Source organism: Thermobia domestica, chromosome 1, assembly GCF_964235325.1.
Source record: "Thermobia domestica chromosome 1, izTheDome1.hap1.1, whole genome shotgun sequence".
Lineage (NCBI taxonomy): Eukaryota > Metazoa > Arthropoda > Insecta > Zygentoma > Lepismatidae > Thermobia > Thermobia domestica.
Genome location: NC_137454.1, coordinates 97,462,705 through 97,606,883, shown reverse-complemented (window position 1 = coordinate 97,606,883; position 144,179 = coordinate 97,462,705). Strand labels below are relative to the sequence as shown.

General features: G+C 35.2%; 4 protein-coding genes across 8 annotated transcripts in view; all 4 read right to left on the bottom strand.

Annotated features, from left to right (window-relative positions):
• Snx21 (Sorting nexin 21) overlaps positions 1-18,631 on the bottom strand; it is a 62,617-nt gene extending 43,986 nt beyond the window's left edge. For 2 of the 5 annotated variants that reach the window (XM_081761075.1, XM_081761064.1), the window contains exons 1-2: positions 18,416-18,522; positions 5,157-5,286 (exon numbers count right to left, since the gene is read on the bottom strand). In XM_081761075.1, the coding sequence (XP_081617201.1) occupies positions 5,157-5,274 (118 nt within the window). In that variant the 5' untranslated portion in view covers positions 5,275-5,286; positions 18,416-18,522. Of the gene's footprint in view, positions 1-5,156; positions 5,287-18,415 lie in introns of all 5 variants that reach the window. The other 3 variants (XM_081761074.1, XM_081761068.1, XM_081761070.1) reach the window with 3 other exon arrangements.
• A 10,550-nt stretch (positions 18,632-29,181) lies between these two features.
• On the bottom strand, positions 29,182-30,702 carry LOC145691306 (uncharacterized). Its single transcript, XM_081766893.1, has one exon. The coding sequence runs from the start codon at positions 30,700-30,702 to the stop codon at positions 29,182-29,184; it is 1,521 nt and encodes a 506-aa protein (XP_081623019.1).
• Positions 30,703-30,707: 5 nt separating this feature from the next.
• On the bottom strand, positions 30,708-34,289 carry LOC145691147 (uncharacterized). Its single transcript, XM_081766881.1, has one exon. It carries the CDS (start codon positions 34,287-34,289, stop codon positions 30,708-30,710), a length of 3,582 nt encoding a protein of 1,193 aa, XP_081623007.1.
• Positions 34,290-47,992: 13,703 nt separating this feature from the next.
• Positions 47,993-141,789, bottom strand: JhI-21 (Juvenile hormone Inducible-21). Its single transcript, XM_081761062.1, has 8 exons — positions 140,848-141,789; positions 99,972-100,097; positions 77,158-77,299; positions 64,115-64,238; positions 59,637-59,837; positions 54,718-54,952; positions 53,705-53,797; positions 47,993-48,288 (listed from the first exon to the last, which is right to left on the bottom strand). The coding sequence occupies exons 1-8, from the start codon at positions 141,323-141,325 to the stop codon at positions 48,206-48,208; spliced, it is 1,482 nt and encodes a 493-aa protein (XP_081617188.1). The 5' UTR covers positions 141,326-141,789; the 3' UTR covers positions 47,993-48,205.
• Positions 141,790-144,179: the final 2,390 nt, after the last annotated feature.

The window sequence follows — 144,179 nt, the reverse complement described above, 5'->3', positions numbered from 1 at the left end:
ATTACTAGATAAATAAATTCCTTGCTAAGATATTTTGCTTATTGTTAATAATTATAGTATTGGTGTGATCATTTTTTTTTAATTATCATAAAACTATACAATAAGGAGCTTGTAAAACAGTAATTTTTCAAGACTGCTGCTGTTTCGCAAGATATATAACTAAAGGGAAACTATTTTTGATTTTAAAAATTTGCAGCATAATACGATACAACTGTTAATGAAACATAATTGATTGCATATAAAAATGGAACTTGCTAATTTTCTTATACAGATGCAAATCATCAGTCATTTCCCATATTACTAATGCTTTTTTTGTATTCATAACTGTACGATGTGAAATACTTCATAGCTTACTTTAACACTTTAGTAACTTCGTAATATCATTCAACTGACGAAGAATCCAAACCATTTCTTTATAAAGAAACCATTAAATGAAAAATGTAATCTAAAATTCACCGGCTCTATTAATCTGTACCTTTGATTTCAAGACATGGATGTACCATCGATGAAACTCTAACATAATTTAATTTCCTTTTCTACATTCCTTCATAAAGACAGTTTTGGTATTAACAATTAAATAAAACAAAAAAGAGAAAGCTTAAACCTAATTTTAGCTTTAGCTTGAACCAAACTTTTATAACTAGATGCACAATTATACACACGCCAAACTGGGGAACTCTCAAAATTACAACCAACAGCACTTATAATGCGATACACAACTTCAGATTTCTATGTTCCATTTTTTCCGGACGCGATACGAAAAACAGGTAAAGAGGGTGCTGTTTATAAAAGAAGCTATTTTTCAAGTTGGATGAGATTTTGCAACTTACTTTCGACCAATTTCAACCTCACGGAAACGCTTGTACGTTTCACTTATTAAAAAAATTAAAACATTTAAAGTTGGAGATAAATATACACCTAACTTTCTTCAACCCCACGAAAGGTCCCATTAAGATGCCTCATAAAAAGCAAATGACATATTTCATGAAATCGGATAATTTTATGGAAACAATTTTGTAGACGTACTTCTTTTTAAAATGACGTAAATTCATCTCTTTGCCTCTGACAAATTTCAACCCCAGCAATAGGAATAGTTGTTAAGTCTCAAAGAAATCACATGTTATGTTTTATGAAAATCGGAAAAGTTGACTAAATTTATAGATGAGGACAAAATATAGTACTTTTATAGATGGAGAAAAAATCGCCGCTTATTTCTCGCTGATCTCGACATTCCAGGCAAAGGGAAGGATTAGAAAGTCCGAAAGAAAATATACTCCCTACTGCATCAACATCCATATTTTCTGAGTTATCGTAAAATTACGTATGTGGGATAATTTTGAAGTTGTGGCCACCTTATTCCTTTATGATGGAATCTTGTTAGTTATCATTTACGTATGTGCAAACTTCCAACTGGAGGTTTTCTTCGCCCTACTTTTACCCCCTTGTGATTTTTCATTCAACTAATTAATTCATAATCATGCACTGTACTTCATAATCATGCAAAGACATCATACATATCTTTCAGTTTAGAGACCATATTTGTGGTACGTTAAACTACACATTTCCTCTAATTTCATTTTCAAACCTTGTCGTAAACTTGAAAAACATTTTTAACAATGTAGTTAATAGAATATTTTCTTTTACGTCGTTGGAATGATATCAGTTCTTAATTTTCTCCCCATCTCTTTCTCATGAAATAATGTGAATCGTATATTTATTCATTTAGTTTATTTTTGAGTGACGTAGAGCAAAATGAATTTTAAATTAGAACATTTGACTTTTGTTGTTGTTTGCGGTAGTGTTTTGCAACACAAGTGAGTAAGTTGGCATGCCCTTCTAAATTTCAAGCTACGCTACGAGTTACTTGCAGTGTGAAAGTAATTTAAGCATGTTCAAATGTGACTTCGATAAGCGTTGGAAGCAGTAAAATACAATGATCAACAGATACTATAATGTTGAATAGAAAGTCACATTAAATTCTCTGATGTGGCGCGGTTATTGCTTTCAAATCTGTCCTTCCATACCATGAATCTGGACCAACGCAACACACAATTCTAATGATGGTGGGGGCACAGTGGCTCAGTGGTAGAGTGCTTACCTCTGGTGCGTGGGGTCCTGGTTCGATCCCCGGACAAGTAAAAACTGAAATGAAATCTTTGAGTTTTACGTTCCACGGTTATGCCGGTTAGGCTAAAGGAGACGGTGATGATAAGGAATGAATTAAATGGTGGAATGAAGAAAGTGGGAAAAAACGGGAGAACCCCGAGAAAACCCACGCACACGGTGTTCGTCCACCACAAAGTTCACTTGGCGGGGGCTGGGATCGAACCCGGGACCCCCAAACTCCAGAGGTGAACGCTCTACTACTGAGCCACCGCGGCCCCCCGGCCAAGTAAGTTTGTGGTGAACAGCATCGTGCCCGTGGGTTTTCTCGGGGTACTCCCGTTTCCTCCCACTTTCTCCCTCCACCAATTCTTCCATCATTCACTTGCTTTAATCATCGTCTCACACCAATTCTTCCACCATCCCTTAGCCTACAAGACATAATCGTAAGACATTAAACTCAAAGATTTCATTTACTTTCATTTCTATTGATGGAGAAAATGCACGATGTTTCGTTATAGATTCTTCAGAATCTATTGGATTAATGAAAAACTGATTATGGAATTTGGTTTCATATCTATCATATTAAGTAGTTTTTCAATTACTATCCCAAGGTTTGAAGCATTCATGTTAGAAATTATTGAACTTTTATACATGCTTATATCTATCTGGTGCCGCTATTCTTCCTGTCAGTTTTTGAAAATATAATTCTGATTCATGGAGCAAGGATTATTGAATCCATCCTGCCTATCGAATTGCTCTCTGTATACGCTCAATAAGCAAATAAGAACTTACGGAAGACCATGCAAAACAGTAACTCAAGAAGATTACACCCACGATGACATACTTAAATTCTAATTCTATTATACAAACTAATTCTGTTTTTCAACACATGTCAGGGCATAATTACAGAACCTTAAGTAAGCAGCTGAAGAAGACCAGTACGGAAGTAAAAGTCCGACGGTGATGTTGATGAGAATGATGATGAAGTGACGACAAAATCTTAGAGTTGATGACTAGGATACGAAAAACGATCTTTTGATTATTCTATACTCTAAGTCTTCGCAACCTTTAGAGTATAAAATAATATATAATCCTAGATTAATGGACTTCCTCATGCATATATGGTTAGCATACGCACTTTCAGCGCAGAAGTCTCGGGTTCGATTTCTGGTGGGAACTCAAGTGGTTCGGACTCCATGTTAAGCTGTAGGTCTATGTTTCATATACCCTCAGTGCTAAAAAGATACTAAATTATAATGTTAATACACACATAAGCATTGAGAGTTCAATACTAATAATATGTTTCAAAAAACATAATATATAAATTTATTTTCTAACATTTTAATGTACTAAATATACATAAATAACCATAGGGTGCCCAACAAGCGGAGCAGAACGTTTGAGCGCGGCCACTTGGGCGCAGATATTTGGGCACAAAGCCGTATAGCTGAATAGGTTGATCTACTTAAATGCGTTTTAATGTATTTTGTAACTAGAACTCGGATGTCTACGCAATAAAAGCCTTTGAAATAGGTACTAATATCACAAACACAAACAAATAACTGCACAACTTTTTTTTTTTTTTTTTTTAATAGAAAGGTGGAATTTGATAGCAATTTTCTTTAAAAAGCTACCTTTAAAAACTCTAAATTTTCGTTGTGTTATAGTATGTCGTATGGTAAACAGTCACTGAAAGTCTCAGTTGCATTAAATTCTTGGTTTAGTTCTAGTAAATTTTTGGATAACGCACAAAGAAAAAATGTACAGGTCTAATTATTTTGTTTCTAGAATGATATATCCTAATTTAAGGAAAATCGGAGACCATGACCTTCCTTTTTTTTTCCAGCATGAATCTGTATTGGACTTAAATAAAATTTGCTGTAGGCATCCTGCTACACTCCTAAATAAACTTCTGTGAAGTTACCTTTATATCGTCTCTAACGTAAAGGAATAAGCATTTTGGTTATTCATAACTTCATAGCTATTCCTAACATTGTATTACGGTTTATTACTATGTATTTACAACAGAGATAATTGAAAAGGAAACAACAGAGAAATATAATACAGATATTGAATAATTTATTTTTGTCTTATGTTACATTTATCATGACATTATCATTCCATGACGGTATGACGTCAAACCCCGCAAGTATTCTACAATGTCAACAGTTTCAAAATTCTGTACAATACGGCGAATTCTTTCATCTGCCTGAATATATTTTCTTGGGCGACTCTTCTCCTCGAAGGATTGACTCGTACACTAAGTCCCGCTTTTTTGTGTCCTTCGAAGAGCATCAATAAAGCGCCAAATTGAAGGATGGTTCATTTGAAGCTCCGATTGCACTCCACGATGAGCTGCTTCGGCGTGGTGTTCGTTCTTGACTATGGTAATTGAGAACTCTGCCATACAGATTTCACATCCTTATTAGAAGTAATGCTGTTCTTCTTGTATCATGCGTTTTAATAATTTATTATAAAAGATGAAAGTGCAAAAATGAAAATATATGCAGTAATGTACACATTTTAAGAAATTCTATAATATCTGACTCGAAAAATCAAGTAGGCTACACAGTGCAGTATCAATATATAGTCACATCTTTAAAATAACTAAACATTAACGAAAAAGTACGTTTTCTTTACACAAATTATATTTCTTTATTACATACGTCTTATTTTATTGAAAAGAAATATCCTTTTAAACCTAAGCCAAATGGTACAAAGTACAGATATCGCCACCCCGATAGTCGAGAGTCTCCTGCAGTTCCTTCCTATTTCTTTTCAACTGATAAAGTTGTGGATGATGTGCAGAAACTTGTTATTTTTTAGTTTTTGCAAAATTATTTGTGGAAGTGTTTCGAAATTTCCAATGCCTAAACATCCGGGCTCTAGTTATGAAATACACTACAACATATGTAGGTAGGTAAACCTATTTGGATAAAAAGTTTTGCGCCCAAACGGCTGCGCCTAAATGTCATGGACCCCTAACGAGTACACATTAAAGTATATTACAGAAAATTAGGAATTAAATAAAAAAGTATCATAAAACTTACGAATATGTGCACTAGTTTGACTTTGAGCTCCTGCATGTCCGCCGAAACTTAAGGTTCCCTGGCCAAGCCTTGAGTCTGGCTCATCGTCTAAGTTTTCCAGATCTGGATTTAACATCATCTATTTGGTTACCTAAAATAAAAGTTTTTTTTTAAATTTCTTTTCACAACATTATCATAATTAATGCAGTAACTCTTGGTTTTCAATAAAAAGGCAAATAAATAACCTCGGATACACTAACTTGGGAACACGCTTGTTCAATAATAGAAATGGTTAGTTCAGCTCTTGATGATGGCCATTCTTACCTAGGTGTCTCTCTTTTAACATTAAGCAAATCCCTAGGTAGTATTTTGAAAAAAAAAAAAATAATAATAATAATAATAATAAAAATAAAAATAATAATAATCTATTGCGTTTCTTTATAGTCTTCAAACATTTACAAGCACAACTCGAAAAATCCTGGTAGTCAGGTTGCCCGGGCGATTGGAAATATGAGTCTGGCCCTAGCTTTCTTCAGGGACGGCGTTAAGGGTGGGCGGGGATGGGCGACCGCCCATCCGATGGATGACCTCGCCCACCCATCCGCCCACCCCAACAGAAGTAGAATAATGAAGGTGACTCTATTTAACTCTGCAATGAACAATCATTTTAAGACAGATACTTGTAGTAATATAATGATGCCAAAAGTTGTGATTAATGAATTAAAGTTTAACAGACACACACCCACACAAAATCGTGCTATTGAAATCCTGTGTTTGTATGTGCTGCGCTGGGAAAAAGGCAGTGCTTTTTAAAATGATGACTAAATAATGGACAGGACTGGGGACTTGTCTATTGTCTCATTTCAGAAAGAGAGGGAGCGGAGTAGTGCTTTGTGTCGGCGCGATTGCTTCTTAAAAAAGGGTTGCAACTTGCAATTGTTTACAGCAATCTACCGCATGTCTTACCCGTGTGGCATTAAGCAGATTTGTAAAAACCCTTATTATAGCATTGTTGAGTTGATCTCTGTTGCGTTCAAAAGTCTCGGCGGTCTGTGCTTGCTCAGCTAATATGTTAAAAAAAAAAACCTTATCAGCGATTTCTGCTCAGGCTGTGTCTTCCTCGTGTTCAAAGAAGAACGATTTTCAATCCGTTGACGTGAGTGATAATCCTTCTTCTTCAATGGAGAAAAAGACAAAAAATACGAATACATGTGACAACTAGTGCTGTCGAATTTTTGTGACATTTGCGGTTTTCGGTTTTTGACAAAACTGCTTTTCTGAAAACCGAAAACCGCAAACGCGGTTTTTAAAACGGAAACCGCAAATGCGGTTTTGAAAACCGAAACCGTAAAAGCGGTTTTGAAAACCGAAACCGCAAAAGCAGGTTTCAAAACCGACATTTCGGTTTTATGAAATTTCACTTTTTTCAAAAACCGGTTTTCGGTTTTTTCAAAAACCGATGTCGACAGCACCAGTGACAGCCAGGATTCGCAATTTGAAGTGTTCGATTTCGAAGAAAGTGAAAATGGACTAGATGATGGAGAGAGCGAAGACGACAGCAGTGCTTCTGAAGATACTACTAAGGATTTGTCAGTGAAAACAGAGGGATCTTTCTGCAAAACCAAAATCCCTAGTTGTATTAATCATGTCAACGATTTAGCAGAATTTCCATCCGACAAACCCCACCAACTACATTTGCATCATTATCCCACAATAAAATACGGCAGGGACAATCGATCATGCAAAAGTGAATGGTATAACACATTTCCGTGGATTGGGTACAGTGTACAGGAAAATGCAGCTTTTTGTTTTCCTTGTAGAATGTTTTCATTGCCGAACAAAAAGAAAAAGGAAGATTGATATATTTACAGCAGTTGGTTATAAAAACTGGAAAAGAGCTATGTAGAAGGACTCAGTTTTTCGAAAGCACGAAAACAGCGAGCATTACAAATCTCAGATTGCTTGGGCTTCGTTCAAACAAATTAAATCCTTAGGTAGAAATGTATCTGTCGCCACATGTGTAAGTGAAGTGTATGACCGCCAGGGAAAACAGTCAGTATATTGCGCGTCTTGCTGATTTATTACGCTACACCGCGGTGCAGGGAATTGCACAAAGGGGCAACAGGGAGGAGGAAGTGAAAATAGGGGAAATTTCCTCGAACTGGTTTCGTTAGTTGCTAAGACTGATGAGATCCTACATAAGAAATTGCTTAATGCTCAAAAAAAAAAAAAAAAAAAAAAAAAAAAAAAAAAAAAAAACGCAAAATATTTAGGGGTATACATCAATCCAGGACGAATTGTTGGCGGCTTTTTGTAAGTTAGCTAAAGAAACAATTAAGGGCGAAGTTGAACAGGCAAAGTATTATAGTCTATTGATAGATGAATCAAAGGACATAAGTAAAGTGGTGCATGAGAAATTCCTTGATTTCCATCCTGCTGAAAATTTAGATTCCGAGTCACTGTATCGGTATGTGAAAGAAACTGTGCAGTTGGGTATTCTTCTAGAAAACTGTGTTTGTCAAACATGCGATGGAGTCAACGTTTTGAGTGGGCAATCTCGTGGAGTCCAAGCACTAATTAAGCAAGAAGTACCTTAAGCCATTTACGAGTGTATCCATTGTATGAACCATAGATTAAACCTTGTTATTGTGGATGTCTATGTCCAGAACACGCTCAATGCCCCATTTATGTTAGTATATTATGACTGAGCAAATATCGGTTGAGGAAGAAGATATCCAATCGCAAGAAGACTACAGACTAGGATATTTCTTCCTGTACTTGACAGAATACTTTCAGAAATGAATAGGCGTTTTACAGAAAATGCAGGTAGGCCCTATTTTATGTGGGATAAGCAGTCTTCACCCTAAAAGTGAACACTTCCTGTCATTTGAGAAAATTGAACCAATTGCGCGTCATTATGGATGTGATGTCGATAGTGTAGAGGTGGAACTGAAACTTCTCCCGAAAGTTTTGAAACGTTATGAGGAGGAAAAGCAATGCAAATTACCTCCGTTTCTCAGTTTACTGAAGTGATAAATCGTTTCAAAATTGCTTTTCATGAAATTCACAAATCAGCCATAATTGCTGTCACTATTACTGTATCTAGTTCACCACGTAAGCGTTCTTTCTCGTGTCTTACACGGGTTAAAACACATCTAAGAAATCGAATGGTAAACGGTCGGCTAAGCGATCTTTGTTTCCTTTCGGTAGAAATAAAACTTGTAATGAATATTGCTGTAGAGGATGTGCTAAACACATTCCATGCTGGACATAACAATAGACGCATTGAACTTCATTAAAGTGCAGGTATAAGAGTTTATTGTAAGCTTGTTCGTATCATGTGATCAGCCCTTCATAGTTTAAAATACGTTGTTGTTTATGTGTTGTTTATGATGAAGTTTTGTTAATTGCTATTTACTTCTTTATCATTTTTTTTTAACTTGCTTCAGTTTCAAAGATTTCTGTATAAAGTATGGTCAAACAATTATGCTGTCGAATTTCTCTATTCTTTTAGTAACATAGGTCTTTGCTGTTGCATATAGAGATCACGTCAAAAAATCTAATGTGCACAAATTAAGAATATATTAGAGAAAATATAAGTTTTTTTTTTTTTTTGTCTCTTGCTTTCTTGTAATAAATCCTTCAAAAATAAAAATGTTTGCAGTACTCTATTTTATCCTTGTTTTACTTTAGCTACTTATTGTGTATTTTATACAGGGTTTTCATAAAGTCTGGACGGATTTAATTTGCTTATAATTTTCATAAAAATGCTCATAATGAAATCAAATATAGTGCAAACAGTAGCGGAAGGATCAAACTTTTAGTTGGCAACACTGTTAGATAAGCGACAACTCTGAACACGTTGAGAGAGGGAGAGGAAGGGCAAGTGTCAGTTTCTTACCAAATTCCATCCATTCCATAAGATCACCCGACCTTACCCCCTGCAACTTCTGGTTTTGGGGTCATGTGAAAACGGAAGTTTATGCAAAGAAGCCCAGTGGTTTGGAGAACTTAAAGGACAAAATCAGGGCGTCTGTGGCTGGCATTTCGGATCAAACACGGCGGAACGCTGTGAGTGGATTCCAGCGCCGCCTACGCGAATGTGTGGACGTAAATGGCGCCCAGTTGGAGGTGTGGCGGTGAATGAACTGAGCTGGTGCAGATTACAGGTAAAAATTTAATCCTTCCGCTACCGTTTGCACTTTATTTGATTTCAATATGAGCATTTTTATGTAAATTATAAGCGAATTAAATCCGTCCAGACTTTATGAAAACCCTGTATTATTAACGAAAGGTAGAGTATTATCTGTTAGTCTCTGTTTTTGAACTTTATTTTATTTCTATGCATTCATGTGCATTCTTGAAGAGAAAGAAGGTAAAGCTGTCTTGAACTTCATCGACTACACAGTACACACCGTTATTATTGTTTTAAAAAATTGGAAGTAGAGGTAGTGTGTCTTCCACGTGAAATTCGATAGGTCGAGCATATAGCTACGAGCTCCCGCAGCCCATCCGGGACAGGACGTTTGGGCGCCACCATTTGGACGCGGACGTTTCGGCGCTGCCGTTTGGGCGCCAGACGTTTGGGCGCAAAGCCGTTTAGGCGCCAGACGTTTGGGCGCGAGGTACATAGTAAAAATCACAATTCACGTCATATAAAGTAAGCTAGGCACTGAAAACTAAGCGCGAATTAAGATATATATACATTTCCTACACTTCTATCTTTATCTCACCTCATTAATCTGTATATTTTCTATCTCTATCTTATTTATTCATCTAAATTAAATAGCTTAATGCGTTTGTGGTATTTGTTGCCTAACCTCGCCATGGATTGATTTTTCGCTTGTTCACGAATTTTGTACTTCTGATTTAGTTTTTGTATTATATAAGAAAGCTAGGAAATGAAAAAACCAGACGAACTGTTAATAATTTTCTTAATGTTAATTAAAACATATTGATTTAATGTTTGATTTTATTTTTAAGTTAGTAATTACATACTTATGAATGTTAATATTTGTTTTCTTTCGTATTACGTTTGCCAAACTCTTTTCTCCCTTAAGTCCAATAAAGAACTACCAATAAAAGATTTCCGCGCACTCGAGTTAAGAGAAGTGGCCCCGCGTAGCGTAGGCGCTAACGCTCTCGCCTTCGGTGAGAAATTCCCGGGTTCGATTCCCGTTGGGGGCACTCGGTCGAAAAAGTGTAAAACGCTTTTTCAGGCCAGCCACCCTGAATGAGGTTTTCCTCATTCACGCCAGACAATTGCCGGGGTGGTACCTAATTTATAGGTCCAGGTTGTTTCCTCCCTTCTCCAATCCTTTCTTCCTTCCCTTTCCCCGAATAGTGTGCTCCCGCAAACGTGACGGGCTAAATGGCCTTAGATCCCGAGACTCCAGAAATCTAAAAATCCTAAATCCTAATCGAGTTGAGGGAAAGATGTTAATACAGGGTGTCTAAGACATTGAGTTTAGGAACTGGAGTATGCCGTATTTCTGATATTTTCTTATTAACATTCCAATATAAAAATCAAAACTTAACACACTTTTTTTTCGTCCCACTGTAAGCATTTAATCTGCATTAAATAAAGTGGCGAAAGGAAAAAAGGAACGATTTCAAAGTCAGAAATAATAGTTAAGTGTACATATATTCGTCATTTAGCCACTAGAAATGTGTTTGACATTCACACTTATTGCATAACTACAGTAGAAGGCATTGGAATAGGCTCACTATGTATGTAATGCTTTCAATCATATTTAGTCTGGTCTACTTACCTTTGGCTTGAAAAGTTATCAAATAAAAAGCACACTTAACTTTAGTTGAAACTTAAATTTACAAAATTTAATTGTTAATTCAGTTTTAGAATTTTGAAATTCCAGTATTTCTAGTATGTAAAACAAAATCCAGTATAATTCAAGGACTTCCACAACAGTAGACACCTTGTGATATCTTGATTAAAACTTAGTACTCAGCGCCTAACATAATGACTTTTTAATTTAACTCGCGCCCAAACGTCTGGCGCCCAAGTGGCTTCGCGCCCAAACGTCACGTACCGCAGCCCATCCTAAGTCCTGCATTTCTTCAGTCCCACCAGGCGAATGCCGGAATTGTACCTTCTACAAGACCAAGACAGTTTTTTCCACATCCTTGTTCCTCCCTATTTCGGCCTGAACCTTAGCTAACTAAAGAGTATAAAAAATTAAAACTTAATTGTCAAAAAATATCTACATTGCTTACTTCTCATTTTCATTGTCCGCCCACCCAGTAACTAGGTCCATCTCTTTCCGCCCACCCCATCAAGTGTTTCTGGCGCCGTTCCTGGCTTTCTTGCCGTTAGCATTTCCAGTTTTTATCTGCAAGTACTTAACTTTTATGTACCTGAATGGATTAAGAACAAATCATAATAAATCCATTATAAAGTTCAAAGTTTCCAATTTACCTTGAACTGTAACATGAACGACACATCACTAGAAGAGTTTGATTCATCCATGAAAGTGGACAACTGGTATTTCAATGCTCAAACTAGAACCTGTAAACTGAGGTGTGTGTATATATTTGTTCCACTCCTAACTATCATTTAAAGCCAAAGATGTAGACTTATGTATCAAATTTGATTCGTATTATTGTGGTGTCTGGTTTCCAGAACTAACTCCTAGGTCACAAGAAAATTTCTCAAATCCTGGCTACTAGTAAAATGACAGAAATTAACGCTTCTCATAATAAAGAATGCTACGAAATAAAGAAAAATACTGCAGAAACTAATCTGCCCCTTTAAAAAATAAAAATGTATTAACCTCTGTGAGGTTAGTACATTTTTATTCTTTTATGTAACACATATCACGTAGCGTCCTTAAGTAAATACTCTACCCCTTCGAAAGTTCATCGTCTGAAATGAATACTTTACCACTTTTCGTTATTTCAAGTATCTCTAACAATCTACTATCTTAAAATCAAATGCCCAATTTATTTATATACCACACATTACGCCCTTTAGACTAACGAAAACAGGACTCTAAACCTAGACCCTTTCTACCTAAGCTGAGCGCGTTAACAACTAGGATACTTTGTAAAACCAGTTTGTGGTCCTGTGCAACGATAATTCTTCCGCTTAGATGATGCTACGCCTCATCTTCATGTTTTCCCGACAGCCCGCAGGAGTCGCCAGGTTCAAATCAATGACTTGAAATAATACAAGAATGAAGTGTGAAATAATACAGGTCCGGAGACATGATATTTGGTTTTCCCGGTAGACGACTCTGAATTATTGATGCATTCGAAATGGAACGAATAAGTACAACGAGACAGTTTCCGAACTTATCGAGGATCGGATAACAAACAATTAGTAAAGTACACAAATGACGAACTAAAATTCCAACATTTACGATATATTATTACTCGACATAAACTGGTAACATCTGTATTAAGGAATTTCCTCGTGGATATGTGGTTAGCATACACATCTTTGGCGAAGGAGACTGAATTTTACTTCTAATGGGAGCTCATGTGGCTCGGATTCAATGTTAAGCTGTAGGTCAATGACTCACTTAGCCTTGGTGCTCGAGGAAACTTAAACTTATGGCAATATGTCAACCAATCTGCGTTAGGATTTATGGAACATGATACAAGTTACATTTCTTAGCAAGTATTGTAATTCTATGATTCTATAACAATATTACAATATAAGCACTATTATTCTTAGCAGAAGTGCAGATTAAAACATTTTACCAGAGTGACTCACATTAGTTTCTTTCTCCCCCCCCCCCTTTTAGAAATTGTTACAGTGTTGTCGTCCACATGAATTATATACCTAGGTATTTAATTTTTAGTTTTTTTTTTTTTTTTTTTTTTTTTTTTTTTTAACTTTTGTTGTGCGTCCTAATGCAGCACAGAGGTTACGAAGGACTGAACTTACTATTATTTAACATTGGCTCCGAATCACCACTCGGGAGAACATGAATCGGATGAAGTTGGCGGATGCACAAATCATAATGCAAAATCAATTCAAAAAACCATACGCCGTTTCCAACCACACTTTCCCACCTCAAGGAGACCTGATTTAACAGTATCATTTAACCAGCCTCGGTAATTATACAAGTTACCAGGTTAACAACAATGTGATATTCAACATAAGGACCATCAGAATGAGCAGATGAAAGATGTACTAAGATCAACCCAGAACCAGCTGTATGAAAGGTTTGAATATCATCATATTTTCAAATGGGAATTTCTCTACTCTAGAGGAGTTAAGAGTTTGTTTCAAGGTCGATTCTTCATCTAAGTTTCATAATTGTTTGTTTATTGACTTTGGCTTAGAGAACGCAGCAAATTATCAGTCGATGTTAGAATTTAAATTGAGTATTAGATCAATATTCTCTCTCTGGGAGACCATGGAAAATTCTTGCAATTAAGGACGTCCTGAATCTAAATTGTTTCGGAATCACTGGCTTAAGACATTCTTATATGTTTCTGATTTTTTTTCATTCTACCAATTATTACACATACGCATTTATGTCCCTACATCTAGTTAACCTACAAATGAAAAGAACGAAATATAGTGACTTAATCGTAGATTAACAAGTTTCTCAAATAAGGAATTATTCGTTTTTTTTCTTTCTTTTTTAATGTAAATATTATATTCAGTTACTTCAATTTTTTAAAAGAAAATCTTGTAACTGTTTTAACATGTTGAAAGTAACTCAAGAGTTTAGCAAACTAAATAATTATAAGAATATCTCATGTATATTGAAAGACACTGTCCCATGATTGTTTTCTCATAATAACTTGAATGTTTTAGTTTTATATCCCACACGACGTCCTGCACTGAAATGCAAACTTTCGTTAACGTCACTCTGCAATGTTCTGCAATCCACAGGAAATGTTCCTCACTATACACTCTCATGTAAAGAATCGAAATGAGAATCACTCGAATTAGAGATAACACTACTCTTCGACTAGGCCACTGTTTTCACCTTTTGATCTCTAGGTTAATAGCCTTATTGGGCGTAATATAATCCTTGTTAAATAATTGATGGAATGAAGATGTGGTTCATGGCGTTCCTGTCGTGTTCGGAGTTTTCATGGTTACCCAAACGCAGAACACAGATAAAAGCTATTTTTTCATCGACTATTATTTTTCACAGCCCTTCTCGCTAGTTTAGTACATAGCACGCCTGCGTGCCTCTGAAGCACGAGGCCCAAGGTTTACTTCTTGGTTGGAGAACAGCAAACACACCAGTTGTTCAGATTTCACTTTAAACAGTAATGTAAGTTTTGTCCTATATAGCTTCTGCTGACAAGGAATCTAAATAGGAACCATTAATGTCATTTCCCGCGTCCGCTAAGTCAGTTTCGGAGTCTATCATTTTTTTTTATCACTTTTGGTTTTAGTAGACTAGTAGGGTTAAGACAGTATCTTTTATTGAGATGCTTGATCGACTCCAAGAAACTGCTTATCGCCATCTATTACCGTTTTTGATCTATGGCGACCAACGCTGGAACCAGAAATCGTTGATTTCTACTATTCAGGTTTGAGTAGAAGGTAAACGGATGAGATGGAGCTATTCTTGGGGCCTAAGTTAATTCCAAAATCCCGTTTTATCGTTATTTCCTACCGCTCTTGCTCCAATCCAGTCAACAGATTCACGGACGGACACAGCTGTTGTGTACCCGTGAAGATGAGTTGTCGAGTGTCTTACTTGAAATACTGGAGAAAAAATCGACAAGAAACGTTACCACGTGAGCAATTTGAGGTATTGCAATGTGTTCCATACAAACGATAAGTATGTATGGAAAGGTTGGGGGAAGGCATATGCGTAAGTTAATTAAAATCACTTCAATATATTTCAATAAATAGATCATGTGCCCTTGATAACGAGGTTTCTGATTCGATTAGGGGTGATTCTCATGGAATAGGTGAAGGTGCAGTCCTATATAGCCTCGCTGCTGACAAAGGTCGTAAGCACCAGACAATCAAGATACTACCCAAAACTTAAAAAAAGGTCATACAAGCACAACTGAGTGCACATCAAGGACTGTGAAGGAAGAATTACTACCTACATGAAATGAAGTTGACAGAGGTAAGTTATAAATTGCGTTTGGACCAATATATGTTTAGAACAGACTATGTTACGCAGTAATATTGTGTCAAAAATCTAATGCTGTCGGAGAAAATGCTTGAAATTACGAAAGAACATAAAAATATGAGAGGCAAACAGCATGAAAAATAAGTTTATACATTCTTGTTCTAATATATTTTCATAATAGACTATATTATACTGTAAGTGAACAACTACCTTCCCTACGACATAAATGTACCAAACCTCAGCTCTATTCGCCTCACATCGCGGTACCTGGCTTCGTGAATCAGTATCATAACTCTCTCTACCACTTGCATGCCTACGTTCGCACACGCTACGACATTCTTGGTGGATTAAGAAACATGATCACACATGCACGGACACCTAACCAAAACAGAACAATTGCTACTACAATTAACAATTTATAAGACATTAGAAAACGATTTTGTCCAAAACATCAATATTTGGAATTATTAGTTTGTGGCCTCGAGATTCTTTATCTGCATATCTAGGTGAATGATTGCAAAGTTCCAAATGACAAGATTTACTTCATTTTAAGTTAAAGAAAGACATCTGTAATTTTCTAGCGATCATCATTGTTCACCCTTGTAAAATGTAAAATCAGTAATAAAGTAAGCATTGCAGACTGTTGATAGCCAAGCATAAAATGGAAATTTTACAAGTAAAGTTTATTACTTTTTAAAGAAAGAGTAACGTCTAACAAGAACATACAGCGTATGCAAGCAGCAAAACTATAATAATGGACTAGAAATAATGAATTCATGAGCATCATATAATCCTCCATAAGGGATGCATTGCATACACTATGTTTACTCCAATATCTAATATAGACGTGTGTAATATGTTTTTCGATATCATGACATCAAATAGTACCCGCCGCTGCGTCCTCGGCGCCCTAATCATATATGTTAGTCGCACGTCACCCTGCACTTCTCTGTTGGCTTTTATATTTCATTATACTTTATGGCAAACACTGTTTATTCTAGTTATCATGTATGTTTCTTTATAATTCATGAATCAATTCCTTTGTTTTAAATACGCTTATGCTATTGAATGGCGTTCTTATTTCTGATTCTATGTTAAAATCATGAATGTTTTGAAAGAAAAAAAAAAGAATCAATAACATAGGTCAAATGTGTCGCAATAAATAATTAAAACCATAAAAATGTATACTACACGTAAAAGTAAAGTTTAGGGGGAAATGTTATCAAACTATGGATTTCGTACTTTGTTTAAAACAAATGAATTTTAATTAGATTTACATTTTGATTACGATGACAATGTGATGATGTGGATGTAATTCAACTGATTATATTTTAAAAATTGAATTGATGAAAGCATTGCTATGGTAATCAGCCAATAGACACCTATGGTAGCATGTGACTGAAAGTAATTTCCGTGTTTACAAGAATTTGAAATAAATAACACATTCCTATCTTCCTGCAGATTAGTCCTGCTCACCTAATACTTTCACTGGCAGGAGTTAATTTATAAAGGAAGTATTGTTCACTACATAAAGGGCAATATTGAATGAGAAAGCAACGATAACAGCGATTCTGTCACGGAAAAAAGTGTTGACTGGTTAATTTGGTGTGTATATATAGATAGATAATCACATTTATAGCAATAAATTGCAGTTAAGTAGACCTATATAATTAATTAAGTGGTGTTGGTCAAGTTTAGGCACATTTACAGGTAAAATCTTATACTTTGCAGGGGGAGGCAAGTTTATAAGGATCAAATTTCTGCAGGCGTCAGAAATAAATACTGAATAATAAAGTAGTGTTTCAGATTTAGAAGTATATAGTTCGTAGTGTAAAATCATTATAAGTGCTTTACGACGGTTAAAATAAGTGAGTACAGATGAAAGATGACTGCATTAAATACCATTTTGCACCGGCAAAGTATTTCTACACAGTCTACAAAAGCTGGATTTTATATTTACACTAACCAAGTTACAAGTGTAGCGTTACTAGTGTGAAATTATTACAAGTGCTATTGGAACTCGTACCACTGCAAAATCCCTCGTGTTTTCATTACGCTAGCTAACGCGTATACTCACCACCGCTGACGCGCTTACTTCCTTCAGATGTATCCCCCACGCTGAAGCAACAGTTTTGCTCTGCCCAGACTCTCTTTGATAGCATTCCGTACCTTTTAGTGACCTCATAGCACAGGTTGGTTTGTGTCTTTCGCTCTTGGCACTAGATTTGCTCTACCCAGACTCTCTTTCATAACATTCCGTACCTTTTAGTGACTTCATAGCACAGGTTGGTTTGTGTCTTTCGCACTGTCTTTTCTGGCATACATTCGGACGCTGTATTTATACGAAAATCGTACGAAAATTGTAATTTCCCAACTACTACTACTACTAGTTATACTATGGATCCATATATATATATATATATATAAACTGCACGCGTATTAGGAGTAGTGAATCGAAACAATGCATTATGTTTGCCATAAAATGTAATTCTTCCTAGTTCGGTTATGAAACAAATCTCCTCGAGCAAATTGGCAATCCATTATTATACTGAATCTATTATGGCATTAAGAGTTAAGTGCATATATAAAAGAAGCCATGTTTTGTATGATTGGCTGTTAAAAAGTCAGTACCGCATTATTATATATGTTGGAGACGATTTGTGCCCAAAAAGTTTTATTTCTATCTGTTAAGATGTGCCCGTCAACCCGTCAATGTGCAACTATATTCACTCAATAGTTGATCAAACATAATAGAATCGTTTTATTTATTTTTAAGTAAAGATGTCTGTAAAGCAAAAATAATCTGAGAAAGATGACAAAATTTTCGTAGTTTTGAGTAACAAAACTCTTTACAAGAAAGTAAGATAGAAATCAGTATTAATACAGAACGATCATTACTTTCTCAATTCCAGTGCCCAAATATCACACACAATTACTATGAATCATCGAAGGATATTTGTTTGATAAAAATTCTCATGCAACATCGATTGATAGGATGAAGGGATGGGTTAAATCAATACGCCAATACATCAAAGGCGCGTAACGAAGTTAGAACGCCTACCTGCAGACTAAAATGTCTGGGTAGCCTATTTACATCAATACTAGAACGGACTATCGTAAAAAGAGAAATTTTGTATTGGAATTGTAACGTATGATTTATCCCAATTGTCATAATTTAAAAAATCATTAACACTACCATACCTATATAATATTTACCACACAGAAAAAAATGCATATAAACACGACTAGATTAATAATAATCGACACCTTGACACTTATCAGCTGATTAGATATATTTACACGTACTGTACAAACTGCGAAGCAGAAGAATCTATTCTTCGTTTTCTTATCATTAACATAAATAATCCAAGTTAAACATTTTCACCAAAGTAACTTTCAGTTTTTACTATATCCAATAATCTATGACCAAATTGTTCACTTTTCCAATTTCTATCCACAATTCATTTCTAAATGCAAAAGAAGATAGTAGTTTTGTGCTGATCAAGTTGAAACACGCCTAGTTTTGCAAAATTTACAGATGAAATTCAATATTCAGGTTGGAAAGATATGTTTATATGGGTGCCTTCCTTGGGCCCCCCTGCCCTTCCCAAATTATACATTCACTTAAAGTTGCGAAAGTCAACGCAGTTATTATTATTATTATTATTATTATTGAGAATGTATTTCGTGCAGGTATAGTTATGGCGCGCCACTAGAAACAATTGTTGAAAAATTGTAATTCTTTCACAAATTCCCTTCTTATTGTCTTCTAAAAGATTTACGCTGGGCGACATGAAAATATATCACTTGACATAGATAAAATTCAAGGGAGCCACCAGAGATAAATTTTGATATATTACAATTCTTTTCCGACTTGTGTATAAATACGGTTTCCGGTTGTACGGCTTAAGAACTACAGTGCAAAAGCACAAACCAACCTCTGCTAACTGGCCACTAAAAAGCACGAATGCCACCTGAATCAGAAAGGACGTAGCTGGTGGGCCCGCGTGGTACCGCGTCCGCAATGGTGGGTATACTCGTAAACGAGGATAGTGAAAAGGAAGTGAATTTTGGCAAATATGCGAGTATCCATAGCATTTGTCATGGCTTTACACTAGTAACGTCGCACATGTAAACATAAAATACAGCTTCTGTACATTGTGCAGGAATACACCGCCGGTGGAAAATAATATCTAAAGCCCGTTATAGACGAACAAATATTCCATCATATATTGTATCAAATATTTCATCAAAGTGGAATTTGAACATGTATGATACCAAGTTGTATGCAAGTTTTGGGTTGGTTACAACATTTGATACAACTGTTCTAAATTAGAACTTGTTCTATTTCTATCCAACATTGTATCAAAGAAAACAAACGAAAATCACTATGCGGTGGCACTAAAATCGAGTATGTGGACACGGAAAGCAGTTGACATTCTTTTGATGCATACTAACAGTAATCTGTTTTGTATAACTATAAAATTAAAGAATATTAAGGCTAAGTACCACAGGCGACTTCCCAAAATTGGTGTAGATTGAGAATATTCCGTGATTTTTTCTAAAAGCAAACATTTCTTTCACTTTTCTTGATTTAAATGATTTCTTAAGACGTTCTGACATGTTATTACTTTGGTGCATGCTCAGATTATTGCGTACAGATTGACAATATGCCTGTATATGATGTGTCTGGAATGATCATGTGCTATCTTATTATGTGTAGTTATTTCTTCACGAAATTAATTCGTAATGCCTTAAAAATTGTTTCTCAGGGTAAAAGTTGCATTCATGAGTGCAGATTCACTTTACGAGGACTTTCTTTAAGGGTCTTCACTTCAACGAAATTAAACTACCGCTAATTTTAGTTTTTCTGTAATATCTTCAAAACTAATAAAAATATTCGAAAAGCAGAAACGTAGTGAACTAGACAATACAATTCTGCATGTGATACTTTTACTACAATTCGCCTATCAGCTTTTGGTATGCCGCTATTTACAGGACCCGCAAAACTGTTAAATCTATCTACAGTTGCAAATCGAAAGCAGATAGATGAGTTGTGATAACGGTATCACACGCAAAATCGTATTGTTTAGTTCACGTTTCTGGTTTTCGGATATTTTTATTTGCTTTGAGGATATTACAGAAAAACTCTAAAATTAGCGGTAATTTAATTACGCAGTAGTGAAGACCTTTAAGGTGTAAATACGCATCGAACGAATATCATTTAAAAAGAGACTGCAGTAAAAGCAACTTTTGATAGGTGGCCATTAATAGCGAGGATGATATTTAACCGATTCAGAGCAGGAGCACAGCATGGGACCCACAAGTTAGCACAGGGTTTTGTTCGCAAGAGGCAGAGGCATCAATAACTGAAGATGAGAGCCAAAATGAGGATAGTGCGAAAAAACACTTGATGTTGCATAAAATCAAAATAGGTTAGAGTGCGTAATATTTTCGCATTTCTAAATATAAATTAGTAGTTTCCTACACTGGAAAATTCCCCCGGAATTTAATGTCCTACAGAACCCTCGTTAATACTGTATGTACTCTCCCCTCTTTAACTGTAAAACCTAACATTTGGTAATTGTTTAGTAATGGGGTCCAACACTAACGAAGACAGAAAAACAATGTGCCCTGCGAGACTCTAACCCGCCTTTACTCGCTAACGCTCGCTCGGGAATACTGTGGGAATTAAATTATATTAACCTAATCTAACCGAATGTGAATAGAAAATCGCAAAAAGGTCAATTAAAAACCTAGCCCCCAAAGCTAAACAATAGCCTGACATTTTTTTATGACGGACTATATATTCTTAATCAGTGCCCCTAAGTTACAAATGTTACTCGAAAATTAACTGAATTAAACGAAATTTAAGCATCGGACCACTAAATAGAATATAGATTCATACGTATTTACTGAACAAGAAATGAACCATCAAAATAAGATTTATTTGGGAATAGCAATAAAGGAGGGAAATGAGATAGAAGTAGCTGTGAATAGTCATTCCATTCATTTCTACAACTTTGTTCATTATAGTTACACCAGCAGGTGCCACCATAAAACTCACATATACGTTCATGTAACCTAACAACTGAATCAAGAAATATAAACAATTGAGCAATGATATTTACCTTTATATTTGATCGTTTATAATGGGTGCGAAAGTTTTACCCAACTTATTTGACCAAATTACCGTCAAAGAAAAGTTTGATACAATATTTGATGGAAAAGTTTGACGATGTAAAATGGGCTCAATAGAGTCATCTTTCATATGCGCTCAGTTATTTTATCTACCGTAAAACACTTGTAATGATTTTACACTAGTAACCCTACACTTGTAAACCTGAAATCCAGTTGCATTACTTTATATAAAAATTTTGTCGCCTGCAGAAATATGTTCATTATGAATATATCTTTTCATACAAAGTATTGCATTTCACCTGTAAATCTTCCAAAATGTGGTGTGCCAAAACTACACCAGCACCATGTATTTTATAGATGTATGAAAACTACATTTTAATTAGCGTTTATAAAAATAAGAAATCCGGATTACGCAATTTAATTCGTAAAGTTTTCAATTTGTAGCCAGAAAATCTCAATCTGATCCATTTCGATAATTGTTTGTTATAATTGTTTATGCATTCAACTACATAAAGATAACTTAAAACTTTGTCGGAATAGCAATAAAAGAGAACAGTGGACAACAGTGAACATTTGTTTTGATATTAACCCTTGCACTTTGTATTTCTGAATTGACTGGCATTGATGGAAGATGTGTTCTGTAAATGAAGAATCCTCGTAAGAGGAATGAAAGAAACAAAAAAGACAGCCGCATAAATAAAAATACTTTGTGTCAGTAACTAAAGTGAATAATTAGGAGAACTATTGATATTCGAAAGATGTGTTCTGGCCAAGAAAACGTCCACGATGTCTTGTGGCAAGGGTTGAATTCACAGAGAGTTACCGGGGTTTTATGTGATGTAAGAATACGAGTTGCTGATAAAACGATATGGGCTCATTCTTGTGTTTTAAGTATTTTTAGTCCGTACATCAATAAATTACTTGTATCTCGTTTGTCAGCTAAGAATATCTCCATTTCAAATATTACGAACTGTGTAAAATCTGAACTAAGTGAAGACTGGTCACTGAATAAGCCACTTGAAATAAAAATGTCAGTAGTAAGTTCCATTGATTGCGTTGCTAAAGATTGTGCTGAGTGTGCCACCAGTGTGATTGATTTTATTTATACGAAAAAGCTTCAACTTTCCGATGACCATATAGATCATATAGAATTATTTGGAAAAGTGCTTCAGGTAGCAGAAGTTTTATTGTTATGTAGTAACTACAGAGAACAATTAAAAGATAAATGTGATTTGGAAAAGGACGTAGTGTCGAACAAGGATGTGTTACTTAGTGATGCTACTATGGTGTTCGGAGAGACAATTGATGAGTCTGTTACTAATGCTGATAATAAACAGACAGGAAAAAGTATTGATAAAAATTTACCAAAAACAGTTAGGCATGACATTTCATTATTTGCCGATACCGTCAATGGAACTGATAATAATGTTAATGTTGGTAGTGAAGGGTACTGTTGTGAAAAGACGAAAAGAAAGCGTGTGTTTTCGTGTTCAAAGTGTAAATTGAATTTTCCAAATAAAATGTTGCTGCGACAACATAAAAAAGTACATGTCAGAAAATCGTATACATGTAATACATGTGGATATTCATACTTAAAAGTGTATGAATTATTAAAGCACTTAAAAGAAAGCGATCACGAGGGATTGGTGTGTTCGTTGTGTTTTTTCGAGGCCAATTCCAAAGAAACTTTGAGAAACCATTTACATGAGCATGAACATCAAAAGCCGTTTTTCTGTAGTGTCTGTGATACCAGGTTCCAAACAAGAACAGCATTAAATTTACATGTTCCAAAACATTCAACTGAAAAGCCATTTGTTTGCACAAAGTGTGGAAAAGGTTTCAAGTGGAAGCATGCTTTACAAAATCATATGGTTACTCATACGCCTGATAAAAAACATCTTTGTGATCAGTGTGGGTTTAGTACAGCTCACAAAAGCACTTTCAAAGCTCATAATCTGGTTCATTCTGGTGATACATTTAAATGTCCATATGTTGATTGTAAATTTGAGGCGGCTCGTAAGCAAAATCTAAAAGGTCATCTACTGACTCATACCAAAGAGAAACATTACCAGTGTGAAGTGTGCGGTCAATCATTTTCTCTTGTGAGGAACATGCGTCGACATGCTTTGCTCCACGATTCATCAAATAAGTTAATTTCGTGTACCACTTGTGAGTTTAAGACAACTAGATTGGACAAATTCAAAGAACACGTTAAGAGATACAATTCGAAAGGTAAATCGTGTAAGGTAAGAAAGTCTAATAATGTCTCCAGGCAAGCCATCCTTGATGTACGAAATGATGTACAAGTAACTGAGGAAATCAGTGAGGAAACTAGAACGGACGATACTATGCCTTTCGATTTGAATACAATTAGTAAAAATGATTCTGCTTCACCTACAAATCGAACAATTTCTATTTTATCCCTCAATGGCGGTAGTACATTTTCTACACAAACATTACCAAATACTCAGACGTTTATCGAAGTACCTCAACTTATGATGCAGACCTTGTATGTTTTCAAACCATTTCCGCATATAGAGTGATCCAAGTTCATGGGTTATGACATATATTCAATGCAGTTTTCTCAATTTTACACTAAGTTTTTAAACAAAAATTACATTCAATGGATTAAGTTCGGATAACACGAGTGTCTGCTACTGAATGGTGATCATGATTTTCTGTTGCGGTAATTATTGAACATATTAAAAGTAGGGTTATCATTTTGGAACTGGGAGGCCAAAATCAGGCAAAATCACCATGTTTACAGGAGAAATGAGTTGATGTTACGTAAGTGTAGTTACATCTGTATTGTATTACTTCGCAAAATTAATATCTTTCAGCTGTTAAGTGTTGTAAACTACACACTATTCATAATAACGAAAACAATAAATCCTTCTCATGTTTGCAACTAGAATTATAAACAACTACTATAGTACTACAGTGTTATGTAGGAAAAATTTTAGAAGGGGGTTTAAGAGCGGAATCCCCTATCAAGCACATGTTTCTGGGACATCAAAAATTAAAACACGGATGAAGACACTTCTCTCCTGTGGTTAACATCCCCCACCCCGCCCCAAAAAGTACGGTGCACAATTTATTGGGAAATGAATGAATTATGCGAAATTTAAGAATTAGGTAAATGTAAAAGGTAATAAAGGTCATCACTATACAGTGACTTAATTACGGAGAAAAATGTATAATTTTGGACTATGTAAAGGTGCGTAATGAGACCATATTAGGTAAACTGACAACAGAGCATAATGTTTCAAATGCACAGTCTTAGCAACTGACTGAGGGAAGTGTAATAGTGTGGAAAGTGCCAATTCTAGCAACTGTACAGTGTCCCGCAATGTAACGCCTCTGGAGCTCGGTGCTATCCTATTTTAGAGAGGTGGGGGGCATAAATTTGTGAAATCTTCGGAAGAAATTTGTTGATTTTTTCACATTAGTATATTTTTGTATAATTAATCAAAATATATAAGGCAGGGCAAAATTTCAAAATCAGACGCACTTGCCAGTCTAAAAGTGAAGGTCGCCAGTATCTCTCACGTACAAATTATGAGATGTACCCCCATCCGACCACGAACTTTGGTTTGACAAAAATAGAGATTATATCGGGGTATAAAATTTCAAAACCAGAAAATTACTTTCAGGATAGTTTTGAATTGGGTAATTCATATACTTGTGTAACAATCTCTCTCTTCACTGAAGTACCAGTTGTCGATCGCAGTTTTCGGATCAAAGTCATTAAGGAAAGGAGGGGCAAATCATAACGTTGTGAATACTTCACTTTCCATGTACGTTGTGAAGACTTCATATTTCGGCAATGTGAAATGTTTTTCCGCTATCTTTCTTTACCCGTGTATCCAACGTCGCTGACGCGCCTACTCTCTATCGACGTCTCCTTGCTGTACTCCTGCCTTGACTACTCATCAGGGTTGGCAAAAACCATGTTTTGTATTGAAAAAAAAAACAAAAATCCAGGTTTTTTTTGGTTTAAATAATTTACTCTATGTATTTATATTAGATATGGACAGAAATTAGTTTGTTTCGCCTTCCTGTTATTATGCAACAACAAGGTTATGCTGGAACCTTGCACATAAGCTTAAAGCAGAATCCAAACCGCTTCTCGGCTTCATCCAAGAAAATTTGTCCATTTCGACACGAAACCGGGACTAATTAGTCACAAATGCGATTGCCGACTCACTCACGAAGGACTCCTGATAAAAATACGTTGTACTGATCTTGACATACTTGTTAAGATAATTGTCAAATCATTTCAGAAGGACAAAAAGATAAACAGTTACACAAGTAAAAACATTATGCAATATATAAATCGGGAAACTCCCTCCTTAGCCATTGGGAAAATCCTGTTATTACTTTAAATGTATTTGTATATAAGATTTTAAGGTCAACGTATCATAAAACTGAGATATTAAATTACAAATTTGGTATGTAGATATCATTCAATTAAATTAAAACGAAGTCAAATTCAAGCTGATGTTGGAAGCTACGTAGGCAGTTGATAAATTTTGCCAATTTCTATCAATACAAAAATTAAGCAACCTTGGCTTCTTTATAAAACAACAGGCATTCAGGCAAGTAGAAATATATAATTTGGTTTCGTTTCGTATGTTTAGGCTTAATATCCTTATGAAATACCAAGGTTATCACGGAGAAGATTTTCGCTTAAAGGGACACCTCGAATCGCTACTTGGTTTACACTTGAAAGATGGGTTGTGCTTCGACCGAGAATTGAACACGGGACTCCTTAATTAAAAGGTGAAAAGTACATAAACGTAATGCAGATGGTTTCGTATGTGGAGACTCACCATGAAGTTCACACGATTTAAAGCATTTTTCGTTCTTTCCTGTTTGGTTTAAACCAGTTGTTTATTAAAAAAAAAAAAACAGCTGTTGCTCATACATATATATTTCTACTTTATTATACATATAAGAGCTAAGATCCTGATATATATTGATTACTTGTACAATCCTGTTGTGAAATCAATTTACATATTTCTTAAGTGGATTTTACAAATTTATGCTCCCATAAAATTGGATAACACCCAAATTTTTGCCCCATTTCACTATTTTGGGTTCGGATGTAACTTCTCTCTTATTAACTTCCGCTCTATATTTCTGTATTTCCTTCCATTACTGCAGCACACATTCCTAAGTTAATTAATAAGAAAGTGGATTCAAAACACTGACATATTATGCTCCACTGCTAATATCGCATCAATCCTTGAATTAATATAGTCCAGAATTTAACATTGTTTTTCAGTTTAATTAATCATCCTACACTGATGATATGTATTACTTTTTTTTTATATATAACTCTTACGCTGACATTTCGGCTGATTTTGTTTATTTCTCCATAAATCTTCTATTTCGGGGCCACCATCTGCGGCAATTAACCTTATTACTATTCGCTAAACGTACTTAACTTAAGACTATTTTATTTACTTAGGTGCTATTGAGTGCATATTTAGTATTAGAAAATCTATTCTTATCATGGGTTTTTTAAATCTTTAATAATATCCGGAAACTTAGTACAGAGAATATTGATTTATGTTAACTTAAACTGTGCAGTTTTAAATCATTTATAAATAAACAGATACTAGTAATATTGTATATAAGGCACTTTCTTTAGAGAGTTTCCATTATTTGTTTAATTACTGGAATACATAGATTCTTATAATTGATTTATTACCACTGAAGTGATATTTTAGTATGTGGTTAGCCAATCACCTAACACAGTTTAAGGTTAAAAACCATTTCGAAGAAAGCCAATCGATAATTTTGTCAGAAATATCAGTGAGCATTTAAAGAAAATATTGATCATCAGGGGAACACATTCAGTTGAGTATTGTTTTAGAAGTAAAAATATTTCTTTTCTTCTACTAAATACTTTATCATTGCTTTATTTCATGTACAGTAATCAGGTAGTTAACCAAAACCAGGTCCTTTCTATGTCATCGTAACACGGAAAAACACACCAGGTTGCACATCGCTGAAAGACAGAGTTCGAGTTTTTATAACATTGCTTAAATAATATGTAGAAAATTGTTACCATGTCTTGTGTTTCAACTTGTGTTGACTATCATTAACTAGTAAGTAGATACGACTATAGTTGATGTGGAACACATTATTATATTTTAAAAAAAAATAACCTGAATAAGTTTTTTTTTTTTTTTTTTTTTTTTTTTTTTTTTTTGTGGCTTAGGACTTTCTTGTATGCAAATCTTCGCATACTTTTTTCTTTAAAAAATCATATATTTATGTATTTACTTATTTTTGTTACAACAGTGGTGTGTATATGTACAAATTTTTCAATATAGTATATATATTTAATGTTGTCCTGTAATTTTCTACGTTCCATATAATTGTGTCTTCCAACATAATCTAAACCCCTCTATGTACAATGCAGCCAAATTAAACACTGTTGCTAATTTATATACATTTTCAACCGTTACTGTGTAATTTTTTTATATGTTCTGAAAGTTGTATAAAATATTTACAGTTTTAAATTGTGGTTATATTAATGTGCTGGGCAATCGTATCCCAGTCCTTCTCAGTTTCATTTTTCAATGTTCAGAAGCTGATTTTTTTGTCATTATATAGTTTCAAATACTTTTCTTTTAAGATTTGTTATATTGGAGTGACCGAAAGAAAACTAAGACACTAGATTAAATGAAATCTTTCAGTTTAACGTCCCACAATTATGCCTTTAGTCTAAAGACGAATGATTAAGGCGGATGAACGATAATGAAAAAAATGTGGGATGAGAATATGGGAGGAAACGACCGGCCGGGATGTAATTACTTGGCCAGGGATCGAACCAAAGACCCCACGTACCCAGAGTTATGAAAAACCCAGGTTTGTTTAAAAAAAAAAAAAAAACAGCCCAGTGGGTTTTATTAAATTTTGTACGTATATTTAAAGCCATATTCCTACTTAAAATACCATTTTAAGCATATATTCTACTGTACACATGAAAGTGTGGAATTTCCTTGTAGGACCGCAGTAGTTCACGTCCGGCGCGGGTTCCTAGTTCTATCCCAGCTTCCGCCAAGTGCGTTTTGTAGTGGACAAACATCATGTGCGTGGGTTTTCTCGTGGTTCTCCCGTAGCCCTGGTGCATTATCATGAGACATTGAACTAAACTTAGAAATGACAAAAAGAACGAAAAAAATTATAAACAAGGAATCTATGAAGTCCCATACGGGTTTCTTGGAACACACTTTGCACCATTGACACTCGCTTATATTTCGATTTCTGGAAAGAAAGAAATACACAATTTTCTAGAGTAACTGTTTGAGCTTCTTACCAAACGACGGTTTGTCATTTTAAAGCTTTTATTTTAAATATATGAAACTATATAACTACAGAAAATTCAGATAAATATGTAGAATGATATACTCATTTGTCTACTATTCTCAATTTTGAATTGTTCTCAAGTTTCTTAATGTTTTTAGATGGATAATTTTTCACTCGAACGATGTAAGAACTCTCACACACACACAAAGCTCTTGTCGCGTCTCTCTCTCACTACGGCTGGAGGACGCTAAAAACAACCCTCAAGAAAGGGAGTGGGCGAGCGGTAGGCATAGGCCATCTATTGCCAAAAAAAAGAAAACTTTCTCACACTACACATACACAAAAACGAAAAGAAAAAATGAACAAATTGCCCATGCACAGGCTCGAACATACCGCCCGCCTTGAAATGCTACATTTCAAAAAACACAAACAAAGAATTTTATATTTTCACTATTTATACAACGTAAACAAACATTCGTCGCTATTGCGAACAAGTTTTTTTTTCACTCAGCTTCTCTATTCCCTTCAAAGGGAAGCACACACAACTTTACAATCGGACGTTTAAGTTCGCCGTAGGCTATTTTTACTGTTACTGCTCGCACTAGTCCATCGGTCCCAGCATGGACTTCCGTGATTCTTCCCATTTTCCACTGCTGAGGGGGAAGGGAGGATTCCTTTAACAATACCATGTCACCCTTCTGGACGTTTTTCCGCGGAGACAACCACTTAGGTCTTTGTTGAAGGCGTGACAAGTATTCTTCCACCCACCGTTTCCAGAAATGGCGAGTCAGCTGTTGAACTAATTGCCATCTTCGAGGGTTGGATATTTTGCCTTCAAAAGGATTCCTGTCAGGAATGGCAACCAAACAATCTCCAATGAGAAAATGAGCTGGTGTTAACACGGAAAGATCATTGGGATCGCTAGATATTGGTGTAAGGGGGCGAGAGTTTAGTACTGCTTCGATTTGAGATAGAACAGTATACATCTCTTCGTAACTCAACGTAACATTGCCCACAACTCGTTTCAAATGATGTTTGATCCTCTTCACACCTGCTTCCCACAAGCCACCGAAGTGCGGGGAAAGGGGGGGACTGAAATGCCAAGATATTCCCTGTTCACTTAAATACGCTAAAGTTGTTTCGTTTCCCTCTCTGTGCGCACTGGAACCTAAAAGCTGTTTTAACTCTTTGCTAGCACCGACGAAATTTGTCCCGCAATCACTATAGACATCAGTGGGGATCCCTCGACGGGAGACAAAGCGCCTAAATGCAGCTAGGAAACAATTTGAAGTTGCATCCGACACAAGCTCCAAGTGAATGGCCTTTGTAGAGAGGCATACAAATATAACTATATACGCCTTATACGGCACTCTCCTTCTTCCAAAAGCGTTCTTAAGAAGAATGGGGCCCGCGTAATCGACACCTACTTGAAGAAAACATCGACTAAAATTCACTCTGGCTGCTGGTAGGGAGCCCATCATTTGTTTTTCTCCTTTGGAAGCAAAACGATGACACTTTACACATCTTCGCGTAATCGCTCTCACTAGATTCCTAGCTCCAAGTATCCAATACTTTTGCCTCAGGCTAGCTGTTACCAATTGAGGGCCGCCATGCAATGTAGCCTCATGTTCGTGTTGAATCAACAGTTCACTTAACTTATGATTCTTTGGCATTAAAATGGGATGTTTGTGATCTGTGGCGATCTCTGCGTGTTGTAATCGACCTCCCACTCTCATTATCCCGTCATTGTCGATAAATGGACTTAAGCACAAAATAGGGCTCTTGGGGGGTAAGGGTTTACCGCTCTTTAAATGCTCTAGTTCTCTAGCAAATGCTTCACTTTGCGTTTGTTTCACTAAGCATAACAATGAAGCTTTTAGCTCATTAGCCGTTAATGGCCCACTTTGTCTTGGGGAATTAGCCTTGAGATTGTTGATGAATCTTAGACACCATGCTAAAACACGCCTTGACCTCGTGAATGACGAATAACGGTTTGTGATGTCATCCGTTATAGTAGTACACATAGCTGTCACACACTTTTGCCTTTCTTCCATCGTAGCGTGGGGGTCGAAGTCCGGACCCGGATCGTCGGATAGCACTGGCTGTGATAGCCACGAGGACCATTCCACCATAAGTCATGACACAACAATTCACTCGGATTGATTCCCCTCGAAACACTGTCCGCGGGGTTTTCTGCACTATTTACGTGACGCCAGCGAGCCGAGGGAATTAAGCTCTGTATCTCGGAGACTCGATTTGCCACAAAAGTTTTCCACTTGTTAGGCTCAGCTGCTAACCACGAAAGCACTATGGTGGAGTCACTGAAGGCAATTATATCTTCTATCTTGAGTAGGATAGCCTTTAACACAGCGCTAAGTAGCCTTGCCAAAAGCACAGCAGCACACAGCTCGAGTCTCGGTAGGGTCATTGTTTTTATTGGGGCAACCTTCGTTTTTGCTGCAATTAATCTGCTTTCCACGTGACCATCTGCGCATTCTGCCCGCAAATAGGCGACACTAGCGTAGGCCTTTTCAGAAGCATCACAGAAACCAATTAATTGACACTTGACTGTATTTACTGGTACGACACAGCGCTCCACGGTAAGTTCGCGTAATAGCGGTAACTCGCAACAGTATTTGCACCATACTTCACAAAGCTCGACCGGAAGTGCGTCATCCCAGTCCAACTTGTTTTTCCACAAGGTCTCCAACAATATTTTGGCTTTAATGGTTACAGGAGACAACAAACCAAGGGGATCAAATAATTTTGCTACTTCGGACAGTATAATTCGCTTCGTCAGCACTGAGTGGGGTTTTGAAGGGCACACTCTAAAACCGAATTCGTCCGCGGAGGGAGACCACTCGACACCAAGCGTTTTAAGTGTGTCGTCAGTGTCAAAACGAAAGGGCACATTCGTTTCACGCATATGAGCTGGGATAGCCTCTAACACTTCAATCTCATTTGAGGACCTCTTCCGCAATTCAAAACCTCCTCTTCTCAGTAGCTCGATCAGTTGTCGTTGAAGCTCGTTGGCTTCTGGCACCGAAGCCGCCCCTGAAAGGAGGTCATCCATAAAAAAGTCCCGCTTGACCACTGGAGCCGCCAGGGGAAAGTGCTCACCCTCATCTTCTGCCAGCTGTTGTAGACAGCGTGTCGCCAGGAAAGACGCACTTGCAGTACCATATGTTACCGTCCGTAAACGAAAGTCCTGAATGGGCAAATCCGGCGACTCACGCCACACAATTCTCGTGTAATCTCTGTCCACCTTGTTTACTAGCACAGCACGATACATTTTCGCTATATCAGCACACAGGGGAATCTTGTGGCCTCGAAATCGCAGTAATAGTGGCAATATGTCCTCTTGGAGTTTGGGCCCGATCATAAGCTTATCATTTAATGACACACCAGATGACGTTTTGGCACTAGCGTCAAACACAACTTTTAATTTTGTAGTTGAACTACTTGGCTTCATCACTGCATGGTGGGGCAAGTAGCAACTCTTCTCTGGGGAAACGTTTCTCTCTCCTATTGGCACGATCTCCATGTGACCTAGATCAAGATATTCCCGCATAAAATCCCGATATTGCTCTTGTAAGGCAGGTGACTTTGCAAGCTTGCGTTCACTGTGCAAAACTCTTCTAACAGCAATGTCTCTAGATGCACCGCGAGTCTTTACACTATCCTTGAAGGGTAGGCTTACCGTGAATCTTCCGTGTTCGTCCCGGTAGTATGTGTCTTTGAAATGTTGCTCGCACCTTTTCTCCTCTAGTGTGAGGTGTTTCTGGGGCGGAAGCTCCTCTATTTCCCAAAACCTCTGCAAACTGATTTCAACCTCACAAGCGACATGGTGAGATGTAACTGTAACACTACGTCCAGTAGAAGCGATGCTCCCTGCAACGATCCAACCGAGAGCAGTTTCTATCGCTACGGGCGATCCAATGGGTCCCACTCGTTTTCCACTACACAATAATAAAGGAAACACGTCTCCACCTAGCAATATATCCACAGGGCCCACCACATTGAACGTTGGGTCCGCGAGCTTGATACCGCTTAAGTGATTCCACAAGCTTGGGTCCGGAACTGGTGCCTTTGGGAGATTAGATGTAACCTTGGGCACAACTACTGCTCTGGTGCTGAAAGTTTCGCTGTCATCACCTACCGCTTGAAATTCTAAATCCGTCACTGCACGAGAAGTGCCCACACCTGCACCCGTTATTCCAGAAATCACTATTTTCGTCTTATGTTTTGTTAGTCCCAGCTTTTGAACACAATTTTCTGTGACAAATAACGTCTCAGAGGCGGAATCGAGCATTGCACGGAATGGGCGCCAAACATCGTTTCTGTCTTTCACCTTTATAATTACTGTTGATAACAACACATGCGGAGTGTTTCTCTCGGCTGCAACATGTGAAGAAACAGCTTGTTCTCCGTCAGGTGACACCGACGTACTTCGGGGCTCACTACGCTCATAATGAAGTAATGTGTGGTGTCGCTTATGGCACACACGACAACTAGATGAGGAACACTGGGTACTTTTGTGAGAACCGCGTAAACAATTGAAGCATAGCTCTTTACTCTTCACAAACGACACACGATCTGCTACAGAGCGTTTTTGAAAATCAGGGCACTTATGGAGAGAGTGTTTAGCATTACATAACTCACAGGGGTTTAGTTCACTCTGGGTCACTGTATGATGTGTCACTGCTTGCCTCTTTTCTCGTTGCCTCATTGTATCACTCGACGTCGTAGTCTTTCCTCTGCTGCCGCTAGAGACTGCGAGCGCGCGCGCGCGATGATCCAAGAAGTCCGTTAATTCTTTAAATGAGGGTTGCTCATTTGATTTTTGCGCTAGTTCCCACTGCCGACGCGATTCGCTATCGAGTTTTTCGGTAGTGTGGTACACGAGAATAGCGTCCCAATGCTCTACGGGTTGCTCCATCACTTTTAACGAACGCGTACACTCGACCGTTGTATCGATTAATTTACGCAATGCAGTAGCCGATTCCTGCTGAATGACCGGTTGCGTGATTAACCGCTTTAAAATCGAATTCACGATTTCACGCTTGTTTTGATAGCGAGAGTTCAGAATGTTCCACGCTTCCTGATAATTAGTATCAGTAATTTGCATAGCCTGGATTAGTTGCGCGGGTTCACCTTTTAGACTTGTTTTCAAGTACTGCAGCTTCTGAGCTCCCGAGAGCTTCTCGTTGTTGTGCACCGATGCAGTAAACAAGTCCTTAAATGATAACCACTCGAATAAGTTCCCACTAAATGTTGGTAACTGTAATTTCGGCAGTTTCATGTCACTACACGCTTGAGTTTCACTATTGGGAGGGGATTGTGTTGTAGCTTGCAGATCCATTAGGGACACACTTAGTTTTACAAGTCTACTTTCCATTTCTGCGAGCTCTTCTTCTTTAATCAATTCTTCATCGTTGGAAACTGCAGCTATTTCGTCCAAAAGTTGAGAACAGTCTTGTTGTAACTCGTTGACCTTCCCGCTATGAACCAATATGGCGTTCGCGTCGTTCTGAGACAGCAGGCTCACTGCCTTTTCCTGTCGAGTAATTTTGGCTTTCAAAGTACGTTTTTTAATATTTAAGTTCTCCATTGTTTTAGAATGTCACACACTCAACAGAAAACACACTCACAAAAGTTCACCAAAGCTGCACTTTTTGCTTCATCCGGCACTAAAGGAGGACCATGTTTGAGCTTCTTACCAAACGACGGTTTGTCATTTTAAAGCTTTTATTTTAAATATATGAAACTATATAACTACAGAAAATTCAGATAAATATGTAGAATGATATACTCATTTGTCTACTATTCTCAATTTTGAATTGTTCTCAAGTTTCTTAATGTTTTTAGATGGATAATTTTTCACTCGAAGGATGTAAGAACTCTCACAAACACACAAAGCTCTTGTTGCGTCTCTCTCTCACTACGGCTGGAGGACGCTAAAAACAACCCCCAAGAAAGGGAGTGGGCGAGCGGTAGGCATAGGCCATCTATTGCCAAAAAAAGAAAACTTTCTCACACTACACATACACAAAAACGAAAAGAAAAAATGAACAAATTGCCCATGCACAGGCTCGAACAGTAACAAAGAGATAGATAATTTTATGTAATACAAAAGAGGAATAAAATACCCTATTATACTTATGACTCAAATCCCTGAGCCAGCCGTCCTGGGTTTCACTCTAAACACGCCAGACAAATGCTGGGACAGTACCTCAAGTTTAGGAGCCAGCATAAAATTGGCTTTATTGAATGAATGTTGTTTTTCTAAAAGAAATAAAATCTTTTCTTTTAAGAACTGAAATGTTGGAAACTGATTTTTTTTTCTAATTTTTTTGTTGCCAATTTAGTTTCTTTCAATAGATTTTACGGTTAAAGGGGTTTTGTGACGTACAATAATTGTACCCTTCCTCACATCTCCATCAGATACGCAAGAAGAATTAGGAGTTCCACGATCTGATTGTCGTTAGTGGTGAGACGATAGAGAAGTATCTTTAGTATTTTCCTTTTTGAGGCGAAGCGTTCTCGATTTGTAATTAACTGACACATGGAGAAAGACATTTTGCCTGTTTATATTAATACGCGAGTATGTAACAAAAAATATGAAATGTAGCCTCATTACTTTTGATTCGATACTAGCTGAAGTGTCTGTTCTTTGCACAGGGAGAATTAGGTTTAAGGAAAATGTTTGAGCCTCCTCTCCCCCTTCGAATACGCATATCAATGAAAGTGTAGTAAGATATTCTATTTCTGGCCCCATGAATTTTTAACCCCTTTCTCCTGTAGGATACGTTCTGTAAGGAAAGTTACAGGATAATATCCCAGCTTGAGATCGGTATGTTCTTAAACTTAAATTTTAAATCTGCAATATACATCAAACATTAAAAGCATTTTAATCATCCAATACTTAAAATGTGACGAAAAGGTCGCCGGCCAACTAAGTGAGAGAGGCGGGCAGTGCGTCTGTAGTACTCATAAGAACACGACAAACAGGTAAAAACCGTAACTGTTAATCGTAACTCGTTTAATGTGAGAAAAAACTATGGGTAAGTGATAAAATATCCAAAGTGTAAAAACTAGCACAGGGAAGAAATTTGCGACAGTGCACCATGGAACGATAAACGGATTATTTCTGCATTCTCGCATCGTCGGTTTCGTTCGTTTTACTTACGCGACGGAATTAATGTAACACGACCGTCTAAGCGTGATCTTGATCATGGGCCAGCGAGTAAAATATTCATATAATGTATGGTTTTTGTGTAAAATTTAAGTGTTGTTTGTGGTAGTGAAAGATCTATAATAAATCGATATCTTCAATATCATCGTAATATTTTCTTTGTATCAAGAGTAGTGTAATATTAACCATTTAATTTGTTTGCGTAGTGCCATTAATAAGTATCATAAGTGTTCTGTTGTTTATTTGCTATTGGAATATATACATGATATTCTATGAATCAAAATAATACAGGTAAGGATTTGAAATGTGTGTGATAATTACATGTTAATTTATAGGCTATGATGATAATGAAATACGGTACAACACCACGCTTATCTCTTAGACAACCTCTGCATGTTTAGGTTAATTTTATTATTTTTGGGTAGATTTTCCTCTGTTGGCTGCATGAGACATGTGTATTACCCGAACCAATGCTATTTGGGACGATTTGTTACCGAACTTTAAATCCAGTAGCAAGTGTACTGGGTAATCTCGTCAGAGACGGTGGGTACTTGGAGAAAAACCCTAGTCTATTTAAATAACCTGACATCAAACCCGAACTAGTACACTCATAGAATGTCGTTCCCTCACAAGGACATGAACCCAGCACACTCATAATGTGAAGAAAGAAATTATAGAAAACACCCTCTTTCTTCCCGTAAAATTGAAATTTTCAAAAACAGGAAGTGATGTGTCCCCTTATTTTTAGTGAGATGTTTATATACCGAGTTTCATCTTCCTAACTTGACGTGCTCACGAGATACTGTAATTTTGGCTGAAATTTTGAACCCCCTTTACTTCCATTACAATGTGCCCTTTAACCAAAGTAGCGCAATAAATAAATAATAATAATGAACTATGTTCCAAAATTCCTGTTCAAACTGTTCAACCGTTTTCCCGTGATGCGATCACGAACAACATGTAACATCGCTTTCAATGGAAACAAAGGAATTATGAAAAATCAGCCCTCCCCTTAAAACGAAAATTTTCAAAAATGTTGCAACACATGTCAACTTATTTTTAGTGATTTATATACCGAGATTCATCTTCCTAACTTGACGGGCTCGTGACATACTAGGATGCGCCCTTGAATCAAAGTAATATACAAATCCCAGCTCAGGGTAGGTACTAACTATTGTATCTTCAAAATTAATTTCAAACTCCTTAACTGTTTCCCTGTGTGATGCGATCAGAAACAATAGGCAACATCGCTTTCAACTTATAGAAATTGCTCCCTTCCCCACTTGAAATGGAAACTCTCAAAAACACTGAGACAATGAGTCCACTTTCTTTTAATGGGAAGTTTACATAAAACAAAATGTCATTTTCCTAACTTAACAGAATCGTGAGATACTAAGATTTTCGCATAAATTTTGATCCTCCATTCCCCCCATGGAACACGCATCTTAATCAAAGTAACGTGATTAAATCCTAGTGCGAAATACGTGATAAATGCATCCAAAAGTTTATTCCAAACAGTTTAACCGTTTTCCTGTGTTACGCACACAGACAAGATTCATTTCCTTTAATAGATTACAATTCAACAGTGTTGCAGCGAATTTGATCGAGCACAAACAAAATTCATTATCAATGATTCCCAAATCTTTTCTCTTTTCAACGTTATCTATTCTGGTGGTAAATACATAATTTAAGCCAATTTGGAAACTAGGCGTACACTAAGAAGTACGATTAAAGAAAGTAAATATAATCATATTAAGATTATTATTTCAATCCAAGTCTTGAAATATATTTTTTGAGGTAGGCTTTTTGGGGTTTTATTGTGTTTTTTATGGGGTTTTACCCAAAACTCCATTGGGTAATTTTGGGCTGGGGATAATTCCAGCATCCCTGCACGTACCAAATGTAAGCACTCTACCACTGAGCCACCGACACTAGGTTAAAGAAACACACAAAAGAGCCCCGCGAGAACAAAGAAGTCTTTTGAGTTGTAACGGTTATCGTCGGTGTTTTCTCGTAAATTAAATATAAATTGTAGATACGCATTGAAAAAAGAAGTAGAATATTCGTACTTACCTATAAGAAGATGTAACCCTGAAGACGGCAGAAAAATAGGTGTTCGAAATGTATTGAGTCCGTTAAAGACTTACGTAATGAGAAGGTAACAAAGCTTTACTTTATTTTATATTCGTACAATTTGCTTAAAATGAAATACGTTACATTTTAGCTATGACTAAAGAGACCAACGTTATCACATTTGTGAAAGTTTCCTTTTAAATGAATGTAACTTTTCTTCGTCTTAGAGACCGCAGCTTAGAACAGTTCTCAAAGTCTGTTAATTTTCTATTGTGGGATTTGTAAGCGTGACAAGTTTTAATGATGGATTATATTGAAATTGAATCAATATATACATGCTTTGGTTCTGCTACAAACTTTTATAAACAAAGATTTAGTAAGTAGAGTTATACTTAGTGTGATGAAGTTATTTAAAATGCTAATAAATGTTGATAGCTAATTTGCCTGTCTTACAAAAAAAAAAAAAAAAAAAAAAAAGTGTCATATAGTTAGTTGAAGAACATAAAGAACATTAACAAATGCATTCTAACACACAATGTTAAATAAAAGCATTCAAAATGTTATGAATATCTGCTTGATATTGTTTCCAGCTAGGTAATAAGGGAATAAAATATAGCAGTGGATTATAATTAATACAATGAATCACAGGTAAATAAATTATTTTATTATTTTACGGTAAGAAATACAGATTTGTATTTTTAACACTCACTTCCGTATTTTCTGAGATTGAGTGGTTCGTTGGGGGCTTAGCGTTTCTTTGAGCTCCGAGGCTACATAAGACATAAGCCCACAGTTTAAGGTGAAATCCAAACAAACGTAATACGGTCAGATTTCAAGGCTCTTACATCGAGACTCCGTGCGCCAAGGAGAGGGCATGTTTTCTGAGGACGTATATTTGTAAATAATATCTGTAATATTTCAAAGAAACCTCGTTCCTCTTTAATTCAGGGTTCTCACTGATCTGGAAAAGCCAGGGAATTCAGCTTATTCGTAAAACACCCTAGATAAGTCAGGGAAAATCTAAAAAAACTGGAAAAAATTCGAAATTTTAAGTACGGATTTTTATTTTTCAAACCCCCATTTCTCTTCTTGCCTTATCTGGGTATTCGGTAGGGGATATTTTATAAAATAAATTAGTATGTTTTGCAAAACTTCTCTACCTACCTACACACACACACTGTATATATATATATATATATAGTGATGAAGGTCAATTCACCTAACGTGTCCAATTTTACAGAGCTGATGAGGAGCACAGCATAGGAGAAGGAACTAAAATTCAGTAACCCGTGAATCTAGTAGTGAGTCACGTACAACGCTGTGTGGGAGTTCCGGTGAACAACTATTATGTCTGTTAAAGTGACACTTTATTGGGAAGGTTACATATGTGCACTCTCCGATACACAATTCAGTGCGTCAGTGATAGTGAAAATGTGTGCGGCAGGGGACAATAATATCAGCAAAGTACAGTAGCAAAGGTAAGTCAACGCAGTAAAAGCACCGGCCCAAAATGTCAAGATAAGTGGTGAGAGTGAAAAGGAAACGGGCATGTCCAGCCAGGACACCACGCGTTGTGAGAAACATCAGGTCATCAGTTGTGAAGGAGAATCCACCCACCCAAAGCAACCTTGCCACCTCATGCAGGATATCACAGAGCAATGTGTCGTATCATAAAGGACAATTTGGGACTGAAAAAAACGTGGTGATAGGGCATAAGGTGATAGGGCATAAGTTATCACCAAGGCACATTCAAGAGAGATTCACGAACGCAAGAACGTTGTATGAGCAGCACCTCTCAGGTGACAAATGGCAGTGGGTTGTCACTCTAGATGAAGCGTGGATTTACCTTCATGACACCAATAAGCCCAGGGCCATTTTTTATTCACTACATGATGTGAAGAGCCGCGGCGAGTTCGTCCGTGAATGTCGCGAGAAGTTTTCGACATAGTGGTGGCAGCTTTCTGTTCCCGTGGGAAGTTGCCAATGCATCGTGTGGATTCGAAGGCCAAGGTCAGTGCAGCCTACTTTCAAACGAACATCATGGAACCCTTACACACAACGCACATCCCACAGTTATATGGCAGGGACACCCGGAAGGTGTGGATCCACATAGACAAAGCATCCAGTCACACTGCTCGCAGTTCTGTCGCGTATTATCGGCGTATGACTACGGAGAATGGTGTGTGTGTGTTATACCCTTCTCGTCCATACCTGTACAGTCACCGATATGATTTCTGCATCTCTGTCCTGAAACAAGGCCTCGCGCGAAGGCGTCCCACCACCATACTGGGGCTCTGGAAAGCTTGTCAAGCCGTGTGGTCTATAATTCCTCTTACACACATTCGACGCGTACTGCTTCAGCAGAAATTGCGTTGCACGGCGATAGTCCAGGCTCGTAGCCACCACATCGAGCACAACTTCTGGTGATGGAAGGGATTGCCATGAGCAGATGAGCGCACAAACTTTGGCCATCTTAGGTGAATTGACCTTCTGTAGATAAGAACCTCTCGGAATTCTTATATATATATATATATATATATATATGAACATGGAAATTTTAAATTGTAACGTAGAAAAAATGGAAAAGTCAGGCAATTCCTGCCAAATAACTGGGAACCCTGCAAAGTAAAGTCCGGCTAGGAAAATTTTTGTCCATGAGCTTTCACGTCGAGAATCACCTGAAACAAGAAGATGCGTTATCGCCATTATTATTCAACTTAGTCCTGGAATACGCTATAAGGAAAATCAAAGATAGCAACCAGGGCCTAGATTTGAAAGGTATTCATCACGTATTCTGATGATGTAAATTTAATAGGGTTTGCTACGAGAACAATAGAAATGCAGAGGTCTTATTAAACGCTTACGGGGACATAAGTTTAGAAGTAAATGAAGAGAAAACTTAATACATGGAAGTTCGTCGAGATCTTTTCTGTACCTTTATTTTTAGAACATGCTAACTATTACTACTGTATTTATAATATTTCTCCTATGCACATATTCTTCTTTCTCTTATTGTTTCTTTATTGTGTTAATCTCTTCATTAATTTTTATCTCTGAATGCTTTTTCCTTGTACTATATTTCTCTCTTCATTTTTTAATTTCGGTACTTTTACCGATCTACATGTCCCATTATTTTTTTCTTTCTCTGCTAAACTTTATGTGCTTTCAGCTTGGTAACATTATTACGTGATTATTTCAACATGACGTTCACCTGCATATTTCACATTTCTTTCTGTTCTTTAATTTTTTGATATCTCTGTACTTCTCTCACTCCCGATCTGATGAAGTAGTCTAGCGAAAGTGTTAATCTTGTAGTACACTTTTTTTTTAAAAGACATAAATTGCGAAAAATAAGTTGTTCCTTCAATTCTCAATTTTCTTTTCAGTTAGATAATTTTTATTATAGGTGAAATTCAATATAAAAATACACCTATGGGGAACCTATCACCATTGTTAACTAATCTAGTACTTCATATGTTTGAAAGTAGAGTTTTGAAAGAACAGAAACTTGGTACAGTTCGATATTACAGATATGTTGACGATTCACAGCTGGATTACTTATCAAAAGAATTAAATAATATTCACAGGAATTTGAAATATACTGTTGGGAAAGAAAAGGACGGTAGTCTTAGTACCTAGACCTTAATATAAGAAGGTATAACAATAAATTCATCACCAGTGTCCACCACAAGCCAACAGCAGGTACACGGTACATTCATTATAAATTTGCACATTCAGCAGGTACCAAAGCAAACATTTTAAAAGAATTTCTTTTTGTGTGCCATACGTCTTACTTCCTTAAAAACAGATTTACAGGTAGAGATTGAATACCTGATATAGTTTAAATGGGTACCCAACTTCATTATTAAATAATTGGTATAATCAGGTTGAAAGGAATTTAATTTCCGATAAACATGAAACTGACATAAAGGATAAAAAATGCCTATGGATTGCCTATTTTTCCCAGATTGACAAGTGCATTAAAGAGAATCTATACACAATACAGTTTTCATACAGCCTTAAACCCTTCAAAACTTTAGGAAAGAATATCACCCAATTTAAGAGTTATTACACGGACCACAAAGAAAAATCGGGCATTTACGAAATAAAATGCAATTGCCAAGAGAGTTATATAGGCAAAACGAAAAGAAATTTATAAGTTCGAGTAAAGGAACACATTAGAGATTCAAAAGCGGATAATTCAGTGTCAGGTTTATCGAAAAGAAATGCAACACAGGCTAGAAGCAGTCTTGGGAAGTAACGTAACGAAAGTAACGCGTTACTTTTTAAGTAACGCGTTACATTTTTCCCAAAGTAACTGTAACGGTAACGCGTTACAAATTTTCAAGTAACGTACCTAGTTTGCGTTACATTTCGAATGACTAACTACAATATATGTATATTTTTTTTCGGAAACAAATGTTTCCTGTAAGTGAATTTCTCAGAATGGAACATTGGAACATGAACTATGTATGTCAGTGGTCGACAGTCATCGACACACAGAGAAACAGATGGTCTTAGTGCCATTGCTGTTTTTGGAAGATGAGTACAGCCTCAGGGAAATCACATGTACTGATTGCAAGCATCTGGAAGATTTTGTCATAGATTTTGACAGCTCCAAATCAATACATTCAGTTAGTGAACTACGAGTGCAATGGTAGTCTATTTTACTTTGGTATTGTTTTTATAAAGATGGAGAAAGAAAATGTTTTACCGTTCAAACATTTGAAAGAATATTTTTTTCTCAAAAGCTGAAGATGATGGTGGACTAAATTTAAAAGTACAGTGTCTGAAGTGCTCCGGTGGGAAATATTTATCAACAGCTAGGGTGCCATAATTAACAATACACAGTAAGGGATTAATATGAATAAACTGTGTTCTGATGAGCAGGCCTACTTTATTACTAAAAAATAAGTTCGTTGATGGTATGTAATATTGGAGTTCTTTCAGATCAGTTTGCGTATACTAGACTCCTGTTGAATATAGAGTTTGGAAAAACTAGCTTTAAAAAACGTGTATCGTTTTTAGAGTTACTGGTAAGTTTTGATTCACCCCCAGTACATGTGTTCCCTATTATTAGTTGTAGTGTAATGCTTCTCTACATTCTGTATTTTTAATTTTACATAACAACATTATTATTATTATTATATAATTAGTTTAGCAGATAATAATAAGCAACCATTTTTTCTAACGCAGTATGGCATTTTAGTCAGTCTTACATTATACGAAAATGTTATATAGCTGTGAAGATAGAATTTGTTCTTGCAGCTACATAAAGCGATTCAGAACCTGCAATATTACGTTTAAAGTCAGCGAAGCATATCAAATTTCCAGTAAAATAACTGCCCGCATGAAAGGATATAGCAGCGCTACTATTATCAAATTATAGTTCTAAACATTTACGATGATTGGGAAAATTAGAATGTACAATAATAATAATAATAATAATAACTTTATTGTGCTATGAACAGCTCATAGGCAAAAATACAGCACTATGTTAAAACCGTTACATAATAATAATAATAATAATAATAATAATAATAATAATAATAATAATAATAATAATAATAATAATAATAATAATAATAATAATAATAATAGTGCTAGTAGTAGTAGTAGTAGTGCAGAAAATTGAAGTAATATATACTGTGTATATATAACATATTCAAAGTTTCGGACCTAAAAGTAACGCATTCCTTTCGAAGTAGGGTAAGTTACTTTTTTGGAGCAAGTAACGTGTTACATTTTAAGGAAAAGTAAAGTAACTTGTAACGCGTTTACAAGTAACTTACCCAACACTGGGTAGAAGAATCAAAAATTTTATTTGAAGCTAGAAATAAAGTACAGCGCCTTGTTTTTGAAAATTTATTTATTCATTAAAAAAAAATTAATTAATTAAATTAATAAATCTAAACAGGAGATGGTTGAATGACGAATAGGAGGTGGTAATTACAAAATTTTCACAGCATTGGCATGACATGACTTGGCAACCTTCCAACAAGAAGCAGGAAAGGCGCACAAATTGACTCCGCCATATTTTAGTTCGCATCAACTTCATCTGGAGATCGCTGACGCACTTGACATTTTTTTTTCAATACAGCTCTTCCCTTGGTAAGTCCGTTGCTTTATATTCCTTGATGTTTCTATTTTTTTTTTCCTATTTTTAACCTCAGTGATCAAGACTCCCGAGGGGAGTCGAAAGCTTGGAACTCTAAAAATACAGGAATTACAGAAATCTGTAAGTAGAATGATAGAAATATGTCGTTTCTTTCTTTTCTTTTCTTTTTTCTTTTTTTCTTTTTCTTTTTTTTTTTTAATCTGGATGTGTTGCAAACTCTGTTACTTCCAGTGACATTGGGGTATTTTCGAAAAGCATATGTTTTAATTACTTGTTGAGCGTATGGAACACATTTGCAGTAATAATATAAAGAGTGGCTTTGTTTCATAGTGTGAAATTACTATGCGAACTCAGTACTCAAACTTGAAGAAATACATCTATAACTACTGATTGCAATAAAGTAATGAGATCAAAGATAATGAGCTGTTCCTCGGATGCTGAATCCATATATATATATATATATATATATATATATATATATATATATATATATATAAACTGGGCCTACTCGCTATCTTTTATTGTTTTTGTTGTATGCTGATAAAGGTTGAAACTGGAAATAGATAATTTGAACCACTTCCGGTTTGAATAGAGGGTTAACGGATAAGATGGATAGTATTATTGGGAGGCTGAATCGATTGTAAAACACCGCATTTCTTACCGTTTTTCCTTTATGTAAAGCAATATTGAAACCAGAAGTAGTAGCAAATTTGAACAACTTCCGGTTTTGGTAGGATATTGTGGGTTGTGATGACATGTTCTCTTGAGACACTGAATCGATTAGATTAATTCACTTATCGCTAACTATTATCATTTTGTTCTATGGGGATAAATGATAATATCGAAAATGGTTTTGAATCACTTCCGGTTTGTATAGAGGGTTAACGAAGGAGATGGAACTATTTCAGGACGCTGAATTGATCGCAAGAAACCACATCTCGATATCTCTTACCATTTTAGTTTTATAGGAAATCAATATTGAAACCAGAAATAGTAGTAAAGTTCAACCACTTCCGGTTTTGATAGAGTCTTGCGGATAATCATGGTATGTTATTTTAAAGAAATGAATCGTTCGCAAAAACAGCTTCTTGCTATTGTTACCGTTATCATTCTATGGCGATAAAGGTTGAAACCGGAAATTACTAACTTGAACTACTTACGGTTTGAATATAGGTTAAGGGAGCAGATAGAAAGGCACACTGAAAACGCATCTTGATATCTCTTACCGTTCATACTCTGATACCTGTTGACAGACGAACGGACAAAGCCGTTTTACAAGACTTCCAATCGATACTTATGCATAGCATAGTTCGAAAGTCTAATAAGATAACTCACCTGTGATATTCCTTTAATGCGTTGATTTTCAGCCAATATTTCAATTGCTCTAGGGGACAATTTTCATGAGGACAGAAAGGTTAAATTATTCCCTGTGCAGATCTTTACGTAGTTTTTTTACAACTAACAGTGTTGCGAAGTAAGAATTTGTTTTATTATTATGCATCCTTATATGACGTATCCACAACCGGTACTTATCTTCTAGAGCTCTTAACCTATTGATAAATGAATAAACTAAACTTATTTTGTTTTTGTAGAAGTTAACGATGCTACTTTCTTGTACTAACCTTCATTATGTACATCAATTGATGAACGCTTCAAATTTCTATAGTATTGTCAGATGAAACGATATTGCTAATTACGTGACTATTACAACTCATAATTTATGAATTTCGAAATTTTTGTTCAGCCACATTAATTGTAATAAAATATTTTGAACTCCTAATATTTTTAAAAATAATAATAATGGCATCCCAGTCTTTTTGAATGTTTCCTTTATCTATATTTAATAGTGGTTTCTTTGTCCTAATATAATATGTTTCAAATACGTTTCTTCCAATATTAGAGGTGACCCAGTGTAAAACTTCCACATATCAAATTGCATGTTTCGCGATTGGAGGTGTTTTAACAACCCTGATACAGCTTATTTTGGTTATCCTTACGTAGATAGCTTCACAAGAACAAGCGGTCTGGTAAATGCCAGATCCACGAAATAGCTTTTGTAATGACTTAATGACCTGTCTATATTAATAGGAGGCTTAAAACCAACTCGAAAGTTATTATGTCTTGTTACTATTTTTCTTAATTTGTAAGAGATTTCTAAAACAGTGGGAGGGAGAACCACTGGGGCCCATTTTTCCATGTTCATTGTTAATTCCAATTTTGCATTTACTAAAATGTCTTTTTTTTTTTTTTTTTTTTTTGTCAAGTTTCCGTCGTGGAAGGATTATCCATTACTAAGATCCAATTCGGTAATTGTACTAAGTTCTTCCACCGAACCTTCCTCAGGAATAACCAATCTAAATATTCTAATAGCATATTGACCCAAGTGTTTGATTTAGTCTGCCATAGATGACCAGAAGTTTTATGTACCACTATATTCGTGTATACTTTAGATTGGAATTGGTTGTGTTTTCTACATAATGTAACATCCAAAAAAATAATGGAATTATTTTCCCGTTCAAGAGTAAACGTAACTCTATAATTCATACCTTCGAATTTCTCTAAGAGTAAATTCTCTTGCTTTCCCTGTCTGTGAACAAGTAACGTGTCGTTCACATGTCGATAATATTTATTATATTTTAATTCTGGGTTGTCCAGAATATTCATTTTGTAATGGCTCAAACTATATTAACCAATATCGGCGATAGGGGATTTCCCATGGCGAGACCTTCTTCTTGCCATATACTCCTTTATCAAATTTAAAATAATTATTTTAGAGACGTATCTCTAGTATTTTAGTTAACTCTTAAATTTGTAAGTCATTCAATTTGTTGAATCTAAGCCACTTTTGGAAACCAAGTATAGTTAAATTTATAGGAATGGAGGTGAGTATATCTACTATGTCCACTGAAGCTAATTTTAATTGATCCACATTGACTAACGAGCACACTTTTCATTTTTAGCTCCAGGCTAACATATTTAAATTTAGATGTATTAAGCGACAGATATTGACTTATCAATTTTACTAGTTTGTACGTTGGGTTAAATAGTCCCGAAATAATGGACCTCATGGGGTTTCCCTTTTAGTGTAATTTAGGCATACCATAAATGACAGGTAAGGCTGGAACGTCAATTTTTATTTTTATATTATTATTATTATTATTATTATTATTATTATTATTATTATTATTATTATTATTATTATTATTATTATTATTATTATATTTGCTAAGCTGTCATCAATAAGCCAAGATTCCGAAATCGTATTATTAACTTTCTTAATAATGTCAGGTAAAAGATTTGTGTTTATCTTAGTATAATGTGTATTGTTTAATTTATCCAGGTTTCTTTTAGTTGTATTCTTCTTTATCTATTAACATAAATATGCCACATTTATCTATCAGCTTCGATAAATCAATAATTATTCCTAATTCACCAATCTTTGAACTCTTTTTAATATTCATACAAATTTACACTACTTTTTTTTTTCAGCAATTGCGTATAAAATTCCCTAAAGCACTTCTGCTTTCCGTGATGAAATTATCTTTTTCTATTGAGTTACTGATGCATAGTAAAGCTATTTGTACTGACGCAATAAAATCCGATAATGAGATTGTTTTAGGGAAAAGCAAAATTTGTACCCTTTTAAATAATATTGTAGAACTATAGTGATAATTGCAGTTTGGTTAGATTAAGAGAATTAGCTTGTCTGTTTATATCTAAGGAGTTACCCACATTTGTCAGGAGAAGTGTATACCTGTCTTATTCATATTGGTTAATCTCGAACTTCGTAATGAATAGATTAATTTTAGTGCAGTTTTCATAATCTTAATTGAGAGATTGCAATTATCAGTACATTACTGAAAACCACAATGTGCATTTACACTGGTGATTGTACGTTGTCAAAACATAGAGTCTAGGTATAAGATAGAAATAAATAACATCTGTTAGTATCTTTTCATTTAATATCATGGTACAAAAAATATTTTAAATAATAACAACAAAGGAAAAATAAACAAGAATAAATACAATACTTTTCAAATAATATACGTTTCCACAAAAAAGTACAAAAGATCTATTGAAGTACTGTCAAAATAATAACAATGGAATGCTACTACCAAAATTAGATTCAATTTGACAGATTTTAAGTTTTAGAGAGTTCTTCCAATGTATTCTCCTCTGGGCAAACGACTTCTAACATAGCTTGCAGAGTTGATGTAAGCTTTTCTGTAAAACAAAATAGAGCATTATTATTATTATTATTTTCTTTTCAGACATTATTTTAGAAATATAAGTTTCCTGTTATAAACTAATACAATATTCAGAGTGGCTACAAACCTGAAAAACCAGGAAATGTCAGGGAATTTGAGGAAACATGGAATTTTGCTAAAGGTCAAGGAAATTCGGTTTGCTAAGAACAATATTCTAAATGAAAATTTTAAGACAATTTTAGATGCGGTTGAATGCTTTGATTTTTATTTAGCAACTTCACACTTAGAAACATATGTGTTTTCTACTATAAATGTGTAACAAACTTACGTTCTACAACTGCTCGCATTATTTTTTTGTTTATCGCTTAAGCAGTGGAATATGATATTGGTGGATTAATCATAAAAAAGCATTTGGATCAATGATGCGATGGCGAATTCATTTTCGACGCACGCACAATTCTAGACTTTTATTGTTCTTTTTTTTTTTCATTCCCACTAGTTTCGATTTTCTCGGAGTTTTCTGTCCTGCATTAAGTGAAGGTAGTTTATCACATAATTGAAAGGAATTTTGAACACGTTACTTCGCATTTGAGATTCTGTGTTTTTAGTGTACTGTAATTCGCAAAGAGGTTTATCTCGGAAGTGATTATGAGTTCACGAAAATGATTGATAAATTCACACATCAGCGTAGGCATTGAGTCAATACTCAGTAGATAGCTGGACTAATTTAATCTGACTTTGGATCCTTACGGGATATCTACAGATACCAAAGGATAATTAGCCTATTTTTACTTACAATGCAATATATATTAATCATTCTCCATCAACAGTTGTAAATTTGTAAATTTGTAATGATTTATTAATCCTGATTAGAGATGCAAGGTCAAAAAACAAAGCCCGAAGTTTTTACCCCACGGGATTTTTTTTTTTTTTAATAAATAAATATTTCAACTTTAATGAAGAGTCTCAAAAGAAGAAGATGGTAAATGTGCGATTCTGGAGTACCGTGAAAAGAAAAGTGTGCTCGAATTACTTTCCATCGATGATTTTAGGGGTTCTACAGCTTTTGATCTTTCAATCGTTTTCACCTTGAACTTAAAAAAAGAAAATCAAATTTGAATGTAAATTTTAAACTTCTGCATATTTTCAAGTCAGATTTTAAGACGTTAATAAATGACTCTGCAATACTTGATATAGCAAGCTGTGAGTTACTTATTTTACATGAAGCATTTGAGGCTGCAATTAAGATAACGGATGGAAAATTGTTGAATTTCTAAGAGCTCCGCATAACTTATTTAAGGTTCCACCACGCCGTGCCCAGTACACTCACTATAAAGACACAGCAAAATTTCTAGTCAAGTATTGTTCTGTGTTGCTTAAAAATAGTAGTGTTTCTCAACAAGTCATTGACAGTTGTATATTCAAGATTTCAGGAACGATAAGAGAGTTCCCAGCACTTCAAGTCATGAGATCGTGTCAAGTATGTTTGGAAGAAGATAAAATACTTATTCCTAAATTTACATTTTTGTAACTCACCAAAAAGAACTTTCCTTACTGAATTTCAGACTTACGCTCCTCTCAGTTAATTTGTTTACTCGTGATAAAAGAATGTGATGCAAAACTTTGTGAATCCAGATCCTTTAAGTCATGTATGCGAATTGGTGTGGTAAATGAAGAAAATATTCCTGTGAAAAACGTTGACATTCGCGCTACATGAAGTGCCGTTAAGAAATGTCAACCAATATGAGATTGAGATACTTTGTGTTATTGCCGAAATTACTGAAAGTGTCTACAGAAATTTGTTCTCAAACTTCTGAAGAAATCACCTTTAAATTATAAATTGACTAGAGCCCTTTTGTGGTTGGACCTTACTGTTTCTGCAGGGTCTGGTGGTAAGTGAATTGCATGAAATCTCTTTTAGCTGAATTAGGTGAAAATAATTAGTTAGATGGCAATTGGGCAGAGTTGAGAGCTTGCGCAACGATTTTTGTTCGAATTCAAATTGTAAAACAAATATAAGTTCGTATTCTAGAACTGCACAGCGTTTGGATGACTTTTGACTTTTAAAAAAATTATAAATACGATGATCCAAAAGATCTTAAAATAATCTTTATTTTTTTTTCTCATGGAAATTCAAATCTAGAAAAAGAATTTTAAATCAATGTAAAATGTGTAGCAGGTAATTCAAAAGAACTTCAGTAGCACGCAGACTTGTGTACGATTCAATTCCTGTTTTTGGTAGCCTTGAGAAACTAAGAAAGAAGTTGAAGACAAGAAAATAAAGATTATCATTCTAAAGATCATCACGAGTTCGAAGCCAAGAAGATTAAAATAATAGATTATGTGTGTGATGAGGAAATAAAGCACGTGAAGACGTGGAAGTATTACATCATATTATTGCTTTTTACGAAAGATATGTCGTTAATACACCACAGTTTAATGAACATTCATCCACCCTTTTTCAATGAGTGTTTCATTGTGACATTTTCCATTCATGTTTGACGAAATTTTCATTATATGACTGAAGTTATAAAGTTTCAGGGAAGATGTTTAATTTCTTGTTTTATGCAGAAATTGTTATTAAGTAAGCATTCTGTAACATCATAATAAAATACGTTGTATTTGTTTCTTATATTGTTCATTATTGTAGTTGATTAGCGAAAAAGTATATTAGTTATTTATCATCATTGTCATGTTTTCTTCGTCTTGTTTTTCTATGAAAATGAGAAAGTCTGTGCAGGTAATTACATATCAGGCAAAATTTCAAATAATGTTCTGGGAAAGAGGAAAATGTTAGGAAATTCTTTCCCGTGATTCTTTTTTTAGCCATCCTGAATATTTTAGAATTAACTCCAACTAACTATGCACCCACAATAATCTGTCTTTTAACCCTTTTAGGAGTTTTGGTCACTTTTATACCATGGCGTAGTATCGTCTTTGACCGCTTAATTAGGTTCTATAACAGGTATTTAAACCTTTTTTTTTTTTTTTTTTTTTTTTAATTTATTGGTCAAGTTAAGGATGGACCAAAGAACACCACAGATACCTTTTGCAACTGGATGGTCAACTTGGCGGCGCCAAATGGGAGCGGAGGGGCGTGACTTTTCTATTTTTTCTTAAGGCAAATTTCAAAAATTTTCACGCCTCTCTCTCTCTCTCTCTCTCTTACACTATATTTTCTGGTGTGTATGATTACATTTTCGTATACAGTATATTAATTAAGATTATTTATTAAAATTAACAAAGATGTTCATTAAGATTATGTTCTGCAAATTTTGACCTTCCATTTTGATTTCACCAAATTTGGTCTATGTTTACACATAATTTTGAAACTTTCAATATGTATCCGTCGATACAGTTGTCAGTAATTTTTGTGTCAATTGTAATATGAGTAATGACTAGAGTTATGTCAATAGAAAATGAGGAAAAAGTGACAATATACTTTAGATTATCATCTTGCAGTGGATACCAGTAGCTACGAAACAGTGGTGATAAGCTTTGACCGTTGAACTTGTTGGGATCCGATCCCAATTTCTCGTCCGTCGAATGGATACTCAGTCAATGCGATGGTTTAATGGAAATATTCCAGCTTCTTCCCACGTATAATTCCACCAATTATTTCACCGTTAGTTATTAGTCCTCGTCTCGTTTCGTCCAAATGACATATCCATATGAGATTTTAAATGTAATACTTTATTGCATTGCATTTACACCAAATAGAGAACCAATGAAAAACATATTAGCTCCTTGTTAATAGCAAAGAAAAATAACGCAAATCGCTTGAACTACTTCTTCACTGATGGCAAAGGATCGGATATTTTCAAATGCATTGATATGGAAATCATAGTATTAACGTGTTATTAACGTTCTTTTCTTTTTAAATGTTTTTACGTTGTTTCGTACATTTCATTTCAGTTGACAGCACAAATTTATTCAGGGAGAGTCATTTTATATTAGCTATTATTACATTTAGGGTTTATGAGTTTTCAAGCCTCGCTCTGAATATCCAAGTACGAAATGCGTTCTACGGACCGACGAGCTAAATGTACAGTCTTAAATTACCTATAATTAATTATCTATGCCATTCATACCTTATATGTTATATTTAGTTGTCATTTATGTACAACAATTATATTTTTAATCTAACAAATAGCTGAGTTTACATTATTTTTATTGTTGCACCTGTTGCGCAGCACCAACATATCATTTAATGATTTGAAAGAGATGAAGATAAAACTTAGAATTAATTTCAATGGAAACGAACTATGCACTGAGTTCTTGTTTTGAAATCTATAATATCAACCTGTTATAAATTCTGAAGTAATATCACTCAGGCAGATGCACCAAACATGTTCAAAATAATGCAGTATATTATCGCTATACCAGTCAGTAATGCAGACACCAAATGAATGTTTAGTTAAATGAAATCTTTATGGTCAGAAACAAAATGCCAACGGAACTAGTTTCGCCGAAATTTGCATTGAGATTAACTTGAAAAATGGCCTGTCAAGAGCTCTACAAAACGGTTCTGGAAAATATGGTGTTCTATACGCAGCAAGGAGGTCCAAAATATGAAGAATAAGTTAGGAGTCTATAATTAATAATGTTTTGTTTTGTTTTTTTTTTTTTTTTTTAGCCTGGCACATAATACGTTTGGTTAGTAGTATTGGTTGGAAGTGTGTTAGTAATTGGTAATAGTAGTTATAGCTGTTAGAAGTAACGTAGTAATAATGTGCAGAAATTTTCACTTTCAAATTTATGTCCCCGATTGTATAAATTTGAAGCTTAAATTTGTCGAAGAATTTGAAGCGTAAAATATATAAAATGATTATTATGCGTGCAGTGCTGTAAGATTGCAAAACTGCAAAACTGGTCGCTTACTTTGAGGAAAGAATGCAGACTAAAAGTATTTGAAGATAAAATTCTGAGGCGAATATTCGGACCCAAGACGGACGACACTTCATAATGAGGATTTGCATAATTTATAGCACTTTCCTAACATTGTTAGGCTCAGGTCGGCAAGTCATGTAACCACAATGGAAGAAAGTAGGAACGCTTTCAAATTTTTAACTGGAAACCCAATCGGATAAAGGTCATTAGGGATATCGCGGCGCAGATGGAAAGACATTAAGATGAATCTAGCTGAAATATGAATACAAAGTAGAAACTGGATTCAATTTTCCAAGGACAGAACTCGGTAAAGAGGTTTTGTGAATGCGGCATTGAACTTCCAGGTTCTATAGTCCATAGTGTGTTAGTTAGTTAGCTGCACAAATTGCGTTGGTCTCCGGGCTTGCGTTCAGTTCAATCTGTTAACCCTAATTACATTACTATTATTAAAACATAATGAAATAATTGTTTAAACTTATTTTGCTGCTTCTGATCTTAACCCTTATCAAGACTTAACCGCTAGGAATATTTTTGGCACTTACCGAACACTTTATGCGCGGTTTGGGGTTTTCTTTTCCATTTAATGCAGACTAAGTAAACTGGAACTCCAGACAGTGTAATGGCCAATCCAATAACTGAAAAGAAAATAAGATGAAGGAATTTAAAATCATACTGCTTATTACATAACTTCCAATATGAAATGTGTTAATATCATACATGTCTTTATTTCAAAAGAAAAAAAAATATTGAGAAAAGATCTACACCGAAATCTTGTAGAAATGGACTGAAGTTTGTGTAATATCTTATTGTATGAGTCTGAAATCCAATATAGAAGAATTTTAGTCATTTTTCTTTTTGAGAAAAAAGTTCTGAATGGGGATCCTCCGTAGTGTAGTGATAATGATTAATTCAGTTCTTTGAGTGGAGTATTATCCAGTTCAAACCAAAGCAAGCTACAAATAAGTTGAATTAAATACTAAAATTAGGTTTAGAACACGTTAAATGTATCAAAAAAATTATCGAACAACTTTCGTCTACGGTGAGCGACTAACAAAATATAGTGTATCAACATTTCTGAATTTTCGGTTTTCGTGATATTTCCAAATTTCTGAAGACGTATATTCATAACTAAATATTTTTTCTGAACTATAATCTAGATTATATCTAGAACAATTCAAATTCAAGACAAAATTAATATAAGATTTTAAAGTAAATGAAATTTTCATAATTTTTTCCGTTAAAATATTACAAGTTACTAAAATTCGATTATATTTTTAATTTACGACATTGTAAGATTCAAAAATTCCAGTCTCAGAAGATACAAATTAATAAAGTAGAAACCTTGATGAAACAAAAAATCTACTGCTTCACGAACAAATCATAATATAATGCAAAGTGTAGGAACAACATTTTCACAAGTAATAAAATTTATCAATTAGCCTTATCAAGCTTAAAAAAAAAAAAAAAAAAAAAAAAAAAAAAAAAAACTGTACAACAATTTTTATTCGCGTTGATACATAAATACATTTCCGTTCCAAGACAGAAGTAATCTTACCTGTATTGAGAGGTTCAACTATTGAAGGTACCAATATTAAGAATAAGCAGCATATAAGGAACAAAATAGGTAGAGCTAAATGCACTTTGATTGGTCGATGCATATCCGGTTTCTTCCGTCTCAGATAAAGAAGTCCTGCTATACTTGCTCCAACGGAGAGCCATAAAACAAAGCTGAAGTAGTTTATGAGTAGAAATATATTGCTTGTACACAGCATCACAAGAGACATAACACACTGCAATAAATAAGAAAAAGAGATAATTAATATTTACGGAGTGTAAAATCAAATAAATATTGCAAATTTTCAGTTTACAAATTATTGAATATTTTTTTCCTTTGAGTTCAATGAGCCCCTTTCTTGGCAGCAGTAATTTTGTATTGTACGTGTTGCGAACAATGTACCAAACACCGTACATGTGCTAGTTGGACAGTGGTGTGGAGTATGTTAAAAAACATAACATGGTTAGTTCATATGTTTACATATAAGTAATTGATTACATTATATGAAGATACTATCTATATTAATGACATAACCAAAACAGATAATGATTGCTATAGTTATCTTAAAACTATTATTTATATTCATTAAGAAACTCATAGACAGAACAAAATGCACGATTTAATAGAATTTTTTCTTACTGCTGTCTTGAAATTACAAACGTTTTTATTCAGTTTAATGGTTTGTAGTAAGTGACTGAACAATTTAATGCATGCCCAGAAGAAACTTTTCTTACACGTTTCCAGTCTACATAATTAAACATGTATATTTTCTTTACCTCTTTTATTATAATCATGTATATTTACATTTTGTATATTTCTTGATTTTATTTTACGTACATTACACAGTGTCTTATGGAAGCGAAGGAGTTAGTTCTCTTAATTTTCTAAATTTTACTTTTACTTTTTTGAGTAACATACTGAAGTTCGTGCATAATCACTGTATTCGTCGTATTACTAAACCTCAAGAAATGCAAGAATCTAAAATAGTTAAGCATAATGTTTTAACATTTAAGAGTACTTAATGTTTAAAACTTCTACATATAATTAACAACTCTCACATGAAATAGTAATATTCAGACTTAAAGAAAACTAACTCAGAGTGTTTCTGTGGATTCACACAACCATCTGACATGAGATTATATATATATATATATATATATATATATATATATATATATATATATATATATATATATTAAATACATTTAAAACAGATACATCCTTTTAATTTAATTTGTTATACATTAATATTTTATTTTACTGTAACTGCATTAAACGAGTAAACGTTCATATTTAGTATAAGAATACTAAAAGATTATTTAAATTATCTTAATTTAATTTGTTATACATTAATATTTTATTTTACTGTAACTGCATTAAACGAGAAAACGTTCATAATTAGTATAAGAATACTAAAAGATTATTTAAATTATCTTAATTTAATTCGTTATACATTAATATTTTATTTTACTGTAACTGCATTAAACGAGAAAGCGTTCGTATTTAGTATAAGAATACTAAAAGATTATTTAAATTATCTTAATTTAATTAGTTATACATTAATATTTTATTTTACTGTAACTGCATTAAACGAGAAAGCGTTCATATTTAGTATAAGAATACTAAAAGACTATTTAAATTATCTTAATTTAATTAGTTATACATTAATATTTTATTTTACTGTAACTGCATTAAACGAGAAAGCGTTCATATTTAGTATAAGAATACTAAAAGACTATTTAAATTATCTTAATTTAATTTGTTATACATTAATGTTTTATTTTACTGTAATTGCATTAAACGAGAAAACGTTCATATTTAGTATAACAATACTAAAAGATTACTTAAGTTATCTTAATTTAATTTGTTATATATTAATATTTTATTTTACTGTAACTGCATTAAACAAGAAAGCGTTCATATTTAGTATAACAATACTAAAAGATTACTTAAATTATCTTAATTTAATTTGTTATACATTAATGTTTTATTTTACTGTAATTGCATTAAACGAGAAAACGTTCATATTTAGTATAAGAATACTAAAAGATTATTTAAATTATCTTAATTTAATTAGTTATACATTAATATTTTATTTTACTGTAACTGCATTAAACGAGAAAGCGTTCGTATTTAGTATAAGAATACTAAAAGATTATTTAAATTATCTTAATTTAATTAGTTATACATTAATATTTTATTTTACTGTAACTGCATTAAACGAGAAAGCGTTCATATTTAGTATAAGAATACTAAAAGACTATTTAAATTATCTTAATTTAATTAGTTATACATTAATGTTTTATTTTACTGTAATTGCATTAAACGAGAAAACGTTCATATTTAGTATAAGAATACTAAAAGATTACTTAAGTTATCTTAATTTAATTTGTTATACATTAATATTTTATTTTACTGTAACTGCATTAAACAAGAAAGCGTTCATATTTAGTATAACAATACTAAAAGATTACTTAAGTTATCTTAATTTAATTTGTTATACATTAATGTTTTATTTTACTGTAATTGCATTAAACGAGAAAACGTTCATATTTAGTATAACAATACTAAAAGATTACTTAAATTATCTTAATTTAATTTGTTATACATTAATGTTTTATTTTACTGTAATTGCATTAAACGAGAAAACGTTCATATTTAGTATAAGAATACTAAAAGATTATTTAAATTATCTTAATTTAATTAGTTATACATTAATATTTTATTTTACTGTAACTACATTAAACGAGAAAGCGTTCATATTTAGTATAAGAATACTAAAAGACTATTTAAATTATCTTAATTTAATTAGTTATACATTAATATTTTATTTTACTGTAACTGCATTAAACGAGAAAGCGTTCATATTTAGTATAAGAATACTAAAAGACTATTTAAATTATCTTAATTTAATTTGTTATACATTAATGTTTTATTTTACTGTAATTGCATTAAACGAGAAAACGTTCATATTTAGTATAAGAATACTAAAAGATTACTTAAGTTATCTTAATTTAATTTGTTATACATTAATATTTTATTTTACTGTAACTGCATTAAACAAGAAAGCGTTCATATTTAGTATAACAATACTAAAAGATTACTTAAATTATCTTAATTTAATTTGTTATACATTAATGTTTTATTTTACTGTAATTGCATTAAACGAGAAAACGTTCATATTTAGTATAAGAATACTAAAAGATTATTTAAATTATCTTAATTTAATTTGTTATACATTAATATTTTAAACACAGTTCTGACCAGAGCAGAATGAAATATATTAAAAACTATACTTACAATGTGTTACAGTTTCAAGGACCTAACGTCCTCTTCATCAGACACAAACACAGGCAGAGAGTGTTTGTGTCTAATGAAGAGGACGTTAGGTCCTTGAAACTGTAACACATTGTAAGTATAGTTTTTAATATATTTCATTCTGCTCTGGTCAGAACTGTGTTTTATTTGTTACTCTACTTATCCAGAGCAATGGAGTTTGTTCATTAATATTTTATTTTACTGTAATTGCATTAAACGAGAAAACGTTTATATTTAGTATAAGAATACTAAAAGACTACTTAAATTATCTCATAAATTAGTGTATAACGATAGAAATACTTTTTTTCTAACGGTATTGATAGTCAGTTTATTTATATTGGGAATTATTTTTCTGTTTTCTTTGAAATGAACGGGAATTTTAATTACGTAATTTTAATGATTTTTTTTCTTCGATTCTATTTAAAATGAATCTGCATTATACAGGGTGTTAAAATATATTGGAAGTAGATTTCTCACATCAAAATAAGAAAGAAAATCATACGGACCTGTGGTCGGAAGTGCATAGTTTCGTAGTTATAGGGTACCGAAAACATAAGAAAATGAACTTTAAAGGTCCATAGTTCCACTACTGTAGGATCGATCGTAGTCGGGTCAAGACATCACTAAGGAAGTAGTGTGTGAACTATCCAAATATTCATCTTTCAGAACCTCCGGTATTTGCACAACCATTTTCAGAGAGGCTGTTTGGGAATACTTGATCACTCTCCACCTACCTCTTTAAAAATTGGTAGGTTAAATAGCCATGTTTAAGAATGCTCCGACAAGTACTGGAGCATCCTTAAATATGAATATTTGGATAGTTCACATGCCAGTTCCTCAGTGATATCTTGACCTGACTACGATAGGTTCCATAATAGTGGAGCTATGAACTTTTAAAGTTCACTTATTTCACTTTTCTGGCACTCTACAACTCCGAAACTATCCACTTTTGAGCACAGATCCATATAACCTTTGTTTCTTATTTTGATGTGAGGAGTCTGGTACCAAAATATTGTGACATTTTTGTAACACCCTATATATACATTTAATATTAATTGAATTAAATATGGTTATTAAATATTATAATTATGTTTTACAAAATTTCATTTTCACAAAGTAAGGGACATTTAAATGAATTTGAAGAAGAAATTAGTCAAAACAAACAATTAAAATTCAATTCATTTTATTTCACATGTTCCTTTGAGCTACATCTCCAACATTTCTTTAATATAATATGTATTTGATAATTGAAATCTGTGAATGACGAGTTCATTCATTTTCCAGCTTCAGAGACTGGTGGTGGAGATTTTACCCCGAAAATTACATTATTTATTAAAATTCAATTTCATTTCAAAGAAAACAGTGATATAATTTCCCATACAATCAATGGGCTAAAAACAAAGATGACGCAGGTATTTACCACCGTTAAATTAGTACGAAAGCTTCAATTGTCTATTGTAATCCTAACATTGAAGTTGGATATCATATATGCTCATATTCAGTAACGTGCCGTAGTGTGTATGTAAACATAGTGTATCCAAATCATTCTAATTGTTGATAAGCCTACTGTCACTAAAAGTTTCCAATTATTATATACTTACGGTGAAGAGAAGCGACGGAATAGGAGTAAATTTCCGAACATGAATAAAAGAAAAGAAAGATGGCAGATGTCCCTCTTGGGATCCTGCTAGAAATAATCTAGATGACGTGAACAGAATGCCATTGACACCGCCAAACGTGGACAAAGCAACGAAGACAGGAACAGTCCAACTAAAAGATCCAAACATTCTGTAGCCAAATGTCTGTAAAATAAGATCATTTTCATTAAACGTCAATGTTACTAGATAATTTACAAGAAACTAATAATTGTTAATAAAGCTTACTATCTGTGATTCAGGTTAAAAAACATATATATGTGTATTAATAAACGAGTACTAGACAGAATAGCTTCTTTCAACATAACATGATTTATATGAAGATACTATTACTATATTAAGATACTATTTATGTTAAGATACTATTTATGTGAATTTACTATTGAAAGTTACAATTAGTTCGTGATGCTGTTGATCCCCAAAAATGTGTAGGTTGCATAAACTGTAGTATTACTTTGTTATGCAAGTATCATAGACACGGGTTTGTTTAAAGTCAACATTAAATCTTTAAATGAAGTGGTTCCATTTTTCGAAATAGTTTAATTTTGCTACAAAATGTAGATATCGCCACGTGTCTTTATCGTTATAGAGGGTTAGATTATCATTATGCTGTAGTTGTCAATATACAGTGAAATATCAATATCATCCATTTGTTAGGTTAAATGTAAGGATTCGGAGAGAGAAACGAAAACAGCTGAAATAGGATCTGGAATAAAGATTTTATCTATTATGCAAATATTGTTAAAATAACCATGAATATACTGTACTGTAAAATAATCGACTATGTAATGATAAAAGTTTTTTTTTAATCAAATATATATTGTATAGTAGTATAGTATATGATATATAATTTACTTAAAGCATTTATAGTATGTAATTAACAGATATCTGTAAGATTTGATTCTCTGAAAGTTTAGAAAGAGGAAATCGTGCTGTAACGATAAATATAGACGTACAATGCATATGTGTGAGAATACTTTTAGAAATTATTTTCCAACACTCTTCATATCAGAAAGAAGACATAGTTCTATTAATCGAACAGAATTTATGCATATTTTTTCTTTGCAAAACACGGTTGCAAATTTAAAATATGAACGGAAAAGGCTGTAAAAATAAGTCAATAGACTTGTAATGAATCGAAATAGCAAATAATAATAAAAAAATAGATAAAGTTAACACAAATGAGACTTCAGATTGCGTTTTTGAGTTTCGTTTAGTGTATACGGCTTTATCATCATAATTCATTACCTATCTCCTTCTATGGAATGTAAAGCCCAAAATCAACATCAGTAAATTGGCTTTTAATGGGAACAAATGTTTGTCAATAATAATGTCCCATGTACAATACATAGTTCCATAAGACGTAAAACAACATTAAATGTTTAAACATTAAATATGCTAGCTAACGAAACGAATTATAAGGAACATTAATTCATTCATCTATTTAAGGGTACTGAATTTAACATCTTGGCTGATTAAATTAAGAACAACTGTAAACAATAAAAATAAACGTAAAAGTGAATAACGGAAAACCTTAATGTGTATTACATTTATACACTGCAAGTAGAAATCTTCTCTATTATCACTAATCACACACCGCCACTGTCTGCAATAAACGTTTCAATCATTACCTATTATTGCAGGGCAAAATATACAAATTTAAAATCGGGAAAACAGTGATTCAGTGATAGAATAATTAACTTTGGTCCGAAGGATCCCTGGCTCGATTACAGACCATGCAAGTTTGAGTTGGGCAACATAGGGCTTATGCAGAGTCGTTTTGACGCGTGATTAGTGTCATACTAAAGAGTTCGACTAACATATGTTTCGTGCAGTAGTCAGGCCTTTAGTATGACGCTAATCATACGTCCAAACGACTCTGCATAAGGCGGATAGTATCTATGGAAGTTCTTCCGTTTTCTTCCACATTCACCTTTAATTTGCAAATCGCCCGCTTTCTTCATTTAACTTCGATAAATTAAAGATCATTTCATTTACAAACAACAATATTTTACAATAGTAAGCACAATTAAATGCTTGATAAACAAACACCTAATTGCACTATCGAAAAGAGCGTACTTAAAAGTTAACATAAACTCTAAACATTGTTATTTCGAAACTTAAAGCCTTTCTCAAAGTAAACAGAAAACTTTGCCATGTAAACTATACTTACACTTTAGCGTATTTCATTTGTAGATTTGAATCTTAATTTCAGCAAATCATATCGAAATATTCAGCACCTCTCTTTGAATCTAAAATAGTTTTTTTTTTCTTTTTTGCATAATCATTAATTGAAAACCATAGCATCTCTGACTGCATACAGAGTGTCTCAATAGTCCCCTGATATAGGGTAACTGTTAGTATCAGAGTTGCAATAAAATGTAAGAGGGGAAACCGTCTCCAAATATAATGTTTTCTATCTAAAGTGAAGGAATTTTTTAAAACAGACGAGCCGTTTAGGCTGTACACTCTTTATGCGCCCAATGTTAAATGAAAATGCAATGTTGCCATTTACTTGGGGCTGGGGGAGGGAAGGACGATACGGGAGGTGGACAAATTTTGTAAGAGTGTGGTGAATGGGAGCATGTTTGAAATGGAGGCTGGCCATCATCACGTTAGCATAACAGACAGTAACTTCATTCACTTATGTTGTGGATCCTGGTAAATGGCAACGTTTCATTTTCATTTAACATTGGGCAGATAAAAAGTGTACAGCCCAAACGGCTCGTCCGATTAAAAAAAAAAAAAAACACCTTCATTTTAAATTGAAAACATCATACTTGAAGAGAGTATCCCCTCTTACATTTTGTTGTACTCTGATAATAACAGCGTTATCTTATGTCAGGGGACTTTTGAGATACCCTGTATATCGCTAAATTGTTTTAAAAAAGAAAACTTGCGAAGGTACGCCGTGAGGGCGTAGCCTAGTGGTTATTGTTCTTGCTTCGTAATTTTGAGATTCAAACACCGCTCCCGGCCATTCTGACTTTTTTCTGAAGATTTTCTCCTGTTTCAATAAGAAAACACGTAGAACCTTTAAAAGAAAATAGCATGTTCTGACTTGAGCTAATGACTGATTTAGATATTTTGTTTTAGAAATTTACATTACATCAGGCAGTCTAAAAATATTGAGCCCTTTGTGCAGGAGATTGCATTAGTGTGCCAAATTGCAGTGTATATGAATCGCAGCGAGTCAAGCACAACGTCATTTTACTTTTGAAGCTAGTAAATGTGTAAAAAGAGGTATTGCTCCTTGAAGATGACTGAACTTTCCGCATAAGTGCGACGTTCCACAATATTACTTCGATAAAAGCACAAATACTGCGCATGCCCGTGAAGAAATTCGTTCTGTTTATGGGTAAGATACGTTATCGAAAGCAACAGCAAAAAGATAGTTCAGACACTTTCACTCTGGAAATTTCGATGTTCAAGATGCTCCACGCAGTGAGCGACAAATTACAGCAACAGTAGATGATATTTTGGCAAAAGTCGAGCAAAACCAGCATATTGCCAATGACCTAGACATCTATCATCAAACATCTTAAACCATTTAGAGAAAGTTGGCTACAAAAAGAAACTCGACATTTAGGTACCACATCATTTTGACTCAGAAACAATTATCCGATCGAATTTCTATTGAAATGTAACGAACTTGCGCCACTTCTGAAGCGATTGATCACAAGTGATAAAAATGAATAAATTATGACAGCAATGTACAAGAAACATCATGACGAGAAGTGCTAAAAACCCACACTGACGCTCAGGAAGGTTATCCTGTGCGTTTTGTGGGATTGGAAGAGCATCGTACATCAAAAGGTGCTGCAGCCGAGCAAAAGGATAGATAGACTCCGATATGTACTGTCAACAACTAACGAGAATGTACCTAGAAATTCAAAAGAAACGGCTGGAACTGGTCAACAGAAAGGGTGTCGTATATCACACTGACAATGTCTGACCGCATATACGTATATCTCTAATGATTCGTAAAAAATTGAGACAACCTGGCTGGATGATTTTAATGCGTCCACCGTATAGCCCGGACCTCGCACCGTCAGACTCATCACTATCCTCTGAACAGAAACCACAGAAGTTCTATAGCGACAGGATGATGGTGTTACCGAAAAAATAGCAAGAAGACATCGAACAAAATGGTGCATATGTGGCTCCATAATGTTACTTTCAAATAAGAATAACTGTCTTCATGATTTTGATTTTCAAAGGCTCAATACCTTTTAGACTACCTGATAAGTAGAGCTATTAGAAAAAACTAACAAAAATTTCAGTAGTGTTTTGAAGTTTTTCATATTTCATTAGTATTAGCGGGCAAGTCAATATTTGACAATTATATATATAGGTATTTCTCTCTTTATCATTTTGATACGAATATAAGATGGCAATGCAAAATTTTATCTTTTAATACTTACTACTGCAACAGCTGGCGACGCAAGCATTTCCTCTGCAGATATCACAGCAAAATAAGCAAGATTAGCAAGTACGTAGACTACGGTCACGATAGGCATAGCAATCCATATAGCTCGTGGGAGATTCCTGAGGGAATTAATCAGAAAGTTAACTGCATTAGAAATTATACAGTTTTCAACAAAATACATATATTTAGACATTCTAACGTACTCAAGTATTCGTCCGAACATATTCTTGTCGAACTACTAGGAATAAAATTGTTCTTTACATAGCATATACTTGGTACTCACATTCATAGACTCGTGCTAAGGATATATACGCTTCGGATAAAATTTAATAATAGTAATCCCGTCACTATAAATATCGCTGTTAGTGTTGGAGGAAAGAAACGGAAACCACAATCATTCATTTGACACTGTGTAATCCTTATATCACATTTCCTTGAAAGGACAAAATATATTTTGTTAAACCTACTTCCTTTTAATGGAATTCAGTTGCTTGTTTAATAGCACATTTTTCTTACTGTGATCGGAAATTATCCATATAACATTATTTAAGATTGTATTTTTTTCGATCAATTTGATTAAAACTGTGTATGATTAAAAAATTCTTCAAATAGAGACAAGTAAAAAAACAGATGTTAAGCTTAACAGTTAAGATAGTGTTAATGTTATAAAATGTTTCGAAAATAAAACAGATAAAATCCACTGAGTAATTGATTCGAAATTTGGAAGTTAATAAAGGAATTGTTTGGTTCTAATTTTTAAGTAAATTGTAAAGATGCATGTTAAGACAAATAAATTTCATACTGATGTCATATCCGTGTAAAGTTAATACATTATTCGAAAAGTCATAGTGTCTTTGTTATCTATATAGGAGTAACTTTAGCTACAATATATTTCTTTTAATCAAAATGTTTGTTACAAGCAAACACCCCTTTATAAAATATAAACATAGGTGCATCCAAGGACGCCCATTAGGGGGGGGCAAGATGGGGCGCTCGACCCCCCCCCCTTCTAAGAGGAAATTGTACTTGGGAATATTGAAAACTCAATAGATTTTTTACATTAGTTACAACAAAATTTGAAACTGAGCTCATTCGTGGCTAAGCGGTTAGCGTACGCGCCTTTGGCGTGGGAGACCCGGGTTCGATTCCCGGCGGGAGCTCATGTGGTTCAGATTCCGCGTTAATCAGTAGGTCCACGTCTCATACAGCCTCGCTGCTGAACGGGACTTTAAACTAAAAATCAACTCAAAATTTGAAACTATATCCTGAAACGTCGCTTATACTTGCGCCCCCTTGAAAACCACAACATGGGCGCTCTTGGGTGCATGTTACATGAATGTTAGGAAGTATTTTGAACTATAGTTTATTTTGTCTGTGTACATTTAATATACTATGTAAAAAAAAAAAAAAAAGTTTAATTGAAATGTCCTTGAGAGCAAGAATCAGCAAAAGTCAACGTTATCAATGTAGGAAAAGCTGCATGGGCAAATTTCCAACAGTAATGAGATATCCTCATTTTTGTAACATGGTTACTTTAGTTGCACAAAGCAATAAAGAGTTCAAGGTAAATAAGAAGGAAAATTTTATAGAGATTATTTATAAAACAGATCTCAGGTCGACTGAAGAGATCGTTAGTTCTAAAAAGAAAAATGAAATAAATGGGTTCGTGGTTCGAACCCCACTTTAATCTTGAGTCCATGTTTCATATAGCCTCTGTGCTAAAAAAAATGGCCTTACAAACAGACACAAACAAATAATAATATGTATATACAAGGTCTGTCCGAAGAGTAATGTCATACATTTTATTGTGAAGCGTCTGTACGTAGCAGCGCGCTGTATCCGCCAGGATCGATGATAGTATAAGTGAACTAATGAGTGAGTGATTGCGCAGTTGCCTCCGAGTTTCCGGAGGTGAAGGACGAGCAATTTCGTAAGCCTCTGATTCGTCTCTTGTACAAGTCGCGATGCAGCGCTCACTGAAACACACATATGTGATCAAGTTTTGTGTGAAACTCGGCAAGTTTATAGCGGAAACTTTTCCAATAGTTCAACAGGTCCTCGACTGAGTGTTTAACACAAAGGCAAATCTATAGATAGCACAAGGTATTTTTGGAAGGCCGTAACGATGAAGCCCGCGTTGGATGCCCATTAACCTCCTTAAGAGCCTGTATTCCTTGTTTTTCATACGGGAAAGGATATAATTATATGCAACTTACCACAATCATAGATAATGTTATTCTACAACAGAAAATATAAACATGAAGAATTTTTCAGTATTGCCATCCATAGAAATTACTATGTTGCCAGGATAAGAATTCCCTCAAAATTTAAGCTAAGGCAATGAGTAGAAGAACAAACTCAACTGCATTTGATTACTTACCATATTGTCTTGGTATCCTGTGAACTACTTTTTAAATAGTTGTATTTAGTTTTTAATAAACAAAATAGTTTTAATATACAGGTATTAAAATTAAATAATATTGTTATTTTAAAAGTAATTCACAGGATACCAAAACAACTTGATTACGTATACCTAATCAAATGTAGTTGAGTTCGTTCCTCTAGTCGTTGTATTAATTCAGATTTTGAGGGAATTGTTATTCTGATAACACTGTAATTTCTATGGATGGTAACACTGAAAATTCTTCAGATTCGTATTTTCTGTTGTCGAAGAACATTATCTATGATTGTGGTAAATTGCATTTCATTATATCCTTTCACTTATGAAAAACAACCAAAACAAAAATAGAAAATTTTGTATTATTTTTAAGTAAGTCAGGCTCTTGAAGGACGAAAACGTGACTTGTGCGGAAAAGCTTCCGCAAACAGACCGTGAATGAGTGCTCATGTAATGGTCGACATGTTAAATATTCAAAAAAAAAAAACTCGTTTCATGAAATTGTCTTCGTGGTAGAGCAATCCTATGCCTGTGATTGACCAAAAGATCATTATGCTGGCCAATCATGTTAATGATTAGTTCTTATCGTCCGCTTTCCTGAGAAAGAAGCTTCCAATCTGCTCTCCAATCTCTATAGAGGCGGATCATGAGGAAAGATACATCGGTACAAATTAAACCTTTATCGCTTCAAACTTTATAAAGGTATCATATATCGTATCCAAGAATTATTGCATACAAGAATTAGACAAGTTTTAGAATTAGGTAAGTTTTGTCCCTTTAGTTTAACGGCATAAAAGCTTAATTTGTACTTAGGTGATTTCCCTCAAAAGCCGCCACTGATGGGAAGTACGGGATAGAAACTTATGTGAATGACCTGGTCGGTAGGGATGTGCACGAGACAAGATTTGTGGCTGTCTCATCTCGAAAATGTGCTGTAAAAGTGATGCATTTTAACTAAAATGTATATTTCTCTATTGAAAGAGCCGTGTCTCAACTCCAATTTTGTCAGGAAAATCCTTTCTCTACTCGTCTCGTGCGCATACCTACTGGTCGGTTTCATACATCCTAGACTAATTTCGCATGCGAATCTTATTCTGGTTAGATGTCAGATACCATGTGAAGATTATTACTATTATTATTATTTAAATGATAATCAAAAGTTTTAATTTTCCCAAATATTTGTAATATTTGTTAGTAACTTACTAAGTGTTATTTTATTTTATGCAGAAAAAAATATAAATGAAGTCAGAAATATTTTTTTATAAGAATGGATTAATTAATTAATTGAAACGATAAAGTAATATATTTTCTAAGTACAAGTAGAAGGTTTTAAATTGTATTCATAACACAATACTCTTTCTGATTTATTATTTATCTTTAACCAATGAATGCAGTTTATTGCAGATATTTCAAAAGAATTTGCTAGCCAACTTGTCCGAATCAATCTAAACTTTAGTTCAAACCAAAAGTCATACGTTAAGAAGATTACAACCAGTCTCAATTTCTTTGAAGTGGTCGTTCTCAGAAATATATAAAATCTCTTTGAGCAAGAAAGGAAAGAAAGAGAGACAGAGAGGCTGGCTGTTCAGGACATTTGAATGCAACTGACATGTGCAAAATGAAATTACAGATAATCATCTATTCATTTCTATTCGTTGAACCAAGAAAAATTAAAAAAAAAAAAAGCTTTTATGATTGAGGAGGATAAGTAGTACACGTAGAATATTACTTGTAATTCGAGTCGCTCCAATACAAAATATATCAAATTAAAGAGGGATCATGTATTTTATACCTTCTAAAGGAAAACACTAAAATTATTATTGCTTTAGATTTGTTGTTAATTATATTTAACTTAATGACCCACAGTTATGTTCTTTAGGATAAAGGAGACGGATGATTGATAAAAGTGAATGATTGGGAAATTACTTTTATTTTGTGCTCCCCCATTGGGAACTGAACCCGGAACTTGTAAATTGGGTGGGATACTTTGATATACTGTATGTACTTCGAATGGCATGATTAGAGAGGATACTGATTTCTAAAAATTAGCAATATTGCTTTTTTAAAATCTCTATTACACTAATAAAGGAGGAACAAAAATGCGTTTTTCCTAATAATTAATATTACTAATTAAAGATAATAATACATTTTTATGTTGAGTATTTACTGTTGTTAATTTTAAAATATTGGTTTTTATTTTTTATATTATTTATTTATTTATTTTTTATTTTTTATTTTTTTTTTATTTTTTTATTTTTTTTATTTTTTTTTTTTTTTTTGTGGAAGTAAGTAAAAGAATTGGGAGGAATATTTAAGTAACCAAACTTTATTAAATAAAGTAAATTTTGTAATTACAAGATATTATTTACAAGAGACCTTACTTAGCTTAGATTTTTTTTTAACTAAGATTTTACAAACAGAAAAAGGTTTTACATGAATATAAGGTGTCCTTTCACCCACATGACTGAATTTTCCTCTCGTCTTTGGCTGCTTCCGTCCTTCCTTTTTGCCAGCTTGTATTTTCCTTATATCCTCCGTCTTTATCACACTTTAATTATATTTTTAATAATTACAAAGTCTCTCTTGTCCCTTAGGCAAGGTTGTTTTTTCAAAAAAAAAAACATTTTAATAGTTTTTCTTCTTAGCACATCTTAAATTATTTTATTCATTGTTTTCTTGCAACATCTGTTTCCCAACACACTACTATATGCTATACCTTTCGTATTGCAGTAGGGAGCCATCTTTCGATTGCCGATGAAATATGGAAATAAACCCTCACCAAATTACCTATGCAGAACAATAGATGTGATTTTCAATTTTAACGAGTAGTGGCCCCGCTTAGCGTAGTCGTTAACACTCTTGTCTTTGGTGTGAGCGATCCCGGGCTCGATTTCCGGTATGGACATTCGGTCGAAAAGTACAAAAGCTTTTTCAGGCTAGCCATCCTGAGTGAGTTTTTTCTTAGATTTTCCTCATTCATACCATGCAAATGTTGGGATGGTACCTAACATAGATCCGAGGCCGCTTCCAATCCTTTCTTCCTTCCCTTTCCTCAGATAGTGTGATCGCCGAAGGACGTGACGGGCTAACACGGCTATAGATGCCGAAAGCCCAAAAATCTAATCCCTAACTCTCCCCTAAATTTTAACAAATAGTAGTGTCATGTGTACGCCACGCGAAGGAGTTTGATTTGTATGGCGTGGTATAATCTCAATTAATATTGAAGCCGGCACTTCCGGTTTAGTAGGGAAATTAGACTAGAGATAGAATGTATTATTAGGACACCTCATTGATTGCAGAAAACAGCTTCTTCGTTATCAGTTACAGTTTTCATTCCAGAGCGATCAACGTTAAAACTAGAAGTACGGTACTTGGTTTGTGTCACCTTCAGTTCGAATAAGGGCTTAAGAGAAAATTTAAATACCTATTCTTAGAACCTTAAATCGATTCTTAAAAATGTATCTCGTTATCTCTGATTGTTTTTGCTCTATAAACATTAACATTAAAACAGGAAGTTGTAGTGGATTTGGAATGGTGACAAAAAAAAAAAAAAAACGATTCTTGCAAAAAAAAAAATTAAATTGTACAAAACAGCTTTTTTTCGCTATCTATTACTGTTTTTTGCTCTATAATTATTGACGCTCACGGAATTGTTGATTTCTATCAGTTCCTATTTGAATATTACCTCCATCAGCGAACTTCATTCCTATCTTCTGACCCTCTACATCTTGGCCAAAATTGATGATGATCCATCAAATTGTTCTTGAAATTTTTGTCTCCCGGACGAGTGGAAACGCATTTTTGGTAGTTGGACGGACACACACAGACAGATGGTAAAGGAGTTTTGATAAGGCAAACTCTTTAAAAATTGCTAAAAATTTACGAGATTAAAATATATTACATCTTTAATCCTGTTTCTAACGCACCGAAAGGGAGAGAGAATCACTACGATACAAGGAAGTTCATATTAAAAGGAAAAAGTTTTAAGTAGAGCTATAGTTTTCCTGCAGAAGTATTTATCTATTTATCTAGAATAAGGCAATGGAGGAAGTGTTTACATTTCACGTCTGCTTGAAAGTACTTTCAAGCTCTCAGAGACAAATCTAATACAAAGTAATGGACTCGGGTTTTATTTTCTGATTATACACCAAGCCAAGCGTAAACATGTAGTAGAATGAGGCACTAGAAATAAAACAAACGGAGAAGTCAAATGAGAAAGAAAGAAAGAATAATCCATTTGACTCTTAAATGGTAAAATTTACTGTGCTTTCCTACTTCAAGCAATTCTAAGTCGTGTAGAATGAAAACATGTATTACACCAAGAGCTTCGGGAATTTCAGGTTTAATTTTCAAAGTGATCTGAACATGCGAGTTAGATCATTCTCTAGCATGTAAAATTCACCACCTTCTGTATTCTGATTATTTACGTGAATATCTATTCGGTGTTACTAATTACTCATATAATAAGAACAACTTTTGCTTATATGAACAAATAATTTCAATACCAACGACATATTAAGGCATTAAGGCATGATTGGCGAACTGAAATTTTCTTAGAATCAAAGCTTTCTATGCCTCGATTCAAGAAGAGCATCTGCACGCCTAACATTTTCGGAAATCCACTGATGAGTATGATTATATATAGGCCTATTTGATTAGTTGAAATATTCTACGTACTGTTAGATTGCAGTGCTCTTGTCAAGTCACCCTGATGAATGCTATACTAGCATTTTCTTATTAAGATTTTTGACCTGACCTACTAATATGGCTTTCAAACAGAGGTGCTGATAAAGGTTAATGAAAGATTTGAAATGATTGTTTTAGTAGGGTAAATGAAATGAAACTGAGAACCCTGAGAAAATTCACGCACACGATTTTTCTTCTGTATTCAGAACGATCAAGTTTTGAACATATGAATTTGCACTAAAGAGATGTCCCTCCTACCGCTGAACTACCATGCTTTCTAAGATGGGTTGCTAATACAAATTGAAAATGTTTGTATCATGAATCTCTACATTAGAGAATTCTACAATTGAAAAGTGTCTTCAAATGTAAACAAACTTACTATGTGCTGGTATTAATGTAGTCATGGCAGCGTATTTTCCCTGCTAGTTAGAATTTCACTAGATTGTAAGCAATCCATTAGAACCGACATGACCCATTTTGTGTGAAACACTTGTATTAAATTACAAGTTTGTTGTTTTATCAGTCTTTTCCCGTTTTTCTTACTTTTTTTCTCAGGGAATTGATGGACATGTTTTATTAATAGTTTCTATCTTAAAAAGAAAGAAAAAAAAACTTCCTTCTAGAACGTTGAAGAACTGAAGGTCATGTTAACTTTTAAAGCAGGGCTAGCTCTGATTTATCGTGGAAGACGCGTGAAAGACAATTTGAAAGTCGATAGTTTTCAGTTTGTTCTGCGTGCCAATCTAGACGAGAAACCGTGAAAGCCTTTTAATGTAACAAGCTGCGAAGTACGAAATGGCGAGAGCATCATCGTTGGTGAAATCTTTTCCACTAACAAAGGCATTTGATCACGGAGGTTCTGAAGGAGAGTAAGAAAGAAAAAAAAATGGTCCATTTGCTCAAGCGTTCTCCAATCTGGGAAGTTCTTGTGATCTATGTGTGGGCGCCCTTAAATTGACACAGACACTCGCAAATATACGTATATATAGACCGGTATTCATAACCTAGCTATAACACGTAAGTCGAATGATTGCTTTTCGTCTTACAAATACTAAAGGAAAACGACTATTCGAAGGTCGTTTGCAAGAAGATCTGTTGTTCATTAACTTATCTGAAAACTTACTTTGCATCTGAGATTTTTTCTTTTCTTTTTTTTTTTAAAGTATAAAAGTACAAAATTTTCCTAAATTAGTGTTGCCCACAGGCTCAAGAAAGTTTTCGCCTCGTCTCGAAAACGACACGAGAATTGACATTGCTTCTCGTCTCCTTTTCAAGCAATATTACTCATTAATCACAGTGTGTACTGCCTTCTTGCTAGTGTCGTTCGTTACGGGGGGCACGGTGGCTCAATAGTAAAGTGCTTACGTCTGGTGCGTGAAGTCCCTGGTTTTATCCCCGGTCAAGTAAATTTGTGGTGGACAACATCGTGTCCGCGTTTTTTTCTTGGGGTTCTCCCGTTTCCTACCGCTTTCTCATTCCACTTATTCTTCCATTATCATTCACTTGCTTTAGTCATCGTCTCCTTTAGCTTAAAGGACATAATCGTGAGACGTTATACTAAAAGATTCATTTATTTGCTAGTGCCATTATGAAAGGTTTGATAAGGTGGCGTGTTATTAAGCCTGTTATTGCTGGCCACGAATGAAGTTTCTTTCAGTGCCATAAAAAAATCGCTTTTTTCGAAAACTTCTCATAAGGATGTTACCCTCAAGCGTTTCATTTTCTTTAGCTCATTGAAACCTGTAAATTGATATATATACCTAGGTATATATCTCGTCTTTGAATATGTTTCTGTCCATCATACGCTAATAATATTGTATTTAGACATTTTAAACAACCAAAACATTTTGGGAGTCGCAGTGGCTCAGTGGTAGAGCGCTCATCTTTAACATGTGGGTTCACTGGTTAAGCCCGGCGCCAAATGGGCGTTGTGGTGGGTGGACAATTATGTGCGTGGGTTTTCGGAGCGTTTTCCCCTTTCCTTCCACGTACTTCATTCCACCATTATCATTCGTCTCATCCTCACCGTCTCCCTTATCCTCGGTGCATAATAGTAGGATGGGACGTTAAACTAAAAAAAAAAAAAAAAAAAAAAAAGTTTTGGCTTTAGCTTTTCACAGTTCGTAATGCAAGCGTTATCTGATCGTGCCTGATTTTATTACTCAAGAGCGCCGATCTTGGGGGGCGGGGGCCCGGCCCCCCCAAAGCTCATGTGGGTTCCCTATTGTATTTATGAATATACAATTTTTGGCATAATTTGAATGCAGTTTGTCTTAAAATTCTCATATATATATCTTCTGCATCTGAATGGACCCCCTCCAAATTTACAGAGAACTCGGCGCCCTTACTATTACTTAGTCTACAGGTGAAAAATAAGTGGCAGTGACATGTAAACGAAAAAAAAATGAAATGAAATCTTTAGTTTTACGTCCCACGGTTATGCCGGTTAGGCTAAAGGAGACGGTGATTATGAGAGATGAGTGAAAATGGTGGAATGAAGAAAGTGGGAGGAAACGGGAGAACCCCGAGAAAACCCACGAGCACGGTGTTTGTCCACCATAAAGTTCACTTGGCGGAGGCTGGGAACATGTAAACGAGTTTAGTTTGTATGGTGTGATATATTTTCAATTAATATTGCAATCAAAAGTGGTAATAGATATTTACCACCTCCAGTTTAAGTACAGAGATTAGAGTGGAGGTGAAATATATTCTTGGGACGGTTTATTTTTGATTGCAGAAAACCGCTTCTCAATATCTATTATCGCTTTTACTCTATAGCGGTCTACGTTAAAACAGGAAATGTCCTTGTGCTCTATATAGATCAACATTTAATCCGGAAGTTACGTTGGATTTCTATTACTTCCAGTTTTAATATAGAATTAAGGATGATTGTAAAATGTAGTATTGGAAAGCTTAATCAATTGCGGAAAACCGCTTCTCAGTATCTTCCGTACCATATTTTGCTCTATAGTGATGAACATAACAAACCGGAAATGGTTGATTTCTATTTCCGGTTTGAATACCACCTCCATCAACAAACTTGATTCCTAACCTTAGACCCTCTACACTCTGGCCAAAATTGATGGTGATCCATCAAGTTTTTTTTTTTTCTTTTTCGGGTGGACGGACATATGGTAAGCCAAACTCCTTTAAAAAGCAGAGAATATATAAGATTTAAAAGACACAGTAATATTAGACGTTTGAGTGTGTTGATCTATTCATAAATGCAGAGCTGGATTAATCCATCTGGTGGCTCGGGGCTAGAAAAAAATATGTGGCCCCTTCTGACTTCACCTAATACATTTCTGTGAAAGTACAGTAGGAAAGTTAAGGGAATATGTTTCATATTTTTCGTCATATCTTATTTTATGATGATGATTATATCTTCATGATTCTTTTGAGATAGCCAGTTGAGATTTTGAACAGAGTGGAGGCCCCTGTCCACCTGGAGGCCCGGGGTTATAGCCCCCTAAGCCCCTCCCTGCATAAATGTCTCCTCAGAAGTACGGTAAGGTTACCCGAAAATAAGCTATGATTTTTATTCAAATTTCAACTGTGAAAAGTTAAGGTGCGGCATATATTCACTACTTTACAAACTTAGCTCTTATAACATTTTGTACTATTGTATGCTTTTTAAAGTGGTGCAAATTATGCTAATTTCTCATTGTAAACCCTCACTCCTCACACTTGTGTATATATTCCATTTTCCATTATCACTCTGCGGTCTTGTGGAACGCAGATTGTTTCCAAATATTACGTAGATAATATTCTCTGTATATGATACATGGTAAAATCTTTTCTGAAAATAATTGTATTTTTCTCTTTCCAATTTTATAGATTTACTTCGGATATTATCTTTTTTCTTCTTCTTCTTTAAAAGAGCAGTTTATTTCCCGGTGTGGAGTATTTTAGGCCCAATATATAATCCTATAAATAATAGCCCTATCAGTATTTTTTAAAATATACTATTCAGGGCAGTGAATATAACATTACGGATTCGAACATGTATTTTTCAATGTCCGAGTCAGTATATTTCATTCCATTTTGGTACCACAGAAAACATATTAACTTATTCCTCTTCTCCTATTAATAGATGATCAAAAGTTTCCAAATTATACAAAATTATTTTAACAATGGATAGTAGTAAGCTATTATGGAAAATGAAATAATAGGAGAACACTACATGTTTCTATTATATTTGTAATTTCACTTCCAGTTTTAGCGCAGGACTAAATGTAACGTAGACTTATAGCTTATCATAGCATCTGAACCACATATAGGGATTTACTTCAGAAATTATCCCTCTATGTTGGTCTAGTGACTATCATGCACATTTTCGTTGTAAGGGGTCATAGGTTCGATTCCCAGCAGGGAAGCCTTAAAAATTTGAACTCATATTACAGTGGCTGGGATTCCACTTTAAATTGTAGGTCCCATGTCTCATGTAGCTTTGGTGCAGAAAGAGGACGCTAAATTTCTATCAACCGAATCCAAGAATCAAACCTGATTTGCTGCACTAATTACGAGAAACTAAATTACTTACTGAAGAGTGAGCTCTTTTCTTCTTTAGTTCGCTTGAGAAAGAAATGCATTTTTAATAACTAATCTACAAGTATAGCAAATAAATAAATAAATAAAGGAGCAGTCAAAAGGAACCACTTCTTGGAAATAACTACAAGAGAAGTTAATTAATGAATAATAACTACCAGTCAGATTAGGATCTTTCTTTAAGATTTATATAGAAGCAAGTCGCTATAATAGGAATCAGCAACTGAATACCTTGTTCCGTTGAATTGGTTCCTCCTTCATCATCTTACCAAACTAATCAATTAATAAAAAAAATCATATTTCTTTTCCTCTTATTTTTGCTCTTGTTTCTTAATTGGCCTTTTCATCAAGTTTCTTGTAGGTTGAAGACGGCTAATTGAATATTGACTCTCGTCCGTATATTTCGACCTGATACAAGGACAACTAGATTAATTTAAGCAAGCACTCAGTTCTCAGATGAAGCTTCGAAACTCTCAAATATGGGCAAGTTCGTTTCAAACAACTCGGACGTCTTCTTTTGCTTTTTATTCCTTAAATTTGCTTTCTATTATCAATTATGATTAGTTACTTGCATGGCTAATAACAGAGAATCAGAATTAAGAAATTGATTAAACTGTCATATACATACACATTTCCTTTTATGAAATTGATGTCTTTTCAACACCTTATCAATCTGAAAAAATTAGCTACGATGGAGATGTCCGGTTTTCAAACTCAACGATTCAATTGTATTTATATCCTTTCTGACAACACAATCATATTTCAAACTTCTCACTTTTATTTCGAAGTATAAAACGGAAAGAACATAATTTTCATCATCATTTCCACCCGGTATAGATGAAAGGAAAATTTTTATTAAAATTCTGTTCAAATACCGGAAATGAATTTCAGCATCTCTCAATTGTGTGAAGAATATTTTACTCAATATAGTCTAAGTTTCCTATATTAATTTTGTCATTTGGTGAGTACGGTGGCTGAGTGGTATAGCGCTTAACCTCTGGTGCGTGCATGGGGTCACTGGCTCGATTCCCGGTTAAGTAAGTTTGTAGTAGACAACATTGGTGTCCATGGGTTTTCTCGGGGTACTCCCATTTTCTCATCCCACCAATTCTTCCATCATCATTCATTTGCCTTAATCATCATCTCCCTTAGCCTAAAGGGCACAATCGTGGTATGTTAAATAAAAACATTTCATTTTTAATTTTGTCATTTACTTTACTAAAACTGTTATCATGATCTAGTGTTGATATTACCAGCTTTAAAGTATCATTTTTATAAGGAAAAACAAACGGAAAAGTTCTTTTGAAATACATTTCGTGCTTCAACTACTTATCACAAAAAAATCTTTAAAACAAAGTAAATAACACGTGACAATAAATAAATAAGGAAATAAATATGTAGTTTACCTGTATGGGTCCTGTAATTCTTCGGTAACAAAATTCAAGAAATTCCAACCACCAAATGCAAACAGACCAGAATAGAAAGCTAGTGAAATGCTTCCAGGGTCATAGCGTCCATGAAACGAATTTTCAAAATGGGAAGTTTCTCCTGAAAATGAAATTAGAATACAATGATGCATAAGAACCATTTTTAAAAATAGTAAAATGTTTTATATTTTAAACTGATAGAGATATTATTGTACAGAGAATATGTTTTGGAATCCAAAAACACATTGATTTGCATTAAATAATGTAACATTATACAAACATGTCCAAAGAGTAGGAGTATCACAGACGTTCCGGCTTAATCCCGAATTTACATCATATGCATGCCTATCCCGCAGGAATGTCCCAGTTTCTCTCCAAAACATATGTTAATATCATTCGTGCAATACTTAAAAGAATCCCAATTTTATTAGTCCTCTATACTAAACTAATAGGGCCTATTAATAATCTACCCTCTATCAGGGGCGGATCCAGGACGGACTTCTGGGGGGGGCGGTGGGTTGTAATACTGCTACTTAGAGCTACTTTTAAGAGCTCCAAACTCTGCGATGGGTTTAATTTATATATAAAATAAAAAAGCTTTCCTCTTCTGGGGGGGGGATCCTGGATCCGCCACTGCCCCTCTATCATTCACTTTTGATGAGCGTTGGCCTTTACTTAATTCTGATATTTCAGCAAGCGCTAAGTGCGCAACTATGAATGCAATGTAAATGTTCATAGGACGTCCCAGATTTTTAGTTTAGCTAGGGGCCGTATCAGAGAGATATGTTAATGTGTGTACGTTGTTATGCCCAACGCCCAACATACACACTATACACACAGGAACGACCGTAGGGTTTTCCCAAGGGACAAAGGCGCCGATCTGGGGGGGGGGGGGAGGCAAGGGGTCCACCCCATATATTTTTATGAATATGTATTTTTGTATGTATTTCTTATTGTTATATGTATTGTTATGTGTATTTTATATGTATTTTTATTGTTCTATGTATTATTTTTATGATTATACAATATTTGGCATAATTTGAATTGAATTTGTCTTAAAATCCTGATATATGGCTTCTTAGACCCTTATCTGTAACCACAGATATCTGAATGGGCCCCCCAAAGTTACAGAGAAATCGGGGCCCTTGCCCAGGGGGGGAGGAGAAGTCCAAAACACAAGTGAATCCGCGAATATACACACCTTGATGCACCACTTGATGTAAAACAATTGTTATTGACAGAAAATCCAGAAGATGGCAATTACTCTCTTTTTCTCGCTGTAGGCACCCATGTTCTCAACGATAGTCTTTGTGTATATTGACAACTTCTTAATGCATTATTCGTGTACTTGATTTGTTGGCGCTTAACCTTGTTTTCTATGGTTTAGATCAGTGGTTCTCAACTGATATGTCGTGGCACATTGGTGTGTCACGCTTTCCCCTACGGTGTGTCCCGAAATTTTAGAATTTAAAAATCATAAAGACTTTAATAGTAATTAGTTGAAATCGAGACGGACTGTACCAGTCAACACCTTCAGCGGCAGCAATAATGCTTAGTGCTACATAGAGTCATTAAAAAAACTAATAGTTTTCACTATTATAATAGATATTATGATTATTTATAATGAAAATGTCAAACAAGTGTGCCGTCGGTCAAAAAAGATTGAGAACCACTGGTTTAGATTTATATTTGTTGATTTTGTGCAGAGTCATAATAACAAAAAGAAAATACCAGACATGTCTTATGAAGAATAATTATGAAACTGTATATGTGCACATACTGTGTGTAGTGACGTAGCTACGGAGGTGATGACCCGGCCCAAGTCTGTCTCCCCGTCCCTTTAGTACAGTGATATCAACAATAGATTTTGCTTATTTGTAGTATGTTCCATTTGTGATCCCCACATTACGACTTTAAAAACATAATTTATCACACACACACACAAAAAGGATTGTACAGTCTTGTTCAAAGAAATTACTTCCCAGAAGCCTATATTTGACTCTACAAGATTTCAGCAAGCAGTTATAGGCTGTATTTTTCTTACTTCTGAGCTCTTTCTCGTTAGTATATGCATCAAAATGTGCTGTGGATGCTTTATTAGCTGTGGATGCGAATAGATTGTATTATGAGAATACAATCATATCTCAAACTTCTTATTTTTGTTCCAAAATCGTGGCTAAGTGGTTATCGTACGCGCCTTTCGCGTAGGAGATCTGGGTTCGATTTCTGGCTGTTGCACATGTTCGGATCCCACGTTAAGCTTGTAAGGTTCACGCCTCATGTAGCTTGCTGCTGAAAATGATGCCAAACTCAAATCAAATCCAAAAAGAAAATGGCTCTTTAAGTTTCCTATATGGATTAAAACTTGTTCCTAAGGAAGAAGTTGGTCAAATCTATACGTATATGGAGTTCGTAGATTTGGGCATTACGGAAGTTAAAGATGAAACACTTAGAGAGCTTCGAAATGTGGTGTTGGAAGAAGATGGAGAAGATAAAATGGACAAAGAGAGTAACAAACGAAGATGTTTTAAAACGAGTAGGAGGAAAGAGGACATTCTTATCTAGCATCCTTCGTAGAAAGGTCAACTGGATTAGACACATCTTGCGGGGGAAAAAAACTGCCTTTCTCATACTTCCACATAGGATAAGATGGAAGGAAAATGAGGAGTAGGAAGATGAACGATGATTTGAAAAATAAAAGAAAATATTAGAAGTTAAAAAAGGAAGCTGAAGATCGAGAAACGTTCTAGAAACATATCCAGACATGGGAGCCCGAAGAAAATTTTCTAGGGAGGGGCTTATCTCTCTGGTTGCTATACTACGTTTACTAGTTTTTATTTGCATTAAGAAAATCTTAAGGGGCAGACTACTAAATATTCTTGAAAAACTAATAATTTTTCTTTTGCCCGTTTTTCATAAGTGGAAAGAGATAATAAAATGTAACTTACCACAATAATAGATAATGTTATTCCACACCCGAAAATACGAATCGGAAGAATTTTCAGTGTTGCCATCCATAGAAATTACAGTGTGACCAGAATTTGAATTACTCAAAAATCTAGGTTAAGGCAGCGACTAGAAAAATGAACTCCACGGTAATTGATGACTTATCATGCTGTCTATGTTTCTTGTTTACTACTTTTTAAACAATGTTTCTATTTATTTTATAATAACTTATTTATTTTGTAATATTTTATGTAAGTTTTATAAAATAAATAGAAATATTATTTAAAAAGTAGTAAACAAGGAACATAGACATCATGATAAGTCATCAATTACCGTTGAGTTCATTTTTCTAATCGTTGCCTTAACCTAGATTTTTGGGTAATTCAAATTCTGGCCACACTGTAATTTCTATGGATGGCAACACTGAAAATTCTTCCGATTCGTATTTTCGGGTGTAGAATAACATTATTCATTATTGTGGTAAGTTATATTTTATTACCTCTTTCCACTCAGTGGCGGCCGGTGGATTGTGGTTTCGGGTGTTGCAGTGCAAGCGATAAGAGACAGAAGATACAAAGTTGACTCATTGACTAATCAGCATAACTTTAGATGCAAATGCTATGTGACATTTTAAATTAAATAAAATTCTGTTTTTAAAAAATAAAAAATGCAGAACATTTTATCCGATTAATCACCTTAATTAATTAGTAAGTTCATTTTCCTCTCTTTGATTGGAGCAAATCTGTCTAATACATGCTGGTTGAACTCTGGTATTCTTATTGTAAGGTCTTTTTCGATGGAAAACATAACCAATGGTGATAACCTTTCTTGCGACATTCAATTCCTTGAAAGTGTCAATTCTTTCTCATGTGGAAAAAAACTTCTCGTCTTTTGCTGACGCCAGAGGTACTGTTAATATTAATTTCAAAGCTTTGTAGATTCACTAAATATTTTTTCTAGATTATTGCGAACGATTCATTCTAGCAAACTCAGTCCTTGACAGTGATCCGAATTCCTCTTCAGCGTTGACTGAAGAGAGTTCGTAGCAAAGATTAGTGTTATAAAAAAATGTACATTGAACACACTTTATTCACAGTTTATCCAGGAAAATTTAAAATAAATTGAGGAAATGTCTGGTGCAAACAACACTACTGCATAAGATATCCTGTAAATTTAAACTGGATTTTTTTTTTTTCGAACACTCTCCTGAATTGCCCTTTTCTTGTTTTGTCTAAGATTTAATTGCAAATTTTTCCTCAGTTGAAAGCTGGTCAATGTTTTTTGTAAGTTATTTACAGAAGTCATGGTATACAATTCATTCAGAATTTGTAGGTTATTTACAGAATTAAAGCACACACAATAAAATTAAACCTAATAATTAAAAACCAAAACAGCTGATACAAAATAGGTACTGGTATATGAATTCCGAATGTCACATATTCATACATCAACACACACACACACACATGTGCGTAAAAGAAAAAAAACTACATTCCAAATCATCCGTCTTGCTTGTTACGCAATGCACGATGAACACAATATACTTCCACATGAGTCGAAACAATGCCTACCAATGTGATATGTTCTGGAAAGGAAACCTCGAAACCCGCCAGATGAAGGATCAGCATGTAACAGAAGCCAAAAAAATCAAAGAACATCAAAACAAACAGTAAGTTACTGCCAGTTCTACACCCAGAAATATTAACTGGGAGGGGTCCAAAGTATTTGAGGGAAGTCCAATACGTCTACATAATATGGAACCTGAATTATACTGCACCCGAAAAGACGATAAGTAATTCTTACTTACTATCACCTATATTTTTAGAAAAAAATGATAGAACGATTATTTTTATAAGAATAGAAGAGTACATGATGAGGCGTAAAATAAAATATTTAGCCTACATCAATCGTTTCTGTGTTAGGAAAGCATAGTTTATTAAGAAAGTCTACAAATGTTAGTCAAGTTTCGAAATTTTGGGGAGGTCCGGACCCGGTGGACCTCCTGGTGGCTACGCCCCTGAGCATTGCTAATTAGTCCCAAATTCAATGTGGCATTCCCCATCATACAGTTTTATGTGGAAATTACCAAGAGTATAAAATACGAGTATTTATAAAATAGTATACTTATTTTATAAAAGAAATATGTTTATACTAAAATACTATCCACAGAGGGGGGGGGTGATTCTACATACTGACTTTTTAATATTTGATTCACAAATTACTGTAGAAGAAGCCTTCATTATCAATATAAGCTAAGAATTAACTTGTAAATGTGGGTCTACTTTCATTTGTTTTCTCCTCTACTTGATATTTTCTTTCTTATTTTGTAATTTTGCAATCACTTTTTTTTTTAATTGCCATTATATTGATTTACTTCAGTATGGTCCCGTAATTTAAAAATATGAATTCATAAAAACAAATTCCATTTGTTAATTGCTAGTGAAAGAAAATTCAGAAATCTTATTTAGCGTGAAAAACCTTCTCGTTCACTAGAAATCGTGCTGTGTTGCAGAAGCACTGCAACGACCAGTCCCTTTAACTTCTGAGATAGGGGAAAAGAGACTTAACATTTGCTCCAATCCCCGCGCTGAAGGAATCTGGTCGTTGCATGCTCGCTGCAACACAATGTAAATTAAACACACTGTGACGGATTATTTTTCGCTTTTTAAAATGGATTAACGGAACGGAGAGTTACAGAAGTAAAAAATATGTTATTTAAAATGTATATATGCAAGTATTAAAAAGTATTTTTTTCTGTTCTTTACTACTATTGATAATAATATTTTTTTTCTTGAAATACTTTGGTCGTTGCGCAACGCTGCAACACTTACATTAGCCGCCACTGTTTCCACTTATGAAAAACGGGCAAAAGAAAACTTATTAGTTTTCAAAAATATTTAGTACTCTGCCGCCTTAAGAAATTTAATACATTTTTGTGAGCCGAAGGGGGGAACTCGGGCCCCACTCTGCCCTCCCTGTCGGGCGCCCATGTATCCAGACCCTAATTTAACCTAAGTGGAAGGAATCTCCTATTAGCCTCAGGACCTGCCAATAGGCAGAGTACTCAATAATAATATGTCTCTTTTATGTTAAAGGGGACATAAGCATGGGTCTTTTACATTAATTTCTTTTTCATTTACTGTTTCATATATATATCTCTGAAAACATCCTGATCGAATAGCAACCGGATCTTTACAAAACAGAAAGCCAATACATGTGGTGATGAACAGATAAAGAAAGAAGCCAAATTGAGTGTTTGTATTCAATCAAAACATTCTTTGTGAGAGTAAGTAATCGTCAGAAGAAAGAATGTTCAGAGACACGTGTGCACACATCAAATAAATGCAATGACGTCAATATGTCAGTTATTACGTACAACGGAATGTGCGTATGTGCGAACAGGAAATTGAAATCGCAAGGTATTCATTTCATCAGTGAAGTCTGTTTACATACAAGTATGTAAATAGTATGTATACCGTAATATATTGTATATATTTGATATGGACCTAATCAAGTGAGCAAAAAAGCCAATAATTCTGATATGTTACCAAATGAAGCAGTTTTGATCCTATTATTCAAAATAGACTGGTTGGAATTTGATGGATTCGTCCACTCAAACGTCTTACTTTGGAATTCATACTTTCGAGCACGATAGGAGTGAAGTATAGGGTTTCCAGATTGAGATAAAGGCAAGTCCGGAGATTGTGTAATGAAGGATACAAATTTGAAACTGAATATTTCTTTTTCATGTTATTATCATCGTACTATAATCAATATATTAATCTTCCTAATATTATTACTAACCGAACTATACTAAACTACATTTAAAATAACACAAAATATTAGTGGTTATAGACACTTACCATTTTGTCCATATTTTATGGAGTTCTCGCTACTGAAGAACTATTTTCCAGGACCGTTTTGTGTAAAAATTGACAGATTAAGTTAATCTGAACCGGTGACGTCGCCAGTTTTAATTTCTTAGGGGCGGGGGCTAGAGACATTTTTGGGGCAGCTACTTTTTTTTGTATAAAGAAAATATTAGTTTTACACTGCATGATCCACATTACAATACAACATATCAGGGGGGCAGACAATGTCAGGAGAAGACGCCCTCCTTTGTTCCCCCTAGAACCGTCATTGATATGAATACAAAATTTCGGCCATCACAAGTTCTGTTAACATTCTGTTTCTATTATTTTATCATAAGGCTTTCATTACACTAGACATTAGTTCGACAGATGCATTACTAACTAGCATAACTAGAATATACTCCATTATTTTGAACCAAGTTGTTTTCTCGAAAAACACACTCCATAACTTACACAATTTTCCTATCAAAGTGTTGGTATTATAGATTTAAAAACAGAGATCTCATCGTACAGTTCATTTCTATAGAAACAACGTAATTTGAAGTTTCATTTTTATCTTTGTAAAATTATTAAATGAGAACGTTATTGATATCGTGTTGTAGTACAAACGCAACAAACGGCGCCGACTTCCCAAGATTTATGTGGGTGCATATAAATGGCGGGACGTGTTATATGTTTTCAGGGGAGTCTCGATATTTTTTGATTGATTTCCTTTTAGTTAAAATATTTTATGAACATTATCATGAAGGCCTGTACTCGATTCTATTCACAATACAGTTCCATTTATTATTATTATTATTATTATTATTATTATTATTATTATTATTATTATTATTATTATTATTATTATTATTATTATTATTATTGTGGGTACTGCCTTTGACTAGGAAGGGGAAAGTGTGTTGCTTGGCTGCCTTTGCACACATTTGAAACAAACAACTATGTTTTAGAGGTTAGAAATGTTAACCTCCATCTTAATGTTTTAATTGCTTATTATTTTTGATAATGGCAAATGAGAAATATTTTATTTTGTTTCTATCAAACTAAAAAATCTTGTGGGTGCTGGAGCTCCGGAGCACCCACGTAGTCGACACGCATTACTCAACAATGAAAAGAATTTAAACTTAAGCTTTTGTTGCAATCAAAATATAGTACAGTAGAGCGTCGATTATCCGAAGTAATTGGGGGACATGGGTGTTCGGAAAACTGGTTTGTTCGGATAATCGAACTGTACTGTACTGTACTTCTACAGCCAGTGCCAAACTGACAGAAGTGTGCTGATTGTTGAAACACAGCGACTGGCGGCTTGGCCGGTCAGCAGCGCCTTATGAAGGCCACATTAGAAGCAATGTTCCGCCAGCGGTGGCTCAGTGCGGCGACTACTGTGGGAAACTTGGTTTGGGAGTGAGGGGGATGATGGACGGTAGGGTGGGAGAGTAACAGGTGCGAGCAAGTACACAGTTCGGTTAAGCGGTCGTTCGGTTGACCGACGTTCGGATAATCGACGCTCTACTGTATTTGCAAATAACTACGTACAACATACGTATATTACTATAAGGCACAATAACATAATTATGTAGATAATTTAATTAAATTGGATTGGATTTAATTTTAGCGTCTCTTTTAGCAGCGAGGCTATAATTATGAGACGTGGATCTACAGCTTGAAGTGGAATTCGACATGTACTCCCACCAGGAATCGAAACCAGAATTTCCGCCCCGAAAGCGTAACTCTAAAAAGCCAAGAGGGAGTTCTACAGATAATTTAATATTGCATCACACACATGGAATAATAATAGGACTAATAATAATAATAATAATAATAATAATAATAATAATAATAATAATAATAATAATAATAATAATAATAAAAGTCTATTTTAGATGTGTGTGTTCTTTTCGTCTGTATGTAAGCCCTACAGGTTAAATCATTCAGCGTAGCGAGACTCGTCTAATTTTTCCCATACACTCAAAATACTAATGGTAAATTACTGATAAAAAAAATCTGTAATTGCGATTTCCTCAAAAACAATAGTTTTGTTCTCATTTTATAAATATTTCATTACTACCTATAGATGACACTATAATTTCTTTCGAAGAACATCCAGAGAGAGTTAGTCATTTACTGGTAGGGTGAGCTTGTTCAGGCCATATTCTTCTCGAAAACGACTGAAACGATTTTGTCCATTATCATGGTTCACTGAGTTGAATGTATGCAAAAGAGTGTTAATTTCCGACTTCCACTTAGGAAAACTACCCAGATGCCTAGGTTTCCAACTTCGGGGGATGCTCCGCCTAGACGACGAAACTATACACATCAAGGCATGGGCGGATCCAGGACCGACTTCTGGGGACGAGCTTCAAACTCTGGAATGGGTTTTATTTATATATATAAAATAAGAAAGTTTTCTCTTCTGGGGGAGGGCAATTGCCCCGATCGCCCTCCTGGATCCGCCACTGCATCAAGGACACGGAAAATAATGCAGTCTGTAGACTGTAGTGAGGCCACCCGTTCCTCTGCAGAGAATAAAGTTCGTCGCGTAGCAATGACATCTTATAATAACGTAAAAATATTGATACTTATCTACAATATTTCTTAGAATCACGCAATGGGACTTATAAGACTGTACGGCTAATACGTCTCGTCCGTTACTTCACACATGGATTCTTGAACGAAATAGAATTCTTAAATTTTGTAATTTGAAATAGTCGAATTACATCGATCGAATTCGTTGAGTCAATTCCTTAACATCTTCACAGATAATGGTCACTTTAATGTGCTGTATCGTTTAAAATTCATTACATTACCTAGTTGCTATGCAATTTGTAGAGCACCAAAGCATTGCTGGTTGCCCATGATAAAATGATATATGGCTTTTCCTACTTCATAAAGTTCTAGCCTTTAGCTTCACTACTATTTTTACCAAAGTTTATTTTATTTGTAAGTTTGCTTGTCTATTTTCTAAACTGAAAGTACGTTAAATAAATAAATATTTTTTTTAAAAAAAACTAACTAAATTACCAAAAACAAGCTTCTAACTCTGTCTAGGGGCCCTGGAAGTTCAGGCCTGATGTGAATCAATCAATACTGAGAAGACAGCACGTTTCTCTGTCTTTTCAATGGACTTTTTAAGGAGTGACAATATTTATATTATTGAAGTATGCTGCTAAGGTGTAAAGTGAAATGTTCTCAACAGCGAACGAAATAAGGTTGTCATCCGCCTGTCTCTTGCCGCACATGTCAATTCTCGTGCAGAACAAGTGAAGTTTTCAGAAGTAACAATAGAACTTCTTACATTTTGTCAATTTCATTTTACAACTCCAAGCGACTAAAAGTGTGTGTGTGTGTGTGTGTGTGTGTGTGTGTGTGTATGTATGTGTGTATGTGTGTGTGTGTGTGTGTGTTTAATCAATTCTGAATGTACAAAAAGAAAGAAATAGCCTACTAATGCAGTCCATGAAGGGGGTGATTGCAGTAAAACATAATTTTAATCACATACCTTGTGAAGAATTTTACTAATCCTTGTTGCAAGAACATAACGCATTTCTTCGGTGAAAAATGAGCCATACAGACAAGTATCAAGCTGTTACTGTAATTATACAGCTTCAACATCAACACAAAGCTGTTTTCAGGATTATATATATGCGAGTCCGGCTTTTTAACGAGAAGTCAGGTGTTTTCCGAAGGAATATCGTACAATCAATTAGCTGTATATGGTAACCCTAGAATAAAACTAATAATAATAATAATAATAATAATAATAATAATAAATACTGATGATCTGATTATTTTAATTCAATTTACCTTCGGACAAACATTCGACATTCATCTCTTAAATTTCACTGAATTATTGATGTAATCACTGTAAATCGTCGATTTTTTAAATAAAGTACTCTCATCTAATTTTCGATTAGGATTAGGAATTAGATTTCGGGCTCTCGGCATCTATATCCATGTTATCCCGTCACGTATAAGGGATTATGTCCTTTGGCGATCACATTACCCGGGGAATTAGAGAGTAAAAATGGAATGGAGAAGGAAGGAAGTGGCCTGGGAAATTATATTAGGTACCATCCCGGCATTTGCCTAGTGTGAATGAGGAAAACCTCACCCAGGATGGCTGTCTGAAAAAAAACTTTACATTTTTTCGATCGAGCGTCCCCACCGGGAATCGAACTGGACCATTCATACCAATGGCGTGAGCGTTAGCGACTACGCTACGCGGGGCCACGTCTAATTTCTTAATAATAGCATACAGTGTTACTAGTTAAAAAATACTGACCAACTTCGATCTGTTTTGGTAGTAGAAAACATCTCAATTAAGTTTAATATAAGAGGTTTGGCATATTTTCGTTTAAAAACTATGTACAATGCGAGCCGAGTTAAAGACCTGATACGAATAGCAGCCTCACTATATATCTAGACCTACTATATAACATAGCCGATAATATAACACAATATAGTATCTTTAGTTTCAGTAGCAAATAATATAATACAACATAGGATCTTTAGCTTCAATGAAATTAACATCTTTCTGCTTATTATTTGTTTCCACATTATAATTTTGTATTAAATCCTAATAATAAAATTTTATGGAGAATAAATTTTTAAAAACGATAAAATTACTTTTAGATAAATTTCCATTCTTTATTGTTAGTTACTAGATCTTTCACTGATTGTACTTAATCGTAAATAAATATTGTCTGGTACCATAATAGATTTTATTTTTTAATAAAAAGATTAGCATTGCCGTCTACTTTCGTACTGTCAGAACATTGGAGACCTATTTTGACATGTTTCGTGAGTTTTGCTGTTGAAGTTTCTATACTTGTATGGCTTCGAGCAATGACCCAGTCCCGAGTTAGCCAAGTTCAAAAGGTTTCACGCAAGTGTTTCCAAAAGACACACACACGCATACTTATTGTAAATAAAATAGCTCTGATTTTCATATATTTGTCAACACATTAAAATTGTAAATACAGCATGTATAGTGTTAAAGTATAAAGTATAATGTGAGATTTGTATAACATTTAAGAAAATACCTACTACACACAGCTCAAGTGTTGCAGTAATTGGAATTTCTTTCCAATACTAAAAATCTGAAGAATTAGATAACTAACTAACACTATGTATGGCCTATGGAATCTGGAGGTGCAATGACGCGTTCACAAATTTCTCCATTGATTTCTGTTCTTAGCCAATTGAATCCCGTTTCTACTTTATCCTATTTCTGGAAGATCCATCTTAATATTGTCCTTCCACCTGCGCCTAGGTCTTCCTAATTAGCTAGCATTAAATTAATGAAAATTACAATGAATGGTGGGATCTTGAAAGGATTTGTGTTTTTCAAGGACGATTAAGTTGCTTCTAATATTTCGAGAAAGATTAGACATTCAATAATTTCAAGTGCCATTTTCCAGTTATAATGTACTTGTATGATCTAATGGAAGCTAATAGAAAAGTTATTGTAGATAATTCTCCGACAGACAAGTTCAAATTATCACTTGTTGAACTCAATTCACATTTTGATCAGAAATTGATTGAAGTTTATCAGATGCTATCATGAAAAGGATTATTCTTAGAAGATTAAACTTGACATGTGTTATATTTCGTACACGAAGCCCCTTTCCCTTCTTCTAGAACTGATGTAAAAGGAATTATTTATTGCATCAGCGCGAATAAGAGATGCATGATAACGCCTTTTGAACACGCGATCTTTCCTCCACGTGTTGCTTCTGTCTTCACAATTTCAATTTTATTTGATATACAACCAAACATTCTCCAAAAAAATAAGGAATATGTAGTTGTATTAGTAACCTAAATATGAAGATTCAACTTAAAGCAATGGTTAATCAGACAATGTCCTGTAACTAAACTCTTCCTATCAGACCACTACTTGTGCAGTACATAGGAATTGATTGAATCACGCACATGTCAGAATCATGACTGATTTTTAAAAGTCTTTCTTTTTAGATCTCCAATTCACCAAGAAAATACCAATATAATGTTAAAAAAAAAACGATGGAATGGCAAATTTTCCAACCGTCAATAGGTTTGCAACAGATTGCCATTGATGTAGGCCATAGCGTGATTGAATCATCTTACTGGGATCACGACATATTTTGGAAGACACTCACTTCTACCATGAAAATGCAAGAACAATGTCAAAAATACAGTAGAGTGGCAAGTTGGGTGGCATACATTTTTTTAAATGATGTATCGGGTCTTTTTGAGGCTGACAGATCATCTTTACATTTTTCTTCGAAATATTGTTCGAAAAATACGCATGAGAATTTTTATCTTCAAGCATCTCATTTTGTTCCGCTGGATGTGCCTGATGTTTCACATATGACTTATTATTAGACAATATTATAGTGAAAAGAAAATTAAAGTTTAGCACTCTATCGTCGGCTATACCTAATTAACTATACTGAGTACTGTCCTCTATTTAGTATCATAATGAAAAGCTTGAAGGTATACTTTAGTGTTAGTTTCATCCAGGGGTAAAAGTGAGGGGGAACGCGGGGGACGCCATTACCCCACTTCCAGAAAATATCGTCGGGTAGTTCAAGAGATTAAGAAACAAATATAGTCACTTTCAATATGGATCTGAAGTTTTTTGTTCATAGACACCGCTATTAATATATAGATTTTCGACAAAGTGAATACTTTCAAATATCTAGCATTAATATTAACAGACCAAAACTATATTCACTAAGAAATTAAATCTCGACTAAAAGTAGGGAATTCGTGTTATTATTCACTTCAAAATATTTTGTTGTCACAAATTTTGTCGAGGAATTCGAAGCTTATATAAAACGATAATCATGTTTGTTGATTGTTGTTCTCACTGGTGTATTTAAGGGGGGCTTCCGGGCTTAAGCCCTCCGAAATTTATTTACTATATTAAAGTAAATAAAATATTTTAAAGAGTTTTCATATTTCCAGGAATGAAGTTAGCAAAGCACCCCCGAAACAAAATCGTAAATACGCCACTGGTTGTTCTGTAAGTTACGGTTGCGAAACATGGTCACTTACTCTGAGTGAAGAATGTAGACTGAAAGTATTTGAGAACAAGATCCTGAGACGAATATTCGGACCCAAGAAGAGCGGGAATAGGGAAATGGCGGAAACTTCATAACAAGGAACTACATAATTTATACGGTTTACCAAACATTGTTAGGATCGTCAAGTCTAGGAGGCTCAGCTGGGCAGCTTATGTAGCCAGAATGGAAGAAAGTAGGAACGCTTTCAAAGTTTCAACTGGAAGTCCAATCGAAAAACCACCATTAGGAAGACCTATGCGCAGATGGAAGGACAATATTAAGATGGATCCGTTCAAATCTCGAATTCGACTTTTCCAAGATCATCATGCTGTCTTCTCTCCTATTGTAGTTCGAACGGAATAAAAAGGATATTAACTTTCGAACCAGGAATCAAGAAGTCATATATTGTAATCAACACACACACTTGTAACATGGAAAATGTACAACATAAAGAAACGCAAATCACGATCGTTAGAATCTGCTTTTGGAAAAATATGTTATACATATGCATCATGCGTGCAGACTATAGGCTAAATAGCTTTGAGCGAAACATGTTACATGTTATTATATTATCTCATCTTTCCTTTTAAATACAGCTCAATTTAATCATTTTGTCCGGGGAAGGTAATTCTAATTGCAATCTTTTGTAAACACTTTCCTTTACTTTTAATGACTGTGGAAACTAATTTAATAAATCAACGCATATGATGCTAAATTATAATGACAAGTCTGTAGCTATGCAATGAAAGAAAAAGAAAAATATGTTTTCGGTGTAAAACTAGTTTTTTTTTTCTACACGTGCAACTGCGTTATTGGATGGCACTTGCACACACGAACACAAGATTAAAAATACTATGTTCTTCCAGTGCAATTTGTCTGAGGTACCAAACTTTTACGATGTCAACCCCTTTCCATTACCACTTAACACCCTCCATGCCGGTGGGGGATGAATTTGAACTTCAAAAGTATCTGAAGTGTCACTATTCATCTCAGCGACTCCGAAAACTATGGATCGGGCACTAATATTGATGGTTTTCGATTAATTTTACATGTTACCCTCTTACCTCTTTGCCGAAAATGAGCCAAAAATTTAAGTTAGGTCAGGATTCACTCATGTATCAAAAATCATCGAAATAGGTGTACCAGTCAAGCATATTTTTACATGTCAGCCCTTCTTTGTCCCTTCTATGTTCTTCCCGAAACTGTTCTAAAAACCGAAGTTAGGGCAGGGTACTCCCATGTTATAAAAGTAATCAAAACCAGTGCACCTGTCTAGAAGTTAGCGAGCAAACATTGTTAGATCCCTTAAAACATCTGTCATGTTGTAAAATGAGTATTTTTTTTTCTTAATAGTGGCTAAGTAAGTATCCACTAACTGCTAGCATGATATATCTAAAGTAAAAACACTGCAGTATAAGTTCTCTTTGCAGCGCGGAGCCAGAAAATCAAGTTGTTTCTTTCATTTTCCTATGCATAATTATCCTATGTAGGCTAATGGAGATAGTCAATCAAACCTCAAACCAAGCATGAGACAAAAAAAAAAAAAAAAAACTGACCATATGGTTGATCGGAATTTATAAATGTGTATGAAATATTAGCTTGCACACGTAATATTTTAAATTCCCTCCACGGATAGGTTTACGATCTTGATCGTAAGCTATAGATAACTAGTGACGATCTGCAAATTATTAATTAATCGTCTATAAATGAAATGATGATGTCATTACTATTTACTCTATCATCGCTCACTTTATCGTTTTAGTCATCTTTGACAAAAGTAATCAATGGCAAACATGATTCAACTTCGTTTGTTCATTCTTAAGCTTATTACACATAAATCTCTTACGCTTTCTGTACGTTAATAGTGGTTCAGACCATAAACTGATAGACTAGTTCATAGTGACGTAGATGTATTACGTATGTGTGATGAATTTCTGCTTGTCTTACTTGGCAAATGTACAACACACGCACCCGCTAAATTCTCAGTTACCTACATACGAACTCACCATCAGCTTTACTCCGCAAATCCATTCTGGGAGCGTTAGATGTTCAAGATGTGGGCCCAGTGCCAGAATGTTTTCTACTACTGGTGCTATTAGTATTCAACGAAGACTAAATTAAAAGACTAGTCAATGTCTTCCTGGGCCAAGGGTGTCGAAATTTAGTCAGTGTTCCACTGTTCAGAAGTTGCATTTATTTATTTAAAGCTACGGCATAATTTTGTAAATTCTCAAATAGAACTCAGTAAATGAATACCTACATTGCAGAATCGAATCCGCCAAAAATAAATAAATAAATAAAATAAAATAAAATAAAATACACTCTGCTTTGACAATCTAGTTGCGTAAATTTGCGTAATAAGTATGGAATTTGTGAAAATGCAATGTACAGGGAAGGAGTTATCCTGCTCAGCCTCAACATAGATATCACGCCAGTACTAGTTGATACGACCAAAATAATAAACAAGTAAATAAGATATATTTCTAAATCCCATTCAGATCAAATCCAAAGTCTTCGATTACAAAACGATTTTGATAATTTTATTATTTATGTGGTTTAATTAATAATAGCGAATTTGTGGTACATATATTGTCCCCACAAACAACTGACCATCTAATATACCGGATTATTGAGTTGATTTTGAGTTTAACGTCCCTTTCAGCAGCGAGGCTATATGGAACGGGACCTACTGATTAACGTGGAATCCGAACCACATGAGCTCCCATTGGGAATCGAACCCAGGTATACCACGCCAAAGGCGCGTATTGTAACCGCTTGGCCACGAATGAGTTATTATTGCCGATCCATGATTGGCTTGCAACCATAAATTCGTCTCGTTCTCAGGCAGAAGGCGGCATGCTGATTGGACTTTTCTCTTAGCGCAAAGGCTGCGTTATTTTCTGCTCAAGAAATCTATACTCTCATAAACTCAGTTAGATATTTTAAGTTACAATATACAACTACTGATAATGGGCAAACCCAATTTCATTGATGCCTATTCAATCTTACTTTCTGGAAATTAAGAATAAAAAAAAAATCCAGTACTACTCATGATCCTTCAACAATTACATCTGAAGATCATTGCGGAGAATTTCGTCCAAATGCCTTGTTAAGTAATTTTTTCCTTCTGAAGTAATAACCTTGTTTGTGTCTTACCAGGTGTACAAGTATGAAATGCGGATTTTTTTTTTCTAAACAAACGTGTTAACTTCGAAAGAATGATAAAAATTACTTTATTCAAAGTATGCTCCATCGCTTGTTATACATCGTTCCCATCTTTCGAACAATTTGTGAAAACCACACCAGTAAAAATCTTCCCCTTTCGCTGCGAACCATTTTCACATCTTCCCTTTTTGCTGCGAACCATTTTCACATCTTCGTACAAACCAAGTGCTGCTCAGTAAGTGTGTGACCCATCGATGCAAACAAGTGATAATCTGAAGGAACCAAGTCTGGTGAGTAAGCCGTATGGGGTAGAACTTCCGAGGTGAGTACTTCCAACGTGTCGCGAACCGGTTTTGCCGTATGTGATGGAGCATTGCAATGAAGACAAATGACTTTGTGTTGCCTCTTTCGGTAGTCTGGCCTTTTTTCCAAGCAGCGAGCGGTTCAAATCGATCAATTGTTGTTGGTAACGTTGAGTATTAACGTTTCCCCAGGTTTTAATAGCTCGTAATAAATAATGACCTCAAGTCCCACCAAACACACAGCATCGTCTTTCTGCCAAAGCGATTTGGTCTTGCGGTCGATGTGGATGGAGCGTTTGGGTCTACCCATGATCTTTTGTGATTGGGATTCTCAAAATAAATCCACTTTTTATCCCTGTAACTATACGATGCAAAAATGACTTCCTTTTGAAACAAGCGAGCATAATCTCATATGTAGTTTTGGGCTTTTTCATTTGCCTGTCGTTCAATTCATGTGGTACCTATCTACCGGTCTTTTGAATTTTTCCCATCTCTCGTAGCCGATTTGAAATAGCTTGTTAACTAACACCCAATTGCTTGTTAAGTTGTTTTTGTGTTTGCGAATCATCTTCGTCCAACAATGCTTACAATTCCACATCTTTTTTTTTTTTTTTTTTCGGTTTTCCATGTTGCTTGTCAGCAACATCAACATCACCACTTTTGAAACGCCGAAACCATCGTTCACACATATCTTGCGATGGAGCATGCTTAATGTAAGCTTCTTGAAGTTATCGGCATGCTTCGGCAGCAGTTTTCTTCAAATGAAAACAAAATATTAATGCTGTTCGCGAATACTTTTTGTTCGGAATAAATTTCGGCATATTAAACACAACAGCACAACACTATTCACACATTTTTCCAATTTATCACTCGTGCGCGTCTGATATTTGTTGATGACACAACAAAATGGCGAAACGCATCTTTATAGCACAAACTGCATTAGTGCGGCATCAGTGATGCCAACCTGAAACATTATGAAATCCCATGTCGAGACACAAAAAATCCCATTTTATGTATGAATTTCCCACGTTATATTAATTAAGAGTACACTATAATATTAAAAATTAAATTTCACTGTGTTAGTCACTTTTTACAATATCTAAATGAATAAGCTGTAAATTTCGATCTTCTCGAAAATTCCCATATCCGCTGCTTTTTATCCCTTTCCAAGAAAATAAGGTCAAAAATTCCCATGATATGGGATTTTTCCCACAGGTTGACATCACTGTGCGGCATCTGTTGTGTGAAATCCGTATTTCATACTTGTACGCCTGGTATTTTCCCTGCCATCTTTTTCAAAGGTTACTCAAATTTGGTACATAGCATTTTTTTAAAAAAAATCCAAGGTAGTAGTTTACTACAATTTACTTCAGAAGTCATGACGGAAAAGTGAAAGACATAAAAACCACGTGGTTCTCAGCTAAGAAAATAAATCTTGCTCCTTCTTTGACAAGGTAAGATTATAGCTAATCAGAAATGAGCCTTTAAGTCACATATGATTAAGATTTTAACTTCATTCCGCACCTGATCATGCTAAGTTGTCGCTGTTGAGTAACAGAGCAAAATTTGTTTCCCGGACAACGATGGAATTTGTCTGATAATATAAGGACCAGAAAAGAGAAAAATAAATGAAATCTTTGAGTTTTACGTCCCACGATTATACCGGCTAGGCTAAAGGAGACGGCCTAAAGGTGATGATAAGAAATGAATGAAATGGTGGAATGAAAGTGGGAGGAAACGGGAAAACCCCGAGGAAATCCACGCACACGATGCTTGTCCATCATAAGGTTCACTTGGCGGGAGCTGGGATTGAGCCAGGGACCCCATGCACCAGAGGTGAACGCTCTACCACTGAGCCACCGCGACCCCCTGACCAGAAAAGAGAGTCATGGGATAATATCAAGATATGAATAAAACTTAAGATACTTCTTTTACACTAAATTTGAATTTGCATATGTTTAAAATATCTCCTCTATGTACAATTTTGCGCAAGAGTTGCAGTCAAAACCTCACAGGCGGTGGAGGTGGCTCAGTGTAAAGAACTTTCCTCTGGTGTATAGGGTCTCTGGGTTGATCCCAGCCCGAGGCGATAGATTATGTGGTAAACACACACCATCTGCATGGGTTCTCTCAGTTCATTCAATCATTATCATCTATACTATCATCAGAGTCTTCCTTAGCCTCGGTGCATAATCGTGGGCCGTTAAACAAAAAAGAAAAAGGTAAATAAACACATTTTCGAGGCTGTTTCCATTCATATTCACACTATTCTTCTTCTCTTCCTTTTCTTTTCCTTCTATACAAAAAATAAAGCATACAATTCAAATTTATTATAGAGAAATGAAAACCTTTAAATAATTTTCTTTAAAAAAGTTAAAATTAATTATCTTCTCGCCAGCCTAAAACATACAGACACCGCTGGTCTGTGTAAAATGCCTACTAAAATTAAGTACTCCTTCTGCATATCTTTTTATTCCTTAAACTCACATTCATCTCATATCATCAAGCATTAAGCTATTTGCGATTTATCAACAATGCCTTTTGGAATACGTGGCTTAAAAAATTCATGCAGCTCCCAATGTGTAACGCAATTAGATCTCCGTAGTTCCAACTTGCTAACATGTCATCTGAGTGACAATTCTAACCTGGATCATCTGAGTTTGAGTCTCACTTCTCAGATTCATTTACCTTGTGACCCCAAAATCAGCCGAATTCATATAGTTTCGACAGTTTTATTGCAGAATTTTATTGTTGATTAGCTTCTTCCCACTCTGAATAATAATTGTGGTTTAGAACACAGATTATACAAGAACATTTAACAAAACAATGTTTGAGCTAACCCGAACTATCCTTCCTCAACTTTTTCATTTGCTCTTCTATACAACCTTCTGTTCAAAACTCGAAGCAAAATTTTTGTTGCATGCGATATGAGACTAATAGTTCCATAATCCTCATATACAGTATATCTCTCTGGATTCGATTTCTTGGTCATCGATATCATGGTCCTCTTCAGGAAATCGTTTGGCCACTCCTATTTCATATATTTCATTGCAGAGTCGGAACAATACTTTCTTGCCCTTGTCTCCCATATTTTTACTGAATTCTATTTGTATATTATCTATTCCGGTTGCCTTTCCATTCCTAATCTCAGATATAGCTTTATCAAACTTATCCCGAAGGATACTAAACCCTTTATCATCCTCGCGTACTTCATTTTCTACTTCAGCATCTAGGCCACACCCCGCTACTCTCATGTAAGTCCTTAGCATATTCTTTCCATCTTCCTAAGACTTTGCTCTTCCCATTCTTATTTTCTACTTCCATCGTAATATCTCCTTATTTCCTCTGAAGTTCCATAGATCCCATTTTCTTGTGCATTTCGTCATATTTTCCACCTTCTAATTCGTCTATGTCCTTGCAGTTTCTTTTGTAAAACTTTTCCCTTGCTCTGTCTGTTTCCTTTCGTTACTCGTTAACTTCCCGTAAATCTTTCTCTCCTTTTCTGTATTAACATGTTTCTACACCCTCCTTTCCAACATTTTCTGCAACATCTGTTCTGTAACCCATAGTTTCTTAGCCATTTTGTGTTCGTGGTAACCTTCTACTTCTTCAGTGACCTACTGCATGCAACAATTAATATGCTCCCACCGTCTATTAGTACCTGCATCTATCCTCGTTTGAGTATTCTTCTTCAAATTCTTCAACGAAAAGATCTCTTACTTCCTTGTTTTTTAAACTTTTCAGCATTCAACATCTTGTTGCCTACTCTTCTTCCCCCTACATATTTCAGTTGAATTTACTTCGGTCAGCAAAAAGTTATGATCAGAGAAAATGTAAGCCCCGGGAAGTCTTCGCGTTCTTCAAGCTATTCCGATACCTGATTTGAATCATAACGTAGTCTGATATCTTCGGCCATATATTGAGGATAGTCATGTATATCTTGTGCTGATTAAATCACGTGTTTCGAATTACTAGTGAATTCTGTCTACAGAAATTAACCAATTCCTCTCACCTTTCATTTCTTTCGCCTAAACCGTATTTGCCTACGACACTATCTTCCTGTTTTTCTTCCACAACTGCATTGAAATCTTCCGTTACAATTATGGATGCATCCGTCTTCTTCCTATCTATAATTTCTTCTACTTTCTCATAATTTTCCTCCACTTCCTCAGTTGTATCCGAAGTCGTCGGTGCGTATGTCTGTATCACCACTAGATCTTCCTATTTTTCTTTAAGTCTTTAACATCATAACTCTACCATCAACAAATTCTACTTTCATTACCTTCTCTTTTAAGCACTTACCAAGAATTATTTCCACACTGTTATGACCGCCCTTTTCATTTCCTACGTAAAACATTTTATATCATTCCCTGTTCAACTCTTCATTACCTTCCCATCTAACTTCACAGATTCCTCCCAAATCTATATTGTTTTATTTCATTTCTTCGTTAAGATTTTCTAATTTTCCTCTCTACAACATGGTACGTATATTCCACGTCCCTATCCTAATCTTTTTGCTTTTGTTTGTCTTCCTTTCTCTATCTTCTCCACATTGTTACTCTGTCATCCAATAGTCCTTTCGAAGATATCCTCCTCTCAGAGATCCGAATGAGAGTGTACGTATTTCACCTCTGGAACTATATTTTGATCTGCGAAAAACCGTTGTACATATGTTTTCTTTATGCTGTCAGCAAACTATGGAAAAATAAAGTGCTGGTTTCCCATTGCCTTTCAAACCGCAGTATCCCAGCCGTTAAAGTCACTCCGACCACGCTTGAGACTAATGTCCAAGTTGCCGTACCAATCACTATGATTTTCGCAAAGTTCACTACTGGAGAACTGCTGCCTTCTGCCTGAATACTCTTCGTCTGGCTACTCCATTTAGACCAATTTGATAAGTGTGCCCCTTCTGGTAGTGAATTACAGCCTACATAGCTCTAAATTTTACACGCAATCTTCCCCGTCCGACACATAAATATCTTCGTAAACATGGTGTTCATCAAGGAGGACACTACAATTATGTACTGTATATATAGGCCTAATATCTATTGCTATTTTATTCTGTTTTGATGTAAAACTCCATATTTGGAGCCTACGTTCATCGTCCAGGAGGCAATCCTACGTTCACACGGCGCTTCTGGATCCACTACTCGAGCCATCACTGAAATGCTAATGATGAGGAACCAAATGAGTTCCAAAATAATATGTTTTCTTTATGATGAGGAGGAGTTCCAAAATAATGTTAGCTTGTGCGTTTAATTCTAAACAATATTGAAATTACAAATACGAGAAGAAATTTTTGAAAAATGCAGCGAGAGATAACCCGTCATTATGTTTTTTTGCTCTAAACTCAAATTTTATTTCAATGATATTTGCATTAACGAGTTGGAATTTATGAGATGGCAATTCTGCCCGGCAAAGGTTATACAGTACATACACATCAATTCTCAGTTTATACTCACCTGTCGCTATGTGAATTATTCCAGCTAGAATGATAGCAAACAAAGCTGATAACTTTGCAGCTGTGAAAAGGCTCTGAATTCTCATTGCCCATCGCACGCTGGCACAGTTTACTGCCGTCAGCAGACCTGTAAAGGAAATCAAAATATATATGTCATTATCATTGTGCTTCGTGCTTGTATTATTGTGAGGAAAGAACAAAATATAAACTGTTCAGTCAGCATTGATATCTTATGTTTTCCAGTCTATTCAAGCTTACGATAAGCATGTATCTAATTGAAAAAAAAATGATTAAAATATTCTGAAAGTTATCACTATTTATGCTTTGGTCGTATCTTTATACAACGAGAGACGGTGAGACTAATTCCTGTATAGGGAAACACTGACCTTCATTGGCTAGTAAATGTCCTACGGTGTAAATTTGGTCCTCCAAATTTACCATTCTCCTTTAAATTTACCATTCTTCTCCGCAAATATACATTCTTCTCCGCAAATTTACCATTCTTCTCCCCAAATTTACCATTCTTCTCCCCAAATTTACCATTCTTCTCCCCAAATTTACCATTCTTCTCCCCAAATTTACCACTCTTCTCCCCAAATTTACTCTCTAAATTTACCACTCTTCTCCCTAAATTTACTCTCTAAATGTATCATTCTTCTCTAAATTTACCATTCTTCTCCCCAAATTTACCATTTTTCTCCCCAAACTTACCATTCTCGTTCAAATTTACCTTTCTCTCCCCTTAAAATGTACTATTCTACCTCCAAATTTACCATTCTCCGATTTGATAGCACTATTTTCAATGAAAAATTACGTTATCCCCAAAATAATCTCATTAGTGCAACGTGGGTCCTAAAAGCCATCTGTGGGCATCCCTATATGTACGTACTCCTTGTCAAGTTGAGCGTAGCGTCATGCTTAGAGCGCTAGTTTTCGATGCGTGTGGTCCCAAGTTCAAATCCTTGCAAGCTTCAAAATGCAGTCGCAAATAGTGGATCAGGATACTATTGTGATAGCAGGTCGAATTGGATGAAAATAAGTAAAGAATAAAATTAATTGGTAGGGTAAAAGTGATAACGAATAATTGTTGGTAATCAAAATCCACATTTATATATTAGATTCCCTATTTATATTTCTATAGATTATAGTTGCTCATATTCTTTAAGAATCTTTCTATACTATTTGAGAAAAATATTTTTAGGTACGAAAAATTTGCAGCAATACGGCGTACACGGTAATTAAGACAGTCTCCAGAAGAAGATTTGTTCGTGACAAGCTAAAGGCCAAAGAGAAACACGCTCTTCTACAGTTCCCTTAACCTCTGTAAATTGTGGCAAACAATGGATAGAAAGACACAATGTTCCTCTCGAATTCCGACGCTGATCATACTAACTAGGATTCTTCCACGGTTTTCCTCAGTTTCATCAGGGAAGTGTCGGGGTAGTATATTTAATACATAAGCCCTAGCCAACTTTCTTTCAGGTATCCTTTCCGTCATCCATAGCTTATTATTAATATTTCCAGTATAACATAATCTATATCATTCTTCTCCTTAGAGTAGTGGTTCCCAACTTCTTTTTGACTAACGATTTACTTTGCTGAACGCTTACAACATTGTGACACACTTAATAGTTTTCATCCCGGCGAAATTAAAACACCGCTAATTTTACAGTAATTATGTGATATCTTCAAATACATAAAAGATAATCGAAATGTGGAACAAGAGCGCCCTAAACAATATCATTTTACATGAGATATCGTTATCACGACCCACTTATCTGCTTTCGATTTCTGGCCATTTTGAAAATCGGCATTTATTTTCGCGTTTCTAAACGGCTGGAAACGGAAAGCCACTAGGAGACTTGTGATAACGGTTCCTCACACAAAATAATATTGTCTAGGGCGCTCTTGTTCCGCATTTAAATTATCTTTTATCTATTTGAAGATATCACATAATTACTGTAAAATTAGCGGTGTTTTAATTTCGCCGGGATGAGGCCTCTTAAGGTTGCATACTGGGCGGTATTTCACCGGCCTGGCCGGAAATATCGCTGTTAGTTTGATTAAGGCCGGTGACCAGTACAAACGTCTTACCAGCCCCTTTATGAATGGTATTTTGAACTCTGTAATCCAGAATAAAATATCGAATATCGAAATTCTTCAACAAAGACTTTACAAAATGCAAATTTTTTGTTGTATTCGACATTAAGCCAGGGATGCAAATAAGCACTCGTCCAGGAGCGAGTGGTTCATCGGTGCGGGCGAGTATTTAATATCATACCGAAGGTAAGCAAATGATTTTTATTGTGAGATGTGGGCTAGTAGCTTTTCTCTGGGGCGATTAAAATTTTGTTGCTTATTTACATCCCTGCATTAAGCGATATATATGTAACGTAACGGGATAACATAGCTACAGATGCCGAAAGCCCCGAAATGTAAGTCCTAAATCCTAAACGAATCAATAAACACGCTGTTTGTTTGTCATAATGCCAATTTATGAAGTGAGAAGAAACTTCGAGTTATTTCTTTTAGTTTCAGCAAGAAACAAAAATCCAATAAAACTGATAAATCATGAATCCAATGTCATATGTAGCAGTAGCATTAATACATGTAAAAACCTTTGCCCTCCACATTAGATACCAAGAAAGGATAGTAACGTTGCGTCATTTTGTGGTAGTGATCACGTATTAAACGTCTGAACAACGAAAATAATGGAGAGAGGAAAGTTTATTGTAGCATCTAACCTTCGCTCTATTATATTTTATGTATATATAAATGTCACTCTCGTACGTATAGTACAAGCGTTCTTGAAGCAACACGCCCATAGAAATAGAACCAATCAGCAAAGATGGGTAAGACTCTCATCTACTTGTAATCTCTTGCCCTAGATTATTGTTATTTGTATAGCAACAATATTATATATATATTGTTTTCTTGTAGTCATTTGTTAAAACTTTAAAAACAATTTTAGATTGGATCCGCATTCCGATTTCAGTTTGAAACAGGACAAGTCAAAAGGTTATGTTATTATTATTATTGTCAGATTATAAATGGGATTTTTATTATTTGTAGCTGTTGGCGGCAAAGTTCAATAGTATGATCATGGCCCTCAGAAATATTTCTTTGGTCCAGTAGTGATCAAATGGTGGCCCGCGAATATATATATATATATATATATATATATATATATATATATATATATATATATATATATATAATGTACGTAACATCACACGATGATGAAGGCAAGTGAATGATGATGGAAGAATTGGTGAAATGAGGAAGTAGAAGGAAACAGGACTACCCCAAGACAACCCACGTACACCATGTTGTCCACCACAAACTTACTTGCTCGGGAATCGAATCAGGGACTCCACGCACCAAAGGTAAGCGCTCTATCACTGAACCACCGTGCCTCTTACGATTTGTTCCTAAATTTATTTCCATCCCTAACAGAAAGGGTGTAACTGGCGATCATAATACACCTGAACTGAAACTTGACTTATAACTGAAAATATTCTCTTTAACCTACTTTGTTACAAAGGCTGTTCTACAAGATAAGGCCGTTGGTACCAGGCCGATTTTTAACCTACTTCAAAAAAGAAAAGGATGACTTTTTAATTCAATCTGCTTATAGGGCTTATATAATAATAATAATAATAATAATAATAATAATAATAATAATAATAATAATAATAATAATAATAATAATAATAATAATAATAATAATAATAGAATTTGGATATACTCAGGCACAAGTTCGACATAGGTGGATCGATTTTGATTATTTTCTCTCTCTCTCTCTCTCTCTTCTTTCTTTCTCTTTCTCTTTCTCTATCCTTTTGTTTTGTTTTGTCCTATTTGTTTGAAAGAGTGTATGTTCCAGGTGTTCCTACGTTCTTTAAAATTTGACTATAAGCGTTCGGGCTACACCATGAAACACTTTAACAGATATCGTGTTGACGTAGGTTAAGACTTTTGTTGAAAAAAATAAAAACAGTTCTATATTAGAGAAATGTAGATTTCATACAGTTACTTTCAAATTATCGTATCTCAAGGCCTTAATCGACCTAAACCAGGCTTTCTCAACTTATTTCATATCAGGATCTCCTTTTATCATACCCCTTTGCCGGCAACCCCTATAAGTATTTTCCGGTTTGTAATAAGTTTATTATTATTATTATTATTATTATTATTATTATTATTATTATTATTACTTATCACTTGTTTCTGTCAATAGTAATTCAATAAGCAGTTTTTCACCAGTTTTATTCCTCTATTATTCCAACTGTTTTTAATTTTTTTTAAACAATTTAAAATTTTCTTTAACTGTTTTGCTGTTTTTAACAATACAAGTAAATGTGATCATAAGCGTTTCTAAATCAAAATAAGTAATTAAAAACAATGTTTAAAACGTATATTGTTTCACTATACTAGATCTAATTACATTTATCTTTTTCACCTCTGTTCACGACTTCCGTGACTTCCTCTCGCGACTCCTCCTAGGGATTTCGATCCCCAGGTTGAGAAATCCTGGTCCAATACACATCAAAACAAGAAATGGGATATGCAGAATAGAACAAAGATTCAGAAAATGTATGACTTTGTGGACATTCAACAAATCATCGCCTCAAGCGGAGAAAGAAGCGAAATGGTCCTGTGAAGTACGGTTCTTATATTTTGTCCTGGTCTGTAGTTCCTTATAAATTGATTATCAAAGTGCGTCGTAGAGTAACATTAGAAGTGTGGCTACTAGAACGTTTCTAAGCGTAGTTCTGGGCTCACGAAGCAATTAATTGTTGTTGATTGTAGCTTATCGTCCCTTTCATCTGCGAGGCTATGTGAGACGTGGACCTACTGATTAACGTGGAATCCGAACCACATGATCTCTCGCCGGAAAATGAACCCGAGTCTCCCACGCCAAAGGCGCGTACGCTAACCGCTTAGCCACGAGGGAGCTCACGAAGCAAGAGGAAGTGGATTCCGATAAGAAACTAGAAACAGTGACATTCAACAAGTTGATGCAAACCAATTTTTCGGTTTTCAAAAAAAAAAAAAAAAAAAAAAAAAAAACGGGTTTTAAAAAATTTTGGTGATTTTTTCAGTTTTTTTTTTTTTTTTGCGTCAAAAAGAGATTGCTTCTTCGTTAACTTGTTTAGAAAATGAATACACGTGTACTACAAGAACAAACACTGACACCGGCTTCAGAGAAAATGACACTGGTTTCAGTTTTTTTTTAAAAAAATGTAGAAAAGGAAAAACGGTTTCGGTGGAAAATTCGATACATAAAACAGTTTTGCCGATCATTAGTCACACATCAGGAAATGAACATACGCCATCTGGCTCTTCAATAGTCGTTACAGTCCCTCATGAACTTAGTTTTCGATTTTAATAAGCATTAACTGGGAGTAAAGTTCTGCAGTTCAATATAGTTTATTGTCCTCTACTCGCATCAAGTCCACGAGTGTTTTGTACTTTGGCAGCTATGTATAGTTTTTTTTTTTAATCATTTCGTTTCAACAGCAAGAAGCAGAAGCGGTAGTTTCACATAATCAAGAATTTCTCAACATCCACATTAAACTTTAAAAAATACAGAAAATTTGGCAATCTTTGGTTGTTCAAAATAAAAAAAAAAACTGAAAACAGTCAAATTATTTTTTGTATGAATAAATAAATAAATAAATAAATAAATAAATAAATAAATAATAATAATAATAATAATAATAATAATAATACAATAAAAGAAAGGAAAAGAAACAAAGAAAAATAAAAAGTATAAAAAATTAAGTCTTTAATAAGAAAAAACATAAAAGAATAATTGCTGATTTTGAGAATTTATTAACTACTTTATCAAATATGATAAGTGGGCATATTGTGTAATATGGGATGCTTTCAGTAGTTACTTGCTTACATATAAGGACGTTAAACAATATATTTCAATAATGCAAAATGTTAATAAATAACACGAAATACTTATGATAGGCCATTTATGTGTCGGAAATTTAAGTAGGCCTAATTATACTATACACAAAATAAATATTTTGCAGCACATGAGTTTATTATAATTTTTCCGCGCTTCGATAATCAACTACTGTAGAATAATCTATCGGACAAAATAACACATCTACGTAGAGCAACAACAATAGATGATGTTACCATCTGGGAATGTATTGCAAACTGTATTGAAGCTTTTACTAAGTATACAGCCAAATGTCATATCATTTAACATCATAGTGATGCTGAGGAAATACATTTCAAACAAGTGAGTTTCGTTTCATAGTGTGAAACTTCGATGAAGTTGCAAACTATAGAGAGAACCTGTCACTTCTGGGATGAATAGTAGAACACTCCTTTCCAACTTGCCGATGTATGGTATAAAAGCGAGCTTTTACGATCAGTCAGGCAGTGGCGTATCCAAAAGGTAAAAACTGGGGGCTGGAATAGCCAGAACACAGACTATGATAGGTGTATCATCAGTTTACTAGAAACTTTCAAAAATATGTAAATGAATAGCTTCAATTATTTTTGTCTCTCAAAAAACTGGGGGGCCTAGGCCCCCCGGACCCGGGCTAGATCCGCTACTGGAGTCAGGAGAGAGAGAACAGGTTGAGCATAGAAGAAGGAGAGAACGAGATAAAATGGAATAGTATAAAAAAAAGAAATGGCAGTGTTCGACTAGTCATGAATTCAAAGTAGTACGGTATATCTACAAAATGATCCATTACGTTTTATTTGCCTATCGACACACTATGTTCTGACAACAGTAGATTTGCTGCCTCTTCCTTGTTGTGCGTGTTTGATTTACTGAAAACACGAGCTGCAAACTGTGACGTCACAGAGCATCCCGTTGAAAATGACTCCAATAAAGGGATAATGCCATTTTCAGTTTCAATTGAAGGATAAACGGAGGAGATGGAACATATTCTTGGAGAATTGAGTTCGTTGACAGATAGACAAACAGATAGAATGATGGATAACTGTTTTCCCACACTTAGCTTAGATGTCTACAAAAAATTGTGTGTGTACGGTGGATGCCAATACATAAGTATAAACACACATATTCTCATATGCTTGCCTTGTTTACAAGATTCAACCATTTGTTATCAGTTGACCTACAACAGTAAGGACAGCGACTGGAACTACTGACCCTTAAAAAATTATATACGTTAGTGTTAAGAAAAGACAGAAAAAATGGATACACAAAATTAAATCTTTTATGTTTACATACAGATTTGTTTACATGAACACAATTTTAGATTTGAAAAAAAGAAAGATGAAATCGTTTTACGCAAGTTTTTTTTTCTTTTTTCGGCATATGTAAAAGAAATTTAAAATTGCATCAGACAGTGACTTATTGAAGGTCTTCGAATGATACAGTGATTGAGAAAGATCTATGGATGTTAATTTACTTCCGAGAACACAATTCTTTTAATGCGTTCATTGTAATAATAAGTAACACCACTTCAAAGCCAGGCGACCTTATTAAACATTGCATTGAGTTTATGATGATAAAGATGCATTTATGATTGATTTATTATCAGCCATTATATTAATTGTTTTCTTTGCGTGAAATGGTGATAATTTGCTATTGGAAATTGAAGGTGACAATAGCTCTTCATGAATTATGTAATTTGCGTCAATCATACCACGACAATACTCTATTTTTTTTTTTAAATATGGATATCATGACCATAGTTTCCTGTCCAAAAAAAAAAAAAAAAAAAAAAGATTTAATCATGCTGGGTTTTTCATTATCGCTGTACATTTGATATACATGGTTTAAGGACATACCGAGGTGGAAAAAACTAAATTTTAAACTATACCAATATCTTCGGAATTAGTTTTCAGCAGTGCTGGCCTACATAAGTTTTACGTCCCACGATTACGCTGGCCAGGCTAAAGAAGACGGTAATGATGAGAAATGAATGAAATGGTGGAATGAAGAAGTTGAGAGGAAACGGGAGAACCCCGAGAAAACCCACCCATACGGTGTTTGCCCAACTCAAAGCTCGCTGGACGAGAGATGAGATCGAACCAGGGACTCCACACACCAGATTTACAAGTTAAAATGGTACTTAATTAAAAGTTTTAATAAATTGCTTGTCCTAATAATAAACTTCAAAGCACATTCACATTCAGTATCATCATTGTCCCGTTTCAAATAGTTAAATTGAAACATCATCTTACAATTGTCACAATTAGTGTCGTCCACGAAACGAGACGAGATAGAATTTTCGTGACGAGACAGAGCTCTTCCAATAGAAACAAATATACAGGCTGGCCCGAAAGTAGGTATATACCCCTGCATTGATCAAGTATAACATTCTAGCGTACAGGCTTATTTGCTTCGGCTGTTCCGAGCTTAAGATATAAGTAAAAAAAAAAAAAAAAAGAAAGGCATTAAGAAAGGCACCCTATACTTTTCGGACTGACAAAAAGATTTCAGTTCAGCTTTTCGAGACAAGAGTGTCCCAAACCTAATCTCGTAGTAAACAATATTCACAACATATTACTGTAGAAACATGCACAAATATTATTTATTGCTCAAATTTAAATACGGTTACTGCCTCCCTCTATTTTGAAATAATTATAATTAAAACTATGCATTTTTAAAGCTGCAATTAAATCGTCACAATAGGTTTAAATCTGCAAATTTTCTACAGACTAGCAACAATCAACTAAGGTAGCCTGGGAGAATATTTAAAGACTGTCAGAGGATGGTACTAAATATATGATATCCTACTACATATGCTGAGTTCAAATATACGGCATATATTGGCACTAGGCAGGTAGGTAGTGCGTGTGGCGACACCTATTAGCGTAACTGTGTACTATTAGGAATTGGTATTACATAGAGATTGCATGATTTTCTATTATAAATAGAATAATATATGTGTTGGAAGTATACAAGACATAAAACAGATTCTGCTAGGATTAATTTTTGTCAGATTGGACTCAACTGAGGATGATTTCAACAATAAGATAAACAGATCTTTGCTTGTTTAACACTTAAGAAATTGATTACAAAGAATCTAATTTTCTTACGATAATTAATTGAGTATGACAACTAAGTGATAAATCAGCAGTTCCAGAATTAGAAAGTATGAACATTCGATTTCCAACGATAAATATATACGTATACCGTTTCAGAAGAAATTAGAGTTTATAAAATAATTTATAGGCTTTCTTTTTTCCTGTATTCTTTGTATAAAGAAGTTGTTAAAACTGTAAAAATAATAATAATGAGAAGAATAAGAATAAGAGTAAGCATTACTCTGTATGATCAGAATGTGTGTAGATTTAGTTTTTAGTTTTTTTTTTTTTTTAAATATATCTAATTGCTATTAGGACAAAAATACATGTCATTAAACGTTAATTTCAGCCATAAGATAATAAATTACGAGATGCTTGATTGTGTCTGTTCTAAATGTAATGTACATTTAAAATAAATATTTGCTTTAAAACAAATCAACAAAGGATTAATTTAATTTTCTTTCTGCAATAGGGTTAATGCAATCTGATGCAATTTGTATGATTTGTTAAGCCAGTTAGTATATATATACGTAATAAGGGTTATCAAACACAAGACCATATGCTCTTACATTATATGAAAGAGAAATCCTTGTGTTTGTTTTGATTTGATAACTACTGGATGTATCGCACTTCCTGACATTTCTTCTGTTATCTGTAAACAATATAAAACCTACAGAAAGCCCGCAACCAGTCACAAAAGTTTGCAAGACCACATCATTATATTCCTTTTCTGTGGCTTCTTACTCCAATAATAATAATAATAATAATAATAATAATAATAATAATAATAATAATAATAATAATAATAATAATAATAATAATAATAATAATAATAATAATAGAAAAGCAACGGCTTGAAAAGTTTTTTTTTTTTTTTTTTTTTTTTTGAAGATTTTTTTCTGTGGCCTGGGAAATTTTGTGATTTTTAAGATATTAAGTTTAGGGAGAGATAACAGTATGTTCCACTTTGATTTTCTGATTATAACACGAACATTTCTGTATTCTGAAGAGAAAATCCTGAAAAAATACAAGAATCAAAGAAATTGATCATTCCTTAGAACAGAAAAGGTGCAAATAGGTGGACGCACTTTAGTTTCAACTAATTGTTTGTGGACCTATTAGGTTAACGCTCAATGGCAGAAATGATTTACTAAAACGTTTACTAAAGTGTTAGCTGTTCCGAAAATGTAGATTTCGTGGAACCAAATTTTCATTTAAAATTCATAAATAAACTAAAACTTTATTATGGATAACTATATACAACATTTATTGAAGCCGCTTAAATTCGAGAAAGAGATGTTGAAACCGTTATTCACAAATTTCTTACTTCAAACGTTTTGCCAAGATATAACTATACAGAAAGAAGAAATTATATGAATAATGATATTGAACTCACATCACTAATTCCTAGCTATTTCCTATATTTCTTCATCTCATATTTTCTTAAAGGCATTAAAGTGAATTTAAAATAAAGCATCTCATACAAAAATTTAAATTGTATTTTTTATATTATATAGCACATAATGGCACATTTTGATCTGGTGACAACGAAAATTTAAGGGAATTCCCCCCACTAGCCCCTGGTTAGCTGTGGACATGACGTACAGTTAAACTTAAAAACTGTGGCCTTTTCAGCGTACAAAGGTCTCGAATCATCGGCCAGAATCCACTACATTATACTCAAAATAGAGCGTTGAAACACTATGAAGTAACTGAAGTACAGAAATGCATAAATCAACCAAATGAAGTAATTCTACTGCAAAATACAAGATGGTTGTAGTTGAAATTGGCAAGGCAAACTGATAAGAAGCTCATTATCTTAATATTCAAGTCTGCCACCTTTCTCAAAACGTTTCAACATATTTCTTTGAATTCTTTTCAATATATAAGAATTCAAGGCAGATTTTGTGGTATTTATTCTCTTACAGAAATACCCAAATTCCGGACTATCACAGCACATACAACATAAAGAATATCCCATAATGCATTTCTCTGGAGTTGACATCAGGTGACTGGTGCTCATCTCTTATTCCACTCCATATGCTTCTTCTTTTCTCCAGTATATGAGGAATACATAATATAACCAGCGACACTCCGTGAGTTATCGTATATAGTATGTACTAATAAAAATACCTCGATGACAACGATAACTATTATTTAACACATTGTTATTTCAAATTACTAGAAATATTTTAATGCATTTTACAAAGATTAATGTTTGCAAATAATGAAAATAACTTCGATGTAGATTGCCAACGAGATTTTATTTATTTATTTATCTTTGTTGAAGTTTAAAATCCCTTTTCAGCAGCGAGGCTATATTAAACAACGATCTACAATTTAGGATGGAGTATTCAATGTTCTCCTACCGAGAATGGAACCCTAGATCTTGTGCGCTAAGGGAACGAGATTTTAATCACTAACTAACTAACTAACTAACTCTATGGCCTATGGAACCCGGAGGTTCAATGCCGCGTTCACAAAAGCTCTCCACTGACTTCTATCCTTAGCTAACTGCATCCAGTTTCTACTCTGTATTCCAATCTCTGCGAGATCCATCTTAATATTGTCCTCCCATCTGCGCCTAGGTCTTCCTAATGGTCGTTTTCCGATTGGTCTTCCAGTCAAGACTTTGAAAGCGTCTCTACTTTCTTCCATTCTAGCTACATGACCCGCCCATCTAAGCCTCCTAGACTTGACGACCCTAACAATGTTGGGTAAACCATATAAATTATGTAGTTCCTCGTTATGAAGTTTCCGCCATTCCCCATTCCCGTTCCTCTTGGGTCCGAATATTCGTCTCAGGATCTTGTTCTCAAATACTTTCAGTCTATGTTCTTCCCTCAGAGTAAGTGACCATGTTTCGCAACCATACAGAACAACAGGCATGATTATCGTTTTGTATATTTTAAGTTTCAAATTCCTTGACAGAATTCGCGACGACAAGAGATTTTGTACCGAATAGTAACACGAATTCCCTGCTTTTAGTCGACATTTAATTTCTCCGTAAATATGATTTTCCTCTGTTAATATTGATCCTAGGTATTTGAAAGTATCCACTTTATCAAAAGTATTATTTAGTATTTTAACGCATTTATAATTTGCTGTGTTCCGGTCCCGACGCACTTCCATGTATTTAGTTTTCTTTGCATTTACTTCTAAACCCATGTCCCTGCAAGCGTTTAATAAGATCTCTGCATTTCTTTCTATTGTTCTCCTATCATCTCCTATTAAATTTACGTCATCAGCATATGCCATAACCTGGTGAACTCCGTTCAACTGTAAGCCCTGGTTGCTATCTTTGGTTTTCCTTATAGCGTATTCCAAAACGAAGTTAAATAATAATGGTGACAACGCATCTCCTTGTTTCAGGCCATTTTCGACGTGAAAGCTCGCGGACAAAAATTTTCCTACCCGAACTTTACTTTGGGATTCATTTAAACATATCTTAATTAATCTAATTAGCTTTCTCGGTATTCCAAGTTCTGCAAGCACGTTGTATAATGTTTCTCTCCTAACCGAGTCGTACGCCTTTCTAAAATCAATAAATAGTTGATGTACCGGGGTATTGTATTCCCACTTTTTTTCGAGTATTTGGCGAATGGTAAATATTTGGTCGATAGTTGATCGATTTCGTCTAAATCCGCACTGATAATCTCCAATAATTTCATCTGCGTATGGGGTCAGTCTTGCTAACAGAATATTTGAAAGGATTTTATAGGATGTTGACAGAAGAGAAATGCCTCGATAATTATTACAGTCAGTTTTGTCGCCTTTCTTGTGGATTGGAACAATGATTGATTCTTTCCACTCTTGTGGCAATTCTTCCTTGTTCCAGATAAGGAGAATGAGTTTGTGTATCTTGTTCCACAATTTTTCGCCTCCAGCTAAAATTAACTCAGCCGGAATTTCATCTACACCCGGAGATTTGTGTTTCTTTAATTTCTTTATAGCGGTTTCTACTTCTATTCGGTTGGGTTCTGGAATATACGGTTCTGCGGTGTGTATCTCCTTTTCTCCACGAACACTAGTTTTTGGTTGTGTGTTAAGCAAATCGTCAAAGAAATCTTTCCAACTATTTAAGATGCTATCCGTGTCAGTGAGAACTGTACCGTCAGATTTCTTTAATATATAAGCACGAGGTTGATAGCCTTTCTTAAATTCGTTGATTCCCTTATACATGTCCCGGATGTTTTTATTTTTACTATTATCTTCAAGTTCCTTAATTTTAGCTTTCAGAAAATCGCGTTTCTTTGTTCTAAAAGTTTTGGAAGTTTCCCGCCTGATATCTGCGAAATTTTGTGTAGTCATTTCATTCGGATTTTGTAGCCAGCGTAATTTTGCCTGTTTTCTCTTCTCTGCTAGTTTTATGCATTCCTGGTCGAACCATGGTTTGTTCCTGCGTATTTCCGCGTGTCCCAATTTTTCTTTTGCTGAAATTTTAATGCTATCTCTAATTTCAATCCAGGTATCCTCAACACTAGCGCACTCCGAATCTTCTAAAGCCGAAAATCTATTCGAAACTTCAATCTGGTATTTCTCTCTTACCTGGCTCTCTTCTAATTTCTTTAAATTGAATCTCTCCGTTTTCGGGCAATGAATATTACCTTTATTCAACGATAACCTCTCTCGTATTATCGCTGCTACCAGGTAGTGGTCAGTGTCACAATCAGCCCCTCTAAACGACCGGACATCAATTATGCTAGATTGCCTTCTTCTATCTACTAAAACGTGATCAATTTGATTATGTGTTTTCCCGTCTGGTGATGTCCAAGTGTATTTATGAACGTCGCGATGTGGGAATTTTGTACTCTTCACGATTAGGTTTTTGGATGTTGCAAAGTTCACCAGTCTAACACCGTTGTCATTACTTTCCTTATGCAGACTTTCGTTCCCTATAATCGGTTTGAAAATATCCTCTCGTCCTACCTTCGCATTGAAATCCCCTAATAGAATTTTCATATGGTATCGCGGGAGTTGGTCAAATATCCGTTCCACTTCTTCGTAAAAACTGTCTTTTATATCGTCATCCTTATCTTCCGTTGGGGCATGTACATTTAAAACAATAATATCACACCACCGTCCCTTAAGAGTAATAAAAGAAAGTCTGTCAGTAACAAATTCAACCCGTTTAATTGCTGGTAATATAGGTTTATGAACGAAAAACCGTGTTCCTAACTGGTGATTTTTATTTCCTTCCCCGTAAAAGAACGTAAAATCTCCGGAATTCTCAGATCCATTTCCTTCCCACCTAACTTCCTGAACTCCTACTACGTCCATCCTGTATTTCTCTAACTCCCTCGTTACGGATTTTAACGCGCCTGCCCTATAAAGACTCCTAACATTCCATGTTCCAAATCTCATGTCCATTTTCTTTTGCTGAGGTCGTGCCAAGTTATCAATCCTTGTCCGAGGCTTTTGTGAATATTTCTGAACAAGTGCTTTTTTTTACAGGATGAAGTTGTTAGCCCTACCCAAACCCCCAAGCTGGAGGACCACTCCTAGTCGGCTGTCCGCGACTGCTTATTCAGTATATTCGCAGCTAACCTCTATATCTAGAGGCCTTCTCCTCGATCCGCAACCTGAGGACGCGCCATGCCGTGGTGATAGGAACCCACGTTACACGGAGATTTTAATCACGCTATGTTGAAATGCAACAAAGAAAGAAATCTAGTTGCTAGATTGTTAAGAATTCAAATCCTACTGCGCAGTGGGTGCACTCAGGGGTAAAAGTTAGGGGGAACACGGTAGAGACCTGCACGGGCCGAATTTTTCGGCCCGAGCCCAATCCAGCCCGAACGTACCTAGGCCCGGCCCAGCCCGGGCCCGAAAAGTTTTGAAGATTTTCGGCCCGAGCCCGGCCCGGCCCGATAAGTTTTTAAAAATTCTTGGCCCAAGCCCGGCCCGGGCCCGATACATTTTAAAAGTTTTTGGCCCGACCCCGGCCCGATAATAGCTATTGCATTCTTTGTAACATTTTTCACGGACACACTTCTTCAACGTTTGGCTTTATTCCAATTATCGTTTAACGAAAGTCAATAATTATTAAAGAATTGCAATTTATCGGCCCCAGCCCGGCCCGACCTGAAGAGAAATCATTGTCGGCCAGCCCAAGCCCGTCCCGGCCCGGTCCAAAGAAATAACAGTGTCGGCCCGCCCAGGCCCGGCCCAAAGAAATAGCAGAGTCGGTCCGCCCAAGCCCGGCCCGTGCAGATCTCTAGAAGACGGGGATACCCCATCCCTTCACCTCGAAAAAATATATACGGCGTAACCCCAGGTGTCCTAAAACATTACAGTGGGCAAAAATAGGCAGGGGGAACGGCGTGGCGTCATGCCGTTACCTACCGTCCCCCTACCTTTTCAAATCCACTTTTACCCCTAGATGCACAACAAATTGAACTACCAGCAATGGAAACACTTAGTACCCGGCTATTTGAGGCGATCGCAAAGCGTATTTATTGCTTATGCGTACTCTTGGAATACGCTGACCATGTATTTAAATGTAGATGGCTAATCATAAACGCGAAAGCAATAAAATTGCTGAGAAAACGTCAGCTCGAGCGTATTTGGTGCGGGTCGGAACAATAGACTGCCTACTGTTGAAAAGATTTCAAAAGGAAGGAAAAAAAGGAAAGACGTGTTGCCAGGCAAAGGGATTGCACCAAGAAACAGCTGCTTGGAAGATGGTTTGTGCAGAGTATTAGAACTCTGCTATTACACACCTGGACCTGGCAAAAAGACCTGGAAACCCTGACTGGCTCACAGTATGATTTACACATCTGTTGAAAGTAAAATTACTGAATAGCCACTTTGGCCGCGTTCGCTACAGGGGGTAACGCTTTCTCGACTAGCCTAGAACTTACCTCGCAAAACAAAAATATTGAGTGTTTTGTTCTTCAAGTTTCAACTAACCAGCCATTTAGTGGTTATTATTTATGGAACTATCGACTATACTTTTGTGTTTTCGCTTACTGTAATGTTTGGTGTTGATGTAGAAAAATGCGAATTCCATTAGATCAGTGGTTCTCAACCTATTTCCCATCACGACCCCTATTTTATCGCATCCTCTTGCCAGTGACCCCCTTATAATTTCTTGTTTGTAATAAGCTTGTGTGGGATTTTTAATACACCTATTGCGGAGATCTCACGATATCCATCTACTTCTATAATAGTAGGGTCCATTTCTTGTATATAGTGGATACAGTAACTTCCCTAAAAGCGAGTGGATTAAAACCAAATTTGGTTAGTTGATTCATATTATAAATATTGAATCCGATCTGTCTTACTGCTTCAAAATGGAGACCATTTGAAAATTTTAAACCTTCATAACTCCCTCAATTTTAGGTCATATGATAAAAAAAATACTTATTTCTAATTTTTTGTTTTAAAAACTTGTACAGTTGTTAAAAAAAGTTATTAAGTATTTTAAATGATTTGATGATGTGTGTTACGAAGATTGAACCGCACTAGTGAAATCACACCATGCTCAGGTATCTAATTAGCTTTCAATTTTAATTGAATTTTAATATGCAGGTTTTGTTGCATTTGTATTTTGTGGTATTTTAATATGCAGTTCTCGTTAGTTTCATATCGTGCTTCTTTTATTTAAACTGATTTTTAAACAACTCTGCACCTGTTGAAAATGTTTAGTAGACCTATTTTTTGTTGTTCTTAATGGCATGTATAAAAATAAAAATATGCCTATCAGAAAAAAGTAAAAAATAATGTTTAAAAATATTTTCCGGTATTACATTCTAATTATACTTATCTCTTCCTCTTATCTTCGCGACCCGCAGGTTGAGAAACCGTGCATTAGGGGAATCTGTAAGAAAAATCCTAGGGGGCTTTAACTACTTTAATATCATTGTGTCTAGGCATTATAAATGTCAGTTAGAACTTTAATTATCGACATGCTTAACTTTTCACGAAGTCTACTGCCCTACCAATTTCGTATGGTAATAGCCAAGCTAAATTATGTGATATGTTACTATGGAAAATTTCCTTTGTATATTATAAAGTTGACCCCTTTTAGGGGCATGGCAAGGCGTGGCATGTTCCTGACATTATTCTCTCTATGACGCACTTATTTGAAAAGATAGTGAGTGTTTATTCATACAGATAATAATTGTGAAATATATGTATTTTCCTTGATATAGGACGTATGCAATTATAATTACTGAAAGAGACGCAGCTTGACCTGGAAAATATTCAGAATGTGCCAAGTTTCTACAGTAAATTATTACTTTCATTTGATATAATTCGGATTTTGTTTATGCTAGCAATAACGAAAAGCATTTATTTGTAGACTACCGTACATAATCCTACACTATATGCTCAGCTACTGGTAGATATTTTATTGTAATATTTATGAATACACGAATGTTTGAATCGTTGTCTCTATCAGTATACCTAGGTACAGACAATCATACATGTGTCTTTTTATGATCAGATGGCTAACGCATATGCTTTCTGTACGCGTGGCCCCGGGTTCGATTCATGGTAATGTGCTTGCCTCGGATATAAATCTGAGTACTGATTCTACTTTAACCACTAGGCTCCCTGTACTATAGTAGTGGTGTCGAGAGACAACGTAAAATTCTGATTCTAGTCAAGCAATTCTAAGTGTAGTATGTACTACCGTACATTCTGAACAGTGGAACGTAGTTTCGTTTCTAAAATAACTCCTAGATGGGATATAGTTTTCTAAACACATTTTTGAGTAGTTTAATAAACTCAACAGAGCTACCCTAACAGGAGCTGATGTCCTTATCCTCAGTAGACCATTTCAAGGAACATAAATTGAACTTCTGACAGTTGGCCACCGTTTATACATTCTTAAATATTTTGTGAAGAAACATTAATCATTAGACACATGTTATTTCAAATTTTTATAGTGTACACTTTAGACACAATCATTACAACACATTCATTTAAAACAATATGGTAATAACACGATACGCTGGTGGCAACTATTTAAGAACACTCCGTATAGATATATCGTTCGACTCGAACGAAATTCGCAATAGAGCAAGCTGATGATAGTATCTCTAGAAGGTATGCTATAAGTAGTTTGAAGGTAATATGCAACACGATGAGCGTTGCTGTGTGTGCGAATCCGTGTTGCGCGTATTACAGCCTGCGTCTCCACTGCCAGGTGCGATTAAGAAACTTCAAGCATGGACGTAAAACTGAGGGCTATTCCATAGAATTCTGCTCGCGTGAGTCGTACATATCAGTGGTTCATCAGATGGGAGGCAGAGGTTTCCTGCTCAAGACATATCCCTAGCACCATTGCGATACACTGGGGAATATCTGAGCAGAAGGATAATATAGACCACCCTAACTGACACAGTGACATTCTCAATTGCAATCGAAGCCACCATGGCCTCCATATAAGCGTACCCGCACTAAACAACGTATTTGTTGGAGGCAGGTTAAACGTTCGTGTGTTCCTTTCGTACCCCTGACACTTGCTTACCACCCAAAACGTCTTACATTGAGTAAGGAAAGAGTGTAGTGGCGAGGTGAATGGAGGGTGATTATATTTAATAATGAGAGTTGTTTCTGTTTAGAGGAAAGTGACGACTATGTGTGAGTCCATAAGAATGCAGGTGAACAGGAAAGCATATATTCATACTCGACATACAGGATTCATACCTTATATTCTAGTATGAGAGAATAAGTTACACATGGCATTCGCCTCTTATCTTCGTTCAGGGGAGTGAATAGTGCATCGCACATTTTGTGTCGTCAATGCTTGTCTCCATCCTTATTTTGACATTTGATGGAACCCCATTTATCAGCAGGATAACATGAGTCCCATACCACTAGGGCAGTTCAGCATGTTCTACTCGCTGGTATACGTCCTGTCATGCCAAGTCGTATCGAGCACACTAGGACGAGAAGGTGCTTGACTCAGGATTACTACACACGACTTAAAATTATTTTCTTGTTTTTAACATTCTGTGCAACGTGTTCGGAATGTTCCACGGGCTCCGTGTTGGAATCATTGTTACCTACTATCACCTTCCTCTTGTGTCCCAAGATTGAGTCAACTTCATGTTTTCCCACTGGACACTTTTAAATGCGTTTTCACCTGTGTATACGAAGTATGTTATTTTTGATGATTCATGACATTTGAAATGTCCACTGAGGATTCACTGTTTAAATAACAAGTAATGAACAAAATGGACTACGCATTTGCAATCGGCATCCATACTGCGAAACAACCATAAGTAACTTCGGCATGTGAAGTAGATCACAAAAATATGATACGCATAACTCCATATCCAATAACGGGACGTACTTACAAATAATCTTTCAATAAACTAGTGCTGATCAGAAGCTGATTCTAATAATCTTCTTGTAGCTATTAAGATAATTTGTTTAAATAATGCTGTTAATAGTGAAAAGCATTTTGTACATAAAAGCAACTTTTAAATCCTAAAATTAAATAAATAAATAAATAAAATAGACATTCAATTTTCACATGGGTTTCGATATTAAGGAGTAATCGGGGCCGCAGTGGCTCAGTGGTAGAACGTTCACCTCTAGCGCATGGGATAATTGGTTCGATCCCAGCTCGCACCAAGTGGACTTTGTGGTGGACAAACACCGTGTGCGTGGGATTTCTCGGGATTCTCCCATTTCCTACCACTTTCTTCATTCCATCATTTCCTTTATTTCTCATCATCACCTTCTCCTTTAGTCTAGCCGGCATAACCGTGGGACGTAAAACATAAAGCTTGCATTTCACTGCATTGAGGAGTAATCGTCAAAAGTATTATTACTTGCTCCACTGAATGACATTCAGTTGACACAAAGCAGAATTAGTATCATTGATGGAACATCCTTGAAACACATTATCTACCATACAGAAAATTACAGATCTTCTTCCTACACAAGTCCATCTTCAAGTACATTTTTTCTTTTATCATGACGTAAACTACCTAGTTACAAAAAATTAAGTGTGTAATAACAAAACATATATTATTTCTTAATGAACAGTTCAATGAATCTATGTAGGTGCATTGGATTTACAAACGCACATGTTATCTCTTAACTATCCTGTTCTAATGTAGCATGAATAGCTGCACGTTCTTGGGTTTATTCTTCATTATCCGTTATTTTGTTCAAATAATACCATATTTTATGTTGAGTTCCATATGTTTCTTTTTATTGTCACAAGCACTGATAATAATATGAAAAAAATTACTATGCACTGTTTTTATTGTGCAAATTCTGACTTTCTATCCTTGAATTACATCCTACGTACACTTACCCTGTATTGAAGGAAGGAGTATCATTTAAGAATTATTAATGAAAATAGATTTAAAATAATATAAAATCTTTAAGTTTAACGTCCCACGGTTATGCCGGTTAGGCTAAAGGAGACGATGATTATGAGAAATGAGTGAAATGGTAGAATGAAGAAACTGGGAGGAAACGGGAGAACCCCGAGAAAACCCACGAGCACGGTGTTTGTCCACCACAAAGTTCACACGGCGCGAGCTGGGATCGAACCAGGGACCCCAAGCACCAGAGGTGAACGCTCTACCACTGAGCCACCGCGCCCCCTTAAAATAATATATTTCCAGTTGATTTTCAATGTATAAGAAAGGTTTACGGAAGAAACGTACTTATTGGAAACGAATATATAATTATCAGTAAGTATACATATAACACTGACTAGATAACGAATTATGTGGAAATGAGCCTCCAACATACATCCAATTGTTCCAGGTAATAATTTTTAAACGATCATTTAATGAGGATTCTTTTTAACAGATTATTATGTCATATTAAAGCTACACTCATGTTAAATTATTTTGTCTACGAAAACGAATGAAATATCTTCTAATTACACATAACAACGGTTTCAACCGATAATTTTACTCTTCCATTTTTTTAAAAAAAAAAAAAATTATACAATAGCCGCCACCGTCCTGGGATTGAACTCTGGATCTCCCTAACAGAACTCCAGTGATGTTGCTTTCAGAACTCAGCTCAGTCGCACAAAAAGATTTTTGTACTGCACTTAGTTGGTTGGATTTAAATGTAATATCTCTTTCATATACCAAGCGAGAACCTACAGGTAATTTGAAATTCATAGCATATGATCTCCCACCGGGAATTGTAAAATACTTTATGTATGTTTGTTTTTTGTGTGCTGCAATCAGTGGCGTGCCGTGACTTTTCTCACAGGGGACTAGGTTCGAAGAGAATGTGTGCTGTAGAGTGGAGGTCCTGAGTAGTATTGTTGACACCAAATAACATAATTTATATGTTTCTGTAAACGCTTCTTCAACCAAGCCTCTTTCTTTCAAGAAGTGGATAATTTCAGTCACAATTTTATTTGAAAAATCCAAGTCTGTAAACCTATATTAATTCACTCCGCAAATTGTTAAAATTTAAAAAAAAAAAAAAAAAAAAAAAACTCCCGTAAATTGATTTAAACAAGCAATCAGGAAATCGAGATTTCCAGCACTGAAAATTCTTTAAATCTAACAGCTCAAGAAATTGTAACTCACTGAGATCTTGAAATCACAGTATCAATAATGTAATTGAAGAGACGCACGTATTTAATTTCTGAATCTGTTGAGTCATCTACTTTACGTCTTTTATTAGAAGGTTCCCGTTGTCATCCAATTCTACTTTTCTATAAGTCTTCAAAATCGTTTCTTGCATTTCTAAGTTGAGATACCATCTTTTGTACTTTTTGGATGCAATATTTCACATCCAAGGTTTTACTTTAAAGAATGTTGAATAGTATATCCGTGCACGAAAAAAATGACTGAAAACTTTTAGTAGAAATGCAAAATCGAAATCCTTCAATGATAACTCACACATTTTTTCTTTTTTTCTTTTTTGTAGTCATAAAAGCTTCGGTGTCGCAATTATCTGAATCTTCTACAATGTTCTCAGAACACCGTAAGAGTTCTATTTGATTTTCATTTACTGCATTCACAATTCTGGAATTGTACTTCCATCTTATATTGGCAACCGTTGGAAATCGCTTAGTTACTTCTGATTCAGCAAGCGCGTTACTGCGTTTCGATGAATATGAAAATACGTAAACGTAATATGAGAATACGTAGAAATTTGGAATGCCACTTATTCTAAAAAAATATTTTACATTCCTTGATGTGATTAACAGATTGTGGAACAACGAGATTGAGTCTGTGAGCATAGCAGTGTATGGTGAGTGCACTCAAACACCATTTCACAAAAAAATTGTAAACCGTTTAAATGTCCAGAAAATATGGCAGCTCCATCCATAGCCTAGTGCTACAAGCTTTTGCTTACAATTAAAGTGAGAGAGAACTTCGAAAGCATGCTCCCACTTCGAGCAGTCGCAGTGCAATCACTAGTAACATCTGCAAAACAAATAAATCTTTCATGAATTGCCGTCTTTCACGTACCGATTGAATGTTGAGAGATCTTTGCAATGTCCGTAGTTTTGTCCAACATTATTGCTGTAAGAAGTGTATTGTTTATTTCTGACTTAATTTTATCCAGAATTACTCACCAACACATTTAATAATATAATTTTGAATTCTGTTTGATGTTCCTTTAAACACTTCCATGCTGTGAAGATTACAAGTCAACATGGGAGCCCGAACTAGAGGGCAGGGTGGGGCCCGGACCTTCCTCTGGCTCACGAAAATGTATACGTAATATAGCAAACCACGTACATTAAATACCAGAAATACCAGACGCAACATAGCAACCATGGGGATGGGCCCCTCCCTAGAAAATTTTCTTCAGGCGCCCCTGCAAGTCCATTTAGTGTCGTACTTAGAAAGTAACTGAATTACTTCAATATAATTTGCCTAATTGACAGAATCTTCCTGTTTGTTATGACTTCTAAATGATAACTCTTGTTTAGCCATAAAACAAGAGGAATAAATCAATCGGTTCATTAGTTCTCGGTTTGAATTAACTTCTGCATTGCTTGCTCAATTAAAAATCAATTCTGGTTTCCCGAAAGTTTTCAATTTAGTTATTGTGGACAGGTGTGAATAACATTTTTCTTGGCGCAACTTGGATTTGTGAAAATTGTTCATGTCACAAAAGCCATCATTCTTCCACACGTCCTTTTCTATGTGGAACAGAATACAAGGCCAGCAATACAGTTTGTTTCTTGTCTTACATGCAGTTAACTATTTCGAAGAAGCAAAATAATCCGTTTTGATATTATGTACATAATCTTTCATTTTTGTCTAAATGGAAATGCTTGGAGTTGTTTTACCACTGGTTATTATTTGTTGCATTTCTTGAAAATTAAGGAATCCAATGGTCCAGAACACAAGACTGAAACGGCCGATCCCCACCCGTACTGTCCCCTATACCAATTGAAGTAATATCACTGCTTGCGCCATCGCTTTGCTGTAAGGGACTCGATTTCTCAAACGAGTCCCCTTCCATACTTTATGGTTCTAGTCATTTGCAAAATATATTGATAATCTAAAAAGTTCACACTTCACTAGATTTCTTAAAGTGTCAAGATTAATACTGAAAATTTAATAGCGTTGAAACTATTAACTGTAAAAAGGAAACGAGCATTAAATTCGCTTACGACAGAACGCCCGTGCTGCATTTTCGCCGATCCCAAGAGGTTCGACCAGTACATGGCTGAAGTAGCACTCTTATTGGCCACGTACGGATGACGTCACAAAGATTCAAGTTCAACCTGCTACTATGCGTGTTGCTTTCGTTTCTCTGTTTTGTGTGTGTGCGTGTTTAAAAACAGATTGAGGAGATTATCAATGTTATTACTAGTGAAATACATTGCATTATAATTCTTGATTATGTCCACTTCTTACACAGTACAAATAAATTATTCTTAAATAAGTCTTCGTCCAAATAAAAGTGTTATAAAACGCACTTTACATGAATGTTATTGACTACAATTTTAACATTTTTATTAAATCACAGAGCCAATATTAGCTGATGGTGCTCACAATGAATACACTGGTTTTTGCATAAATCGTGCACTTTGTTATGCAACACCTTTTGATGTCAAATTTATATACAGAACTTGGGTTCCACTCAATTGATGATGTAAAATTTAAAACGTTACTTTTACCATGTACAAAAATGTTTCTAAGATTAACTTTACATTACACGCTCCAGTTCGTCTTTATTTGCATTCAAAAGTAGGTCTGGTTTAGAAGTATTTTTCGGCAAATAACGTTGTAGTGTCGTTATTGATAAGCCATGCTCGGTTCAATTGCACGAGAAATGCCCACCAAACTGAACTAGATGGCCATCATTAGCTAGCATTCTTTATGAACCATATAAGGATACCAACTGGAACAAACAATATGAATTGCATTATATTTCGTTGGAGCTTAGCATCCCTTTCAACACCTAAGGTTATAATGAGACATGGACCTACTGCTTCACGTGGAATCCGAACCACATGGGATTACGCCGGGAATCGAATCCGGATCTCCTGGGCTAAAGACGCGTGTTAACGGTATAGTCACGATATAGTTCCAGACAATGTAAAGTTAACCCTGCTTTTTAGAAGGAATATACCAGGGTCAACTTTACATCGCCTTAAACTTTAAACCAGTGGTTCCCAAGGGCCAGCCTTCTGAAGAGGACTTGAAGAACAAGCGATGAATCACAAGCTGACTACAGAAGTAAACTATAAAGTTGTCCAAAAAAAAAAAAAAAAAAAAAACCAGATGTTACGTGTTTGATATTTTGTCTTTCTTGTACTACCATTCGAGACTTTTAAGTAATTAAACATTTAACAAATATAAACAGATGAAAACAAGGCGAGTGGTTTGATATTTGGAGACCCGTTCAGCAGAAAAGCTATATGAGACGTTAAACTACAGCTTAACGTAAAATCCTAAGTACCTAAGTTCTCGCCGGAAAAAAAACTCAGGTCTCCCACACCGAAGACGTCTAGCGTTGTTGTTTATAAGTTTGTAAGACTATACTTACATGGTTCAGTGTATAGACAAGCTAGTTTCTAAGAAATTCTCTTTCGTTTCTAATTTACTACATATAGCTTCCTAATGGGTAGGTGGATAGCGTACACACCTTTGGCGCAGGAGACCCGTGTTAGACTCCCCGCAGAAGCTCATGAGGCTCCTGCTGAAAGGAATGCTAAATTCAATTTGAAAATCAAATATAAATTACTACATCTTTCCTGTAAATTGTCAGCTTTTGGAATGTGATTTCAAAATCTGCAGTAAATGCAACATACAATTGTCTGCAGTGTTTTAAGCTAGTGCTTTCTGATCTGTTATCCTTGCTCTTAACTTCACTCCATGTTCTATGCAGGTGTATGTTTTCTTAGGTCCCCTACACTTCCCAGTGGATTATGAAGCGAATCCTTTTTTTAAAGCATTCGTAGTAGAATGAAAATCCGCTGATGGAATAGGCCCATTTAAACATTACGAGTTTCGTATAATTTTAAAAATTAACTTCTGCAGTTCGTACGTACATTGGACGTGGAAACATATTTTGTAACAAACGTTATTGTCGTGTCTTTATTGATAATGGTTTCTTGATGCAATTATATCAAATGCGTAAAATACAGGTCAATGTGTGCTGACGTATGTACAAGCTTGTTTTGCAATAATTCCCCACAAGGGCAGGGTGAAGCAGGAAGCACAAGTGCGAGGTTATAAAGTGTAAGTGATAGTGTTTAAAGCAGTGGTTCCCAACCGTTTACCTGGCGCCTCCTTCTTAAACCTTGTATACTTCTCGCTAACCTCTCTCCCACTTATTGGCCATATGTGCTTTTTGTCTGATTTCAGATTCAGCATTGAAATCTCAAGTCTTCAATAATAATAACAATGCAATCATAACCATATTTTCATCCTTAGTTCTCTCGTAGCTATATGATTAGCATAGACGTCTTCGGCGTTTGATTTTCGGCGAGAACTTAGGTACTTAGGATTTTACGTTAAGCTGTAGTTTAACGTCTCATATAGCTTTGCTGCTGAACAGGACTCCAAATATCAAACCACTCGCCTTGTTTTCATCTGTTTATATTTGTTAAATGTTTAATTACTTAAAAGTCTCGAATGGTAGTATAAGAAAGACAAAATATCAAACTCGTAACATCTCTTAAGTATTTTGACCATTTTATAGTTTATTTCTGTAGTCAGCTTGTGATCTCTCGCTTGTTCTTCAAGTCCTCTTCAGAAGGTTGGCCCTTGGGTTTAAAGTTTAAGGCGATGTAAAGTTGACCCTGGTATATTCCTTCTAAAAAGCAGGGTTAACTTTACATTGTCTGGAACTATATCGTGACTATACCGTTAACACGCATCTTTAGCCCAGGAGATCCGGATTCGATTCCCGGCGTAATCCCATGTGGTTCGGATTCCACGTGAAGCAGTAGGTCCATGTCTCATTATAACCTTAGGTGTTGAAAGGGATGCTAAACTCCAACGAAATATAATGTAATTCATCTTGCATGTTCCAGTTGGTATCCTTATATGGTTCATAAAGAATGCTAGCTAATGATGGCCATCTAGTTCAGTTTGGTGGGCATTTCTCGTGCAATTGAACCGAGCATGGCTTATCAATAACGACACTACAACGTTATTTGCCGAAAAATACTTCTAAACCAGACCTACTTTTGAATGCAAATAAAGACGAACTGGAGCGTGTAATGTAAAGTTAATCTTAGAAACATTTTTGTACATGGTAAAAGTAACGTTTTAAATTTTACATCATCAATTGAGTGGAACCCAAGTTCTGTATATAAATTTGACATCAAAAGGTGTTGCATAACAAAGTGCACGATTTATGCAAAAACCAGTGTATTCATTGTGAGCACCATCAGCTAATATTGGCTCTGTGATTTAATAAAAATGTTAAAATTGTAGTCAATAACATTCATGTAAAGTGCGTTTTATAACACTTTTATTTGGACGAAGACTTATTTAAGAATAATTTATTTGTACTGTGTAAGAAGTGGACATAATCAAGAATTATAATGCAATGTATTTCACTAGTAATAACATTGATAATCTCCTCAATCTGTTTTTAAACACGCACACACACAAAACAGAGAAACGAAAGCAACACGCATAGTAGCAGGTTGAACTTGGATCTTTGTGACGTCATCCGTACGTGGCCAATAAGAGTGCTACTTCAGCCATGTACTGGACGAACCTCTTGGGATCGGCGAAAATGCGCCCGTGCTTAGAGCTTAGACAGCATAATATGAGGACTAGCTGGCTGGACCCTGTTCCCTTTCCCGAGAAAAGCCGATTAAAACCCGAGCGTTTCCGATCTCCACTTCGCTGTCGCACCCAGCACACGGGCGCTGATTATAGTTGTGTCAGAACAATTGAAATAGTGTTATTTTACGAAAATAGAGAAATACAAACAATGTTTCCGTTTTCTTTGGTATATATTTATCACAAAATATTTTAATGAAAATGCCAGGGGAATAGCCTAGTCCCCTAGTCCCCTTGACGGCACGCCGCTGGCTGCAATTGTTCATAATTAACTGCTCCAGTCTCCAATCAAAATTAGTCTGCGCTACTGTGTGTTTGTTATACGTAAATTCTCATTATCACACATCATCCGTGTTTTTTCCCCCTAAAAATCGTAAGATTTTTGTTTTTAAAATCTGAAGTGTACGCTATTTTGGCGTGGGAGATTCTAGTTCGATTCTCGGCGGGAGTTCATATTGTTTACATTCCACCTTAAGCTGTAGGCCCACGTCTCATACAACCTCGCTGCTGAAAGGGACGCTAAACACAAAAAATCAAATCAAATCAAGTCTAAAAACTGTGGCAATCCTATCTTACACACACACAATAAAGATTATATTTTTGAATCCCGAAACTTTGCATGTTTTTTTTTTTCTTTTCTGGAGACTTTATCCTGAAAATACTGACTGTGGTTTAGTCAGTTGACACTACCATAGCCCTATGAATATTCTTGCGCAATAATTTAGAGGAAAGTAAAATTATTTTGAAACCGTAAAATTTCACCAATCATTCGGATACAGATGCTCTTACGCAAAGAATTTGAATGTTCAGATTGAAATTCTAGGAAGATTTGTTTTATCAATATTAAGTTCTATATATCGTCTTCAACCTTCTTGGGTCAAAATAATACTCGTATTCCAAACAACTGAATTGCGAAAACAAGAAGATAAAATGAACACTGCTACATTATGTTGCGCATAAGAGAAGAAAATAATCAAATTTGGAGCTGACCAGAGAAATGGGGCAACGATTTCATGATTGCTGTTGATTTCCTCATTACGTACGCATACTACAAACAATCTGGAAAACGATGTTCTCAGCGTCGTCTTCCTTTTATATACGTATAACTGTTACAGATTCATTCAATAATTTTAAGGCTAACATAATTTTGCCCATTTTTGATTTCGGAATTACTCCAAAGCAAGTAACTATTATTACTCTTTAACAGCCAATATCATTGTTTGAGTTAACACAATATCCTTTTTAAAAAGATAATCGTAACTAAGATCTGTCTTCTGTTGTCATTGTTCACGGGTAGGAGAAAATAACTCTGATTTCAATGAAACGCAGTATATTCATTCTGCTGCTTGACAGCAGAAGTCGGGTAAAGTTAATGAGATGTTCAACTACTTACATCTTCCCAGGAAATAAACAAGTCTTTCAAACTTGTGATAAAGTTCCAAATAACATGTACATTACACAGTTTGGGGCGGTTGGCCAAAGAGTGCCACTGATTATAAAAAACAATACTGCAGTTTTAGCGTATCATATTAAATTTGATAAAAGGCAGATATTAGATACATCTAACAGATTTGACATTCTTCTACGGAAGAATGTAGACTATGTCTCGCACTCACAGACAAAACGCAAAGAAATGCATTGAAGGAGTGCTGGATGAGTCAGCCACAAGTTCTAAACAAAGAATCTTTCAAAGTTCGGACTCAGATTTAAAAGTTTGTACGTTAAGGTTCAGAGCCCAAATAAATTCGATTCTCTATGTGTCTATGGATATGAGTTCAACTATTCTATAAAACTCGTTATGTTTCCAGAGTTTTGAAATATCCTGTAGCAATATGTTTACGATTGCATCAAAGATTGTATTTGGTATTCGATAATTTTATCCTAATGTTTTAAATGCAATTCTGAATTTACTGTTGACCTCTTCACAGATATGGCATCAAATGATGCCACATATTTATCGCGAAAATAATCCGATTTTTTTTTTTTTTTTTTCACGAAGAAGAGTGCGAACTGAAGATAGCACATGTTTTTACTTACCTTCAGTTCGCACTCTTCTTTGTGAAAAAAAAATCGGATTATTTTCCCGATAAATATGTGGCATCATTTGATGCCATATCCGTGAAGAGGTTAAATCTCAATCTATTTGTTACAGTGCATTGTTACGGAATCGAACTTCTAGCTACACAAAAATTAGTTTGTGCTTACGGTGCATTAATATTTGAATAAGGTGAAAGAAATTGAGCATCTTATGATTCAGGCCCTGCATCCCAACCTTATACCCATTTCTACGAAACAAAGATAAAATATACACTTTTAGTTCAAAGATTTTGAGTCAACCTTCTTCTTATAGTTACTCGATAACTCATATACCGGTCCAATGAACTAGCCCGAGAAATATCCACAATTCAAATGAAATGCTTGTGTAAGATCGGTACTTCACATTTTGATTGGGCACTGCCAGTTCTGTGTCGCACAGATTGGAATAATAATAATAATAATAATAATAATAATAATAATAATAATAATAATAATAATAATAATAATAATAATAATAATAATAATAATGTTCCCTAACGAATCAATGGTTTAGGTAAAGAGAAGTTGAGAGGATCGGTCCCTACCTTTTATGTGAATCTGCCACTGATTTTTATATCATTTTCCGAATCATTTGATCTCAATTCTTAGTAATTTTAGCTGCTTATACCTTTAAAAGAACACGTTTCTTTACCCATCTCTTTGATATAAAATATTGCAATACAACCTGCTGCAAACGATTAAATACTGATCTGTCATGAAATGAAACGAAGAAAATACTAAACTGTGTAACTCGCATTGTTTCAGTTACACTTCATAAACATTACAATTTAGATTGAAAAGACTGGTTATATGTGCTTTACGAGTGATATCTTCAAGTGTAGAGATACAGTAGTTGCTAAGGCATCTAGACCCCGCCAACCAAATTAATGACATTTTTGAATTATTTAATTGTTTAATTAATTGAAACTACATCATAGTCGAAACTTCTTTTTAAATAAGCCTAATTTATTAGCAAATACTACAATATATAAATTTAAAAAATGAAGAATACAAGGTGTGTCCGAAAAGCTTGTGTCCACACGACAAAAGCTGCATATTTTTAGCAAAATGTTTTGTAAACAGTGTGACCAAATGCCAAGACTATCTATATATCTATATTTATTTAATTATTATTATTGGTTTTCATGTGGAAATAGTTGTGTGAAATCTGCTCTGTTGACTCAAAGTAAGTAACAGTACGCTATTACAGTGTTCGCAGACATTCTTGGATATTATGTGACGGCAGGGGCGCACCCAGAAATTTTAGTTGGGAAGTGTTTAAGCTTTTTTTTTTGGGGGGGGGGGCAATACTACAAGCTATTATGTCTATGTATTGAACTGTATTATTCTGCACCCGAAAAGACAATAAGTAACTGTAAAATACTTCCATCTACATTTTCAGAGAAAAATTATAGAACTAAATTGTTTTTATAAGAGAAAGAGTTGACTTGATCTGGAGTTTAACGTCCTTTACAGCAGTAAGGCTATATGAAACGGGACCTAATGATTAACGTGGAATCCGAACCACATGAGCTCCCGTCGGGAATCGAACCCGGGTCTCCCACGCCAAAGACGCGTACGCTAACTGCTCAGCCACGGAGGAGCTCCTTATAAGAGAAAGAATACAGATGAAGTGTAAGATCAAATATTCATGCTACATCAATCATTTCTCTGTTAAACAAGTGTAATTTTATGGAGAAAGTGTACAAATGTCTGTTGACAGGGTGTCTACTAAAATTTCAAAACGAAATTTCATGACTTTTTCATGCCTTTTCTTTCCCAAACCATAAATTTAGTAACATTCTCAAGAGCGAATTTAGATACGAATTTGGCCGATTTTTTATAAATGCGATAGATGCGTGCTTTGCTTGCGATTTGGTAGTGACTAAAGCCGATCATAGATATTTTTGGTGGTGAATTTTGACGTTTTATAGGTGTAGAACAAAATTTTCCGGTATATACTTATATTTGTAGAGATTTTCAGAAATCGTGACCCAATAGCTAAATTTCGTGACTTTTTCTTGACTTTCATGACCGTTTTCTGATTTCGTGACCTTTTCATGACTTTCGTGACCGATAGACACCCTGGTTGAGTTAAAGTTTTTTTTTTTTGGGGGGGGAGGGTTTGGACCCGGATGATCCCCTTAGGCGCGCCCCTGCGTGACGGCATTGATTCTGTTTTTAGTGAACATTAGAATTTCAGGAAAATAAAATGTTGTTGGGTGCCAATTTGACTCTACAACAGGCTTCCATAGCCTTTTGATCCAGAATTATTGCCATGGACGAAACTAGGGTTCATTATTTTGAAACACAAGGGAACCGTACATCGCAATTTGGAAGGAATCATCCTTACCAACACTAAAAATGTTTCGTGCGCAGGCTTCTGCGTGAAGGTGATGTCTTTATGACAGTACTCAAGGTGTAGTTTTATTGATAATGGGTACAGTGACAGGCCATTATCATCCTGAATTTAGACCAGAAGTACCTGATGCTAACAAATCTGAGACGTAAAAGAAAAAAAATCCTTAAGCCGCATATGTGACATAGCGGAAGCTGACATCCACTAACCAGAGTTCTTAGTACTAGAGCTGCCACCATATTCGGCTGATTTGATCCCAAGAGACCATCATTTGTTTCCCATACTCAAGAAACAATGTTGTTGATCAATGGTTACAGAACCAGAGAGAACATTTTTCTGTACTGTTGAGCTGTACAGTAAAGATGACAAAAAATATATTGGTGTCCAAGGGGAGTATGTGAGAAAATGAGCATGAAAACATTGTTTTGTGTCATATGTAAGCAGGTCGGATCGGGACACTAACTATTTGGATGTTTCTCGCATGGTATTGAAATGAGAGTATGAAGAAGATTGACAAAATAGATGAAAAGAAGAGGCAATCAGGATGTGTTTGAAAACATTAAGGGAAAGATTGAGATTAAATATTATTAAACAAACGAAAACAAACTTGTTAAACACCATTTCTGGAGGAACTGTATTTTGAAGAATGTGATAGGTGTGGTGGAAGATAAAAATGGCAAGAAAAGGAAAGATTGCAATTCATAAAAGGTAATAATTATAATGTCAAGATCTTAGTCTATAGAAAATTAGTTTGCGACAAGTCACTATTTGTTGATGACAAAGTATACATACGAGATTATGAAATGAAATGAAATAACATCTTTAGGTTTTATGTCCCACGATTATGCCGGGTAGGCTAAAGGAGACGGTGATGATGAGAAATGAATGAAATGGTGGAATGAAGAAAGTGGGAGGAAACAGGAGAACCCCGAAATAACCCACCCACACAGTGTTTGTCCACCACAAAGTTAGTTGGCGTGAGCTAGGATCGAACTAAGAACCCCATGAACCAGAGGTGAACGCTCTATCACTGAGTCACCGCGGCCCCGTAGATACGACATTATGACGGCGCAATCTAAAGTTACAAAACCAAAGGATACTTGTATGTCATATTTTATTTGATGAGCTTTCTTTTCTTTTCTATCTCTCTTTCTCTCTTCCTATCCCTCTTTAGAGAGAAGAACGTGAATTCTTGACCTATCATCCACCCAGTGTAAAAGCTCCAGGTAATTTACGACCATAACCTGTCATTATGAACTCTATATTGCTCCATAAAGTGTATGCGAGAGGCGTTGTCTTTTAGTTTAAACGCATCACAATACCATATGAAAATAAGCATACACATACTTACATGTAAACAATGAACTTTAAATATTACTCATGGGTTATGTCCTTTCTCTTAAATCATCGCCAACACTTAGTTGAAGGTTAGTTTAAGTAATTGAATATTCATGAACCAATTAGTATAAATGTTAGAGAACGACACATTAAATATATTGAAAAATATCTCCCCGGCAGGAACAAACTGTTTAGTTTTGCAACAGCAGAAAAAAAGGGAAATAGTTAATTGTTACAGAACATTGACATCTTTATTGGTTCATCTTACACAGTTAAACTCTTTCTGTCTGTTGAGCAGACAACTATATACAATAAATCATTTATGTTTATGTGTACTAGTATGATAATTTGCAAAATAAGGCGGTCAATTAGGCTAGTGGTTTCCAACCGGTGTGTCGCACAGTCCAATAGGGTGTGTCGCGAAATTTTAGAATTTAAAAATCATGAAGGATTTAATAATGAGTCAAAATCAATTTAGAGACGGACTCCTCCACCTCCAACACCTCCAACGGTAGCAACAAACCCGGACTTCCTGTTGTATACACTAGCATACAGGGTGTGTGCAGAAAGTGAAATATATATTTTTTTACAAGATTTATTAACAAGACTGTACAAAGGGTTAATATTCTTCAAAGTAATGTCCATGAGCATCTACACATTTTTCCACCGACTCTCCCATGCCCGGTATGCCCCCTTGAAGGCTGCGACGGGAATCTCCTTTAAAGCAGTTATCACAGCCGTTTAGATAGTCTCAATGCTCTCAAAACGGCGTCTTTTGAGTACTTCCTTGATCTTGGAGGGGGAACCTCGGTCGGAGCTAGTTCAGGACTGTAGGGTGGCTACAGCAGCGTTACCACGTTATGCTTCGCAAGGAACTTACGAACGTGCTAAGAGGTGTGACAGGGCACGTTGTCTGACATAGAATCCAGATAGCGGCGAGTCTATATGCACATGGATGAACCGTTGTTGCAGCAGTTCATGACTTTCTTAATCGTTTTTGACAAGTTTTGTGCAGAATTTGATCGCCAACGTTGTTCGAAAGTATCTGCCATTATGTGGTCTCAAAACAGTGGTGCACTAAATCAGCTATCTTGCAACCACCGATACTCGGAGCAGACTTACCTAGGGTATGCTGCAAATCTGAGGTCCAGCCCAGCTAACTCAACACGCCCGAACGTGCTGCGACCTATCGGAGCGCGGCAAAACAAAATATATTTCATGACTTTTGGGACACACCTTATAATTTATATTATTGTTAATATAAAATCAAACAAATGTGTCGCGATGCTGTATTCAATCAGTAAAGCGCATCGTCAATCAAAAAAGGTTGGAAACCAGTGAATTTTGTGACTCTGGAGTTTCTCTATTATTATGCCGGGAAAATATCGAGAGAGTATATTGCAAGATCAGTCACATTTTTCTCATTGCTTATCTTTGCAAATGTAGGCCTAATAGAAAGGGAAAATGTAAAATGATAGGTGACTTGGAAAGATCCTACATTCTTACAACTTCCTTATCTCCTTTATAATTTCAAGAGAAAATCAGATCATCTCTTTCGTCCAAATTCTGCCAATAGCGGACTAGAAAATTACAAGATGCTGTACCTATGATTAGAGAAGTTCAGGATTCAAGTCCCGGTGCTATTTAACTTATCCTGACTGATCTTTTATTTTCTTTCATTCCAGGCGATGTAAAATTGGTGTTTAGAATTAAGTATCTAATGGCTGGAATTATTTATTTTTTATGGCCTAGACAGCAGTATAAAAAAAGGTTATAGCATCCATGTTTGGTTCAATATGATTACATCTAGGAGTACTAGATTCGAATCTCCGGGCTATTTTCGTTACAGATATTTTCCAGAGATTGTTTCAATCACACAATGCGGATTACAGATATATATGTAAATACTTATAATTGGCCAATACGTAACTTCTAAAATAATTTCTTTTCTTTGCAAAAAATTAACGTTTCTATCATCAATGATGAATCTTAGAAGTATTACGTAGGAAATATTCAAATTTGATTTCCAAATTTGCCTTCTGAAAGTTTATAGTACATTATTTTCTTACATTCTATAGTATCTAAAAGTGTCCGTAAAACGAAGGGTTCTTTCCTATAAAAATACACGTATTTCTTCCGGGACAAATATATATATATATATATATATTACAGAAGTGTTCGCTATTGAGAGGTACCCGTTAGAGTATGTTTCTATGTGGTATATTTTCTGTTAATAGCCAAGAAATTTGTAGTTTTGTTATTAATAATATTATTATTAAGTTACTTTTCTGTCTGTTAATTTCGAATATTGCAACTTAAATTTTGTGCACTTCCATACTAACTATAAAGAGCTTTGAAATGTTGTATAGATACGTAAACCCGACGACAATACAATATTTTTACCTGATGTTTCATTGCAGTTGACCGTGTTGTAAAATTATTTTAAAATGTTTATTGAGCCCCTGCTGTTTATACAACCCAAACTCGCGAGGGTTATGCTGGTTGCATACAGCTAGGAGTTCTGTTGACTATATCGAGTTTGAGCATCGTGTTTTTTTTTTAATGATAAGATGAGAGAGATTACAAATCGTTCTCAATGCTATTAAAACTATTGAATAAAGACTTAAAAAGTAGAAGACACTAGCTGTAAAAAGAACTTTTAGACAGGCCCGTAGCCAGGGAGGGTCTAGGAAGAGCACTGCCCCCTCTAAAAAATAACGCTAAAGAGTATTTTCGAACTGACTCTTGCAAACCAGTGAAATTCTTGCAATTATATTTACCAAATTAAATTCAACTTCACGAATTCTACTCATTTCTGTGTAAAATTATGTTTCTTGCTAGGCGCACCAAGCATCTTCCATTGTCTTTACCCATTTCAAGAATTTCAAACCCTACCCTATTATTGCAACCATGACAAGCATCCAAGGAAACCAAACGCACCTCCAAACAACAGTATGCTAGTACACAACGTTAGTTGTGAATATTAATTAACTGTAGTATCTTGCTTATTTTGGAAGGTAGAAAATTGAATGCAAACGTTGATTAAAAAAAGATATACATCTATTTTGTATTGATATAATAAAAAATGCTATAATGTAATTTGTTCTAATGTTAGAAAAATAAATACTACAATTTTAATTATTAATATGAAACAAAGTACGTCGCAAAGAGCTTGTATTAAGCGCACAAAAATTAAACAAAAATTTACGGTTTCGATAACCTATATTATAAAATTGAAAGTGACTATGTTTGTGACTCTTAATCTCTTGAACCGCCCGATCGATTTCGATCAAATTTTCAACGTAGATGCCGTTCTGCCCTGGAAGTGTTTTAAGCTATTTACTTTGACGGTAGAACTTAGGAGAAGGGGAGGAGACGGACATAGAAAAAATAAATAAAACTTAATAACTCTTGAATCACCCGAATGATCTTGATCAAATTTTCAATGTGGATGAGGTTCGAGACTGGCATAATTTTTATAATTTCAGTTTGACGGAACAACGTAGGGGAGGGGGTAAAGGGGGAGATACACAAAAATCAATAAATATAAAAATAAAACTTACTATGTTTGTGAATTAATTACTTTTGAACCACCCGATCGATCTAAATCAAATTTTCAACATATTTGAAATTCAAACCTGGGAAGTTTTTTTATCATTTCATTTTGACAGTAGATCTTAGGAGAGGGGGAGGGGAGGAGGGGAAATATATGAAAATGAATAAAATTTAATAACTCTTGAACCACGAAACCAATCTCGATCACAATTTCAATATAGATAAAGTTCGGGCCTGGAATGTTTCCTTCACTTCACTTTTACAGTGCAACGAAGGGGAGGGGGAGGGAGAGATATATATGTCAAAAAAGTAAAAATAAACGTAACTGTATTTGTGACTTCATGACGTTTAAACCACCCTACCGATCTTAACTAAATTTTCAACATAGATGAGGTTCATACATGAGGTGGTTTTTATCATAGCACTTTAACGATAGATCTTAGGGGAGGGGCAAAATCTATAAAAATAAATAAAACTTAATAACTTTCGAATCACCAGACCGATCTCGATCAAACTTTCAACATAGATAAGGTTTGGGCCTGGAATGTTTCCTTCACTTCACTTTTACAGTGCAACGAAGAGGAGGAGGAGGGAGAGATATATGTCAAAAAAGTAAAAATAAATGTGGCTGTCTTTGTGACTTCACCACTTTTAAACCACCCGACCGATCTTAGCTAAATTTTCAACATAGATGAGGTTCATACATGAGATGGTTTTTATCATATCACTTTAACGGTAGATCTTAGGTGAAGGGCAAAATCTATAAAAATAAATAAAACTTAATAACTCTTGAACCAGCAGACCGATCTCGATCAAACTTTCAACATAGATAAGGTTTCGGCCTGGAATGTTTCCTTCACTTCACTTTTACAGTGCAACGAAGGGGAGGGGGAGGGAGAGATATATGTCAAAAAAGTAAAAATAAAAGTGACTGTTTTTGTGACTTCATCACGTTTAAACCACCCGACCGATCTTAACCAAATTTTCAACATAGATGAGGTTCAGATATGAGGTGGTTTTTATCATATCACTTTGGCGGTAGATCTTAGGGAAGGGGAGGGGAGGAGGGGAAATATATGAAAATGAATAAAACAATAACTCTTGAACCAACAGACCGATCTCGATCAAACTTTCATCATAGATAAGGTTTGAGCCTGGAATGTTTTCTTCATTTCACTTTTCCAGTGCACCGAAGAGAGGGGGAGGGGGAGATATGTAAAAAAGTACAAATAAAATTGACTGTATTTGTGACTTCATCAGTTTAAACCACCAGACCGATCTTTTAAAAAAAAAATCAACATAGATGAGGTTTGGACCTGAGATGGTTTTTATCATATCACTTTAACAGCAGAACTTGGGGGGGGAGGGGAAGAGAGAAATCTATAAAAATAAATAAAACTTAATAACTCTTGAACCACCAGACCGACCTTGATCAAACCCTTCAACATAGATAAGGTTCAAGCCTAGGATGTTTTCGTTATTTCACTTTTACGGTGCAACATACGGGAGGGGAAGGGGAGGGGGAGATATATGTAAAAAGAATAAAAATAAAAGTGACTTTCTTTTGACTTCAACACATATATAGGGTGTTTCAGTGCTATTGCCTTAGTAACGAAAGTTTAGAAAAATACACTAAAAAGGAGAAAATCTTTTGTTCGATTATCAAGAAACATGGGGACTAAGCGCACTCTTCTTAAAGTTGAGGTCTAAAGTTTTAAAGCATAATTAGAGACGTCACTTAAACGTTAAATCACACCTAATGTCCATAATCTCATTTCTTCATGTTACTCAACAATAACAACAAAAATTAGGGCAACATCTTAATTTTTTGAAAACGTATAAAATTTTTCTCGGTTATTATTATATAATGCCTCACAGTATTCCCTTTTCTTGGAAGATCATGCTTGGTATCCGTTTCTCGAATAAGGAAACAAAATACTACTCTGCAAGACTACTAGAGGTCCCAATTGAGATAAAACGATCGTTTCGAACAGATGAACATATGTGTTAACAGTGATTTGGAATGGTTCCCGGACCAGCTATATAGTCAGATCAGATAAAAATTATAAAACCAAGGACATACAGATGAACAAATTATGCATAATTTTTTGCTTACTAAAAACGACAGCTCTTAAGCATATCTCAAACGTATTCAATGGTATTTTTGCACTATAGGTAACAGTGCTATATTTATATGATTTTTTCCAGAAAGTTTGTGTTTCCTTCACCATAGGAGGAGTAATTCTTGGAAAATCAAGGATTTTTTTTTTTTCAAAATAATTTCTCCCACCAGCAACCCCAAATCGTATCTCACTCGGATGGAAGCATCTTAACTGAACACATATGAAATAAGATCGTTATATTACAACAAATACAATTTTAAAAGCGAGTTTGCTGTATTGTTTTGTTTCTACGATTTTAATACAATAGTCCTATTCTCTTTTAAAACTGGGCGAGCTATTTTTTTTAAAAAAAATAGCAAAATGCAAATGAAAATAACATTTATTTGGTCTAGGAATTAATTCGTGCGGGTGGACAAGAGATGGCGCAACGAACGGAGCGTCCCACAGTTCCGTGTATCCACACATGTGTTGCAAACCCCTGTCATCGCGTATCGTTCGTAGTATAGGGCAGTGGATTAAAGCGTCAACAACACCAGTTTGTAGTTAAGTGAACATGGCGCAATTTGTGCCTGATAAAGTGTTTTTGCGGGGTGTCCTACTGCATTACTTTAACATGCAGAAAAGTGCGACTGAAAGTCATCGTATTTTGGTGGAAGTGTATGGTGACCATGCTCTAGCTGAGCGAACGTGTCAGAAGTGGTTTGCACGGTTTAGAAGTGGTGATTTCGGCTTGGCAGACCAAGAGCGAGCTGGACAGCCAAAAAAATTTCAAGACGAAGAATTGACAGCATTGCTCGAGCAGGATTCGTGTCAAACGCAGGAACAACTTGCAGCAGCATTAGGCGTTGATCAAACAACAGTCTCCAAACGCTTGAAAGCCATGGGAATGATTCAAAAGATGTCACATTGGGTTCCACATGAATTGAAAGACAGAGACGTTGAAAGACGAAAAACCATTTGCGAATTGCTGCTTCAACGACAGAGCAGAAAGGGGTTTCTGCATCGAATTATTACGGGTGATGAGAAGTGGATCCAATACGAGAACCCTAAACGAAAAAAGGCCTGGGTGAAACCAGGTGAACCAGGTCCATCACAACCAAAACGAGATATTCACTGTGCAAAGGTTATGCTGTGCATATGGTGGGATATGAAAGGTGTGGTGTACTATGAGTTGCTGCAACCGGGTGAAACTATGAATGGAGAACGTTATCGACGACAATTAATGCGTTTGAAGCAAGCTCTGGCCAGAACACGACCAGAATGGGAGAACAGACATGATAAACTTATTGTTCAACATGATAACGCTCGCCCACATGTCGCAAAACCGGTCAAAACCTATTTAGAAAATGTCGGATGGGAAGTTTTACCCCACCCGCCGTATTCACCAGACGTTGCTCCTTCGGACTACTACTTGTTCGATTGCATGAACAACGATTTGATTGGCAGCGGTTTACTTCTTCAGAAGATATCGAAACATGGGTCTCTGACTGGATCGCTTCCAAGGATGAGAACTTCTTTCGCCACGGAATCCGTACATTGCCTGACAGATGGGCGAAAGTGGTGGCTAGCGATGGACAATATTTTTCTTAAGGTATTTATGTATTTTGTGTTTGTACTACAGCTTCAATGTGTGCATACCAACCGCACGAATTAATTCCTAGACCAAATAGATTAGAGTTGCCCAAAATACAAGACGGCAGAATTTTCCTGATGAGATATGAGACGAGGCATACCTCTTCCAATAGAAACAGATACATTTTCCGAGACGAGACATCGGTTTCATAGCATCTTTTCGAGACGAGATAGACTCAATGCTTGTCTCATAGACAATTCTAATTTAGATAAACGTTTTCGTTTACAGTTTTTATAACAATGAGCAGGAGTTTCCTTCCTTCCTTATTTTCAACAAAGTGCAAAAATGAAAGGTTGTATAATAATAATAATAATAATAATAATAATAATAATAATAATAATAATAATAATAATAATAATAATAATAATAATAATAATAATAAAAATTTGATAAATACAATTTTAAAATTTCTAAAAATAATCCTTCATTTTTGCTAAACTACTAAACATTTCAGAACTAAGCTTAATTTTTGAACATAATATAATTGTAAGAAGTAATTAGGCAGATAAAGAACAAATATACAAAATTAATAAATAATTACTTACAAAGACAAACAGCAGCAAGGAGTTTGACAGCACTCTCTGGAGGCTCACAGTCGGGAAAGAAGGGCTTGGCGAAATACTGTGCGAAGGTTAACGCTACAATAGCTTGAGTAGTGGGTCTTATGATAATTAACGCCACCCACAGCCTGAGAAACGCCGGCAACGGACCGAAAGCCTCTAATATGTAAGCGTAGTCACCGCCCGATCGCGTGATACACGTTCCCAACTCGGCGTAACACAACGCACCGAGCATAGAGAAAATTCCACATAGTGTCCATATTACGAGGGAGATGCCCACAGAATGCGTATACTCGTAAACACCTTTAGGTGAAATAAATATACCAGAGCCTATGATGGTTCCAACTATAATAGCAACACCATTTAGTAGAGTAATTTTGCGTTTCAGTTCGATTTTGCCTGTTGATGATTCAACTACAGAGTCTGTTTTCCGTAGAAGTTTCGTCGCTCTTCCGCGCCCCATGATTTTTGGAGAAACTAAAAATACGTATTTTTAGACTTAAAAAAATATTAGTATCTCTTGTACGATGAGAACCGGGGGCAGACTCAAAGGTCTCCTCCCTGCTGCTTATCGCAAGCCGCAATGATAAAAAAAAAAAAAAAAAAAAAAAATTGCCGGCTTTTTATAAATTAGGAATGTTCCTTGAATTTTACAAAACAAGAAAATAACGCAAACTCGCTGATGAAAAAATATAATTCACTTAACTAATCACTCAAAGATGAATATGTAAATACTAGGCAGGCGAAATGAAATAATAAAAAAAAAGAATAAGCACTACTATTCAATGAAAGCTACTACTGTCGCACCATTCCACGTGGCTTGAATAGTTTGATAGTTAATAGTTGCACGTGTACCGAGGAACACTGTAGCCCAGGATACATCCACCACGTTTCTTGTTTTCCGGCGTTGTGCTGTTGGGTTCGCCGACTCCCCTAGTGTTATCCCGTTACGATTATGCAGTGTTGTCATCTCATAGATTTAGAATGTCTTGCTCCAGATGGCTTCAGTACATTACTTAACTTTCTTGCATGTATGTTAGCCTGATATCAGAACATTTCAAATTCTTAACAGCACAGCTACCGTCGTCGATACTATGCCGTCGATTATATAGATCGATCGATCATTACTGGAGTACATCTTTCATTTTCACCAATTTTTAAATATGTTATTCCCCAGTAACCTTAGCGCAGAAATATAATACGTTAAATTAAATAAATTCTATCCTTGTAATTAGATATATTTGCACAATGCACACTTTTAGGATGCATGCACAACAGAGAAATTTCTTTATTTGTAATTCTAGAATTTACGTACGATTACGAGACTGTAATACCAACCAAGAAAAATTAAAATAATTATAAAAATAACATTTAAATGAAAAAATAATAAAATATTTATATGTTTAGATGTATGACAACGGTTATTTTCTCATTCATTATCAGGCGAATATGATGGTATAGTGTGGTGAAAAATCAACAAGTATTCCTGAAGTGTATTAAAGAATTTGGTTTATCAGGCAAAACTTTTTTATATGTTTACTCTGTTTGTTCGTGTGTTCGTCCGATCTGGAAACAAAACTATGTCTGTCTGTCTGTCTGTCCGGAAGACTAAACCATGTCTATTTCTGTGTCCTGGAGACAAACCATGTCTGTTTGTCTGTCCGGAAGACTAAACCATGCCTGTTCGTGTGTCCGTCTGTTCTGGAGACAAAACCATGTGTATCTGTCCGTCATGTCTGTTCGTGTGTCTCTGTCCTGGAGACAAAACCGTGTCTGTCGGTTCGTCATGTCTGTTCGTGTGTCTGTCTTTCCTGGAAACAAAACCATGTCTGTCTGTCCCTCCGGAAGACTAAATCATGTCTGTACGTGTGTCTGTCTCTCCTAATAACAAAACCGTGTCTGTACGTGTGTCTGTCTTTCCTGGAAATAAGACCATGTCTGTCTGTCTCCCTGGAAGACTAAATCATGTCTGTTCGTGTGTCCATCTGTCCTGGAGACAAGACCATGTCTGTCTGTCTGACCGGAAGACTAAACCATGTCTGTTCGTGTGTCCGTCTGTTCTGGAGACAAGACCATGTCTGTCTGTCTGACCGGAATACTAAACCATGTCTGTTCGTGTGTCCGTCTGTCCTGGAGACAAAACCGTGTTTGTCTGTCCTGGAGACAAAACCATGTCTGTCTGTCCGGAAGACTAAACCATGTCTGTTCTGTGTCCGTCTGTCCTGGAGACAAAACCATGTCTGTCTGTTTGTCCGGAAGACTAAACCATGTCTGTTCGTGTGTCCATCTGTCTGAGAGACAAAGAACATCTCAAGAACTACTTGATCGATCAGCATTAATTCTGATCAAGATGTAGAGAATATAAAGTTAGGAACTGAATTTTTTGACGGAGGCGATCTATCCACAGAAAATGGTAGAAACCAACCATTTCCTATGTTCATGTTGATAAATAGTAGAAAACAAAAATAGTAGTATGCTGAGGAACAGTTTCGTGCTATCAATTAAGCGTCCCAAGGATATATTCCGTCTTCTCTCTAATCTCTCTGCTAAAACTGAAAGTGGTAGAAATCTTACTACCAATTCTGGTTTCAATATTAATTGAAAAAGTATCACGTCGTATAAACCAAGCTCCTTCACGTGGTGTACATGTAACATTGCTTTTTTTTATTTTATTTAATTTACTGGGGGTTATGATGGCTAAGTGGTGGAGAACTCGTGTCTGGTGCGCGCGGGGTCCCTGGTTCAATCCCCGGCCAATGAAACTTGTGATAGACAACATTCTCTACATGGATTTTCTCGGGGCACTCCTGTCTCCTTCCACATTCTCATTCCTCCAATTCTTCCATCATCATTCATTTGCTTTGACCATTCCGTCTCCGTGCATAATCGTGGGCCGTTAAACTGAAAGATTTCATTTTCATTTAATTTTGTTCTACGTATTTATTCGTTGTTGGTCGTATTTATTCGTCGTTACAAACATTTAAACTTAAAGATTATTTCCGAGCGTACTATTTTTAGATGGATGATATATGTGGTCAACACATTGGATTCCTTTGGCTGTTATTTCTTAATTTCTGGACCAGAATTCGTTAACTCTTAATTCAACTAGCTGCTCAATTATCTTAAACGCCTGATATTCTTATGAGCGGGAATTGAACCCGGCGCAACGCAAACTAACAACTAGAAGATGCGATAAAGTGATTATTTAGTAATCTATATCGCCAACTTGTGGAAAATTGTAATTTTAAACTACAAAATACTTGATCAGGGACTTTTTTTTTTTCAAGGGAGATAAAGAGCCGATACAAAGAGGGAGA

What these genes read in the sequence shown, in the direction of transcription:
- JhI-21 (XM_081761062.1), bottom strand. Translation starts at nt 141,325, where the DNA reads ATGGGGCGCGGAAGAGCGACGAAACTTCTACGGAAAACAGACTCTGTA. An exon ending in AATAATTCACATAGCGACAG is followed by an intron (nt 77,300 to 99,971) that starts GTGAGTATAAAC and finishes TTTCATTTTCAG; the next exon opens with GAGAAACTTCCCATTTTGAA. An exon ending in GAATTACAGGACCCATACAG is followed by an intron (nt 64,239 to 77,157) that starts GTAAACTACATA and finishes TAATTCCCTCAG; the next exon opens with GAATCTCCCACGAGCTATAT.
- LOC145691147 (XM_081766881.1), bottom strand. Translation starts at nt 34,289, where the DNA reads ATGGAGAACTTAAATATTAAAAAACGTACTTTGAAAGCCAAAATTACT.
- LOC145691306 (XM_081766893.1), bottom strand. Translation starts at nt 30,702, where the DNA reads ATGTGTACTACTATAACGGATGACATCACAAACCGTTATTCGTCATTC.